We start from the raw sequence: 126,344 nt of genomic DNA, 5'->3' as shown, positions 1-126,344 counted from the left end.
TTTAAAAAATAAAAATAATAAAAAATAGTAGTGCAGTCTGTTACGGGGTGGAGGGGTTCCGGATCCCCAAAGGAGTACTACGTTACAGTGATTTCGGAAATCATTTAGGAACGGTGATGGGGAGAGATAGCAGGGCTGAACCTTCAGCATGCACGTTGGATGAAGGCTGTCAAACTGCTGCGCCTGTCTCCCGTGGAGCTAGTGGTGTAGGCCCCCCGAGGGAGAGGGAGAGCCTGTGTGGAGGGGCAGCAACTCCCAGCTCCTGCAGGAGCCCGGGTGCAGTGAGAGGCACTGCAGAAAATCGGTAACAAACACTCCTGCGATTCCCACACCAAGAGAGGCAAGACACTGCCAGTCAGCTGCAAAACAGCAGCGCTTGCGACATGCCGTTGCCTCTCTGATTGAGGAGCAGTGGCTCCCCGCTCCCAAATACTGCCTGCTGGCGTGCTCGTGTTGGTACCTACCAATTTATCTAGCTTGAGAATGAAAAATACAACCTGGCATGAGAACAGCGTGCCAACTCCTGAGCTGAGTGGTTATTCTGAGCCTGGCAAGCTTTTCCTTGTACACAAATTCCCTTTTTTTCCTTCTGACCCAGATCATGCAGATTAGGTTTCCATCATTTCTTTAAGGAAGAAGCACAGAGACACACACAAGAATGTGTCCTCATAGAGCAGCTTACAGTTAGTGGTCTGTGACTGATCCACTCTGCGAGGAAAAGAGCTTACATGAACTGCCTGGGTAATAGAGGTTAAGTTGAAGTGGATAGGTCAGGAAATCACAGTAAGGGAGATCTGTTTGATGGCAGGTTGATACATTGTTCAAGTTGTGACTGCCAATATGGATTGGCCAAACTATTCGCCTGAAACAGTTCCCAATTCTTTTCTTGTGGGAAATTGGACACGCATCCTGGATCATCTTGTACCTGTAGCTTGTGCCTAGTTTTCCAAGAAGATTAGCCACTATAATTTCAAATACTCTTTGAAGCAGCTATTACATAAAAAGTTTTTAGTCACACGGCCTAGTGTATTTGCCTGCAGACATCAACATTTTAGAGACTTTAAAGAGTTCTGCAGTGTTTTGTGTTCATGGGAACCTTATGAAATAATTTGCTTTACAGTATCTTGTATTCCCATAGCTAAATGTCATGCCTACCTTAGCTCACAGTTTTGAAGCTTCTGAATTGCCTTTCTGTCTGGAAACTGGAGGAACAGAGAAAATGTGGCCAATTACTGAGACTGCAAGTTTGGGCAAATTCTGATCCCAGTCATCTGAATTGGAGAATTTCCATTTATTTTAATAAAAGCGGATTTCCCCCTTATTTCTTAGGTTTCCAAAACAAAAGAATGGGTCCATGCTCACTGTCTGGTAAATGTCCTTGCCTGCAATAACAACTGATCAGACCGCCAAGGAAGTCCTTCCAATGTTCCTATAAAACAATAAAAACCTTACAGAAGCAAAATAAGGGCCCGATTCTTTTACCCAGAGTAGCTGAGGAATTTTAGAGTAAAATGTTCCAGTTTGATCCAGGAAAGCTAGCTACTTATTGTGCACCAACAAAGGAGCCGGAGGAGTAACTGCTTAAATGCTTTGTCTGGATCCAAGAGTGGAACAGCTGAAACGTCAGTTTCACAATATGTAAACTTCCTGGTTTGCAAGGTCAAATCTTGGCAAAGTCCCGTCAGCCTTTATGTTTTTTGCATTTTGTGCAGTTTTCTAGGTGAGACCTTCCTGGGGTGAAATCATAGAAATGCACCCTTGGTCTGCACAGGGTTCAAGTAATTCCTGGCAGTGTCAGTAGTCATAGAGATCTGCCTTATTGTTCAACGGAAAAAAAAAAAAATTCTTCCACAATTGTGCCAAGTACCTGTTGGTTCACATAGAGAAAGTGTCTGGCTCTCAGGTTTTTTTGTTCAGATCTACTTAGTGAAGTAGTGACAAGTTGTGTATTGGTATAGAGCACCATTATTACATGCATATCCAAATGAAAGGCTTTTTGTTAAAATTTCTCAGGAAAGATTTGTAGCAAAGCGGCAAAACTTAATGAACAAAAGTACTACCATGATTAACAAAGAGCAGAAGGGTTGTGAGTAGTGGCAGAAAGACTAAAGGAGGCTCCTGGGTAATCACAGCAAGATGAAATTTCCTGTCTGAAGCGATATGTTGTCTCTAAATTGACTTGGTATAAACAAACTAGGCGTTGTTAAGGATAAGTCTGTGGTCAGTGACAAGCAAAATTATGCCATGGATGCATAGCATGGATAATGGCCTTTGAGTAAGTATACTTGTCTAGAAACTTCAGAGATTTCTGTGGCTGTGAGCCAGTTGTGAGCCAGGATTATGACCTATAACATGTTTTCAGTAGACCTGTGAGTAGAAGCAGGAGTGTTGGACAGGAGAAGGTCCAAGATATAGACTAGTTTTAAGTGTGAAAATCAGCTCCACTTTCTCAGTTCTATTCTTTATACCGCCTAATTTCCCCTGCCTAGTGACTAATATATACATAGTCAAACTGTTTAATGTCATGGGTTCAGCATCGCAGAGGAAAACAGCTAGCACAGAGACAGCCTGGCAGACTCGCACAAACGGACCTTTACTGTAATTTCTCGGGGAGCACAGGGCTTGCCTTCGTGCTGAATCCAAAGTTCATTTTGTCAGATGGTCTGCTACAGTCTTTTCTAAAGGCACGGTTGATGATTGATAACATTTTAACTGTATGAAGGAACTACCCGAATATTAGTATGAGCAACTACACTAACAAATTAATAATGTAAGGTGGTGTCAAAAGCAACAGGTTTGTGACACACCATTGCCACAGTCCCCTGCTGCATGCACTTTCCTACTTATACCAGTGGGTGTTGGTGGTGACATAAGGATCCCTTCACCATCAGGGTGGATGGTACCCCCTGCTCCCACCACCAAAGGCCTTTTCATTCTCCATTCCCTGGACCAGACTGGCTCTGCTAACATCTGGGGGTCCTCATCACGCATCCTCACATGGGGCTTGTCCTGGAAATTTGTCTTTCTGACAAGCGTGACTTGTCTATACCAACTGGTATTGCCAATTCTCCACAATCAAACCAAATCCATTATAGCCTTTTTATCATAGCTCAAAAATAAGCAACCCTTTTTCTTAAAGATTATAGATACTGCACAGTCAGTAGCTGTGACCATTTCACTCTCAAATGAGTTATTTTAAAAGCCGAATAAGGAGTTACATTATTTGCACAGATTCTGAAAAACTAAACTGGATGTCTTTTCACACCTGGATCTTTTCTATTTATCATACTTTCTCAAAAGTTTCTTTATCAGAATAGTTACGATTTCCTCATTTAATAAGCAGAGAAGGAAGATGTTAGCAAAATAAGCCACCACACACAACCTTGTATTCTTATTTGTTCTTATTTTTTGATACGTTATGTCTTTCCCTGTACAAACTATTGCTAGCAACAGTCCCAGAAAGCTGACCTTAGCTTACTTGATTTGCAGATGATCGCAAATTGTTCAGTCTCATGGAATTTTGATTTAGAACATAAAAATAGCAGTACTGGGTTAGACTGAAGATCCATCTAGCCCAGTACCCTGCCTCTGACAGTGGCCAAAAAACAGATCAATGGGAACATTTATAAACACAGATTTTATTCCTTAAAGGAGTAAAGAGCTGTGAGAGGGGGAGGAAAAACACCTTAACACAAGTTGCAATAATCAAAATAGTATCACATTTGTACATTTCAAAAGAGGTGTCCATAGAAAGGAACAACAGACTTCAAGAAAATGTACTACTACTGTTTTCTACAGAGAAGAAAAATTCCCGTAAGCAGTATATTTTGGTTTTAAGGGTATTGGCCAGCATTTCATCCTTGGTGTAATCTCATGTGAAGTTAAAAAATGAGCTGGGAGCATCAATAACAAATGACTGTGCTCAATCAGTATGATGGTACAGGAGCAAACAAGGCTGCCCCAATGGATACAGACTAGGCATTTGAAATCAGGGTCGTATTCTGAAAACAGACTCAGTTGACAAGAAATGGTAGTAGATAAAATAGTGCCATTTTACTTAAATCACTGTCATAGGAAGAAAGCCATATTCCACACCATGGCTGTCACCAAGAGTGAGAAAGTACTAATGGAAGAGGTTGTGAATCATACTGGAATCTTCCTGACTGGATTATTTAGCACAAGTATACTGTATTATAAATATCTTATTTAGGTACCTTTGTGGAAGTGTAGGATGATAAAGAAAGAATTAGATAAAGATTAAAATAGTGAGAAGTCCAGCTCACCCCTCTGTAATCCTCCTGAACCACTTTAAAATGTCATTTCCAGTCCAGTTTCAAAATGATCAAATAAAATTATCCATAACCAAGAAAAAATAAATAAAACATCATTTGTGGGCGACAAAACAGACTAACTTGACCTGTTTGTTTTACTACTAGTTATTACTCTCACCTATCCAGATAATGGGATGCTGCTCACCATACTGTTTATGGTGACTAAAAAGTCACCTCTGGGCTCCAGTTTGTTATCTTTCAAGACTGTTCTCCCAGAATATAAACGAATCCCTCTTCCTCTCTCTCTCCAGTCGCCATTTGTGATTTCCATTGATGCCACGGTATTATTTCCACCTCCCATCCCCAGCTACTGAGGTGCCTGGGTGATGGCCCGGGAACATCTGCAGTGCAGCTCCCCAGTCCTCAATGACTTTCAAACTCAACCAGCAACTGCTGAGGCAAAAGACAAAGTGACATCATTGATTCATTAGCCCACTCTCTTTTAGTAGTTTTGATTATACCAGTCACCTATAATTTTTTCAAGTAGTGTTATGGGAGTCCTTCCAATGTTAAAGACAATAAAAGCTGGGTTTTCCAAGGCATCTTTCTCTGTCCTTAATGTGGAAGAACAGCTGGCTGTTCTAGTTATAGTTGGTCAGTGAAGTTGGCCAGGGACAAGCCGTTTAATCACAGAATGTGAGCTCCTCAGAAATGATTTGTGGCAACCAGCTGAATTCATCCTGTTGACAAGCCCCAACAATTTTTTAAATCCTGGGAGCTTCAGTTCCAGAGCTATGTATCTGAACCTTTTGCAACTGCTGAGGGAAAATCAGTGGCAGGGTTTGTTAGCTCTGCTGCTAGTTTTCAGAAGTGGGTAGGTGATGAAGTTAAAAGCAATCATATCAATTTCATATGACTATTGCTGAGATGGCGGGCAGTGCACATGTTTTCCAAGGAAGCATCATGTGGCTGGGCAAAATATCCATTTTGAGGGAAATTGCTAAACACAAAATTATCCACAATCTGGAAATTTTTCTAGTTCTCCAGGAGTATTTACTGCAAAGAAGCTGTTAGCATTTTTTGGCCATTTCTTTAAAAAAATACAATATGTAATCCATAAATTGTTACTAATTCTTTGAATAATAGATACTGTTTTTTGCAGCGGCCCCAAGCAATACACAGGCAGGTTTTCTCAGAGTTTGTCGCAAGGTGGTAGGTATATCAACACTTGTTGAAGGAGAAGGATTGAAGAGCTCTTCATATTGCATTTGTGGTGTTTACTTTTTAAAACTGGATTGAATTTTAAAACATTCGGTGGAGAAGCATACCCCATCCCTGGAATCTGTCTCTTGCTGTGAGGGGGGTGACATGCGAGAGATTGCTCTCCTGTCATGATTGTGTATAAACTTCTGGCTTTGGGGATTTATAATGAGATCCCAAGAGAGAGGTTGTACTATTACTAATTGCTACTACTTATTGCAACAGGAAGGTTGTTTTAGACATTGTGGTAGGAAACAGCAAAGCAGCAAAGCACTGCAGAGCTTTACACAAAAATCAGAAAAGTGGTGTTCTGTAAGTGCTCAAGTGAGCTTGAGAGCTAACAATCGCAAGTGAAGGACCCAACTCCAGCAAAGCATGACCATAAAGTTCAGCTTGTGCTCAAATCAGTTCCTGCTGCCTCAGGCCTTATTTCCTGGTATCGTTACCAGGGCAGGCTGCAGCCACCACATACTGGGACAAATAGGGCAGCCGCAGCTACGTCTCAGGCACAGGGTTTCTCCAGCTTCCTGAATACAGCTAAAACACAGATATATGTATCTGTCCCTCCTCAGCCTCAAGGTAAAACTCTGCATGGTTAATAACTGGTGGTTAGTATATATTACAAATATGAAGGCATCACAGCTATATATAATGATTGAATATACCTGCCACTTTAAGTAGCCCGGCAGCCTTAAATTCAGCATTTGCTAACCTCCCACCAACCTCTCTCTTACAAGCAGATGGGCCATATATACAAGTTATGTTTCAGTTGCTTTTAGCTAACAAAAGCAACAATCAAAATCACCATTGCATCCACAAAGAATAATGAGGATTAAAGTCTAGTCCAGTGTGCCGGGAGGCTCATTTGCATTGCCTGATCTGGCTATTCCCCACTTTTTGGCTTTTTGAAAGACTCCCCCCCCCCATGCTTCTTTTTGTCCTTCAAACAAGAGAGCTGAAAAGCTTTCCTTGATGAGGGAGAAAAGATCATGTTCATCACACCTCTAGTATACATAATACTTTCACATCAAATATTTCTACGGCCATTATCATTTAATTTATGCCTCTCCAGAAAAATACGCCAGTCGTCTCGGCGGTCGCCCCGTTTATCGTCCACGGCTGCGAGACCACCGGCCAGGTGCAAGGACAATGGCTGTCTCTTAATTTCCCCGCACCAGCTGTTACCCTCAGCATGCGCCCAGCCTGGGTCCTGCTGACGGGAACCCTGCTATGGCTGCTGCTGTGAATTTAATTTTATTTGAAGAGCTAATCCAGACTGCTCATTCTGAAAGCATGCATAAGTATCGAGGGGTAAGTACATTTTATAGAAAGGCATATTCCTTGCTTTAAATCTGTCATAGAATAACTTGTAATCTATATGAGCTTTTTTGCCTTTTTTTCGCCTGGACTCACGGGAGATGCACATTAGTATGATTACGTAATGCAAGGAGAACGGTGGTGAATTATGTTAACCTGCTATTGATGCCTATTGAATTTGGTGTTCCACCATATGGTTCAAATTGTGACTCAAATCACAAGTGATAGTCATCCCAAGTCCAGTATCTGAAAAAACAGGTCCATGCCAAAAAAGAGTCTGCAGTACATCTCAGCCCTACAAAGACCCCTGAACTAGCAGGAAACCCATTTCCTTGAATCTGCTTATGAACACAGGGACCGACCTGCACTAAGCAGCTTATGGGACCTAGGACAATACTTATTTTAGCTAAAAGCTTTTCTGCCACATGTACCTCTGAACAGGGATAGGAGAGGAGAGGCTGCTGTTGTTAGGAAGTTCATAATGAATTGGTGGCATGATGGCACTGGAAAGAAAGGAAAATTTCTGCAGTAACTGTAATGAGGGCTTTGAAGCCCAGATTGAGGATCCAAGCCTTAGTCATTGGGTTTCATGAGCATCAAATCCACATTTTTCGCTTTAAAAATCAAATAGTATTATCTGTTTTTTCAGAAAATTTTTCATTCTGGTTTCATGTTCTGCTGTTCACCAGAATATTATCTGTGAGAATTTAAAAAACTGCTTTGAACAAGACAGTTTGTAACAAAGGCGGGGGGGGGGAACATTTTGCAGCTGTATGAAAACAGCGCAAAAAATGAGAAGTTAAACTGGGAAAATCTTTTCTTAGGAATAGACTTAGCCTTGATTATGTCATTCACAGGATTCTTCCAATTAATTGTTTTTAATTTTATTTTCCAACAAATTGGTCTACTTCCAAACCTCTTGCATTAATATTAAATAAAGACAAAACTTACTGTCTTATATTTATGGCAGTTACATTTTAGTTATATCAATGAAGATTTACCTACCCTTCTTTCTTCTCCCAAATCTGTCTATTATATTATCAGTCATAATTCCCTACTGAAGAATGTACTTCTGCTTCTAAGATTTCTTCTTGCTTCCCTCCAGCTGAGGAAGGAATTTGCCAGTACTTTGACCTTTCTCTCTCTACTAATCTAACCTGAGTCAGTAGATGTCAAAGGTAGCTTAGTTATTTTGTATTTTTTCCAGTTTTATCTGCTGATCATCTGTCAGTCTTTGTGTGGACTCAGGTGTCTGAAGAATAGTACATTCTCTTCTTCTACAGGCTAACAAAAAAAGACAAATGATATGTTTTTAAATATAGTAGTAAACCCCCCAAATAAATGAAACTGCAATCTTTGAGAGGTCACTGAGCAATAGGTTCAGTTCCAATAGACTCCGTATTAGTGACTCAAAAATGCCTACATAGCCAATTGAACTGTCACTTCATGCCCGTATTAGTGACTCAAAAATGCGTACATAGCCAATTGAACTGTCACTTCATGCTGAGATACAGAGATGGAGACCACTGGCTATTTCTGGTGAATATTGACTTGCGGTCCAGATCTGTGTTCCCTTCCGAGCAATTCCATGTGTTTATGATGTGATGTTGAGCAAACCATCTTATCTCTTTAGCTTAAGATCCCCCATCTATAAAATGAGGACCATGGTTATCCTTTGTGAAATGTCCTGAAATCCTTGGATGAAGTTATGCCATACAGCAGAAAAATCACCAACATTGTGCATTTGCAAAGCTTCTAAGAGCCTCAGAATACTGTCCTGAAAGTATACAGAAATAAGTAATATAAGGAATAAAAGGAAATATAAGGAATATAAACAGTATGGGAGTATAAGGAGTGTTCTAGTTAGATAAAGCTGTCTGAAGAGGCTGCATTTCCAGTTCATGGGCAATTTGCCTTTATTTTTTTTACCTTTCATTTTTGGCCCAGACCATACGAAACTCAAAAATGACTAATATTTGCTGCAAACTGGAAGTTCCAGGTGAAAAGAAAAATCAGAAATACCATGGAAGGATGTTTTCCAAAACTCATTATATTCCCAAGTGAGTCCTGCATTGTAGACAGTACCTGCCTCAGATAGGGGTATGGAGGAAAAGAGAATTACTCTTGCAGGATGCCTGAAAAGGACCAGACACACCTTGTATATTTAAATTATTGTTCCTTTTCTTTTTTTTTTTTTAATACTAATCCTTAGCCAAAATTCAGGGTTCTGTATTTCTTTTATGTTCGGAAGAGAAATTACAAATAAGAGAAGTGGATGTCTTTGACACAACTCCACTTGTTTACAAATAATGTACAAAATCTTATTTCCTTGAACAAGGCAGCAATCAACAAGCTGGAGACAGCTTCTCAGAAGGGGGTCTGGAGTGGCAAGCAGCCAGCACTCAACTCAGCAAGCTCCCAGGAGTTTTTCCCAGCACCATCCTCCCCGTGCTTATTCATGCCACAGCTTATGCTTGGCTATACCACCTCTCTCTCAGGTATGCTGGTCTCCCTGCATTGCTTTCAGGGCAGCAAGCGTTGCACCCCTGAGATCTGTGTCAAAGCCTCCGCCCCTGGAAGCAGCACTGAACTGAAAGAATCCAATAGTTTCAGAGAACAGCTGAAAAATGCTCTCAGTGCAATCTGAGAGCTCAAAAAGCAGAAGATAAATAAACAGAATGCCAAATGTACTTTCTTATCCTAGAAAAATATCATTAATTTGAAGACTGTGACTTTGGGCCCAGCTGCTGTCTTGAACATCTGAAATTGATGATTTTCAGAATCAGACTCTGTTAGCTAATAATTCAGTACACTTTTGCCACATAGACAGGCTGATGTGGGCAGGATGGGGCTGGGTGATGAATAATTTAACACAAAGATGCTATATAGATGCCAACAGCATCTCTGCTTTGCACAGCACACCACTATCAGATTCCATCTCCTTGCCAATCCTGTCACAAGCTGAAAGTCCTCTGTTGCCGTAAGAAGTGGAAGTCCCTTTTTTTACTCCCAAAGGACAATTTGATCATGTATCACAGGTTGCACACCAGGAAACATGCATGCACTCAGTATAAATAGAAAGTAATTAACAAGTAGTATGTGTGTAATTTCTAGCAGCAAAGAATCTGGTACCAGTCAGGAAGGATGAACTAGAAAAAATGGAAATATCTTTTTCGTTATCTGATTTGTGGTCATTCCTTGATTTCTCCAAGTGAGCTTGTGAATTTAGGGGATAGTTAACAATCTATTATTAGATTAGAAGTAGATAAACAAGATTCTTTCTCTCTTTTCTATAGTATAGACCTATATCCTATAGGAAAGAGAAGCCCAGGTTAGAGAACCTTTAAGAATGCCATAAGCACCAGCAATTCTAATCCATACAGAATTTATGGAGTATTATGCCAGGCACATGATCAAAAGAGGACAGAGAGTGAAGGTATGTTCGGTCTTTGGAAACACCGAGAATGGCTGAAGTTGCTTGAAAAACTGAGCTTTTTTCTTTGTTCCTTCATCTCTGATGAGGGAGAGTACTCCTGTCAAGTACTGAGTTTAAATTTAGATTGCAATGTTGTTCACTACTCTATTACAGAAATCAAATAGATGTAAGGTCCAGGTCTGTAAATCCTCTGGAGTGAAACAGAAAAAATGAAGTTACAGAATGAAGACCAGTTAATGGGAGTGTATGCATGGATGGCCTGTAGGGGTTTCTCATTAACTGCTCTGTTGATTTATATTGTTGTCATCACAATCTTTTTGTATTATGTTTCATTATATTCAAAGAATATTATTAGAATTAGATTGAAATTTGTCTTCATGGGAGGCATTACCCTCGCTGAAGGACAAGCATGATACTCCTGAACAGCCTGTAATACAATTTGCCAGCTCACACAGCCAGCTCAGGTCCACTGTACCCTCATCACCATGCACAGAGCCAGCCCAAGAATTTGGGGAAAGGTTAACAAGGTGATTTCAAAACACCCATATCTGCACTAAGCCTTCAGTCAAAAAGCAAACAACTACCTTTGTGTAGGGCTGAGGAAGGAAAAATCCCAGTGCCTCCCTGCCTGGAGCTCCCTGGTTCGAGGAGGATTGAAACCAGCTGCTTTTGCTGGGGTTCATGCTTACGCTGCCAACAGCAGCCTGGAGGAGGCATGCCCAGAGGGAAGTGTGCATGCATTCCAATTAATCGCAGTTTTCATGTAAGACTGTAAAAACAAAGACCAATTAATCATCATTTCACTTTGTCAAGAAGGTAAATATTGTTACCCTCATCTTACATACAAGAAAAACAAATCATAAAACTATCGCAAAAAGAGCTGGGGCCAGTGCCAGGACTGTGAAACAGGAATCCAAACTCTCAAGTGTGCTGACTTTCACCCTGCTTCTCTCAAAGAACAAAACTGATTTCCTGTGGGGTCAGGAGCTCGGGTCTTGAGCTGGCTCCTCCATAGCGGAGGGTAGCAGACAATCTGACCTGATGTCCCACGGACTATCCTGGTGAGCATGACCCTGCAGAATCACACTCTTTGCCAGGTGCATGTTGCACTTTGTAGCTGTTGGCCTTTTTTAAATTGTTTTTTGTTTGTTACAAGTGTTGAGGGGTTGAGTGTTGGGGGTTTGCAGACCAAGGCCACATGGATGCTCTGCGAAGGTTTCTAGATAAAACAGCTCTTCTCTCTGTCTGTGGGAGTCTGCTTTTGACTATTCAAGCCCCTTTAGCCCTGCAGCCCCCATGGAGTAGTTCTAGGGGGTTGTGGTGGCTTCTACAAAACCAAAGTACCAGGCACCAAAAACGCAGCGACAAGCTTTGAAGACCAGCTAGTGTTTCATCTCCATTTCATTTTCAACATTTTGTATGTGTGCCTACAGACATAGCTGCAGATTAGAAATTTATCACTAAGAAATAAAACACAGAAATAGCCTTTCCTTAAATTCAGAGGCATCACAGTAGGTTCTTCATTGGTCTCATGGTGACTCTGTCCCTTCCAAAGGGAAGGCGGACCAATAGAAACTTATTCCCATTATTATAAAATAATTTATCCTACACATGTATCTAGCTGTACTCATTGCTTGTAGGCCCACTAGACTGCCTGTCTTGAAATAGGCGAGCAGGTTTTGTTCTGCTTACAGCACCTCCCTGTTGTAACAGAACAAAGAAAAAAAACATATAAAAAAAGAAAATAAAAATAAACAGTAAACCTAGCAGGAACAACAAGATGCTTGGCCAAACCCTGTTCTCTGTGGGGGATGAAAATTGATTTACCCTGCTAACGCATCAGTAATTCTCTGTGCTACAAAAGAACTGTCAGGTTCAGCTCATTTGCTCCCTTGAGTTCAGTGCTGAAAGCCGCTAGCCTCATACTCGGAAGGGGATCCTTTAATCAAAAAAGCTTAGCTCTTTAGTATCATAGGTAGCTGATATCGTCCTCCCATTGTACCTGTTGAGTGTGATTGACTGTAGCGATGTGACAGCGATGTGCTGGCAGCGGAATTTAGCCTCAGTTTGACAGGACAAGGCAAACACAGATTTTGGCACTCATATTTGGAGAAGACTAATATCAAGGAGTAGATCTCTCTGGGTATTACTAGTTCAAAGGCAAGACTCTACTAAGCCAGTGTCAAGAGACAAGCCTCAAGGAAGGCATTGAATTAGGACTCTGGGAGAAAAGAAAAAGGTTCAGAGGCCAACATTACTGTCTCAGTAGCAGTAACAAAAGGTCACCCTAAGAGGAGTTCTGAGGTTACATGCATCACTGAATATTTCAGCTATACAGGAAAACAAATGTGGGATGGAGCAAGGCCACGTGAGGAAGAAACAAGGATCTGAACCCAGCTCAGGGAGTCCGTCTCCAGACAGACCCAACACAAGCAAAAGGGGTGTTCACGTACACAAGGATGGAGGGGACAGACTTTGTGCTTGTGGCTGCCAATCTGAAGGAGCAAAGAAAGGACTTCGTCACTTCAGTGGGTTTCAGCTGGTTAAGGGAGGCAACTAGCTTTGCCCTTTTCTTTCTGGAAGGTGAAAGAACACCCTGTCCTGTATTAAAAAAAAAAGCAAAACAGAAAAATTTCCACACTGGACAATTCTTATCCCACCTGTGCAAATACCTTTGTAGGTATTGGCAATGAATCTCGAAGGTCCACCTGCTTCCAGCCAACACACCAACACCTCCTGATTCAGTCTCCTATGCTCTTACTTTATGCCCCCTCATTTTACCAGGTCGTAGAAAGGCAGGAGGAGGGAGAAATCCATGGGATTTACTTTAATCCCTGAATGCAGCTTTGGATCTGCTTTGTATGGTGTCTGATCCACCCCCTTGTCTGTATAAACAATACCCCATGCTGAACAGGCAATTCTACACTGCTCATGGAGAAGAAAAAGGAGAGAAAAAAGGGTAGGGAGAAACAGAGAGTAGTACTGTATAGTCTAGGTAAGCATAATATAATAGAGGCAGTGTTTGCATTTATGCCAAAAAATTTCTACCAGTGTTCCTGGCTTTTTTACTAAAAGTTGCTTGGCAGAGAGTAATTTTACAGACTCTAACACGCTTAGCTGTAGGATAGAGCAAAAGCTTGGGAAATACCTTTTCAATACAAAATAATACATATTGTAGTATGAACCTGGCTTTCTACATGCCTAGGATTTAAATGTAAATCTCTGCCAAATATAGGAGTTTTTAAGAGCATTAATCATATAGCTTTTTTTACAGTATGTGAACTGATTTTAAGCCATTGAGGAGTATTAATATCTTGCAGGGAGAGTTCCAGGTTAGCAGATTGCAGTTTGCAGCACTGCTAAAACATATAAATCACTTTGGCTACAGTGAAATGTGATGATTTGAAACCATCAGGTCTGGAAATGGAAAGAAGACATGTTCTTGAAAGACTCAAAACACCTTGAATATGCTAAGCCCAGTCCTACAGCTCTAATTGAGACATATTCAGCGAACATCAAAGTTAAAGCTGCAAGATCAAACACTTTCTACTGGAAAACTTCCAGTAAAACTTACCCTTTCTAACTCTGCATATATTTAGAGATACTGGGCCTAACTGTATAGCAGTTGCACCTTGTGTAATCACCTGCTGTTGTGCAAACTGAGTATAAAACACCTTTTCTGATCTAATAATAATTGTACATCATTTTGCCATCTTTGTGAGGTGCAAAGTCATGCAGAATGAATGCTTTGTTTTGTAAGGAGAAAGAAGTTGGAGTGACAATTTTCTTGCTTCCACAAGATTGCCAGGCTGTAATAAGCAGAAAAAGATGGCAAAATGAAAGGCACCCACAAAATTGTGGAAGTTACATTAAATGGAAGTGGAAAAAATGAAAGCACAGCAGATTCACTCATACTAGCGACATCAGCTGGAAAGTAGGCAAACATTATCATCTTTACTAACTTGTCCTCTAACCTCGCTCACAGGCAGCCCTGAGGACTGGAGGGAAAACACAGCTTGCATCTAGTTTACGTATTATTTATGCTAGACCTGCACTGTGTGAGACCTAGTAATGTGCTGATAAGAAATTATAAGAAAGAAAACCCTTAAATGGATTTCAGGAAAAAATGGTTGTCAATTGGTGATGCTCAGCCACTCATTTCTAAAAGCCATTGTTTATCCACTGAGAAAAGAACAAAAAACACTTCTAAACATACAAAATTTGCCCTCTTCTCAACAAGTTTCCTGGCTTTTGCCATGTCTTAATTCAGCAGTAAAGATGATATGAGAGAGCAAACTGGACTTGCATGTGCAGGTTGTGAGGAGTTATATGTTTAGCTTAATATTTGCTAATGTAGAAGATACCTGACCTTTCAGTAGGAAATTGGTTATACCTCTGCCTTGTAGCAAGCCCTTGCAAGTTCGAAAGGGGTGACAAATGTTCTTCAGTGGAAGTCAATCCAAGCTTGGACGACAAATAGCATTTTTCAGGTTGCCATGGTCCTTCTGCCATTTGCATTAGCCAAGATCCTGCCAAAATAACTGAGCATGAACCTTCCCAAGGGCTGGGCCCATGCATATGCCAGCGCAGGAGGGCAGAGTGTCCTACCAGGAACAACAACTGTATGGATCCAGAACAAGCCCCTGCTTCTTCATCTTCCTCACATGTGACTCCCCAAGAAGAAAGCGTTCCTATCAGCTTGGGAACATAAAGGAAAAGAAAGAGCTCCATGCAATGCCTTATCAGTGGCACAGTCACTAATAAAGTACCTGTCTTCTTTACACAGGCCACAATTTTTGCAGAACTTGTAGGAACTTAATGTCTCCAAGACCTCTACTGCTCTGTCAGATTTGGTTGAAATCAGTTAGTGCATCCAAAATGTGTAACGGACAAATTGAGAGAGAGAGGAAATCATATGTTCCATTTCCTCATGAAATATATATACATTAAATATGCATCCGTGTGTGTGTGTATGTGTATGTGTGTGCGCATGTGTATGAGTATATATGTATATCTATATGTATATATGCACATACACATATCACTTAAATAGTATGCTTTAGACTGAGGTTAAACACTGTACGGTTATAAATGACACCTTCCATGCAGCCTTAATTCAGTTCTTTGTGTATGTGCAATGGGAGATAACCTTTAATTAAATGTTCTCTCTCTTTTTCTTTTTCACAGCGATCTTGTCATACGGTGAGACCAGCAATAAAAAAATGAAGCAAGATTTAGAGGTAATGAGGCTCCTTGCTTCATTTGCTCCACCCTATAGGAAATGAAACTTCTGCAAAGAACAGGGGGAGGAGATTGCAAGGGAAAGCATGACTTTTGAGATAAAACAAGTGAATATTACAAAATAAAATTCAGTCCTGTCCCTGCCTCCGCTGCACGCTTCCTCCCTGATCATAACCACAGTTCCCTCGTTCTATTCCACTGACAGTGAATCCACAATTTAGAAATGACAGTATGGAAAAAAAGTATGAGGGTCAATATAACACAGGCTACTATTAGAGTATTTGGCAGCTGTGAAAGAACAGAAAAGACAGAGTCTTTGTAAGAATAGGAAGGTAAAAAACAGGACACAACACCCAGTAGGATTATGTACCTATTAATATCCTAACTCTATGAGATAAGATATAGTTCTTCCTTAATAGAAAATTTGCAGTTAGCAAAATTCCCCTTGGGATATTTTTTAAGCTCCACTTTAGTGTATGGAACACCCAAGTTTTCTGACAGACCAGTTATTCTACTTGAAAATAACAACAGAAAGTACTTCCCCAATTTTTCTTCCTATAACCATGGGTAAGTAAGTTAAATGACTTCAGTGTAGAGGTGAGTCAAGTAGTAGTTTAGCAGTTTATTAGAAGAAATAAACCAAAGATACAAAAGCATCTCTTACATGGATTTTTTTAAAAACTTTTTACTTTATTTGGGAAATAAACTCTGACAGGAAAAGTGTATTTGAAAAGCTACTAAATGAAAATTTAGATGATACTAATATTTATGCCATTACCTCACCAAAGCAAATGGTCTAGTCAGGACTAGGTTAGCTGTGCACAGAGTGATAGACATCCAAAGTTTTGGTACCTATTCTGAAGAGTTTCCACTGAAAAGCCCTGGTGCTACCTGGAAAAACACAGGGGTGAGCTCTTTGATCAGCTACTTTTAAAAGAGCTTATTTTAGGATTTATAGGCTGAGTCCAAGGTGATCTTGTGTACCTGCTTTGCAAAGATAGAGACATTTTGCAGTATAAAAGGTAAAGGTTTGCTCGTTGGGGTTTTGGTGGTGCAAAAGAGCAAGAGGGATGGAATTCTGTTTAATTTAAAGGTCTATTCTAGAGAGAGACACTAAACCAGAAAAATAGAGGAGACATGCCTATAGACCAGACTGTACAGAGATGCAAATTCACACTTTGCTTCCTCCAACCAGGGCAAACATACTCAATCTTTTGGCCCTGAAGAGCCACATATCCAAGTGATAGGTGGTGGAGAGGCAACAGGCACCTGCCTCATACTGCAGACAGCCCAGAGAGGAGGACTGCTGTGGGCATTTCATACCCATGGGAAAGGACAAAGTCCCACCTTGCAGCTGTGGGCAGGGCTGAGCTGAGCACATAGCAGGACCTCAGCTTTGCTCAAACACTTCGACCTCTCCTTGGAGATCTTCACCTTCCCACAGCCTCAGGCTATCCAGCAACCACCATGCCAGTACAACTGCACTAGAAATTTAAACCAGAAACACATCTCCTACTGAGTGTTTATTAAAGCCTGAATAGAAATAAAAGGCTCTCTCACAAGCCAAGTGTATTTAGAATTTCATTTAGCGTCTGATCTATGGGCTTGGTACTGTCTAATCACTGGTACAGTGCCACTAACTACTGTCAGTCATGATGCCACAGGATCATGAGGTTATGCCTGAATGGCTTACAGACTGCGTGGGCTGAGGATGGGAACACTCGTAAATAGTGAGTGCTGTGATGATATCTGTAATTTTTACACTGATTGTCCCCTCTATATCCACGGCTATACACATAGCTTTATGCATGCAAACTGGCCCATAGATTCCTGAGCACCTGCAAAGATAAAGGTCCTATGAAATGCAGCAAAATCCTTACAAATTTGATGGAAAATATGTTTTTCTTATGGTCTCACCTTAATTATAGTTAGTTATAACTATAGCATTTTTAATAAAAAACTTTCCCTCATACTGTAGACAGTGGCTTGAAAATATGACCCATTCACAGCCCAAAAAAGAAAAGCAAAGAAAAAGGGCCTCAAGCATTCTTCACTAAAGAACTTTCCAAAACCTCATCTTTACATCAACCTCTCAATATTTTTGCAGCCTGACTCATAAAATGCTGAGTGTGTGTGGGAGAGGTAGAGTGGGAGTGAAGGCATGGCACTGCTGTTTTAAAAATGATTATAAATAGATAAAGTACCAGCTGTCTGCATCTTGCCCTCAAGACATCATTAACTGGCCAAGATTATAGCCTTCATCCATAGCTAATAAGGCAAAGATGATTAGTTTTGTTTCTTAAATTTAACAGACTGTCATAAGACTTGACAGCTATATACACAGCTTGCAAGGTACAGCTAAAGTCAGTACTTTTCTAGACAGTTTCAGTGATGTTTCTTTTTTCATTTAAAATGGAGATGATCAATATAACAATTTTTAAATAAATTGGTATTATTACTAGCACTCTGGATTATAAGAAAACAAGAATTCACAATATCATTTGCTTTGCACTGTTTATACCGTTTACTTCCTCTTGCTGCTGTTGAAATAAATTGGTTTCATTTTCATTTCTGGAGAAGTGCAGGGCCCATTTCACTCGTGGCTTTCACGCAGCAGCACATCCTGACAACACTCAGGCTGCCGACCTTAGAGAGGAACATTTAACATTTAAATCCAAATATAAAGCCTGCTGTCTTTGGCTGTTTTTAAAATGTAACAGAAGCCTGTTGAGTCCAGGTCTAAACGCAGCAATGATAATGGGACTGTGGTATTGTCATTTTTTTAACCCCTCATTTTCTAGTCAGCATGTCGTTATGGTTTTAGAACTAGATGTGTTCAGCAATGTCAACAGAGATGTAAAGACCCTTATTAGGGCACACATCTCTGTATGGGGTCCCAAGTATGATTAGAAACTCATTTTCTCGCTACGCGAGGTTTTTGACAGGCAACCAAGCTGACGTGCTGCAAACTGTCACATGTGTTTATAGGGAACAAAACAATTCTGAGACGTTCCCCTGCTGCAGTTCCCAGTTATCTAGCTGGCTGTCTGGGCTCGTTTAAACGTAATACAATATAAACATAACTACATAAAGTGCATGTTGTTTTATATAATATAAAGCAAGGTATGGGTGAGGGGATGCCGTTCTTGGCTCTGCTGTAGCTTGAGCAAATCGCTGAACTTTCATGTTACCAATGCAGAAATACAGACCAGTTTCCCAAGGAGCCTGAGGCACGCTGTTTTATGAAGGGACTTCTCTTTGCCTGCCAGCATGTTTCGCAGGGCTTCGGGTGCCATGCAGGAGGTAAGCGTGTGGGGCCTCGGTGGCAGACTGCGCATCAGCCGCTCCAGCACTCCCAGTGCTGCCACGCGTTACCACCAAGCCAGAACAATTTGCCAATATAATAAAAGTCCTCTTGGTGGCCCCTTATGAAGAAAATTACAGACTTTTCTGTACAGGGTTGAGATCCACAAAGTGTCCATGCTTCCCAGCACAGACCTTGAGGGAATTTAGACATGAATATGTGCCGATCCCCAGTGGACATAAGTCTGAGATGGGAGCTTTGATGTTCAGCACAGCCAAGATGGCAAAGCCTCTGGGTATATAGAGGATCACACGATTTTAAGTTCCCCCCCCCAAATTTTTTAGTTACGACTTAGATACCTGTAGACTTGGAGTTGCCTCGGTAGTTTAGAATCAAGCTACTCATGTAGTAGCAGGAGTTCACATCAGTAAATTGCATACTTGAATTTAGGTATCTAAATGCCAACAAAGCTACCTGCAATGCATTTATTTCTATGCTTGGATCTTCTGTCTTCTATCTGCTGCTACACAGTGCTGAACTCTTGCTGGGCAGTGTTGAGTGTCTTTAACTGCTCTTGCCTTAATGTCTTTTTTTTTTCCCAAGAAAACTGAAAGCGAATTTCCAAGAAAATCATACTGTGCTCCAAAATACAACTTTTATAAAGGAAGCTTTTTATAACATAAGCTATGGAGACAGACTATGGCCTCTTGACTAATATAAAGACCTGGCACTTACATACAACTTTCACCAAAGCTTCATACAAGGCCTAATTCTGCAAGGTATAAACTCTCAGTTCTTCCAAAGTGATCTTTTGTGGCATTTAGTAGACTTACAAAAGACTGCTAAACACAGCTCACTACATTCCTATCCAAACACGTCATTCACTGAGTATTTCCTCACTGGGAAAATTGTCAGGTTGTGGGTACATGTTGTATCAACATGGATGCATTAAATGCATACATAAATATATGGTACATACTATTGTTTTCTCTGGAGAAACAGCTTTAAGGACAGCAAAGTGGCCTCATGACTTTCTGTGTCACTCAAACTGCCCTGTTTGTGCCAGAATAAGCTCCAAAAAGGAGCAAGGGCATGAACATGATGCTGCTATATTTGTGAAAATGCTGTGCTGGAAAATGTTCAGGTCCGAATCTAAGCACTTCATTGAAAGAAGTTTGACCTGGATTTCATCTGACGAGATACTGGAGCGTGTCTGTAGATCACACTACTCCCTCCCCAGGTACCAGCCTGGTATTTAACCTCTCAGAATCACTTAGGTGCTCTGGCAGAGATAAGTGTAATCTGCGATGACATCTATGGTACACCATAAGATACTGCTTCTTCTGGAGCTTTAGTCAAAATACCTGCCAGGAGACTAGCTTCAGCTGCTTAAATATGCATCTATATTGTGTTTGTGACTAAAGTTGTACTCAGAATGGTAGAACTAAACTGAACTGCCACCCTCAGGAAAACTTTATTAGAACAACTCCACAAAAGTAGTTTATGTAACCAGATCTTAAATACACTGGCTTTCTAAAAAAATGCTGCTATGCAGTTCTCCTTAACTAACCCATACTTTCTTTTTTTAAAGGAGTGCTTAGAAATATTGAAATATAGACTCTTTGAAATCATTGCTCTGGAGCTTCTCTTCAATCTGCTGTTGATTTTATTTGAGAATGTCATTTCAGATCAAAATGTTGGAGATATCTTGCCTTTAAAATCAAATCTTCAGAAGATCTAAGTCGGTATGGTGTTTGTTCATTGAGCAAAGGCAGAGCTTTGTTTTTCAGTGTCACCTGTTGTATCAATAGTTTTGACTTGATCCTGTCTACACCTATTTGATAGCACTTGGTAACTGTTTGGTCCTCTCCTTTTTTTGTGACGCGTAATAGCATGCATGAAAGGGGGCAGGTGCATTATCACAAGCTTAATGGCCTATTTCCTAAAAAAAACTTGACTGGTCTGTAGGGAAGCAGAGAAAAACAGAGTATTTTTGGCATATACCATTGTCATTTGGGGTGCAAAACAAAGCATGTCATACTGACTTTTGTACTGAAAGGTATTCAGGCTTAAATATGCTGTTGGGTCATCAAACTCATATTCTTTAACCTAGCCAGATCACCTGTTGTTCCAAACAGCTGCCAGAGCACTGAAACATATTTGTGTCCTAGGAGTTCATTTTCCTTCAAATTGCTTTGTTCGTATGTAGTTCTACCCTTTGCAACTCTGTTCAGAATGGATTGCCTTCTTATGCTCCATCAGATAAAGATGCATTACAGAGCAGAAGTCCCACATTTGCTTGGGAAGGACATGAATACTTTTGTAAAAGTTACTTTGTCAGCTTCCAAAAGAAATGCATAAGTTGGGAGGGGGATTGGTTGGTTATGTTTTAAGTCCTTGAAACTATGAACGCTGTCACCCAATTATCAGACAGAGGATTTTTAGGCAATACCAAGCGTGAATTATGCTGCACTGTGCAGACCAAACCCTCAGGACTGGTCTTTTACACTAGGTGGGGATGATTTAAAGATATTGATAATTTTTTGCAATGTTTTGACATGGAGCCATAAGACCAATCCTGTGGCATTCCTTTCATGCTGCATTGGCTTAACAAAGGCTCTGCAACTGCTTAAACTTGCTTGACAGCCACTTTATGCTGCTGGAGTAGAAGAGAATCTCAGCCTGTCTCTGAAAGATTCAGCAGTTTTTAAGTAAAACTGCTCAGTATCAGCTGCAATATAATCAGCATGTGAGAATTTCTTGCCATTCTTAATTTTTTTTCTTTTATTCAAGCATTTTTTGTGATAAAGAATCTAAGTAAAGACAAACAGCTTTACACACATACAAATCGCAAAAGTGGCATTGCTGTCACCAAGAGAAATCCCTTGAAGCAGAAGGAACACCTCCAGGAAAGCTTTGGAGGGGAGGTGGGAAATGAGCAAAAACAACATGCACTTTCAAAATTCACTCCAATGGGGAAGAGGCATGGGAAAGATAATACTACATACATTTGAGTCCTTCATTTGCTCAAGTTCCACTTCACAGCTTAGTCAAAATGGCCTTGGAAAGTGCATTTATATTCAGTCACTGGATTTTGCATGGAAGCAGCTGAGGTGAGGTGGGTGCACACACTCCACCCCATCCATTACTCTAACAGTCCCTGCTGAAGACATACAGTGGTAACATTTAAACTGCACCAGCTAGATGGGGCTCATCAAGCCTTGTTTCTGGGTTCCACCATGCTCCAAGATCTTAGGTAGTAAGAGACTGAATTAGTTAAGCTAGTCCTTAACTAATTTCCCAACATTGGGATATGTAGGTAATCACTCTATTGACCACTCTCTGACGCTGTTGTCAAAGATCATACCTTTATATCTTCCTATTCTGCAGCAGTCAGAGCAATGACTTGCTATTTTGGAATCACTGTTGTTCTTGGCTGACCTACTCATTTCCCTCAGACCAATGACTGATAGGGTCATGAACCCATCACAGTGGATTGCTAACTGTCCTGCTACTCAGAAATAGGTAATGTCTTTCCCGTAATTAGCTTTTCCATTATTGTGTCAAGTGCTCCAGGAACCACATCTTGTGTCTCGGCCATTAGCTGTGGTAGTTATTTCCTTCTGGCAAGAGGATACAGAGGCATGGTCCCACACATGTGAAACACTGTATTTGATTTTCTCTGTGACAAATTTAGAAATGAAGTCATGAGTGCTGGTATGGAGTCTAAAGAAGCCTACACAACTCAGGGGCTACTGAACAAGTTATACATTGCACTTAGGACAAGTTCTTGGATATACATTTCTGTGTACGTTGTTCCTCTTCTGCTTCCAGAAACAGCAAAAAATGAATCTTAACTCCCTCAGGCAGTACACAGTCAGAGTCTCCTGTGGTTGTTACGTTTGCTTTAGTGCCAAGTTCCTCTGTTTCTTGCTACACAGTTTTCCCAGAAGCTATGGATACATTTATTAGCATTGCTAAGAGGATAAACTCAAAATGAGACATAAAGGTCTCTTCATAATCCCTTCTCAGCTCCAACCCAGCACTGAGCCTTGAATTTACCAGTAGCTCAATTTTTGAGCCTGAAGCTCCTCCAGTGCTTACCAAACTGTTGTGAACATGCCCAGGGAATTCTGTTCTCTGTGGGGCAGGCTGGTACCTTCCCCTACCAAAGCCCACATCCCAAAATATGACAAAGCACTCAGTATACTCAGGCTATGCTATGAAGCCAGACAATGACTCAGGCCTTCTGTAAAACAGAAGCAGAGGGAAAAACAACTGTGATTATCTGGTAACACAAAGTCCTCTGCTTTCATCCCAAAAGCAGAAGGTCTGGCCTCAGTCCCCTTTCTACCTATGGGGTACAGTGGCCCATGCACTTCTCAGCTCAGGTCTGGAAAAAGAATAGCAGCATTTGAGTGACACTGCATTGGAGCCAGTAAACCTTCCTGACAGTCTGCTCTGCTTCCAAACTTGAGCTGGCCTGTACACAGACTGCTCGAGCTTCCCTGCATAGCACTTCCCTGCTGTCCAGACTCTGGGGCCGGCACAGGCAGAGGGAGCGCAAGTCTGTTTGCACACGAGCTTTAAGCTTTTCTCTTGCTGCACGAAGCAGAGCAAACAAAGATTAAAGGGACAGCAGCTGGAATTACACAGCTTTGTAGAGATTCCATAGTCATGCATGCATTTCCTCTATCTAGAAATAAGAAAGCATCTTTAAAGCATTCTGCACTTGTGAAAGGCTGTTAAGCAGAGGGAAATTCACCCACCTTACAAATTCACCAACTTTGATGAGTGGTAAGTGAAGGCTGGAAGCACAGAGCAATAGGCAGTCCGCTTAAGCCCACTACAGCTTTCCTCATAAAACAGCTCTTTCTCCCTACTGGAAAGAGTACTTTAGCCTGCTAAGAATTAGCAGTAAGTTAGAAAACAATCTAAAGGGCTTTTTTTCCTCTCCTCCCAATTTATGCCTGGGTGATTAAGAGAATATATGATTTCTGCCAGAGAAACAATCACAATCTGAAGTTTCTGTACCGCTTCCGGTTAACTTTGCACAAAAGCATTCAGGGAACCATCCATTTCCTTCGTAAGCCTAGAAGACAAATAAATTAAGGCATATTACACTGCCAGAGATGGATGTGGTGCGTCTATCATTTGTAGCTTTCTGTGCACAATCTGGTCATTAAACAAACACTTTGCGACATATGAGCAGGCATTTATTTGTCTGTTAGTCTCATGAGAGAAAAACAACAATGAAAATTACTATTAAAGGCAATGGGTTTGAAAAGTAATTCTAGACTGAAAACAAGTTCATACTTACTATGCATTTATGTGCTCTTTCCTTTCTCATCTGAGCCAGGAGACAAGCAGAAGCAGCTCTACAGCTGCCTTAAACTGCATTCCTCACTGCCATTGCTTTTATGGAGCTGGAAACAATGAGGAATTGCTGTAGCATTGGCTTGCCTCAGCTATCCTTCCTCCCACTAACAGGAGAAACATGCAATACAGAGGTGGGAAGGCCTGGAAGTTTTAGTAAATTCTGCTGAGGGAATTCAGCAGTGTGGGAAGTAAAACCGTGATTGCCACACAGAAACAAATTATTACTAGTCTGTGCTTTGTTGAACATGTGGCACTCAACTTGCTCTTATAAACCTGCTCTGAAGCAAGCCTGCTTACATATCTGACTCAATGTTTCTGCTCCCTGTAACAAAAGACGAACATTCTTTGATTGAACCATGCTGCAAAATTATTTCTAACTCACTAGCACATTTTCTGTACAGTCATTTAACCAGGTTGCTTATTGTAATTCAATTTGCTTTCATTTCATTTTGCAAATAAAAAAATACAAAATACAATACAAATTTAAGTATGCACTTTTATTTTACATTTTCATGGCACATTTTAATTTGTAAACATTAAGTTATCAGTCCCCTTCATGTGTTGAAAATAACCATCAAATACCTTTATGAGCATTAACCTGAGATTTAAAAAAAAAAAAAAAAGGCATCTTTCACCTTAATTGTGTACAGTACTGTTTGAAGAAGAATTACAAAAGGGAATGTTTTCCAAAATAGAATGGCTTCCTTTTGACTAGAAAGATATAGAAAATACATCAAAACATATTAGAATCATCAGCCTTATTCAGAGGATGTTACAAGTGACTGCCTGAAACAATTCAATTAACACACAGCTGAAATGCATACTGCTTCAGTCCTGCAGTAGCATGATATCAACGTTGTCATGAACACCTTGTAAAAGTAGCTCCCCTTGATAAGAGACAATCTTTCGTCGTTTTGCAGCCTTAAGAGTTCCCACTAGAGCTTCAAAGAGGTTGGCACACTTTTCATCAGCAAAGAGCACACCAAATTTCACACTCACTTGTCCATCAGCATCTAAATCAAAGATAAAACATGAAAACATATGCAGATTGTTTTTCAGTTAGGAGATTACTACAGGAACAGAAGTGAAGCACTCAGAACGCTGAAAGTAAACCCCATGGTGTTCCCCAATTGCCATCAACCTGATACCTCCTCTTACTTCACTTCCATGATGTTTGTCTTTGTTATAAAGGGCACTATGGGGGAAGATACTATGAATGCTGATGATAAACAATAGGCAACGTTCCTGCCTGGTAAGGTTTTCCCTTCTTCCCCCCCCAATGACTTGTATGAAGGACCATGCATCTACTGTGTTTATTTTTACTGATGACTTCTGAAACCTATGACCAATCCAGGCTACTGAACGTCTTCAAAGCACAAGGAGTAAATTTGTTTTAAATAACTTTTTATGTTTATGAATATTTAAGGTGCACATAGAAAAAGTGTGAGTGCATTTCTCACACACAAAGAATTTGAAGATATATGTTAAGGTTAGCTAGGTTATTCCTAAAAGACATACACAGTCATATGTAATGTATTATGTGCATGACAGTTGGATTATGAAAAATAAATGGAAACAAATGGAACTGCATCAGAACTGAAAAATATATGAACAGGTCCCATATCCACAAATTGCATGAACAATTGCAAAGAAAGTAGATTATTAACAATGGAAAACATTCTTAAGAGAAGTCTACATTCTAACCAAGTTCAAGGGAAGGTTGGGACTATAACTCCTGGATTAGAGTTTTAAGCATACAGATCAATTCCCTCCCAATAATATGATGATGATCAGAATTGAAGTGTATGAATACTGTACTGAAGTTCAGTAGTTACCCAGGAAGTGGGTGGAAGGTAAAAGTGTAACTCTTTTCTTTGATGGCTGTAGCCAGTATCTTTGAAGTCTAAGTAGGAGGGTAATTTTGCAGTTGATTTTAGTGGAAGTAAGATTTCAGGCCAACCTCCCCCGTGCTGCAGAGGTTTAAATGTTTAACTTCATAATGGGGCTACTTTAGATGAATTCTAGAGAGTACTATGCAGTCCAACATTAACTATATATACAACTTTTCAGGATACCTGAGCTTGTTTAATTAAACCTGCCAAGTTAAAAAGTTGGTATAACATGACCACATCTGTATGGTCAGAGACACTATAATACTTTATTACAATACTTACTTTTGGATCCCAACCGCCGAATCTCCTCAACTAAGAGGTTAATTTCATGTTCCACATTCATTGTTGTCTAAAAAGTAAAATAAATTATAACAAATTTATTAGGACACCATGTGTTCTTTGCACATCTCCATTGTAGCCTGTTCTGTTTATCAGGAGTATCACAGCATTTTATAAACCCCTCTAGCTTGGAAACACATGGTTCAGGATAATCTAAGATTTCAGTATTGAAAACATAGAGCCTCCACATTTGTGTGAAAAAGGATAGAAAATAAAACCTCAGTACTTTCTAAACTCATATATGAAAAGCTCACTTTTAGCTCAAGGTGCTAAAATGTGTGGGTCTGGGTTTCTGGAGTGTTTATTTTATTTGTTTCTTTCTTTCTTTTTAAATAATGAGCTTAGGCCAATCATTATTCCGGGGCAGTCAAAAATCAGAGCATCCTGGTTTGGTAATATCATAGGTCTTTGGGGGCTTTGCATCCTTCTATCAATGCCCTCAGTAGAAAGGCAACATCTTTCCTTAAATTCCCCTCCAAGATATGTGGTGGGCAAGTGGCTGTGGGGTTTTTTTGTTTTTAAAACCATGCTCAGCTTTCTGCTCATCCTGCCAAGATACCCCAGTCATCCAGCTTGTTATAGCATGCAGTGCCTGAGAGGGCAGCTGCTACTGCATATCTGCTACTGAGAGTGGAACTGATCCTGAGACAAACTATGCAAGTGCCCTAAGGATGCCAATATTTATTTCCATTCATCGTGATTCCAAGGAACTATTGCAATACAAAACAATCTGGTGCATCTCTTTGCTGTGAAACATGGCAATTGTCATTGCTGCGCATCAATGCCATGAAAGTTTAGCCATATGCAATGTAGCAGATGGCAATACTACAGTTGCACAAAATACTTCTTGGCTACAAAGGACCCAAGGTAAATAACTGCAAGCACCTAAAAGGTGTTTTGAGATCCATGCTGTATACAAGGCAGCATCAACACAATTAAACCTTTAGATGTGGAACATCTTAAGCTAATAATGGTGTCCAGATAAGCACATGGAACTGGGTGCCACAAAGAAAGCAAAGTGTCAAATGCAGCCTCAAGAAGTGCTGGCAACACAGTCTGGAATAAAAGCTATAGAGAGAGCTTCTGGAGTTGAGCACTATCTGAAAGGGTCTCAGGTTGTGAGCACAGATACTGTCTCTGCTGTTCAAGGAACCAGAATTCTGCACAGATCCGGTAAGTAAACAGAGTTTAAACTTAGTATCCGGCTGCATCACCATCTCTTCCTTCTACCAAAAAAGACCTCCTTTTTTATTTATTGGGTTAAAATAGGTAAGAGCTGTATAGTTCTACCTCCAGACCCCTCATGACTTATGCAAGGGGTAAAACACAACAAACAGAATTTGATTTTCAGAATCCAAATTCACTCACAAAAAGATCCATCTTTTTACAAGCAGATTTGAGCAAGCTTAACATCAGCATGGATTTCAGACGCAACTTCACTCAAACCACGGTTTCATCCCTAATGCACAGTAACAACAAACATTCAAGGAGATATTAACGAACTAACATATAACTTTACAACAGCATATACCGCCACGGTTATCACCTCATCAAAAAGTGTATTAAAATTGCATGGCAACGTGATTTTAGAATTTTAATTTTGTTAGTTCATGGAACAAATAAATAAAATCTAAAAGCTTGTGGAGTTTAACTGAGCACTAACTACATTGTTAGAAGTCACTGAGGAAAATACAACCTGTCTAACTAAAAGTCTACAGTACTGTTAATAATTTGCTAAACTGACAATTTTAATATTTGTTGTTATAATATCATCAGCTTCCTTAAAGTTCTTTTAACAAATTCTCTCCCCTATAGATATATACACTGGGAATTTAAATAGCAACATTTAGAATTTAAAAAGGACTCTACATCACTATCCAAAATTCTCAAGATCGAAGAGAACTATGGCTGTGTAAGGGGTTAGTGGAAGAATGAATTCTAGGTATTTCAAAATTACATATTCATGTTTAAATATTAATTTTATATTATCATCTACTCTACACACCAAATATCAGTGTCTCACATTAATTCTGTGAAGATATTGGTAGAAGCCAATGTGGTTATTTAATATGAAAATTAAACTTCCCTCTATTTACTGGAAATTCACCCAGCAAGCGGGGACCTAGCATTACCAGCAAACCGAGTTACTGCATTTTACCATCACCTTTCTAACCAACCCCGCACACCTCTCCCGTCACAAATACGGCGAAGAGCCGAGAAGGCGGCTACTCGGCGAGTCCCATTTCAGGGGAAAAGCTGAGCCCTCTCCCCCTCCCATGGCGCTCCGCAGCCCGGTCGTGCCTTCCCGCCGGGCGCGCACGGCGCCGCCTCCCCTGCGCCGCCGCGCGGAGCTTGCGCGGGGGGGGAGGGAAAGGTGCTGGGAGCGGGGAAAGGAAAAGGGGAGCGGGGAAAGGAAAAGGCGGCCGGCGAGGAGCGCCCTGCCCTGCCATGCCCTGTCCTGTCTGCCCTGGCGGCGCCCCCCGGGTGCGGCCACCCCTCCCCCCCTTCAGGGCCTGCCCCTCTCTCCCCGGCAGGAAGGGAGACGGCGGCCCCCGCCACTCACCCGCTGCCGTCGCCGGGAGCCGCGGAGGGCCGGAGGGAGGGCGGCAGCAGCGGCAAGACCGATGCAAAGCGAAAGGAGCCCGCGGCCGCCGCGGGGGAGAGGGGAGCGGCAGTGAGGCGGCCACCGCCGGGGCCTGGCCTCATGGGGTTTTCCGCCGAGAGCGGCTTCCGGGCGGGCGAGGAGCGACTGCCCCGGCCGCGGAGGGAGGGAGGTCAGGGAGGTAGTGTCTCCTCCCCGTCCCGCCCGGGCCCGGCAGCAGCGGTGAGCTGCCCGGCATCGCAGCCCGGCACCGCAACCCGCCACGGCCCGCGCGTGGGGGAGCGGCGCCTGCACCGCCATCTTGGGCTGTGCGTGCGTAGCGTCGCGGGGGCCGTTATCGGCCCTGTCCGCTCGTTCTCGGGGCTAGAAATCGCCTTCTTCCCCTGGCTCGGTCCCCCATGGCCTCCTACCACTGTGGTGGCCCTCGCCCAGCTTCTGGAGGGCTCCTCATCGGGCAGACACGGGCGACTGGCTCCAACCCCCTGCCCCGGCTCCTCTGAGGGGGCATGCAGGCCGCCTCTCTCCACTGCAGCTGTATTTCTATGCATCTCAGATGCAGCTTTACCATTACTTGCTATAATATGATTTATACTTACCTACTGGAATTATACTTACCTACTCTCATAGCAGTGTTTACATTTTCTGTCAAGGACACAGGCATTAAAACAAAGTACTCTTAACAAAGTAATGAACCTGCTGCCAACCTGAGAGTCAGAGGCAGGGCTCTCACCAAATACCTTCTGAAAATTCTCAGTGGCACAGCTTACGGCATTGCCATTCCTAGCTATCTCTCCTGCCTCTTTATCAGGCACCACTGCCCCCAAAGCAGAGCTGGTATAAGAAACTATTTCCAGTCCTTGCAATTCACATCTTCATGCCTTAGTTTATAAAGGTGAGACAGATAATTTCTCAGACTGTGAGCTGTGCAGTTTAGGCCTGGTCCCTTACTATATTCTCTCATTCCTGATATAAGGGTGAAGAAATAGCTGAACGCATCTTAAACCACTATAGCAAGCTCTGCTAGGGCTCATTTGGCAGAACCTGCAGCTAGATAAATTAATTTGCATGCTGGAAAGAATGCCAAAAAGATCCATTTTCATCACTCCAGGGCTGTAAAACTGGAGTCTAAGCCCTCTCCTTTTCCTAGGGTTTTTTTAATGTTGTTGTTTTCATTAGAACATTATCTTTTCATTAAACAATTGACTACTTAACTTTCATTTAAAAAATCACAACAGCATCTTTGTCAAAATCAGAAATACAGCGTGCTGCTTTCTGCAAAAAGAGCTATATATTCAGCAGTGATAGCAAATCAAAACATTTTCACAAACAGATTAGCTGTATTTAACATTAGTAAAGACTGTTCTTTTCAGGAAAATTAACCATAACAATTCAGAAAATAAGGTTGAAAGAGGTATATTCCTAAATTAATAATCAAATGAATCTTAAATCTCTCTGTGAGAGATTTAATGAATTATACCAATGCCACCTGAATTTTGACCCACTGTGCACATAGTAAATGTATTGTATATATACATGTATATATAAAGACACAGGCCTATATAGTAGGAACCCTTTTTTTATTTACTCAAGGCCCAAGTTGGAAGGGGTTTTTAAGGGTTTTAAAATGACAAAGGCTAATCTTTATCATAGAGTCCTCCTTCTTCCAGAGGCAGACAGCTTCCGTCTAATGAAGGAGAAACGGGGAGTCTGTATAGCTGGTCCTCTGTCATGTCACTCAGAGCATATGCAGTAACAAGCTATGCTAGCAGGAAATAAAAGCCATCAAAACTGATCCTTGCTTCATCCCCAGGAGACAGTTTGCTTTACTTGTTGCAGAAACTTGTAGTGAACGGCAGAGCAGTTCAGGAAGAGAAGGGAGGGTCTCATGCTTTGGGAGTACCATCCTACACTATTTTATTGTGTGGCTTTGTGAGGTTTGTAAGTTGCTATTCAATTCCATTTTCACCAGTATATTGCAAAAAATCAAATTAAGGTGAACTGAATTAAAAAACAGAGGAGGAGAGGATTCTAGGAAAAATTTAGTATCTGAAGAGTGTTATAACTGTGCATATGAGGCCATATTATGTATTTATGTTACGGCATACTGCTTTTCATAAGATCTCCATTTCGTTGGCCAATACAATATTGAATACTATATTAAAATGTGCAGACTTTTAAGGAGAAACTAAGATAAACCTTTTAAAACAGAATCTAATTAGTATGTTAGTAAATGTGGGAAGTATTCCAATTATTTAGCAGTATAGAATAAAAGTGCTATTTTTCTGCTTTTATTGTTAAGAGCATGCTTTCAGTTGAGTTACATAAGTACTCTACATTTCTTAATAATCAGAACAGCATTACATTTGCACAAATAATGTAGTCATTCTGGGTAATGTAATGGTTATTACAGATGATTTCCATTTGATGGAGTAATAGTTTGGGACTTTTCAGACCAAAGGTATTATTATGAAATCTATGTTAGAAATGTTTTCAAAATCTGTTTTGAATCATAACCATAATTTATAATAAGCATATCAACTATACATGTGAGAAAGAGAAACAAAGATCTGTAAGCCCTTATCTTATTTTCATTTAACCCTTTTTGAGGAATTACAAAGCATTTTTAAAATTTTGTTTCTTGAAAAGAAACAGTGTAATGTACCCAAGTATTGGCCCCTGGGAGCACGTCAGATTATCAAAACACAGTATGCTTTCATTGCTGCTTCTTTCATGGCACTTCCTTGTCATGTAATGTTAAGATAATTCTAGGTAAATCAGTAATCAAAAGCATCTGTTGCCATGACAATCAGGGCAGCAGTGATTCTGCCGAGTATGCAAACAAGCTGGGCAGCATAAGGAGTAAATGGCTGATTACATCATTACGGGGCAGCAGCAGAGAGCAGCAAATGTGAAAATTGGGGAGATGGTGATTTTCTGTTGTTCTGTTTCCCAAAATGATATTTAAAAGAAAAAGCACAAAACAGGACACAGGAGGATATAGCACAGATACAGAGATCATTGCTCACAAATATTTCATATCACTGGTTAAAGCCATCTTTGGAATCATAATTCAATTTCTCCTTATTGCATTTGGGTTCCCCAAAGTAAGGAGATTCTACCTTGAAACGACTGTTCTCATTTGACCATCACTGATAGCTCATACTGTTACTGTCTCCCCCAAATATAGTTTTACAGTTAGTTTACAATATTTAAAAAAAAACAGGAATTATGCAATACAAGATTTAAAAATATGGGTTGAGAACACAGAAGCAGACATACTGGATCCAATCAAATAGGAGTAGGCATTTGGGTAAAGAGTATAACAAACAGGGAAACTAACAGTTGATCCCCTGGCTTTCTCTCCTAGCTGCTGGCACTTATTGGATTAGGTTAGGGATTTCCTGAGCTGGAGGTTACACCCAAATCATCACATTTAAAAGTCACAGATGGGCATTTGTCTGTGAGTTTGTCTAATTCCTTTTTTAACCGACTTACACTTTTGGCTTCATGACATCCTATGGCAATTATTGCATAATTAATTTATGCAACTATGTGTAAAAAGTAGTTTGTTTTGCTTATTTTTAACTTTCTTCCTGAGAATTAAGTGCTTCCTATTTCCTGTATTCTGAGCAAGTAATCCATCTGTCTTCATCTTTCTCCATGATGTCCATGACTATAGCTCTCCAACCACCCATCTCTTGGGCAAGCTGAAGAGCCCTAGTTTTATTTAATCCCTTGTAAAATGAATGCCATTCTATGTTGCTGAGCCTTCTTGTTGTTCTTTATAATTTTTGAAATCATTCCATGTTCTTTTTTGAGACTGAATTAGTAGGACTGTCAGCATTATTCAGCACATGGGTATAGCATATACAATTGCATAATGATGTTTTCTGGTTTTTTTCACTGCTAATAATTCCCAGTATTCTACTTGCCTTTTTGAAAACTGCTGAGCACTGTCCACAATGATTTCAAAAACTCTTTCCTAAGTGGTAGCAGTTCATTGTTCTGTTATATATAATTAGGATTATTTTCCTCCCAGAACATTATTTTCCATTTTTCAGCACCATCTGCTATTTTATTGTGAGAATACCAAGTATTAGGATAGTCTCTGATAATTTGAAATAGAATCGTTCACAGACTTTGTCACCTTTTTTTCTCATGTCAGTGATGACATTTGAACAACACAGGTCCCAACACAGATCCTCCTAAGAGCACTCCGGTAACCTCTCTCCCTTGTGGAACCTGACAGTCAGCTTTATCCCTTTGTCTCCTTCTGCCTTTCAGCTACTTACTGATTCAGATTGGAGCCTGCCTTCTTATCTCGTGAGAGATTAGTTTTGTAAAAGCATTTAGTGTTTACAGTAAACTTGTAAACAAATTTGTTGTAACAGGTTTCTCCAGACAGCCCTTCAGTGCACCTGAAAAGAGCATGTAGAAAAATTTTACAAGGTCTTTTGCAAGTTAATGGCCATTTTTTCTGTTTTCCAGCATACATCAACTAAATATTCTTGTTTTACTATTGCTATCTTGATAATAAATAAACTATGCTCTTCTTGTTTTGCACAATATTATGCTCTTAAGGCTTTGTTTCATTATATGTGCTTGTGGGTGGGCAAACACACATGCACGCACACACACATATACCACAAAACTTTCTGTTGAGATCCTTACTAGCTAAAAAAGCATTAGAATTGCCAGTGTGATTTGCAGATATTTGTGCTAGAAGAGACCATCTTATCTGCCTTCTTATCTAATCCATGCCTTGCCTTGTTCTTTCAACATGTTTTTGTTCATGTTTTTGATTTAGTAGAAGTTTAGTTTCTGCTGCCTGTGCCTGTCTCACATCCCTTTGCTGTGACACCGGCAACTCACACCTGCTGCAAAGTGCCACAGATTCTCCTTACTGTCTCCAAATCTGGAGAAGCTACAGCACTGTGATTCAAGCAGGAGCATGCATATGTGTCTTGTCTTACCCAGTCCCATCACCTGTCTGTGCAGTGGGCCTCCTGTGAGTCACTTCTTAACATGGGTGTGCCATATTATGCAACTCACTACAGGGTTAAGATTCAACATGAAGTAGTAAAGCAACTTCAGCACAGGCTAAAACAAGTTTTAAAAATATGTCTTTGCATGATTTAAAGATTTCAAGTGATGGAAGATCTACCATATTCCTAACTCCTGTTGACTTTTTAACACCACAGAAAAAGTAAGATACCTTTTCTTGGAACAAGACAGAGTCACTGGCTGCAATGAGAAAGGTAGAATCACAGCAAGTCAGTGCTGTCATAGAAATCTGAGGAAAGTAAACAATATTCAGCAAGTGTGGCTGTTAGAGATGGTCAGAAGAAAAATGATATTGTTCGGGACAAGCCAATCAGCCAGGGAAACAGCATCGTGTTCTCTTACCGACTCCACACCCAAAGCATCTCCATCATTCTTGGACTAATTATTAGTCATATTTGGCTGTTCTCTCTGTCTTAAATCAGCAGTTGTTTCAAAGAAGAAAATTATTTGAGCAAAACGAAAGGCATAGTGATGCTCAGCAAAACCTTCCAGGTATTTTACTCTAAACCTTGTTTTAAGAGATCATTTGCGTGAGCAGTTAGCGCTAACTTTTCCTATAAGAAAAACATTTTTTTTCTCTTTTTTCTCTCTTTCAGTGAGCTGGAAAAGTAACCTAACAAAACATAGGCTTTTTTTAAAAATGTAAAAAACAACATGACTGACCAGCCTTAGAACAAGAGAGACTGTAAATACAAACAGAGCTGCTGCTGACAGTCTTGGCACTTGAATGGCAGCACATCTCCTGATCTCCAGATAACATGGTAACAGCTGAATCGTCCAGTCCCTCTGTCCTCATGTTTAGCATGTATCCTGAAAAAAAATCACCTCCCTTCTCCTCTTCCCTCTATGCATACACATATACACACTGACATTTTAGGGACTTTTTCAGAAAACCAACAAAACTGCCTTTGCATAAAGTTGTCAACTAATGGTGACAGAGATGACAGTTACATTAATACAGAATTACTATTCACATCTACTTCAAATACAGCTCTGGGTGTAATATCTTTATTTATTAGTTTCATATAAATTTCCTTCCTAAAGCTCAAGCATTAATAATGACTCGTGACAGAAGTACATCAAATCTTTTCCTGAAGGAAAATTTTATTGAAATAGAACTGTGGATTGACATTTGTCAGGATACATTTATTGAACAGACAAAGTCCTGTCATGGCAAAAGTCATTGCATTAATTTTTTTAGTGAAATGTCAATACCTCCTGCTGGCCATGGAAACTTGGTTCACAGAAGGTTATGGTTGGGAAAAAGCACAAGAAAATTTTCTCTGTCACTGAAGTAATGGGAGCCAATAATCATTTAATGCAATGATCCTGATTAGGAGCATCACTTTTGGGGGTAAACTGACAAAACTTTTCCTGAAGTGAACTTTAATTTTGATAGTCTACATTCTAGGTTCCCAGCTCAAAAACTGTGCTTAAAGTGCAAGATATTGGATCATTTGAAGCTGATAATCTTCAAAATTGCACTGTATTTTGAAGTCAAGTACAGGAGCACATTATTGGTTCCTGCTTATGAGGAAGTGCATTTTTAGGGTCAAATTTTTACATAAACTGCCTTTTAGGAATTCTTTTCTGGTTTTAAGATGTAAGACCAGATCTGAAATCCAAATGAGTTGCAAATACTTAATTGATTGAACTTACTAATTTCACTGGCGTTGTAGCTGCAAGTCTTTTGATGCTAATTCATTTGATTTTGTGCTGTTGGAAACTACAACAGAGAACAACTATCAGATTCCAAATGCAGCTTCCCAGAGAGCACTGCTAATGGTCTCACTTATTGACCTAAGATTCTAGAAAAAATTTCTGTCAAGGTGCAGAAGGTCAAACTGTATGCTGATTTCAAACAGTAGACACATATCTACTAGGGATGTACTATAAGAATATCAAATTAATTCACACTGTTGAACATACCATGCTGTTTGATTATAAATGATGTGCCAGTTTCCTCCTTCAGCTAACGTCTAAATTTCATGAAATTTCATGAATTTTTCATCTGCAAAGCTAATTGTAATTGTGAATCTAAAACTTCTGGGTGACTGTTTAAGTATTACCTTTTTCTTTTTCTTTTTTTCTTTTTCTTTCTTTCTTCAAGGAAACATTGTCCAAGCATCTCTGGTGTGTCTTAGATTTGGTGGAGCTTAGATTTAAAACATAGTTAAGAAAATTAAGTGTAGCCATCTATCTTTTTTGGTTTCGTTAGCCTACCTAATTGGGTTACATGCTGATTTAGTTAAGTATATAAATAATATAAGCCTCTTAAGTCCTTATGACATTGATACTATTCTGAAACAAATATTATGTGTTCTTTGTCACAAAATTGAATAGGACAAATGAGTCTCACTTCTTTTCTTTTCTTTGTAAACTGTTAGAGAAACTTCCCAATGCACTTCCTGTGAATCCAAGTCTTTCTTATGCAAGTTTAGACCAGCTTCAACTTCCTTCCACTGTTAGAAACCAGCCTATTACCCTATTTAAAATTTTTATCTCTATTTGACTTTAATGGAAGCATATAAAATAATATTACATTATGTGACAGTATGCTTCTGATGGTCTGCACATTTGACAGAATCAATAGGGGTTTGCTGATGATTCCGGAAACTATATATATGAATATTTCTGCTCTAGAAAACATAAATAGCCATGTAAATACAGTACTATCAGGGAAAAAAAAGGGAAAGGCAATGTTATTTTTTCTTTAGACAATCAGTTGCATCATGGACTAAGTAAAGCAAGTCAGTGTAGGATGAGGAACTTGCCAACTATTTAAACAAGGTATGCATGTACATCAGAGAGAAAATGTACATGTGGGCAAACGTACAGTATTTAGGATGGGTTACAGAGGAAGTACTCCTAGTCATCTTTCTCAGATGTATGTTAAGGAGAGGTGAGATCTTAAAATGGAGGAAAAAAAACAGAGAAGGCACTTATTTTCAGTTATTTAACATAGTGACATAGCTGGAGCCGTTAGAGGACAGTTCACAGAGATCCTGTGGGTGGAAGAAAACACACAAAAAAGGTCTCTAAAACAGAGGCAGCTGACCATTAAGTCAAGTAATGGATGAATTCTGTCCAGTACTAGGAAGAGATGGAGGGCCAAGGACTGCAGTGAGCCAGCTTTTCCCTTTCACCTCCTGCTGAGTTACTATTTCACCTGCCAGTAGAAGCAAAGGAGAAAAGAGAGCTGAAGAGACAATGTTAGAGACTAGCCTCTTGTTTTTGCTTAAAAAGAAGGGTTGTGCTCCTTTATGCTCTAATCTTTTAGAAGGTTTCCATTGTCCTCAGCTGGAGTTTTGCCAGCAGATCTTTCAGAACAAAGATTGATGATGAAGCACTGTTTAAAATGGCTGACATTGCACTATGATGTACATCAGCCACCGAAAACTGTTAATTTGTAGGTGCTGACAGAATAGGATTACTGTGAACTGTGTAGAGAATACAATGCATACAATTAGCAATTTTCCTGAAAAGTCAGCAGGCATTTAAGAAGCATTTGCCCAAGTGTAATGTCTAAGATTTGGGGTTGGAATTGAAAGATCCCTGGTTTTCAGTCAGGCTTTTAAGTTGTATGACCTATGCATACATCTGCATTAAAATTTATCTCACCAAATTTTAGCTACCTGAAAGTAACTTGGAGATGACATTTAACTTTTAAATAGCTAAAGACATGTGGAACCAGTAAAAGCTCTCTGGTCACAGTTGTAGGTTGAGATAATTGGTAATGCAGAGTAAGCTATTAAATGAAGTACCAAGAGTATATTGATGACCCCAATCTATTGATTAACCACAGATTCCTTAAACAAATGCACAAGTAATCCTCAGTATTAACAGCTTCTCACAATAACAAATAGTCATTAATAAAGACTTGGTATGTCAGTTAATTAGTTACTACTGCTCAGATTGCCCTATCTTTGTGTTTCTATCACGGAGGCAAACAGAAAGTGGTAAGTCTAATATTTCACCAGTAGAAGTGTAGACTCTCTTTTATTCACTTACTTTCTAAGGAATACACATCCTTTATTTTGGTACTGGGAAATATAATTCATATGTGTTCCCAAGCTAACAACTGACTACACAGGCTATTTTTCTCACAGGTCAGATGTGAGGAAACAGAGCCATTTCACTTCCTTCAAGATGTCTATATAAAGACAAGAGGAAAATAGGATCAGACCTATTGTTCTTTGAGTTTCCTGCCTCCTTTTTTAGTGTGCTTCATTTGGAAAAGCAAGGCACTGCCACTCTAAGTCCATCATCTCTAGTTAGTGTATTTGGATATCTAATAATCTATATATTGCTCTTGTACTACACAATGTCAAAAGAGTCTTCATTTGATAAAAAGGCTGTATAATGCTTTGCCAAAGGTAGCTGCTGCTTCTGTTTTTCTTTTAGATAAAGTAATGTAGCTCTTCATTTAAAATCTCTCTTCCAAATTAATAAACTCAAAATGTACAAATAAATATCCTGTTCATAAAATCTCAGTAAACTTTTTTTAGGTTCCTTCTTCTCAGTTGTTTTTTCCAAGTCTTCAGTCATTTGAATAGCTGGTGTATGATGATCAAATATAAACAAGACAAAGGTCTGAGTTATGAAGTATATTTGGCCTGTTCTTTGGTTACCCTAGTCCTAGGCTTTTTGCCAGGATTATAAGAATTCTCACTGGAATGAACTGGGAAATGAAATTTCTGCTCTTACTCAGCTAAGAATGGTAACAAGATCTGTGAAAGCAAGCATGAGATCACTGTATGCTCCCAGCAGGCCCCGCTTTGCTATTTCTTCCATCTATACAAGATCTACTGCAAAATAATTGCAGTGATCATGCTAGGCTTTTACTTTCTCAATCTCTCAGCTATTTGTAAGACACCTATAAAAACAAGTGCTACTCAGACATTTTCCAAAGCCAGCCATGAAGAAACCTACTAGTACACCTCTCTCTGTGCCGTGAGGGAAAGAAGAGAATGGTATAGCCTGCTACTTTCTAGCATCTCTTCAAACTGAAAGACCTAGATTGCCATTTTAGCCAGGTAAGTGCAGTGTTTGGATTCCTGTAAAGATTCAGCATTGCCTTTTATCACAACAGTTGTTTGGTCTATTGTGGAGTACAGAACAGATACCAATTCAGAAAACTCATAACCTTTCAATGAGAGGTAACTATACATTGTAATCCCTTCCTAATGAAATTATCTTCTCTGTACAAGAGCCAAACTGCCCTTAGCCTGAAAGAAGAGACACACGGGAAGAATAATGATGCAAGAAGCTGCTTTCCTTCACATCTTATTTTACCCTCCAGTAAAAGAGAGATGCACTTCATGCACTCAGGGTATTCTCTCTCTCTTGTCACAGACACAAGTCCTGTCAAAGGACTTTGGTGAGAAGAGCACACAAACAGACACACAAGTTGACAGTCATATGAAAAAATGTGTGGATAACAAAAGATGCATTTTTTTCCTGTATTTATGCATATACATTCATTCCATCCTGCCAGTGCTCATTTTATGATTAAGAACTCTAAGATCAGAACCTTTTCATAGAAGGCACAGAAAGAAGTACTTGGCAATAATTCTGCTTAAATGCAGAGAGCCTTAGCTCCATAGACTTAGCACCCATTCTACCAAATATAGTCCCTCTAAAATGCCTGGAACAGAACATGATGTTCCAAAAATAAAGAAATGTAATTTCTTTAGAGCATTTGAATGTGTATTAATTAGGTATATTTCTACTCTGATCAAATAATAGTTTCAGTTCAAATAATACTAATTGATTTTACATTAGAGGATTGTCATTAGTATTTGCTAACAGTCGAATTTAGTAGGAAGTTCTGATGGTAAGAGCTTTGCTTCAGGAATTATTTATACACTAAGAGGAAAATTGTGTTTTTCTTTTCTGACCTCTTGAGTCACTTAATGCAAACAGAAGAAGTTTCACTTCTATGTTTGTAGTATATATGTTGTTGTTGAACTCAAAAAATGGGTTTTCTTTGAATAGGAATGGTGGTACAATGAAGATACTACCATCTTTTAAAATCAAATTCTGCTTCCAAGTAGAGTAATGTAAATGCAAAGTTATACTACTTATTTTGATGGCATTATTCTAGTTTTTACAACATACGTAAGTTGGGGACATGGAGGTGAGGTCAGTGACTTAAAGGTGTCAGGGCCCTGGTTACATCCGCCTCGCTCCTAGGGGTTTGGCTGCTGGGGCTGGGGGCCAGCTCCATGCCAGCGCAGCCAAGGGCAGCCCCTTCCCACCGGGGCCGTGTGGAGAGGCTCCCTGACAGCAGTGGGGAGGCTGCAGACAGGCCCAACCCCTCTTCCCAGGAGCCACTTCCAGCTGGGGCTCTTGTGCATAGCCTGGTTTCAGCTCAGCCCCTGCTGTCTAGCAGCCCTGCTTGTGCATGGCCTTGGGCTGCTGATCCAGACCTGACCCTGACCCGCAGGCAACCACCCAGCCCAGCCTTGACCCGGACCCCTGGAGGTCCCTGATGATCTGGATTGTTGGCTGAACCCGGCTACCATCCCTGGGCCTGCCCTGCTCCCTCACACAGGGGTGATGGGACTTCTGTTGGCAAGAACACAGCCTCTGTCTGTCTTGTCATCACACTCAGCTCCTGGTTCCCCTCCCAGTAGAGGGCTGCCAGTCCTTGCTGGTCCCTGACAATAAGTGTGACTAAAGAGATGTAATTAGAAATAGATCTTCAAAATAAGTCAAGATATTCAGGAGAAAGAAGGAAAGAAAAAAATTATAGATAGAAAAAAATAACAATATGAGAAAGTGTGAAGAAGTGAGATTCTCTAAAATATATTAAAGCGAAGCTATGTGTGTATATAAGCCTTATATATTAGGTTCCTTCATCATAGTTTGAACATATATCATTCCTAATCTCCCTATCTCTGACTCAAACATCAGAGAAATGCCATTAAAACAGCATTACTTTCAACAAGCAGATTTGAAAGAAGGTTGTGGTGTTTTTGATCTAGAAGGCTTAACGAAAAAGAAATAGACTAGATTATTGCTATCTTAAACAAATATAAGACAGAGAGAGCTTTACGTTTTACTTACCTTAACACATGAAGAGCAGCCCACATCATCAAGGAGAAAAAGGAACACATTGAAGTTCTTGGGAAACTGATATTAATGGAAAACAGTTAAAAACACAGGCTGAGTCAAATTCTGAGCAAGAGACAGAATCACACTATAAAATAACAAGCTGGTGAATCCAGAAGAGAAAAGATACCAAAGCACAAGGAAAAGGAGCTGGGAGTACAAATCCCAAGATTATGGATTTTTAAGAAGATTATATTAAGAGTGTGAGGGAGAAAGATGTAAAAGGAAAGAAGAAAGGGTGGAATTAAAATCCCTGAGTAACTGATTTTAAGTAAAAACAGGGAAAAAATAGTAAGATAGAAACTGATACATAAATGAAATGGAAAGAAAAAATAAATTTATATCGCTAAAAGCAGACAGTAGGAAAAGAAAGGGTACATATGGGAAACTATAAATAGAGATCTGAAATTTGGCTTTCAGCACTTCTTCCCACCCAGTAATGAATTTCTGACAAATTCAGTACTGTGCCAGAAGTTTCCTGAAGTAGCCATTAACAGCCCTCCCAGATAGAGATCATTATTCAGGTTAGGAAGGGATAATATCCTCTTCCATCAGCAAGTTAGAGTGCACTTCCACATTCAAGGGGAAAGAGGAAGGGTAAAAAGTATGAGAACAATGAGAATTGCTTAAGAATTCAGAGAGATGGGAACTAAGTAAATAATAAAGGCACTGAAGGGGGTAGAAGAATACGTTCAGACTAGCTGGTGCTTCAGTAATGTAAACTTTAGGGACAAATATACAAAAACAACTAAATGTATTAAGAAAAAGTTATTTGAATGTAACATTATCATACTTCAAGGCAGTTGTCATCAATATATAAAAGATTTTATGAAGAATTATGTATGCTAGATAATGCCAAAAAGCACAAAGAAAAGTTAAACTATCTTACAACCCTGACACTACTAAATTATAAATAAAGGATGTATTTATAAAAGAGGATGTAGACACTGTTGTGAATAATCTGTAAATAAATGTGGCAGCAGGACCAGATGCATTTATAGTCAAATGTTGCAAGGCTCTAAAAGGTGTTTTAACTTCTATAACAATTTAAAAATATCAGGCAAGCAGGAGACATCCCTTCAGAAGAAACAAGAAGAGCTGTAAAATCTAAAAAGAAGTGGGATTTGACTAGCTACTCAGGCTTTTGACGTCCTGAGATAAATATGAAAAGTAACTCTCCATTCATCCTCTGAAGGAATTCCCCCCTAGAACTTACCGAACATAGCTGTGCTTGGGCAAGGGCAGGTGCCTCCCACCTTTTGAGGTGTAGACTGAACTCTCATGTAGAAATCTGCCAAAATCATTAAGGAACTTTTCCAGCATCTTTTACTCAGAATTTTGTAAATAAAAAACAAGTTTTCTTTTAAAGGTTTCCATTTGACTGCTTACTCCCTTCAATCAATTGACATATTTGGATGAAAGAGAAAAGGGGTTAAGTTCTGAAATATGCGCAACTTTTACAAAGACCATGACAGATATATATGTATTAAAAGCTTAAGGGAAAACTAAGCAGGTGCAATGGTGGATGATGTGGGAAAGGTATTATTCATCCTCCATTGTGGTAATTTATATATATATTTTTAAATACTCCACAGTATTACTCCCACTGTTTACTTGCTCAACACTCCTTGCAAAGGGGCTCTCTGTACAAAAGAAAAAAATGATACTCTCCTTGTTGTTATTGTCTGCTACATAGCTCTGTGTGGAAAGAATTCTTTCATCCGCCATTGAAAGCAGACTAAAACATGGGACATACTTTTGATGCAGAAACAATCTCAGCAGGACAAGTAGGGTAGATTTTTTGAAATATGGATGCTATTCCATAGAAGATAAAAAATCACCAGCAGGTATAACTTGACCAAAAACTGGTGTTTTGGTAGTTTACCAAAATTGCAAGAATGTAAATATCAAGGATGAAAAGAGGTCACAAAGTGTAACACATAGAACACATGCAATTTACAGATTTGTCAACACAAATATCTATAAAGTCTATAAAAAGACTATATTTACATTTAAAATGTTGATTTTTCATATCATAAGAATTAAAGAGGCTTTTAGAAGGGCAGAACAAGGACTTCTTTGATTTAGAAATGTTAACACCATGGTCACAATATTCTTCTCTCTGGGAATAAAGTATGCCACCTCCAAACGTATCTTTTTGAAAACATCAGGTAGTAACAAAAAAGCAGCTCTGAAGTCAGCAGCAGCAGATTTTTTAAACATCTTTCATTTTTAGCATTAATCTACTTGTCTTTCCACTAAAGGATCAGAATAGAACAAGTTCCTGTAACTCCCGGTGAGTTGCAAGTAAAGGAGTACATTGACAGAGTTTGTAAAACCTGCTCCACAGCATTATGTATGCAAAAGAATTTAGAAAAGCAATGACAAATAACCTTTGAGCTATTCTTCTAAACTTGGGGAAAGAGGTACAAGATGGAAAGGGTGCCCAAACACATACTGTAAAAGATTTAAAGTTATTTAAATGTGTTTCAATAAAGTTATCTGAACACATGACTTACTTTGCTGCAAATAATGGCAGTACATGAGAGTCTCTAACAAGAATTCAGAGATTCAGAGGCCCATTAGAAGCAGGGAGATCCTAGACATGGCACTCCCATTACACCCAATAAAGACAAGATTCTGCATATGCATGTGTTTGAATTATATTTATTTTTAGAAATTAGTCTCAGTATGCATAACAACTAGTTTCTGTAAACCAGCATTAATTTCACAGCTAATAAAAGATCCTGAAACCTGGACAGTGTTTTAATTGGCAATTCCCTTAAATGAATAAAACATTACAATGTATCTGTTTTGGTTTTTTTCTAGCAGCAACTGACATACATGTTTCTGGTCACATATTAAGTTGTAAAGTATTCCTTTTCTAAAAAGTAATGTTTTATTGGTGTTTAATTTGGTTCTGATTCTAAAAATTGTTGTGGACAGCAAAATAACTTTGCACTTCCTTCTATCTGGGTCCTTAGTCTTGGCCCTCCAATAATGATGGTTTGCTTTGACTTTGATCCTTTAAAAGAATGTCATCTAATAGTTGCTTCACAGAAAATACAGTAAAATTAGGCACCAGCTAGAGAATAGTTTAATTCTTAATTCATAACTCTGAATTCTAAGAAGGTGCACTGAAAAGAGTATAAAAAGTATGGTACCTTAAAAAGCCAAGAAAGTTTCTCCTGTTATGTTTAAATCATAATTTAAGGCAGTTAAATCAACTTTTTCATGTAGCAATATACAAAAAATGAAAATATTCTCAAAAATGTATTTGGGAGGGTATTTTGCCATAGACCTCCCTCTTTGCATATCTAATATGAACTCTGGGGAATGCTCTGATATAGATCTTCCCAAACTAATGAAGCTAGAAATAAAAGGTGGTTTTGTTGTTTAGGTCAGTTGCACTGAAAAGTGCAAATATGGAGGAGTTAATGTAACTTACAAACATGCAGTGATTCTATTTTCATCAGTTGCTATAGCAAGCAGTGGAGACAAGACAAGAGACAGCTGAAATGATGCCAGCAGGCCCTACAGGGAGCTAACAAGAGAAGAAGTTAATTTTAATAACAGGGAAGGAGGACCTGAAACATACTTAGGATAGCTCTTTTTATGAAAAACAGCAAACAGAACAGGTAAAAAACAGGACAGAAATTCTCATTGAAAAATCCATTTTAGTTTTTCATGTCTGTAGACTTGGAGTCTGACCTGATGGGAACAGGTAACGTTCTGAACACCAGAACCCGCCTCGCTGCGGAGATTTGCAAAGGGCCTGCCCTGGGGAAAGAAGATCCCATAGCCAAACACAGAACCACTGTAAATGGGACTCTCTGAGGCAAACATGCTTCCCACACATGTAGCAGCCCCTGGGAACCAGAAATTAATTTTCTGTACTTCATTTCATTCTTATTCTTTCTTGTAAGTCTTTGAATTAGCACAATGCAAGGAGGTAAGTTTATGACATGGGAGCTGGAAACGGAACCAAACAACCTGCTTTCCAAAACAGCTACCTAATGGTTTTCAGAGCGGTGGTATACACAGAGGAAAGCCCCGTATACTCCCCCAAAGCACTCTACTCTCCAGTAAACAGTGACATCACATTTTGAGATAAAACTCATAATATGAAATTATTTTGACAAACACAACTACTTCTGTGTCCTGAAACTAATTTTTAAAGAAGTTTATGGCTAAAGATATATGCATAGATTTACCTTTCACATAGTAGTGCCCAAGCCAGCATACAGTCACCGAATCTTCAAGAAACAAAGGGTCTTGGAACCCAATCATCTGCTAGTAAGTACTTTCAAAATCTCTCCTACAAAATGACTGTTTAACTGATAGTATTGTATGCAATTTAGCCCTAGAGGAAAGGTTATATTCATTTTACTTACAGAGATAAGTGACAATGGCTCCAGTTAACTGACCTCTGACACTAATTTGTTCCTATCTCCGTTTATAAAATCATAATAACTAGATATATCAAAAATTTAATTATAATTTCTTCAATATAGCCTACATAGAAGAATTTTAACTAAATGAGAAACATGAAGAATCAGTTTGGTTTCATCATTAATATCATCTAGGGCTGCAAAAGACTCAATAATGGAACATTTCTGGGAAGATGTATTTTTCTGTTAACTACAAAGTAATTTTTCAGCAGTTTCTAGAAAATTTAGTTAGCAGGAAGAGGATACACTGTGTATTTCAAATATAGAAAGGAAGATTAATCTGCTTTAAGTTCAGAATATAACTATCTAATTACAGAAAAACAATTAGCATTGCCTTGTTAAATTATAATGATGTTCTTTTAGTTCAATAGAGGACAAATGCTGGAATCAAACTTCAGAAATCAGAGCTGATGGGTAGAAAGGATGAGATGCTTAAGCAAAGGCAGCAGCAGCCATTTAGAAAGAGAAGAAATGGAAGAGCTGTGAAGGAATATGGAATGGAAAAAGGGAAGGATAAATTAAAAAAAAAAGCGAGGATGCCTCTAAATACTGGATTGCCATCTCAGCAGGATTTAAATCAGATCAGGTACTACCAAGGATCTAGTGGGAGACTATAGCATTCTGCATAGGTTAATTTACTGTCAGGAATGGTGGACTCCCTCCAGTAGCTGACGTACCTTGCAAAGACTCTGCAGTTGTACTGTGGCGAGGGCATAGATTTACCCACCAAAAAAGAGTCCAGGAAAAATGTAACAGAGAGAGACCACCACATTTATAACTCTGGCTTAAGAGGTAAGTGAGCTCTTGTTTATTCTTTCTTGCTGGACTGAGGTATGGAGCTATTGTCAAGGCACCTTCTTACTTTGTGTTATGCAGTAACACTATGTGAAGCATTGATGGTGAAAAGAATGCATGTTGACAATATAGCTGTACAGTCAGGCACACTTGGTAACACAGATAACTCTTCATCAGTTTCAGGAAAACCTGCATTAGCGAGGCCTGTGCGCCCCGAGCCCTCTGGGCCACGGGGAAGGCAGGCTGTGGAAGCCATTCAGCCCTGCCTTTGCGGCCCCGCTCTCGTGTGGCAAACGGCTCAGACCGACCTGCAACCGGGAACAGTCACAGCTCGCAACCGAAGCAGGCGCCCGCGCAGTCGCACCGACACAAGGCCCCCATCAGCGGCCTCCCCCCAACAGCGGCCTCCGCCACTGACCCTTCAGCAGTGCGCGAGCCCGGCCGGACGGGCGAGGGGGCCCCACGGGCGCTGCCCCGCGGCAGGGCCGCCCCAACAGCCACCGTGCCCCAACAGCCGCCCCCGCCACCAGCTCCACAGGGTGCGCTACCGCCGGACGGCGCCGCTCCACCGGCAACGCCACATCCGGGTCTCGAGGAGGGGACAGTGCCTCATTGCTCCGACAGCCCCGTCCCACTGCGGGGCGCTGCAGATGCCGCCGGCCCCGCGACAAGGGAGGGAAGCGGGCCTCAGAGCGCCGCTCGGGAACTTTGTTCGCGCTCTTCCTCACTAGCCCCTCCCCGTCGGGCCTTGCACTTCCGGAGCCGCTCGCCGCCGCCGCCGGCGCGGAGGGGCCCGGCTTCCCGGGGCAGCTAGCGCGCCTTCCCCTCCCCTCCGCGCGCCGTGTCGAGCACGCGCGCTCGCCCGCTGGTTGGCGCAGGCGCGAGGAGAGACGCGCAGGCGCGCCGCCGTGTGGGAGGGAGGGCGCGGCGGGTGGGCGGTTGGTGGGGGAAGGTGTGAGCGGCCGCTCGCGCGCGGCCGTTGGCTGGGCGCGCGGCGGCGGCAGCGGCGTCTCCCCCTCCCCCGCCGGGCCGGGCGGCGCGAGGCGGTTCGGCGCGGTCTGCCCTGCCTCCGCCTGCCGGGCCGCCGCCGTTGGATGCGGGGCGGCGGCGGCAGCAGCGCTGCGCGGCGCTGGGGTGTAAGATGGAGGGCCTGACGCTGAGCGAGGCGGAGCAGCGCTACTATTGCGACCTCTTCTCCTACTGCGACACCGAGAGCACCAAGAAGGTGGCGTCTAACGGGCGGGTCCTGGAGCTCTTCCGCGCCGCACAGCTGCCCAACGACGTGGTTATGCAGGTAGCCTCAGCGGCTCTTCCCCGCCGGGCGGCCGCCCCCCGGCGGGCCTGGGCACCGCCCCGCCGTTAACAGTCCGCGGGGAGACGGCCTCGTCCGGGGCTGCCGCCCCTCCCGTGCGCTCGGCTTGGCCCGGGCTGCTCTCATGTCCTTCCCCGGCTGGGAGCCCTTCGGCGGGGCTGTCCCGCCGGAGGCAACGAGCCGGGGCGAGGAGGCCGGACCGGACCCGCTGGGCGAATCGGGGGCTATTGTCCGGCCCGAGGCGAGCCGGGAGCCGGCCAGCTGAGCCCGGGCGGGAGGGCAGGGCTGAGCCTTTCTGGCAGAGAAAAAAGGGGGGTCGGCGTGTAGCTGTGCAGACCGTGCTTGTAGCAGGGCCGCTGCTTGTGTATTCGTGGGGCGTCCAATCCCAAGACTGGGAAAGGGCCGCTGATAAACTCTAGTGGCCGTGTCCAGCAACTGGTAGGAAAGTGTCTCGTTTGATCCGTGTTGATAAAGTCCATCCAAAGCACGAGACCCCCAGAGTGCTTTTGGGATGTGGGGAAGGTTCGTCCTACAACTTACTGATGAAGAGCAGTACAGAAGAAAACCTGGGTTTGTATTTTTGGGTGCAGCTGAAGCTGATCCACTTTGCTTATGTCATGCGGTCCTTTTTGGGCATCTGTTCTCAGCTGGTATTAACTTACCTGTAGTCATCAAAACATCTTGTAATAATGAAAATTGCAGTGTTAAGATTGAATCAGGCCCATACTTGCAATATGTGTATGAAGAGTTTTAGCACTACTTTTCTTGGCCAGGTAACATACAAAAGCTGCTACTAGTGCAGAAAAGGCAGTCTACTCTGATGTGCCTCATGTAATTATTTGAGGAAATTATTCCCAGGGAGCCATACTTAATTTGTAATAATTGTTGCTTTTGCAGTTCCCCCATCAGTTTTCATGCCTTAAAGTTTTTGTCGTGTTTTGAAATCCTCTGAAAAATGCTGGGGGTAAAACAGCGTCAAAAAAGCCATTCTGTATATTTTGTAGTTTTATGCTCTTTCTAGATAAGCAGCACTCTTAACAAAGCATTGGCTAGAACTACAGTACACACATTTCGGCTTTCTGCAGTTTAGTAGCGGATTTCAGAAGAATACTTATGCTTAACGAGAGTTACTGATAATGTCTTCTGGGCCTGTAAAAACAAAGGGATTAGTTAAAGGAGTTTTAGATGCCCTCAGCTGTGTATTCCAGCTCAGTAGAAGAGGGTGATATTTGTTAAGGGTTGGCCTTTTCTTTTGTTTTTAAAGAAAGGCTAAAAGAAATATTTGTTACTAGTAAAACTAATTTTTTATTTGATGACTTGCTAGACTGTGCTTAATGTTAAGAGAGTCTTCATGGTCAGTATTATGAATGAAGTTCCTCAAGGCCACCCATTGTTTCTTTTTGTGTACAGCCAATCAATTTCAGAAGACGCATCCCAGAAAGTGAATGTTTACCTGTTTGATGTATTTAAAAATTGCTTTTCCATAAAACCTGCCTGGATCACTGTGTAGATAAAATAGGCTAGTGCTAGAGACTTTATTCTGTGCAGAGGTTTGGTGCAAGAGCAGAAGGACTTGGTGCTTCGGATACAAGTGGCCTATAGACTATAAGACTAAGACTATATTCCTGTCTGTTGCAGAGAAGGTAAAATATTTTTTTGCAAAGTAGAGAAAACTTGAAGGAAAGAAACTATTGGGGCATCATTCCATGGGTTCTAAATAAATTAATTCAAGAAGCAGACCTGGCTTATCACTGTAGTGATCTCAAGGAAAACCTTGCAGTTAAAACAGCAAACAAGATGTTAGATTGCATGAGGAATGAGACTGAATAATACAAAGAAAGTCAAAATGCCCTTAGCAGTTTGACCCACTTCAAATGCCTTGTGCAATCAATATTGGTCACCTATGAAGTACCTGGTATTTGTGAGGGGGAGAACCAGTTGCCCCCCTCCCCATAACTACCCAGTTGTGTTCTCTTTTCTGTTCCTCTGAAGCTCTTGGTCTTTGTAAGGGAAAAGAACTGGATTCGGTTACCCATTTCTTTTATTTTCCTGCAATACAAGTGTAGTACTAGTCATGTGAATGCTGAGTACTTTTGTAGGTGTTTAGTTTATTAACTTGGTGCAAAATTGCTGCTGTTCAAACTCAAAGGGACTGAGTAGTCCTGAGGAACTACCTGTAAGCTTTTCTCTTCAGCAGTACAGCTCTGTGTAGATACCTTTGAATAAATCAGAATTGATGCTGCTGAAAATGAAAATGCATGACTTGATTGCACTTTTAAGCACATAAATTGTTTTGTTCCCAAACCTGTGGTTTTGAGACTGAATATGCCTACAGCCTTTCCTGCAAGTAGTTATATTTATGTGAGACTTCTGTCCTGCAATAGAAAATTTAATACATGTGGCTAATTTTCTTAATCATTCTCATTTTTTCCTTTAAGGAACACTGTCAGCTGTGCATTAAATGGGAATAAACGAACATATCAACAGCTGAAACAGTTACTGTTACTGTATACAAATCCTGTGCTGACAAAGCAGTAAAAACGTGGAAATGAAAAACTAAATGGCCCTGTAGTATATATCCACAAAAGGATGCCCCTACCATTGCCACAGCAATAATGCCACAAACTGTTAAAACCTTAACTCTGCACATGTGAGGATGCCAGCCTTTCATTAACTCGTATTTCCTGTTTGTGTACATCCTTGAAATTAGCATTGAGGGAAAAGATTTGCATAGAATAGTGAATGGAAGTGTGTGTGTTGTGGTAACAAGTCCAGCTGCTTCACAACAGCTGTGAGTTTTTAAATTGCTCTCAGGGTGCGGTTTCACATTGCAGCTAAACCAATTAATGGTGAGCTATTACTGAAGGGGGTGGTTGAATCTTCCCCCAGCCATGTGGTCCTGCTGCTGCTTTCCCTTGCGGAGGCACTAGTGCTGTCTGATACTGGTGTGTGTTGGTTCCAGGGGGATACACAGGCAGAAAAAGAATCACAGTCTTTTTTGATTTTTAGCTCTGTATCAGATAGTTGTGGGGCTGAATGAATGTCAGCGCTGGCACAAACAAGGAGGCAGGAAAACTGCTTGGTGATGCTGGGGAAGGCGAGAACCATCCTCTTTAATAGCGACTGGATGGATCAGTTGTTACCTAGCATGGATTTCATGATTGCTTGAACCGCTCGAAGTTGGAGCTGCCATGTTTTCATTGCTTCTCTTATGCTGGCGTTGGCATGCATTTGAACAGACAGTGAGATGGTTCAGGGAGCTTGTACAGCCAGAAGTTGGGGGGGGGTTGTCGAGTTATTTTTCAGCTGGCTTAGCTCCCTGAGCTCATGGCTGTGTTGCATGTGCATTAGTGTTGGCACGAGGAGGGAGGCAGGACTGCAAAGCAGGAATGGTGGGGGCATGATGGGATTGCAGCAGCCCTGTTCTGTGTGGCTGCGGTAGAAGCACCACCATTTCGCATTGTTACCTGACAGAAAAAAAAATTCTCATTGGTCCAGGAACATGTTAGTACAGGAGTAATCCTTCTGCAGACATAATAGAGATCCAGTACAGTAGTAATTGTTTTCTGGAGATGATACCAGTTTCTTCTGGGCAAAATTAAGAGATTGAATATACTGACTTTGTGATACTTTCAGTCTAATCACAGAATTAAGATGCCCTGTAAGTGCTTTTATGTTTATGCAGCTATTATTGAAATTGCAAATATTAGATTTCCATTTTCTGAATTTAAAGTTAAAACAGAAGAATTTTGGCTGCCAAAAATGTGTGGAGACTCATTGTATACTGTAGAAGAATTGTGTGAATTTCCATCTGAAGTGAGTTGACAACTGTTAACACATCAATTTTCTTCATTTTGATTGCAACCACATATGGAAAGGTGAAAGGAAAGTTTTCCTAGCAAGAAAACTGATGCATAGTTTCATTTGGTTTTAGTAAATGAGACTGTAAAGTAAATGAGATGTAAAGTATCTGTGGAATAAAGCTAGTTTCAACTACTCTTAATAAAATGATTACATATACATTTTCTGAATAAAAGCATTGAGCTAAAAAAAAAGTCTAGGAATCCAAGAGCTATTGATAAATTAATACATAAAGCAGTAGTGAGCTAAAATCTGTAGTTCCCATTAGCCAGTAATATGACACAATAGGTGCGATGCTGAGGATCTCAGATTCGTACCCTGTATGCATTTCAAAAAATTTGCTTTGAACTAGTTCTAGCCTGGTCCTGTAGACTGAATAGTAGAATGAATTCATTAGGGTGTATTCCTAAAGTGCATCTTCTAGTTTAGCTTCGTACAAGAGAAATCTATTTGCATGCTCTGAGATATTTCCACAATATGAACCAGAGCAGAGAGGATTATCAGGAAACTTGCCTTGAAAGCACATTTCTGATACGAAGTAAAATACTAATGTAGGCGTGCTCTTAAAGTCAGTTCTTGATGCTTCTGTTCTGATGCTGAAATTTGTAAAAGCTGCAGTCAGCCAAAAAATACTGTGAAATTCATTATTTATGCATGGGATTAGTAATAATAGCTGTCCCATTTTTCAAATATAATGTTCTGAGAGATGAAAGTATTTGCATCAAAGACTTCAATACTGTATTTGTAGAATTCCTGTTAATGTGATGTAATCACAAAAATTTTACAAACTTGCACTGCTTTCTTTATGAATCCTAGAAACTTCAAGGTGAGGATGAAATCAGTTGTGCATATGATACTAATCTGAAATTAATGTGTCAAAGCATCTTGCTTTACCATATAGCATTACTGTAAAACAATAATATGTAAGTATTTGCATGTATTTGCTCTGAAGTTAAGGAATTGTCATCTTCAGTGTTGGCACTGTGCACCTGTTACCTGACTTCTAATTTAATATTAAAAAGTCTTTGACATGACAGATGAATTGTACAATTATGCCAAATTTCTGCAATTACAAATATGCTTGCATTAGCCCATTAAAAACCTAATGTAAAACCTATTTTAGTCTTTATTTTGGTAGTGAGAGTCAAGCCTTTTTTCATTTCTAAGGGTCTTTATGCTCAGACAGATCAGTTTTGATTGTTCCTGTGTCATGGATACAAGAAATTACTGCCACTAGTTGTCTGCTTCAACCCTCTATAAGAAGTTGCTGCTTTCACAGCAAGAGTTGTAAGAAAATGTGCATCTGTGGTGCAGGTTGTTTGTCGTAAAGTCCAGACTGATGCTGTAAATCCAGAAATTGTAGCTGATGAATGGGGACTGTGCAGAAAAATGGCTAAGGTTCAGGCATGTGTTCCTTTCTGTTGTTCTTGGGTTGATAATTTTGGCAGACATGGGGAGCAGAGAACAGGGAATGGTAACTTTCTGAGCTGCCAGAGCTGATCTGTTAGCCTGTAGTATTCTTTGTGTATTTTTTTTCCAGTGCTGTAGTTAAGTGATAGCCTTCCAAATCTCTGTATTATTCATTGAATTTAAAAGAATGTTGCTTGTGATTTCTTTATCAGATGATTTTTTTTATAACCATTGTTTTGTCTCTTTGTGCTGGTGGTAGCTGTGATAGATTACACCTAATTTGAGTTCAATAGGTACTTGAATTATAAGCCATAGGTAGAACATGGCAAAACAGAATAGCAGGTTCTCAATTTAAAATATTGATTTCTTTGTTAGAGACTGGATGTACAGAGAAAGGGGGCTAAGAAAATAAAAATTTCTTCATAGTGACTTTATTGCTGCAATTAATGTTTCAGTTTTTCCTACAGAAAGACTACCTGTTTATCAAATCACTAGAATTCACTAAATGCCAACTGCAAATAGAAGCTGAGCTAAAGCATGCTTAGGATTACCCGTGTGGTGGGGACATGCAGAAGAGTCAGCCTAGTTCTGATTAATATCTTTTCAGAGCTTGTGAGGTAAGAAGTTAGAATTCCTTATTCACTGCAAGTTCCATACCTTCCTTTCAACTATTTGGATCTCGACTATTTAAAAAAATATATATATGTAGCACTTTCAAATCTTTACACACACACCCCTCCAAAAAAGAAAAAAGTATGCTGTTTAAAAAGCTGTCCTTTCCTAATGATGACCTTTACTTGATCTGCACAGAAGCCCAATCTTTTTAATCACTTATGTATTCAAATCCTAGTTTGGAACCCCTCCCCATATATTTGGGGTATATACTTTTTATTTTAAAGCTTATAGCTTTTCTGCATGCCATTTAAAAATAAAATTAGTTTAGATTTCTTCTGAGGGATATTCATAACAGTTTATTATTAAGGTATTCTTCCAGTATGGAAATGCATAATTACATTTAGTATTTTAATTAGTTTGAGTAGTGTCATATCTCAGCAGCATTTAGTCAGAGAATCATCACATTGTTTTTTAAAGCAAAGGCAGGAAGTTAATGGCAAAACTTCAAAACTCTAGATAAGGCCTATTAGACTTTATTTTGTTTAGCTGATTTCTCAATGTAATTGTTTCTGAGCCTTTGAAATTGACCCAGAATTCCTACTGTACAGTGTTGTGTATGGTTAGTAATCCCTTCATAATTGCTGATGCCAACACAGAGTGCAGCTATTTTCTAGTATCATGTCTCAGCTTTGTTTGAAAAGTATTTTTCTTATGTGCTGTCAGAGGATTAATACCCTTTATAATGTGGTTGGATGGAATTGCAAAATCTTTTCGGAAATACCAGAGTCCTTTGTGTCAAATGCAGCTGCCATATAATCAGGTTAGTTGTACAAAATTATGTATTGTAAACTTGTTTTTTTCCCTGTAAAAGTAATTTTTTTTATTCGTTGTTTTGAGCACTTCCCTAGCCATCTATGAAAAATTGCAAACATATCTTCATTTTTGTTTACTCATCAATAGATGTTACTGCAGATGCTGTGGAACTGCAAGGTTTTGCTGCCAGTCTCCATGACTTTTCAGTTATACTTTCTAGCTTTCAAAGCATTAGTCCTTACAGACAGGTTTCACGCCTATGAAAAAGGTCATAAATATGTATTGTTTAAGTTAGGCCTGTCTTGTGGAAATCCTAGACTTTAAAGAGTTCTTCTACTCTTTGCTTGAATTTGAACTCCTAAGTGAGTATGGAGATTGTGTGTATGTGTGAGTATGTTTTAACAGTGAACATCCTGCCCTGTGGCATCAAACTTGAGATCTTTTTCCTGCAGAATTTCTTCTCATAAGTGAGTATGGTAATAGATATAGCTGCTGTATTGACTGTCAGATTTTCTTTTGGCTAGAGTTCTAGTAATGATTACTGCTAGGAGGATATATTTCTCATTTGTTCTTTTTGCTTTGCCATTTCTTTAGACCATAGGGATATTATTAAAGAGCAGTGTTTTTCTTTCAGTTGAGCAATAACTCACTCCATCACTATTTACATATGTGACTTGCATGTTTTCCAACTGTGGTTGGTGTCTACAGACTTAGATTATTCACTGACACTAAAACTCATTAAGACTTAAACTTGTCTGTCTCTGTATAAGGACTGCGTTTTGATAGGTTAAAGGACTTGGAAAAGATGACATCTGATCTTAATTTCTGGAAGGATTGACTTCTGAAGTCTAAAATGCTCCTGAATTACGTTAACAGAAGAATTAGTAGATCCAGTTTCAACTACATCTCTTTCAACTTCAGTAATTCCAGAAAAAGGTAACCAGGACTGAGCTATAGAAAATTTAGCATTAGATGGTAAGTTGCTCCTTCTTCAGAATATTAGTCATGAATTTTGTAGAAACCTCTTCTTACTACAATAGTTTATACAACTTGTGTTTTTTCTGAATTGAAATGTCTTAAATTGTTTAAGACCTAGTGTTAGTAGCTCTATTCCAAGTCCTTCTTAAATATAGCCAACGTAAATATGCAGTTTTTAAAGTTTAAACAAAACTTAATCTAAATTCTTATAGACATATTGTTAAGACTTGTAGATCTTACTGGGAAAAGGAAAGCAGTACAAAGCTAAGTCACTGATTGACACTACCTGGTCAGACTGACATGGAGGAGACTGAATTTAGGTAGGAGAGCAGCATAAGAGGATGGACGTAGTAACTACAGGTAAAGTTGTGTGGAAGTGCTCTGGAATACCAAGGCCAGATCTGAGCAGTCATATTTGGTTAGGCTGCAGCATGACCACTGTTTATGGGATCAGAGAAAGCCTCAATCTACATTGTGGCTTGTTAGCAAAAAAAGCCAGATGCTTGTGTTCATTCTTTAAGGCTTTTTTGTCTTGTGTGTTCTGCCATGGTGATGAAAGAAGAGTTTTAGTGAAAATATTAAAGTCCAAAGAGTAAGGCAATGGTAATTAGGGGGAAATATCAATTACTTGCTTAGAGTACCAATTTCCTGCAGTTTGCAGTGGGGTGTTAAAATTGCATGGAATGGCTGAAAGAAACTGAAATGTCAATATACATGCTCCTTCTGTTCAGTGTTTAGCATGTAAGAAATTTTGCAGGAAAAATATTCAATTTAATGTTGCAGGGCAGGAGTATTCATAGTTAGAACATCCATGTGACCTTCCATGAAGCAGCTTGCTTGACTCCTTATTGGATTAATAATTTGAAACACTAAGTATATTATTACTGTAAAATACCTCTTCAATGCCTGCAGAAGTTAGATGCTTTCTAACTACTTATATGGATACTTTGGCTGCTATTTTCTGTTCCATAAAAAATGGTCACTGAGTGTCACAGAATCATTTCTGGGAGTCTCAATTTAGCACAGACTGGCCCAGGCATTGCAAGTTGGTGCTAAAGTGTGTTTCCTCCTCTCGTGTTGCTTGACCTCATCATGGTCAAGCATGGCTGCTCCCAGTGGCAGCACTAAGAGAAAGCAGACAGCCTTGTTTGGGGGGGAATCCTTAGCAGCATGATACATGGCTGCATCTCCCCCTTCAGCTCTGTAAGTGTGACATTCATGTTAGGATGAATGCACAGTAGCATCCTTACAGTACTTCCTTACAGTACCTTGCAGGGTTTCTGGATGTTAATGTTCATGTTTGTCTTCTGCCTTCATCTTTTTAGGTGGGTTTGATGTTGAGTCTTGTAGCTTTTTACTTAAAGGACCTGTGCTGTCTTCTGTATCTTAGCTCCAACCAGATCATCATCTTAACATGAATGGGGCACGTAATCGGTTTGTCTTCCCGCTCTTCACATGAGAGGTTGTGGATGATCTGTCCTTTTTCTAAGACAGGAAAGACCCCATGCTGACATGGACAATGAAAATTTTAAGAATCGTCTTAAGCAGATAGTATGTTTCTTGTGCTTCCTTGCATAGGTTGAAGAAACCAAAGTCTATCTCGGCTTACTGAACATTCATGTGGCTTATCCATGGTCTGTTTTTTCCAGCAGTGAAATGTTGTTGGAATCCTGCCTCGTTAGGTTAGCAGGCATCTGCTTTGTGCTGGCCCTCTGCAAAATGAGGAGGCTGCCCCTGCCAGGCACTGAGAGAAATTCCATATATGTGCATGTTTCTCTTTACTGTGTTGCAAATTTCTAGAAATACATGTCTGTAGCTTGAGAGGTGAAAAGGTGTGTCCTGGGTACAAAGGCTTCATTCAGCATCCCTCCAGTTCTGCTGTTGTTTATCATGCATGAATTTAGATGCCTGCCATTACTGAATCTGTCCCCAGTAATTGTAAGGAATGTTTCTTTGGGTGAGGATTAAAATACTTCTTGTGGGATTGTAAGTACTCTTGAGGTGACATCCTTTTCATTTGCCTCAGTTGTGCCACTTCTGCCACTCTTGAATGCAAAGCACGGGACTTTCTTGAGGCTGTAGCTTTATAAGAAGTTTAGAGCCGAGTGAACAAAGTATTGCCAACCACAAGCTCCCATGCCTGTCTTGTAGCTGCTGAGTTGCTCATTGGTTGTACAGTAAACTGGTTCAGTTGAATAAAACTGCAGATAACTAAGCAAGGAGAAAAGTGAATAATATTCTGCTGGCTTGCTGAGTGGAGTGTTCAGATAGGTGAGCAGTAGTTAGTGCTCAGGAACACTTATCTTGTGACATGGATGATTCAATAAAACAGATTAAGACTCACTGCAATTAGTTCCTGTTTGTAAGTGGGAAGGTGTCTACTAGATGACACATTTCAAGTGGACCACATTTTCAGTGTAGCGCACTCACCTCCCCATTGTGATCTTTTGATTCTTGAAGCTAGGCTTTGTATTTTTAGTGGGGCTTCTAAATCACTAACTTCTGTATATGCCAAAATCTGTTTTTATAGCTCAGCTTGAAAAGATACCAAAGATAAATAAGTAAGATATATGAGACGGATTTAGAAATGAAAGATCTAAAACCTAACCAGTCTAAAGCAGTCTTTCACCTACTTACAGTAGGTGAAAATTCTGTTAATTAAATTTTTGATGTAGTACTGTTGAGTTTTAAAGCATTCACTTGTTATAAGATATGTATTTATTTTGTGCATCTGTCACAAATCATAATTTCAGTTTTTCAGTGCTTTTTGCTGCTTTTAGATTAACAGAGTGAAAGCAGGACTCCAAACCTTCCAAGTTTTCTTCTAGAAAAACCTCACTTTCTGCATCTCCCTTCCTTATTCAGCAGTTGGACACACTTCTAAACAAATTCCAAAGAACAGGGAGAGAATCATTCCTCTGAGACTTAAAAATGTTGGGTCATTCTTTGACCAACTAATTAACTTCTGTTCTTTTTCTTCTGATGTAATGAATTCTGAAATTACATTTGATTGAAACATGTATAGTTGAACCTGAAATGACCCATGGCATGGGAAAGTTTAGCTCTAAGTATTTATATAGAATTAATTGTCAAAGATGATCAGTAGGTTTTTTCTGTTGATATTTTAGTAGTCTACTTCTGCCATGGATAGCATTCTCGTTAATGAATTGCTGCATATTGGATACAAAATATTGTTGATACGCTTTTCATTTTAAATTGTGAATCAAAATCAATCTGTAGTCATAGTTATATTTGTATTAAATAACCTAAAACTGAATATAAGACTGTTCTTTTAAATTTTTTAGCATTTTTATTTGAAGAAGGCTCTTAGCTTGTTTTTTAATGTATTGCTCACTTTTCATTAAAAAGTTACTGTTAACATGCATAGCAAAAATGGAAAATCGTGCGATCGATGTTGAACAACATCTATATTCATTTAGTCTGGTTTAATTCAACTGAAGTCTTTACCAGGTATTGTAAAACTAAGGTGTACACTTGTCTTTGCAACTCTAGGGCATGTTTTATATATCATAGCTGATAATCATTCTGTTTAAGCATTAAAAATTTTAACTTTTACTGATCAAACACTGGAACAGGTTGCCCAGACAGGTAGTAGAGTCTCCGTTCTCAGAAGTATTTGAAACCTGACTGGACGTGGGCCTGAGTAACCTGCTCCAGCTTACCCTGCCTGGAGCAGGAAAGCTGGACTAGATGGTCTCTAGAGGTCCCTTCCAAACTCTGCTATTCTGTGATTCTGTGTAGAGTTTCTTTGTGTTTATAACTGAATAAACAGACAAAATTTCACACCAGCAATATAAATGAAGATTCGTGCAAAGTCACAGTAGGACTACTGAAACACCTCAAATTAAGAATGGTTATAAAAACAGGACCAACATTTTTATTCTACATTCCAATATGGCTTCTTTCTCTCTCAATATCCAGTGTGTGTATGTGTGTGTGTGTGTGTGTGTGTATATATATATATAAAAAAATAAAAACATATTTTTTCAGTGGATAGCAGATTTGTGTTAATACCTTAGTTCAGATGCAGCAATACAGAAGGTTCTCCAGTGAGCTTATTCACTCTCTTTCCCCCTTCCCCACTACATATGTTGCCACTGCCAGCCTTCAAAAGTTGCCTGAAAGTCTTGCCTCTTATCTCCCTCTTTTATGGAAAAGTTAGTGCTTTAATAATTCTCTATGAGCATATTAATGAAAAGTATTATGTAGGCGGCACATGTGCCTATATGTTGCTTCCTTTATTGTTTTACCACTGAAGAAGTCTCTGTGCATAAATACTGTTGTTCTTTTGCATGCATGGTGTTCGCAGGTCATAAGCTTGATCTGTCTTGTGGAAGAGTCTGTGAGGGAGAGTCATATTCTGGTAGTCTTTCCAAGAGAGGTTTAAGTTATGAAAAATGCATTTCACTATGTTTCATGGAAAAAATGTGACTTGTTGCATTTCACCTGGAGTCTTAAGGCACTTAGGTCTCTTGGATCTTCGGTTCACAAACCTTCCTAAGCTAAAGAACCTCTTATCTGAAACCTGCAAGAGTTCTAGAAGGTGCATTTTGATGTCAAAATACCACTTCCTGTGCGTCTACTCTGCACCAAGTCCTGATATTGTTGATGTTGCTGTTTCTTCTTTGCAGTATGGTGACTTTAGTGTGCGATTTCGTATTCTACAGTTTTTGCACTGATCTTTGCATGAACAGCAAGCAGTTCTGGAGTTGTCACCCCTGATTCACTTAATTGCAGTAGCGCGACCTGAAGATGTTCACAGCTAAGGAGATGCAAACAGCTATGGAGGATTGCCTCTTGAAGATAACACTACATTCCTTAACAAGTTTAAAGAAATTCCTTATCCTCTCTAATCCTAGGAAGATGAAGGTTGTAAGCATAAAGCAAATCTCAGAGAAGCAATCCTGATTTTTTAGCCTGTCTGTATAGCTTATTGCCTGTAGAACATTTAAATCCTCCTTCAAGAGATTATAGGTAGGCTGTTTGGGGTATGTTCAGACATGCTGTCAGTCCACAGAGGAGGCTCCACTCGATCTTTGCATTTAATGATTTTACTCATCCTTCAGTCATCTTTCTGATAGTATTATATGCTGCTTTTGAAGTAGAGAATTTGTTTAACTATATATGGGTGGATGAGACAGCTACTTGTTCAACAGTGTAAGGGCATTCTTTGTTGTTAGTTGTTTTTCTGTATCCATAGCTTTTTCCTTTTCTTGATACTTAAATCTGGCATTTTTTCAACATTTATATCTTTCCTTTGAATCTATGCTTGTCATTCTTTTATCATACTTATCAACTGTAGTAGCCTAATTATTAATCCAGTATTTAACGAGCTACCTATTGGCTCCAAAAATGACAATTTTTAACTGGGCACTGACTTTGAAATTGCCCAAGGCCGTTACTGTCTGATTGCATAGGTTCCAAATACCTGCTTCCTGTCATAAAGAGTTTTTCCAGAGTCTACTCAGTTATTCATCTGTCAGTGTTAGACCACTGGATCTACAAGCTTTTCCTGTTTCATGTGTAGCCAAGTACATGGATATTCATCAGACTTCCAGGAAACAGTGCTTTAAAGAAAGGCATTGCTCTTGCCATCATCCTGATTTTGACTGTTAGCTGTCTGTTGTTGAATCTCTAATGCTTTAATTCTGGCACTTATGAGTCATTACTTCCGACTTTAGTTTGGGTGTGGGCAATTTATTTCAGATGTTGATGCCTCAAAGTTTATCCGTTGAGTTGTCACCTGTCAATTTAGACTGTCGCTTGTTTTCTCGTGGCATGGTCTGTGCAGTCCAACTAGCCACAAATGTTTTGAACCATTTCCTTTAATTAATGAGCTTAAGAAAAATGCCCTGCTATCCCCTGACCTCTGTTCCAGACATCATACTGCAGAAATAGTATAGCAGGGAAAGGCAGTTAACGCAGGTGCTATAGGACAACATAGGAAGTGTAATGCAGACATAACCACGTGGTTTAATGAAGCTAGCTTCTGTTCAGCAGGATTGGAGTGCTCTGCACAGTCCTAGGCCTGCTGGTCTTTTGGAGGCTCCTTTGGAACTAAGTGTTTGTCAGCATCCCACTCCTTCCTGTACCAGGTTTCACAACAGCTTGGTTATTTTGATGGGTTCCTAGAAATATGGTGAGGAAACACACACGCAGCTTTTTTGAGCCATATGTAGCTCAACTGTAGTTAATGAACCCATCAGTTTGATTATGCATAGTCTTTCCTGTGTCAACAGCGCTGAGGCATTCATGCTAACTTCTCATGGACTTTGTGGTTCAGATGTTGCTATGTGAAAATGCAGTTGACTTTTTTTCAACTGGAACTTGCCTAAAAACAATCACTGTGAGCTTCTCTGCTCTTCAGAACTGCCTCCCAAGAGATCCAGGAAATAACAGCTTTTTCTAAACACAATAATAGTCCATCCCAGTAGTCAGGAAAATGAGAAGACATACCAAGAGACCAACTTTGCTAAACAGGGAAGTTATGACTGATCTCTTTGAGGGGTGAGGAGAGAAATTAGTGCCAGTGAATGCAGGTGTGGCTGAGATTTTTCAGTGCCTTCTTTGCATTGATCTTCACAGATGAGGTCTCCTGAGCCTTTGTGCCTGGAGATAGTACTGAAGCAATGCAAGAAGATCGAGTCATGGATCTTCTGAGAAATCGTGACCTGTACAAGTACACAGGACCAGGTGGGATGCACCTGAGGGTGCTGAATGAGCTGGCTAGTGTTATTGTGAGACTGCTCGCTCTCATCTTGGACTGGTTGTGGAGATCAGGGGAGGTCCTCAGTGACTGAAGAAAGATATGTTGCAGCAATTTTTAGAAAGGACAAGAAGGATGATTTGGGGAACTACGGGCTTGTGAGTCTCATTTGGGTCTGGGAAAATCCTGGAGCAAGTCTATGGAAGCCATTTCTGGGCACATGAAGGAGAAGGTAGTGATTAAGATTAGCAAGCATGAATTTACCAAAGGTGCTTATCAACCAGACTTCCTTCTGTGATGGAATGACTAGGCCTGTGGTTGAGGGGAGAAGAGCAGTAGATGTCATCTACATTGACATTAGCAATGGCTTTCAAAAAAGTGTCTCACAGCATTCTGTGGGATATCATTTGGGGTATTATAGTCTAGATGGAACTCTTTGACTGGTAAAGAACTGACTAGATCATTGAACTTAGAGCCTGACTTTGAACCTATCCTTTTTAATGTCATCTTGGTGGCCTGGAAGAAGCAGAAAGGCACATTTACTGAGTTTTCAGGCATGCAAAGTGGTGGGTGCAGTCAATACGTTTGAGTACACGACTGCCATTAGAGGGACCTAGGCAGGCTAGAGGAATGGGCCAACAGGAGCTTATTGAAATTCCACAAAGAAAAATGCAAAGTGTTGCACCTGGGTGGTACTAACTACCTGGAGCAGCATAGGCTGGAGGCTGACTGGCTGGATAGCAGCTTTGCAGAAAAGGACCTGGTGTTCTTGGTGGACAGTTGGCTAGGTAGTATGAGTCAACAGCATGCTTTGTCAGTGATGAAAGCTAACAGCATATTGGACTATGTTCAAAAGAGTGTGACCAGTAGATCAAGGGAAGTGATTGTTCCCTATTACCTGGCACTCATCAGATCATATTTGGAATACTGCATCCAGTTTTGGGCTCCCCAGTATGAGAAGGGTGTTGATAAACTGGAGCAAGTTCAGCGGAGGGCCACCACAGTGATCAGGTGCTGCAGCACGTGGCCTTTGAAAAGAGACTGCGGGAACTGGGCTTGTTTAGCCTAAGAAGGCTTTGGGGGAGGAGGGGACCTAGTAGCAGCCTTCTAGAACCAAAAAGGAGGAGGTTATTGAGAAGATGGAGTCAGGCTCTTTACCAAGCTGTGCAGTAGGGAAAAAGACAACAGTATGGTGGAAACTGGTATCATAATCCAGGAAAGATTGGTAGAAACTCAGAATATGAATTCATATATAAAACATATAAGTTTTCTAAGAGCAGAAATTATAGCACCAGACTGTTAATTAAACTGGCCAGACTGTTTTAGACATGTTACTGGAAAGTGATGCAAACAGAAGCAGGCAGGTCCCCTGTTTTAACAAAATCGGAGGAGTTTACGAGCTTTGCTAATGTTGACTGACCTTGTTATCATAGGCTCATCATGTTCAGAAGGGACCTTGGGAGGTCATCTACTGCAACCTTCTGATCCAAACAGGACCAGCACTTGGTTCAGTCCAGGTTGGGCAGGGCTTTAATCAGATAGGTCTTAAAAACCTCCAAGGACATAGATTCTGTTACCTCTCTGGGCAGCTTATTCCAATGCTTAATGCCCATATGCAGTTGGAACCTTCCCTATTAAATATTCCCTACTGTGCAGTTTGGTAAAGAGTCTAACTCCATCTTCTCAGTAATTTCTTCCTCCTCAGTTCTGGAAGGCTGCTATTAGGTCCTTGCCCCCACCAATTCTCTTAGGCTAAACAAGCCCAGCTGGTTTATTAAAATAAAACCAACCAAATAAAAATCTGAATAAAGCTGCATACACAGATTTTAGTCCTGTCTACAGCAGTGATATGCATAAAACTTTTCATAATAGACTGTGTATTACTAGGATTTTTGAAGCAACATTTTGCACTTATTTTGAGGCAAATTCAGTGTATATTACCTGAAGTGTTGTTTAGCAGTACTCATTTTAAACCTCAAAAGAAATCATGAGGAAGAACAGAATATGGAAAGAAAGTTTGTAAAGTTATTTAATTAATTAAAGTTATTAAGTTCATACTATTGGCAAACGCCTGTACATTCTTATTCTTCCAGATCTTTTACTCCTGATGACTCCGCTCTGATCCTTAGGAAATAACAAAATGTATATGAACTACTTAAAGTGCAGGGAGGATATATGTATTTCAGTTCTCTGCTACTGTCTACAAGAAAGGGAGAGCACATCTCCAAGTAGAATTTTATAGTTTTTTTTTTAACTGACTTGATTTTGCAGTACAAAGAAGTGTCTAGAGTACTTTTAAACATCAGCTGTGTTATATATGTGTAAAATACTGAAAATATGCAGCTTTATAAAAACAAGTTCATCTTTCGTGCTCTGCGGTTTTGTGCATAAGAACACTTCAAAGGAAAAAGCAATAGTGGAATAAGTTGCTGACAGGAGTGTTTTACTGCTGACCTAGGTCACTGAGATCAGCAGTATCCAGCCTTCTAGCCCCTAGAGTGATTAAAAATGTCTGAATTCAATTTGAAAATAATTAAAATGATTCTGTGTTGCCACAGCAAAATAGTAGAGAAGCTAGGAGTGTTATGAGCAACTGCTAATCCCCTCCCCACCTTGCTGTACTGGCTCTGTCCTGTCTTGCATTCTCTCTTCCCCCCCCCCCCCCCTTGCATCTTGGAAAAAGCAAGGTGAAGATTTCAGTAGCCTTTTTTCAAAATTCATAGCAAAGTAAGTATTCTCTATTCGGTTATACACAACACTGGGAAAGAAAAGGGAATAACCTGATCCCATGTGAACATCACTGTTCTTGGTTACATTTCTTAGATGAACTAGACCATCTGTGAGAACTTGAAGTTCTGTGTTCTCAGTCAGTGCTGAAATGCATGCATGCATATATGTGGATATTTGTGTGTGTTCTGAAAGAATGCTTTGTAGATTTGTTTTACAAGTTGGAAGTTATGAGCTACAGCAAGCCTATGTCAGAGTAGGCTGCCAGGTACTACTTGTAGTTGTCCAGGATTTTCACTTTTTATAAGTTCTAACCTCTCCATTGCAATTTCTTTTGGGAGAGATTTGGAGGCAGGAGCGTTTCTCTAACCTGCTCAGTGACACACTGTTCAAATTTGGCTGAGAATCATTGAAAAATCTTCATCTTTATGTTTTTGGAGTACATCTGACATAATCAGAAGAATGCTAACGATGTTGAATACCCTTGAAGTGTCCTTCCTTTTCTGTAGCTGCAACTGGAGAAACAAAGATGTTATAGCTGCTAATAGACTCGTTGATAGAGACCTAGGATGTTTATTAGGTGATTTTGTGTAAAAGAGTTGGAAATAGGAAAATGATCCCACCAACTAGTCTCTTTTGTTCCATCTCACATCGTATCTCTGTAGAACCTCCAAAGCCTGGGTGAAAGAAAAGATGGATAATTAGGAAAGCCTTAAGTTTGAGGCTTGCTACTTTTGTTGGTTATCAGGAATCCCGTACTCTTTGACCCTTGTCACTAATATTTAGAGATTGCATGTGGAGTTGTTACTGAAAGATAGCATAAAGAACACGAGCATTACATGCCAGGTGTGCTGATGTTAAATGTACTAAATAGCTTCTATATAGCAGTTAGTATCTTAACTTTCTTCACAGAAGTAACTTTTCCTTTGTTTTTTTGCAGATTATGGAGCTCTGTGGTGCAACAAGACTTGGTTATTTTGGAAGAAGTCAATTTTACATTGCTTTGAAACTTGTTGCTGTGGCCCAATCTGGTCTCCCTCTAAGAGTGGAAAGTTTAAATACAGGTAAATCAAAGGGTGAGGAGTAACTGTGTCAATAAACAGGATTATTGTAGCTGGCTCAGATTCTGATAGAGCAAGCTTGTTAATTACTGGAGTCTTCTATTTATATATATATAAAATATATATATTTTTATATGTATATATAAAAAAAAAGTGTTGCTACCTTAAAAAAATTGAAAATAATTTTAGAACATGAGGGTGTATATTCTTTCCATGTGCTGAATGTGAGATGCCTTACTCTACTGAGAATGAGATAAGCAGTATGCTCATCATGGGAGCAAATGGATAAATACGACCGGCTAGTGCAGGTACAAGTTTTTTTCCTAGATTGCCGCATGGTAACTTGTTTTTGTGCTATATCCTGTAAATAGAAGTACTCAGCGGACTAATTTGAAGGAAAAGACAAATGCAACATTTACAAGGTTTTGTAGTTACTGAATTTATTGAGCCTTGATTGCAACAAATGAGAGGTTATCTTTTCTGGACCCACTACATTCTTTTGTTTTCCGCTTGCTTAGGTATTACATTTTTCTCTCTTGTTAGCCCAAATAGGAAGATTAATGTCTTAAGATTGGCATTTTTCTAGTGAATAACCTGACTTGCAAAAGATCTTTCTGTAAATGGTCTGTTATCAGCCAAGATAGCTGTCATCCTAATTTTGGAAGACCATGGTGGAGATAGTGAAGTAGGAACAGGATAAAAACTGGCTCTAGAAGGGTTCAGGACAGCCCAAAGAGCTTGGATTCTACGCTCTACTGTAGCCTGCTGGGTTGCTGTTATATAAGTGGATCTGTGTCCAGGTTGCTCTGTGGAATGAGAAGAGATTTAGAAAGATCAAGTAGTGAGTTTTAAGCCATTGTAGTCATTTGCAGCAAAATATGCAAATCTCAGCTTAGATGTATCTCTGGAGTACAGCTTTGCATCAGAGTGACTTCTGTGGTAGATTTTGTTTGTGGAATACATGTTATGATAGAATCTATATATGCTGGTAATTAAAGATTAGGAGTCCTTACGTCTAAAGGATGTAGATTAGATGGAGTTTGTAAGAAAAGCTCTGTTAAATCCAAGATCTGATAGGCCTGAAGTATTTGACAAAGCTATTAAAGAGCAAGAATCATCATGTAAATTTTTAGTTATGTTTATGTTTACAGCTGTGCTTCTGCAAACAGTAGATGTTGCTTTCATGGTTTTTGTAGCTTTTTGGAAATATGCATGGTTTTATCCAGTGCTTTGCTAGTATTCAAGTTTCTTGCTCACAAGCCACCGTATGATCATGAATTCTTTCCCTAGTTCTCCTGCTGAGTGTCCCCAAGATCTAAAGCTTCAGTGAGTTTTAGTAGAGAGTTATAGAATTAGATAGTTGGAAAAGGGACCTTCAGCTCTTAATATCTGATAGAACTGAAACTTGATATAACAACAATTACGGGATTGCTCATCAAACTTCTGTTGAAGAAGGCAAGGACTAAAATCTGTGCATGTAGCTGTATTCAGATTTTTATATGGTTGGTTTTATTTTAATGTAAGACACCTTAACTGGGAGGAGGCTTTCTAATTAAAAAAAGGAAAAAAAAAGACTTGGCTGTACTATCAGAAGAAATTTGAAGGAAGGAATTGAAATGAAAGTGCAAAATTAATTCCAAAATACTGTTGTAAAATTAGCAAAGAGCCACTGGAACTTGTGTAATAGAATACACTTCCTTGATTCATGACAATGCTAGGAATACATTAATGGTTTCTAGACTTCTAGGAATAATTTTCTGTACTGGTTCCAAACCTACCAAATACAAGTATAATTGGTCGACAGAACATTTATTTTTACCCTAACTGTTTTTAGCTTTGGTTGTCTGTTGCCTTGGTTGCAGTGGTTCCAGTCCTGTTGCTAAAGTTCATGTTTCTAGGATGATTCAAGTGCTGTTGTAGCAGCTGCTAAACAGCTAAAATATGGCATGCTGAAGACTCATAAAATGATTCTGAGCTTGGGTTACCTTTCTTTGTGACCTGGGATTCAGCAGCCTGGCCAGCTGGGTTTTGCCCACAGTCTGTCTCCAAGAGAACTGGAAGAAGAACTGTTAGAACCATCCCCAAACTGAGCCATACTCTCTTATCAAACTAAAGCAGTTAACAAGAGTTAAAGCTTGTATTCTAGGACACTTACTTTTTCTCTCTGCAGTTTATGCATGTTTTTTATTCAGAGATTGTCTTATGTTAGTCACTCTTTTATCCTTACATTTTCTCTCCTCACTTCTCCTTGTTTCTTTTGCTTTTGGTTCTCTGTTTTTCTTCAGTAGATGGGGAAGCTTTCTTTATATGAATTGCTGAATAGAGGCTGCAGTCAAATTTTTGGGTACTCAGTCCATCCAGTACAGATCTCACCCAATTGGTTCTTACTTAATGAAATGCTTTTTTGATTGCTCAAATGTAGTATACTAAAAATTCTGGCTTTAGTTATGGTACTGCAAACCTCTAAATCTGTTGTTCCTAGAAAATGTTCTCTCCCAGAAGCTAAGAACTTAGATACTAATGAGCAGGTATTAGTTGGTTCAGACTGTTTCAATGTAATGTTTATTTTCTAAGTATGGAATACTTTCTTTTTCTGGTGGAAGGAAAATGCTAACAAGGAGGTGGGTGTGAAAAGTACAGAGAGCTTTTTAAGTAGCTTCAATTTAAGATCTTAATTCCGTTCGTAGAGCTATCACAAGTATATTTGAAGAATTTCTGAACGGTAACAAACGTGTTAAGTTAAACGCGCTGCAGTGTTAAAAGCGAATTTTTCTGCTTTTATGAGAAGAAGACAGATGGGGAGAGGTTAAAATGGCATAGTTCAATGTCTTTGTAAAAATTTATACAGTACAGTGAAAATAAATCCATATTTATCCAGTCTTTTTTTTAAGCGAGACAATGACTAGAATATTTTGTTTATGAGCCCTGTTTTGTGAGATGAAGTGCTAAATGTCTCATACCAAAGACTCATATTGGAACAATCAGTTGCATAGACTGCACAGATTTTCCCCTGTGCTAGTTGCCTGTTCTAGTGGTTGTATTATGCCCTCTTTTGCAAGCATAAGAATTTTCACTTGTATGCAGTGAAACTTTTTCACCTTTTTTTTGTGGCTAGTTCTAGTTCACTGTTCAGTGACATGAATGACTTCCCTAGTATAACACAGGGAACAGTGCAGATGGGGAAATGAGCATCTAGGAATGAGGAAGGCATCTGATATGTAACCACAAACTTAGCAAGTAAACTGTGTCGCCTGCTTCTTCCCTGTGATGAAAACAGTTTGGCATGTTGAGTTAAGTTAGTGAGAGAGGCTTAAATCAAGTTTGTTCTTACTGGTGTGTTTTCCTTCAATACAGGATACATAAAGGTCTCTAGTTGTTGAGTGTTATAGATTCAGATGAGACTCTTCAAATCAGTTTAATGTTCATTTTTTTATATAATAAACTGTTGTAGTTTTGTCTAATATTTTAATAATATTGATAGTACCACTGACCAGTTTTTATAACCAAAATTAATAGATATACAGGAGTTAACATAAAAAAAATAAACTTCAGCCATGCTTTTAAGTTTGTGTGTGTGTGTGTTGGAAAAACAGTTGCAAGCTCTACACCAAATTTACAGTTTATTTTGATTCGCAGTGGACCTGTGAGAAAGTTGTGGTCAGGATTCAGAAAAGTGGTAGACATCTTACAGTGAGACATTGGAGATTTATATAACCTCATTTTTATACGAGACAACACTGAACCGAGATGCATAAAGCTAAGGACCTCTTAGCTTTTTGTAGAAACTTTAAGTTTGTAGGTGTTTGTAACAAAGTGACAGTTGATGTTGGAGTGTTCCCTGTTGTATTGTAATGAAACAACTAATTTAGCTTCTCATATAGAAAGGTGTGCACAGATTAAGCAATACTTGCAGTATTTGCAATAAGGTTAAATTACAGTTTCTGCTGTGAAAATAAACATAATACCAGTTCATTAGAAAAAGGTTGTTACATATACTGCAGTATTTTTACATTTGTTTTTACTGATGAACCATTCTGTATGAAGACACTAACACTCTAATTTTAGGTATATGCTAGAAATGGTAGATAATTTTTTGAAAAATCACACTTCAGTAATTAAAATGTTGGTAAAACTAAGAAAAATGAGCTGAATTCAGATTGTGTTTAAATGCAATGGCAATCGAACAGAGTTGTGGTGCAAAACTGTTATGTTTATGGAGCTAGGTGAAGTCTTCTCAATATATTAAAACCAGAACTTGGGTAGCAGAATCATAAAATATGCTGCAGAAAAGTCATTTTTTTTTCCAGCTGGCAGCTATTGGCTTGACTATAGCAGCAGTCTCTGTTTAAATGTGGCATGTGTTAAATTTTAAGTAGGAAGTAAAATTGCATTTTATTTATTTATTTTTTTTTAAAGCCTCATACTTACATGGCCTGCTCTGTTCTTTAACAGTAAAGGACCTCCCTCTTCCCAGATTTGTTGTGTCAAAGAATGAACAAGAATCAAGACACACAGCCTTGTATTCTTCAGATGCTGATAACGCAGCTTCGTATTCAGGTGTAATTCCTCCTCCACCTGGCAGGATACAAGTCAAAAAAGGCTCTGTGAGCCATGATACAGTTCAGCAACGTACTTCAGCAGATCAACAGGTAAATTAATTCAAATGATTAACTGGGACTCTTAATTGCTACTTTGCTGCATAGGTATCAGACTGGAAGTGTTTCTGTTGCTTTTGATACAGTTTCATCAGACCCCGCCCCGAGGTATTAATATATACAGAAAGACTGCTTATGCTTCTGAAACACTTGCATGTGAGAGGTATTTTTGAACAGTCTTAAAGTCTGTGTTGGAAATATTGGTGCTAATTCTCAAAGAATTGAGACAGAAAACAAAATAAACATTTTAATGTGTAAGATACGATAGTAAGTATTAAGTTTTAATCATTACGATATTAATAGTTCGCATCAACTTCCTGGACTTCCAAACAGCATTGCTGAATGCCATGGAAGACTGAGCATCTAGTCTTTCAAAATGTTACCCTATGTTTAAATCTGAAATACTTTATTCAGGGGAAAAAAAAATCTCAGTGTGTCTTCTCTTTATAGTTACATTTGATTGTTCAGCAATTTAAGTGGGGAGGATGAGAATCGGAAATGAACAGAAAGACAGTAGTTTTCACATAGCTTTTCACTGTGCTCTAATGATGAGATAACTGAAAACTGATTCCTTTTGCTCACTAGTTCTTTCATCTTCAGCTTAAGGGAGGGCTGAATGAATGAAAAGCTGAAAAGGCTTATATCTCTGAATATTCTTCCTCATAACTCTTTTTGTTTAAAAGCTTTGCTGCTTATTCACCTAAGAGCTTTATACTTTCTTTCCATTACGGCATCTATACGCTGGTGCTTCCTATCAAAATGAGAGCGTTAAGTGCAAACATTCTTTTGTTGGGTGCGTGTGTCTTTGTGTAGCTGACTGTCCTGTTTTCCTCCTCATGATGTGTCCTTTCCTGAGCTGTTTTATAAGGAATCAAGAAACTTGCAAACATTCCTTAATGTCTTTGGGAATGAAGGAACTCACTCAAAAACATTTATTTATCTCTCCAAGAATAGCCCAGACTCTTCCAATATTGAAGAAAAAGCAAACTAGCAGATGCTGTTTGTAATAAGTGGCAAGTAAGCACTTCTGCTACTTCCTCTCCTCCAAAATGGGAGATGAGGACTGTAATGAAAGGAGGAGGGCTGATAGGAGATCTGAAGATGATTTGTCATTATCTAGCTTTGGATAGGTGTGTCTGACATAGCACCTCAGAGGTTCATGGGGAAGTCAGCAGTCATAGACCTGCTTGTCTTGGGTCTGTAATAATCACTCAAAGATGACAATTTTTAATTTGGTTGAAATAGTATTCTCCCATCATGGTGTTGAGTTTATTTAATGAGAGTAGTTTGATACAGGACTCCCTACTGGTGTAACTTTAAAGTAACAAAAAATCTAGTGTTTGAGGTCCCCCAAGTTCTGGCAAAAGAAGCCACAGATTCACAAAGGCATATACGTATCCAGATTTCGTTGTGCCATCTTGACTGATGCAAGCAGTCTGGTATTCCTCTTCCACAAAAGCTTGTGTGGGTTTATCAAAATAAGGAAGCTCTATGTACGAGTCATGTGTGTACAACTCTGGCCCAGAAACCAGACTTGGAACAGATGTGACGGACAACACTGGGTCCAGTAGTATTAAGCTGTATTCATGGTCTGGGACCCGGAACATCAGGGAAATATTGTCTGTTTTTGCACCCTGAACTGCATTTTCTGTGGCTGATTCTTACATTTCTGACTGTGCAGTAGATTTCTTCAGTTCAGTGAAGAATAGCCTTGCCCCAGTCTAATATTTATTGGTTAGGATACCATATTGGAAATGAGCTGAGATTTTGAATCTACTTGGGCTAAGAAGGGGCTCAAACACAGGTTTCTCACTTCCCCGGTGAGTACTGCAATTAGGTTATTTTCCAAAAGATGGATAGAGCTTTTAGCCATGGTTTTGGAGAAATCAGTGATTTAGTTGTCTTTACCTAGAGATCTTGCTCAGGTTTTTAAGGCCTATAAAGAATTTCAGACTGAATCCCAGTTGCATGCCATCTTTTTCAGTGACTAAGTTAGAAAGGGCTGAAGTCTAAGAGGAGCAAATTACAGCACATCGTCTTCTTGGATTTTTTTTTTTCTGAGGAATTCCAAGTGTCTGAGTTATGCCTGTAGACTTTGTTCTTAGAGCTTGCCACTTAGCTGTTAGATACGTCATTGGGAAGTCTGGGTTTTGATTTTTAACAGATACTTTTTACTGGCTTTGATAATATGCCTGCCACTTCAAAGTATATCAGTTTCTTAAAATACTGTAGCTAAAGTATTATTTGTATGATATCATAAGATATCTTGACCTTTGTCTTTAAAAGCCTCCTCTGTTCATATACCACTTTTCATATTGATGAGACTTTTGTCGTGCATAGGTTAATACATCATGATTTCAAATAAGTCATGGAAAAATAAGTCATTTGGAGTATTGTGTACTGAAATGTCCTAGCTAAAATGATTTCTTTATCAATGCATTGTTTTGGCAGGTCCCCTCAATGAGCTTCATTCAGAGGCAGTAGAGCATCAGGAACTAGTAATCAGGTTATGCCTCCAAAAAGTAGCTATAAATGAGGTCATCTTTTAAAGCAAGCACAAGCCAAATTCAGGAACATCCTTTTTCTATCTCTTGCCATTTTTGTGATGACATTTGTCATTTGTAGTAGGTTAGTATTATGTAAATATAGCACTGGCCAGGTGTTTATTTTTTTTAATAAAGGTAGTATGAAGTGAAGTTAGATGAGTGAAGTCATGCCCAATTGTCATGGAAGCTGCAAAACTGATTTTAAAGCCAAATGATAAAAGCTACGTTTACTTGCTAGAGGCTACGTTGGCCACACAGTGGAGATAAAACACATATAGAGGAAAATAGTTTTTCTGCTGGCATAATGTCTTCTTCCTAAAAAACATACATGAATCAAATGAGAATATTTATGCTGACACTGTGACACCTCTATCAGCAGTTTTGTTGATATAGGTATGTTACCATGGACTGTATGTACCTTTATACCTTGGTGATAGTAGCTATGCTACTAAAAATTTGTAGTTTAGATCAATTTTGGGAGTCTGGATTCTTTTGCATTCTTGTGTTTAAGACATCCTTCTAGTATGATTAGGAGCTGTCACTGTAAATACAGATTTTTTAGGAATTTTGTTTTAAAAGGGCGAGGAGGGGAATAGGATGCATGTCCTGAAAGCAGTTTCTTAGAAGCAGCAATGTCAAGATTAGGAAGTACTTTGTCTTTTGAAATTGTGGTTTAGGTGTGACTACGTGTTCTCAGCAACCTACTAGATGTTGCCTTTGGATGTCTTGTGATTTGTTTTTAAAACCAATAAGCAAATACACTTTCCAGTGTCTTTAAATGTGATCCAAGTACTGAGCCAGATTCCACTTTGGGATACTTTTACGTAGCCTGACATCTTTCCCAAGGAGTGGGGGAGTAGCTAGTTTGAATAGAGCTTGCTGTTGTAACAGCTGAATACTGTACCTATTGCAAGTGTTCATAGGCTGACCTGTTGCTGTATCTGGGTGAAAATAAAGTGTAGGGCTGAAGGCATGCATTTTCTGATATGTGCGTTAACCATAGTACTTGCAATCCAAATTATATAGATGTATTGGTATGTGAGTGCAGCCTTAGGATGGGACAACTCGAATCTGCCCCCAAGCAGTCAAAACTGGTCCTTTTTATTTTTTAAATTACATGAAAAGTTATGTGACCTTTTTCTAAGGTTTCGACAGTGGTCCATTTTTGTTAGCTTCTGTTTTGTAGATTGAACAGTTAATTCTGGATAAAATGTCTGGTGTCGAAGAAGTTGTTTAGGAACACAGAACTGGAAAACACCTCTAGTGTTATTGAGTCTAACCTCCTATTATCTTAGGCAATTGTATCAAATAAGTTGAAAATAATCGGGTTCTCTCTTGAAATTGTGAACTTCTATCTACACTGGCCATGTTGGGAAAGCTATTTCAGAGCCTTACAGTATTTTAATTCCCATCTAAATTTACTCAGGTCAGGTAATATCTATCCTTTTAATAAGGTGGTGCTTTAGTATTTGCTGCAGATCACCGCAGTATGTACTAGAAAACCGTTGTATTCTCTCTTAGCCTTCATTGTGCTTGACCAGACAATCCATGCTCCAAATTTCCTCTCGTAAGATAGTTCCTGGTAATCCTTGTAACCCTTCTCTGCCCTTGATCCAGTTTGAATTTGTTCTTGTTGCAAATATCTGAACTCGATTGGTACTTTTGGTTCCAACTGAGTTCTCACTAGGTTTAATTTCTTTTTTTTAAATGTCCCTACCTCTGCTCAATATATCTCATCTCATATGCCTCAACAGCTTTGAGAAGCAGTTCTGTCATATTTCACATATTGCGGTGGTCCAACAGTTGACCTGTGCATTCACTCTGTTTTCTGTATTCAGCTGGTTGGTTCTCATTATGCATTTTGGTATTAACTTCAGCTATGCAGGAAACTTTGAATTTTGTATTTTTAGATTTGATCTTGTTACCATTATTTATGTCCTTGAGGTAATGCAGACCATCTGTATTAATGATGCCTTCTTACATATGTTGTTAAAATTCATCTGCATGCTCCTACTTAGTGTGCCAGAGTTACCAAAGTATGAAATAAAGTCATTCCCCCAACCAGTCTTTCAGGAGCATTATTAAAACTTCCTTTCAGTCTCACACTCCCTCTTCTCATACAATCCAGCTTTGTTCCTCTATAGCCAGTTCCTTTTTTTCCTTAGATTCTTGTATTAATCTCCACATTGTTGGATATATCTTGTGGGACACTGCACTGAAGTTTACTGAAATTCAGGTTAAATGTAGTGCAGTTCCTTTGTCTAGAAAATCATGAAAGTAGTATCAGCCAACTTAAGTAAACCTACCTGTGCTGTGGCTTATCCCTTTTCCATTTATTTCTATATCTTTCTAATTATTCTTTTCTTCAAAGTTTAGTCTAAAACCTTTCATACTGTTGAGGTCACAATAGCAAGCTTGCAATTGGCTGAAACACCCACCCCCTGTCTAAAAATATGTACTGCTACATGTAGAGAAGTTCACATTGAACCTTGGACTATTTTGCTCTTCAGTATGAATGATAGTTAATTACAAAAAACATGGGTTCTGCAATACGATTTCCATCTCGAGCATAATCTTTCTTCATGGTGGATCTGTTCCCTGTCTCTTATGCAGGCTGTGTGGTGTCAGGACCTGCATCACAACACCCTTAGAGCTACTCTTTGGATACCATGTCTGGCTTCATTGTCTCTGGAATTCTCCTTAGGAGACTTTCTTCTGGCCTGAGGTGTGAGATCCAGGAAGAGGTTTATAAACTCATTTGACTCATGTATGCTTGCAATTCCCTTCTGAGGCTGAGGTCACCCCAGAGTTGCTTTAGCACACTGTTGCATTGCCTTTCACCAGTTTGTTTGACTTAACTTCACTAAGGGTCTCCTTTTAGAGCCATCTGTTATACCACCTTTTTATGATTAACATGGTATTTTTAGTAATTGCTTGTTAATCCAATAAAGTCCAAGTTCTGAATACTTCATAGTGTCTTGGTTTAGTAATTCCACCTTAACAAAAACTTTACTACTTAAGTTAGATTTTTTTTAATGTTTTTTAATCAAGATCTGTTACTTGATTTTTTTTAATATATATCTTTAGAATATATTCCAAGGATATATCCTTATTTTTTTATTATTAGTTAGTGAGATATGTTCACAGCAGTTCAGTTTAACATGAAAATATGCTGATCTGCATTTAAAACTGATATGAAGTAGGAAGATGTTTATGTAGATCTTCTTCACATTATTGCAGAACACCTTCTTGATAGTAATTACTAACTTTCTGGTTTTTACTTTGATTTTTATTAAGCTTTATTTGGATGGAAATTAAAATCTAACATTTTAAATATGTTCACAGAATTATATTGCAAATGCTAAAAACAATTTATCAAATTAAGTTTTTAATAGTAACTAAATTAATAAATTATACATTAACTATAGTTAATTTTGTGCCAGATCTTTGGTAAATTATCAAACGCAGATGGTTAGTAAGATTGTCAAAGTTCCCAAAGAGATTGGGTGTGTAACTTCTGCTGAAATCAGTGGAAGCCAAAATTGATGAGTTAATCATTGACCTGAGCTGGCAAAACTGCCTTTAAATCTGTAGTAGTTATTAACTATTAGGGATTTCAAAAGCGCTTGGGTTAGGTACTTTAATACTGTCAGAAAAGCTGATCCCAGATATTTCAAGCTTTCAAAACAATTTATTAATGAATTAGATGAAAGTGAACATTCCTACTTTCTCAGCTGCTAAATACAATCTCAGTTTAGAGAGAGGCGGTTCTGATGAACATACTGCCTCTGTTTGCTAAAACTGAAGCCCAATGCAAATTTAAAGCAGAAATTGTTCTACAACAAACTTTTTTTAGGCACTAGCATATTAAAATATGAACAACTTATTCACTGCAAAGGCAGATACCTAGTTGATGTTAACCTATTTATAAAGGATGAATTAACCTAACATTCTGTATATAATCAAAATTTTAATATCCTTACTCATATTTTTCAATGTCTGCATTTGAGTCTGAGTCAATGTTGCTACAGTCTTGCTGCCTTCTCAGCCTTTTCTGGCCTGAATCGTCCTTTCTTTGCACTTGCATTGACCTGTTAGTATTTTGGCTAAGCCATTTAATTTTTTTCTCTCTCTTTCAGTTTAATTTTGTGGAAGCTCTTCTGAGTTTCTCATAAGCTCGATCGATGAATGCTGATGTGAGAGAGGGAGTGAGATTGCATAGGGGAAAGATGGTGCCAAAATAATATCTTAAATTGATATAAACTGTTTTTGGAATATCTGTCTCACAGTGAAGGTAAAGCTGAAGATGTGGCCTATTCCTCTTCCAGAAACTTTTTGATACCAGAATTAGTCACATGTTTTTTTGCTGTTTAATTTTGGAGTCTGTAAGTAGAAGCACCAGATCAATTGTGGGAAATCTGTAAAAGCATTTAGAATTCTGATTGAACACCAGCTAGAACTTTGAAAAGTTTAATATTTATAATGTTTCTTGTGCTTCTCATGTTCTGGTTTTCTCTACCTTTATGCGCTTTAATGAATCGCATACAAAGTAAATACAAAAAAAAAATAATTGAGGCTGAGGATCCTGTTAACTGTTTACACCTATGGGTGAACATAGGGCAAAATGTTAAATGCATACTGGATAGTGACATTTGTCAGATTTTCTAGGGCAAAGCTGCTTCACGAGGGCCATGTGTCAGAGTTTAAATGTTCACATCCAGTTACTAGAAACAGTGAGTAGTCTCCTTTAGGTAGATTATCATACATTTGTCTGCTTCTGGATTTCTTCTGTGTCCCTCTGAACCAGCCAACTCATCGGATTAAGAATACCGGATTAAACAATGGCTGTGTCCCAGCATAGCAGTCCCTAGGTTTGCTCATGATGTTTTGCCTAAAAATTCAAACATCCTTCATATCTTGTCTGAAAAAAGATGACAAAGAAAGAGGAAGCTTTTTATGTAGATTTCAGTTATGCATCATCTTGACACTCCTAGTACCTGTTGCACTATGCTCTAAGTGGACTTAACTGCTCAACCTCAGTTCCAGCTTCCAGGCTACAAGTGATAACTGTGGATACTCTGACTTCTTTCCCTTGTTCCCCCATGTGCCTGTAAGGGTAAGAATGTACTACTATCTAAAATAATCTTCTTGTCAAGTAAGGTGCTAAGAAGCATCTTCCTGAAACAAATTTCAGATGGGTGGGCAACTGCAACAAAAAATCCTGAGCTAGTAGAGGTACTGTAGAAAAATGGTGACTTTGACTATGCAATTGTCTGCTCCCTGAGTTAAATGTTTGAGGTAATTAGTACCACTCCAGACCACTTTGTAACACTTTTTGCAAATATGCATAAACATCATTTAGATGCTTTGAATACAAAGTTCAAAATCCTGTGGTCTAGGAACTTGTTTAAAAGATAATTGATACTGAACTTTGACTTTGTGGTCAGAGTTCCACTGCAGAATCAGCCAGGCTGACCCTGTATCTAAGAAAATATGAAAAATCAGAGGAAAAAATAGTGAGACACTGTTCATATCAACACATTAGGGCCATGATAACAGATTAGCTTCTAAAGCTTTTGCAGTAGGATGCATGTAGTTGTAGTATGCACTGTATTTGGAAAAATGGTGGTTTATGTCACTTTCTTACCAAGTTTCAGACTTTACAGATGTAATATTAATAAAAGGTATATTGGCCTTTGAATATTTGGCAAAGTAAACAAGCTCAGTATTGGAAATCTAGTTAAATGGAAACCTCCAGTCAATTTGGCTGTTGGTACTTGATAGTATGTTAACAATTCACAGAGAAGTACCTGCTAGATGTTCATGCACTTTCAGGTCAGAATGAAACTTATTTGGATAGCTCTCTCTGAAACTAATTCAAGTTTCAGAGCACACATTGAAGTGTGTTAATAAATTTTTGAAAATATATTTACAGAGTTAATCTCTGTGCCTTGTGGGTGAACCGAAAAGGAAAACGAAGGCTATACTTTCTAGTGCCCCTGTTCAATCAATAGAGAACCAAACAAGCAGACTTTTTTGTCTGGTGCTGAAATAATTTTCAGATTTTTAGTTTTGTTTTTGCTTTTTGGGAAACTCAAAGCTCAAGCTTTGCCTTCTTGATGCACTTGTTTTCACTGATGTAATTGGATTTAAACCGGGAGATCTGGCAAACAGGGATTTTGAAAGATCTAGAAGTATTGAGAAAGTTGTTTTCTACAATATAAATGCTTTTTTCATCGTATTTTCCTGTGAAATGGAATAAACTGGTAATCGAAATGTCTAGTAAGAACTGATTTCAGGTAGAAATTATACCTGTGACTCTCTTTCCCTGCTTGTTCAGAGAGAATAGAGTATGAAAGTAGAACAAAAAGACCCTGAGCCTTAAAATTATAACAGAATTACTTTATAATTTGTACAGTAGCAAAATATATTCTAGGTGGAGTCATTCCTTGAAAAAATTACATTTCAGTGTCTGTTTAAAAAAAAGTTCTGTGGCCTGTCTACTGATTTTAAAAATGTTTTTCTGATTTGTTTTTTTAAATTAACTGTGATTGTATATCACTTGATGAAAGTTAGGTGTGATAATAGGTTGTACAGCAAGTAACCTTTTCCTTTGAGACCTGGGTTCAAATGTAGCTTTTATCACAAGTGAAAGTGAGTCTTATAATCTTCTAGTTTCCTTTATAGCGAAGCCATTTTACTCAACATCACTATTGTGTTAAGAATGCTAAATTCAAGAATGTATTAGATGAAGTTTTTTGAATGTGTTCAGTGTCAATCATACTGTACCTGACTTCTCCTGTTCCCTCATTTTGATGAGAACTAAACTTTTCCCTCTCCAAAAAAAAAAAAAAATTAACCGTAATCAGTGGTTGTTCCTAGAAATAATGGTTTCAGATAGGCTTTTATGTATTTAGTTATATAGTACAAAACTTAAAAGGTTCCTTTGTTTTTATTAGGAGTCCACATCTCCAGTTGTTTCACCACAGCAATCCCCACCAACCTCTCCACATACATGGAGGAAGCACAACCGCCATCCCAGCGGAGGGAATAATGAACGACCTCTTGCTGGACCTGGGCCTTTTTGGGCTCCATTTAGTGAAGCACAACCAGGTATAAATGTCTTCTGTTATGCTTCAGCTGTAACCCGAAGTTGTGGAACTCTTTAAATAAATACAATAAAAAAAACTGAGTTTAGGGCAATTTGTCTCCATATTTTTCAAACCTGGTAACTTTGTTGCAGATTCAAATGTCCATATTGATGTCAGCAGTGCGGAATCTGCAGTCTGGTGTATGGCGGATCCATTTCTCAGTGTGATACTGGAAATGCTAAGAGTTTGGAGGGAGGGAGAGGATGAAAGTTTGCCAGTGGAAAGTTGCGATATAAAATTGACATCCTGTTGAAATTGTACTGGAACTACTGGTGTTCCCCAAAACATGGGGAGCTCAAGGGAAAGAGAAAGATAATGTATTGTTTATTTTAATTATGTTTCTGGTAGATTAGCTGAATTGTCAGAATGACTAATTCTCTTAGCTTTTTTTTCTTTCTTTCTTTAAGTTTATGTAAACATAACTGAAGCCTGCTATCTCAAATATGTCAAGGTGGAATCATAACTTGTTTTTTGGTATATGGCTTTTCATCCTGTATTAATTGTTCTTCATTTAACTTGAAGACCATCACTGTTGTTTTATCTCTGTGCTCAAATTGTAAAAAGCTTTCCACTACAATGTCTCATATTTCAACAGGTTGTTTTCTTTTCTGATGTCTGCTAACCTTATTAAACTTGGGAACAAGTAGAGCAATTCTACTTCAGCTTCCATTTTTTGATGATACTACTAAATAATATGTTGCATTTTGTAGTTTGTAGTTTCAGATTGAATTGTGATTTATTTCAGTCTTGATATTCCCAAAATGAGTTCATTATCTTTCAGTGTATTTTGATTTTGTAGTTAATAATCCATGGAGGACCAAGTGTTATGTTGTTAGAATTGGTTGAATTACCAATTTTTAAGGAAACAAAACTTGTTTTCATGAGCGTTTAGGCATGAAATAGGTTGTATGGGGAAGGTTTATGCCTGTTTCCTGAATATGATTTGCTAGTGAGCTCTAATCAGTTTAGAGTTAAAACATACTGTTAATGACTTTTCAGCTTTCAGCCTCTTGACTTTTCTTGCGTGTTTAGTTCTTGAGGATTGCATTTCTTGCCAAGTTTGTCTGGTAACTGCTTTCTAATTCGTGAAGCTTTTTTAACTAGTGAAGTCAAGGACTAAAAGCATGGAAACTGCTGCTAATGATTGAACTGCTCCACGCTGCTTTTCTAAAAAATGAAGTTGTAATGCCATGTTAATATTGCAATGCTTTCCCTGTGACATCTAGCAGATACATTTTTCAGAAGTCTGAAAAGCTTTCTGAAGTAGCTCAACATTCGTCAATTTTGTATTCCACACTGAAATAAATTCTTAGTATGTTTAAAATAATTTGGACATGCTATTACAGAAGAATTGCCTGTTTTGTCAGTGCTGATGTAAGAGTGGATTTTCTCATCATACTAGCTTAACAAAAATTGTCATCCTGATTTACTGTAGATGGTTCTTTCTCACCATTCATTATTCCTTCGAATTCTAGCTGAATTTGACAGTCCCTCATGTGTTTTTTCCTTTCTGTTGAGGATATTTTTTTAAGAGGCATTTTTTGTAGAAAAATGGAGTTCTGCTAACATTTAGGTAGAACCAGGTAGGCTGTGATTTACTTTTTCTTTAAATAAGCAGTGCACACTTATCTTGATTCTGATGTAAGGGATACTGTCAATCCAGTCTTGAGAAATCTGATAATTTGCAAGTACGTGACATTATTTCATTAGAATTTAAGGCAGGACTGTGACATTTCACTTGTGATCCAAGAAAAACAAGAACCCAGGTCTCTCTGCTTATATAACAGTAGGTGAAAGATTAGGTTTGAGAGTAATGATGAGGTTGTCAACTGAAAGCATTGAAACTAAAGCGTGAAAATGTTTCTGATGGGTCTAATAATACATAGCTTATTGCCTTTAACAAGAAAAGCAACAATCAAAGCATAAATTGGTTTTGTTTAAAAATATATATTTTTAAGAGATTGACTTGTGCACGGCAAAGAGACTCCAGTGTATTGTCATACTACCATTACGAGTAAAACTAAATGGTGCTTTCTGTATTGAATTGGCCCAGTAAAAAAGTCAATTACTGTTTTTAAAAAATTTTACACCTCATTTTGTATCAAAGTCTAAATCGTAGCTTCTAGCTGTAGTCCTCAATTTCTTGGGGAGGAAAACCTGTTCTTGGCAGAGCAGAACTTGGGTTTTATTTTTCCCTCACCTTTTTGTCCAGTACCTCAGTTAGGATCCTGTTAGGGATATACTTCATAAGAAGCTCGAATCTGAGACATTGTCATCAGTAGTTCAGTTTGCTTATATGTAACTGACCTAAGGTAAGCAGCCAAAGTTTGCTACCATGTTTTGTCCAGTCTTTTTGTAAAGAGGGCACTGAAGAGGCATGTGTATTTTACTTTTAATATCAGGAACAAAAAGTTTAGTGACAATCACTTATCACCTATGTGAAATGGAAGTTTCCTTATGTCTAATCCGTAAATGTCAGTTAATTTTATTAAAACCTGAGTGTCTCAAGTCTTCCATGTGTTTAATAAGTTGTTAACATAAAGCTATTTGAAAATAACCTTGTATCTCAGTTCTGGCTTGCATCTCTGATCAGTCTTGAGCATTTTTTCTAGATCAGTATTCATAGAACAATGAAGTGGAAGACTGAACTTTTTATATTACAAGGAAGCAGAACTGTATCTGAGATGAGAACCTCCTATTCCTGTAGTTATAGGATAGGAAAAAAAAAATGTGCATGCTTTTCCCTCCGCAGCTCACTTTATAGCTCACTTTTTACGCTCCAGCTTCAGCAACTAGAAGGATGCTGGCTGTTGCAAACTTGGGAAGAGCCCCTTCCTAATCCCCAAACTCAAATGATAGCTGAGTGGCATGTAAAAATAGAGGATAAAAATTACTTTTAAGTTTGCTTATCTCATCGGGCCGGGGAGAAGAGAGAAGCATTTGTTTTGGTAGTATCCAATTAATAATGTCAAGCTATTCAAGAAATCTGAGGCCTTCTGTTCAGTCACAGAACCTCTGCCGGCTTTCTTGCCATTACAAGAAAGCTCTATTTTGATGTCCAAATATGCATGAGAATCTGCAGCCCCAAATTACACGGGTTTCTTTTCCTTGTTAAGTGATTTCACTGCATTTCATGAAATCAGAAACCAGAAAGGTTCATGAAATTGGAAAATGTCTACTGTGGTTACCAGTTCACTCACATCCTTACAGTCCTAAAATATTTACTGTGCTTGCAGAGTACTGAATGGTGCTTTGTCTCCTAGTTACTATTTCAGTAACTGTTGATAACTGGCTTTCCTTATTACAGGGTAAGGAATGTTTTTACCTAGATATGATTATTCAAGGAGGGAAGAGCTCTGCAACACCTTGTCTCCATTCCCAGAATTGTACTCCCATTCTAGTTATGTTTCGTCACAAGGCAGTGGTGAGGAAAGATGTTAGTTTAAAAAGTTGTTTTAAAATTTAGTTTCCGTAAGTAAAAGCCACACTTGCACAGTGTATAGAAAACTACAGACTACTCAAATGTTATCTTGATAGACCATTTCTTACATTTATGTTTACAGCTTAAAGGGATAAATTCTGTCCCACGGGAATTGAGATCAGTTTTTCACAAGTAGTCAGTGTGTTGGTAACGTGTAAGTTACAGGAGAAGGATATATATCAGCCACAGGAATTCAAGTTATGTCTTCATACTAAACAGTGCATTAGACTTCTCCAGTTAGTTCAAATCTGACATCTGATAATCAATCTTAAACCTACCCTCTATTTAAAGTGCTGTTAATGCTTCCACCTTCACTTCTACCTCAGTATTCTCAGTCTGATTTTGTAGTTGATGAGAAACTGAGGGGTGACAATCTCTAATTCAAATGTCAAATAGATGTAGTTTTGATGTTCTGAGAGTTAAGTATCAGCTAGTGGCAATGCATTGAGTTGTCTACAGCCAGGTGTCTGCAGTTAATCATGAAGTAACTTTTCTTCAAGCTTCCCATCCTGTGCCCTAAAATTTACATCACAGAGTAAATAGCCAGAGCAGTATAGCAGCAGTATTCTTGCTGAGATGATTTGAACAGTGGAAAAGAAAACCATTCTTGTAATACTTGCAAAGTACTCAGAAGGTATAACCGTTTGGTGCTGTTGGCTTTCTCGTTGCTATCACAGTACTGTTTTGGAAGAGGTGCTGCGCTAAGGGGTACACAAATTAGACTGCACTGAAACAAGCTATTGGAAGAAATAAAGGCAGGGGTAAATATATATAGGCTTAGTGGTATTAATGTCAGTGACTGAGCGACAAAGAGGGAGAAAACTGTTGCATCAAAAGTGAATTTGTAGTGCCACATCCTTATAGGAGAGATGGGGAAAAACTTGCATCATTGTTATTGTCTGTCAACCCTGTGCTCAGTGAGGCAGGGTGGAGAGAAACTCTGAGCTTTTCCACATGTTTCTTTTTAATGTTTTAGACTTCAGCTGGCTATTGAGGAAGAACCCCAAGTCAAGAATTGTGAAACTCTTTGCCTTTATTCTCAGCAATTTTGGATAAAGCTAACAGAAGCTCCAGATCACATCAGGCGCTTCTAGAAGTGGAAGGCAAATTAGGGGAAAAAGGGAGTAGTTAATGGGGGTTTCTCGTCGACAGCTTTTTGTCGTAATAAAAGCAAGTTTTAGATAATGCTGGTGTTACTCTGGTATCTTGATGAAATTCAGAAATGATGTAACCTCTCAGTTTTGTGTATTCAACTTACCTAAAAGATTTTTGGAGGAAGTGTTCTTTCTCCTACTAGAAATCTAAGCCTCTCTAATTTTTTATTTCACTTTATGTAATGCAAGGTTAAACTCATTGTACACAAATAAGGCTATTGCACATAGCAAAAGAAAAAAGACAAACCACTTCTGAACAGTTCTCTCATTACTTTCTCCTGGGGAAGAAAGTCAATTGCCAATCTAAACAATAATTGCCACCAGCCAAATGTTAAATAGTAACAGAATATTAACAATGTTAACAGGTATTTTAGGTGTTAGTCATCAGTGTGCCTCACTGATTTTTTGACTTCCTTTACCCTGTGTACTGCAGATTGGGTACCAGAAGTGTCATCAGTCTCCGAGATCCTGAAATCATTGATTGTCAGCTTCATAGAATAAATTACCTATATACATGGACTTCTCATGGCTATGTTTTTAGTCATCATGTTGGCAAAAAATTCCTGGGATTTGTTGCTTGAATTTCAATCTGAGTGGAAAGATTGAGCTTATGTTGAAGTCTTACTGCTTGTTTGTGGGTTGTATTGAATGCTTAGGGAAAGTCACAAAAAGATAACCTGCTTGTAAGCAAATTTGCTTCTACATGAGACAGACGTTCCTAAGTATTACTTTCTGAGAATAGTTGACAGATCTCAAGGCAAAGCATTGTTGTACAGGAAGAATAGCTTAGAATAAAGGATTCAGTGTCACAACTGCTGTTTAGGTTGCAGGAGTTTGACATTTCTTTTAGGAGTCAGGAAGTAGACTGGAGTCCTCCGATTCTTCTAGGACTGTTTTGTTGGATATCAACTGTTTGTTGATAGTTTGTTTTACTCCTGGTTTGACTCAAATTTTTAATTGGTAATTGTAACTTAAGAGAATTTAGTCTTTAGTACAGCAAGTAGTGGATGGCCAAATCTTTTTATAGTTGTTTCATCATTATTTTAATACTAAGATATTGAACAGCAGCAGTATTTCAGAAGAAGCTTATGAGAAGACTTTAGCTGGATCTCAACTATTGTATTCTAGACGCTTAACACATTGCAGCTGTCAGTACTATATATGGATGCCTTTTTTTATTCCTTGACTGTTTTTAAGCAGTTGAGTAAGCTGGTCTAGAAATTATTTGGAAAAAAAGTGAGCTATGCCAAGAGAACTGATTCTTAAGATGACTTTTCCAGACTGAATTCTTTGAATGACAAACCAAAACCTAAAAAAAATAAATAAAACAATAAAGCTGCATGCTAATATCATATGCCACTTTTAAATAACTGCTTGTCCATGCCAGTTATTAATACTCCATGTTTTCACTTAATTGTAATGAATTAGCTCATTCAAAACCATTATATATGTAAAAGCCAGTTTTAGTTTTATAAATGTTACAATAAGCTTATTGTTCACTTCTTTCTTTTTAGTGCAGATTTAGGTTGTCTAGATATAGAAACCTATATGAGTGAGCGGCTGAGAGGTGAACTTTGTCACCTTGGTGCAATTCAGCTTCTGTTTCACAGTTCTACAAGTATAGAAGAAGCTCTGTACACTCAGGATCAAAGAGGAGCTTGTCTCCTGTGACTGCTTTCCCTATCCAGAGATTTCAGTTTTCCAAAATAGTATTTTGAAAAGGAATTATTTCTTCTGCTTTCAGGCTCATCTGCTACTAGTGATCCCATATGGTCTGGCCATTCACCACCACCTCATCAAGAAAATTGGGTCAGTTTTGCAGATACCCCACCAACCAGTGCTCTTTTAGCCATGCATCCTGCTTCTGTCCAGGTGTGACACTTTATTGGTATTTGATTTGCTTCATTCAGATTGATGTTGCAATTCATTTTTTGCATATTTTTTTCACTGCAGTTGCTTAATATGGAACTGGGCTGTAGTCCATTTGGTGCTATTTACCCAATAGATATTTTGTTCATTGAGTTGACTTCATCTGGAATGATTTAAGAGAAAGTTACTGACTTTAAAAATGTCAGCAATCATGACTTTAAAATATTTGTGCTTAGCTTTTTGCATATGCTCCATACTTTTGTTTTTGCTTACATAATTGCAGTCATTCCTACCCATTTGTATTGGTGTGCAAAAATATCCTGTTCGTATTCTGTAGATGCAATCTACTGATAGTTTCCTGCAGTTCTTAAACTACTATGAGACTTAACTAGGCTTTGCTTTTTGAAGGCAAGAAGTGTAGAATTCATAGAAGCATTTTAGGTAGAAATACTGAGGAAAAATATTTCATTTCAGGACCAGACAACAGTACGAACTGTAGCATCAGCTACAACAACAAATGAAATTCGTAGGCAATCAAGTAGTTATGATGATCCCTGGAAAATAACTGATGAACAAAGGCAGTATTACGTTAATCAGTTTAAAACCATTCAACCTGACCTAAATGGATTTATACCAGGTAAGTTTTTTTCTAAAAATACAATTATGGGTGCAGCAATTTCTTATAAAGACGGTGTTGTGTACATAGGTCTCTATACTATTTTGAAGAAGGTTGTGCATTTAACTAATACCACTCTGGTAAACTTCAGTGTAATTCAAGAAAGGACTTGAAACTTGGCTTTTCTTCATTTAACTATTGTAATTAGTGCCATTTCCCCCCAAAATCTTTGCTAGGTAGCCTACCTCCTTTACCATACATTTCTAAGTCTTCTAATGATTTAAATTGCATTAAATATTAAGTACTGGTATTATAATCTTTCAGGATCTGCAGCTAAAGAATTTTTCACTAAGTCAAAGCTACCTATTCTTGAGCTTTCTCATATTTGGTAAGTATGATGTGTCTTTGTTTGGGATAATTATTTTGAAGGATGACAACTGTCTGGCAATCAGTCATCTAATAATCTATTTTCTAGAGGTTGTTCTTTAAGTAAAATTTCACTTCTACTTCAGTGTTCAGTCTAGTCATGTTTACACCAGTACTTTTATGGACTTAAGGGTCTGGACAAAACACTTTTTAAAAAGTGCTTCAAGCTTTTGAAGAAATTTCAAACACCTCATAGAGTAAGTTGTACTTCAAGGTCTTTTATTGCTAAAGATGTATTTAATTATTTATAATTAATTATCTGTATTTATTTGTGTCTTCGCTAGTAAGAGTAAATAGAAGTACCACGGGCATTTGAAAATATTTGCTTCTGTATATTCATGATAAATTTAGCTTTGACTGAGCGCAAAGCTTGTCTTTCATTGTATTTTGGAATGCCTACTGCATTGTTGGATGCTGTCATTGAAAAGCTTACCTTGGCGGATTTGATCTTTCTCTTAAACAGTATATTGGTTTTCTAATTCAAGTATTTCCTCATTAAAACCAAATCATGTTGTCTCAGCACTATCATTTTTAGGCACTGCAAGAAAATGCTTCATTGTACTTTGCCATAAATCTGAGGCAAATAATGTTGCATAGTACTGTCTTAAATGCAGGGAAATGAGTTTAAAAAACAGAAGAGATCTGAGTTTAAATCTCATCTTTAGCCTCAAAGAAGTGTCATTAATGAGGGCTCATATTCTTTGAAGAATAGACCATATAACACTCTAATTACATGGTGTTAAGAGAGTGAAATTGGCTGTAGTCTGCATTCTTTGATCTTCCAGGTAACACAGCAGAAGTATGTCTTTTGGAAATTAACCTTAAGAAACTTCATTTTATTTATACTAAGCTTTTCTTGTAGGGAACTGTCAGATTTTGATAAAGATGGTGCACTGACATTGGATGAGTTCTGTGCTGCTTTTCATCTGGTAGTTGCTAGGAAGAATGGATATGATTTGCCAGAAAAACTACCTGAAAGTTTAATGCCCAAACTGATTGATTTGGAAGACTCTGCGGGTAAGATATGTTTCGATACCAAAATTTCACTATTTTCAAATGACCATGTAGTTAAGGTTACAGTATAGCAGCAGGTATTTATATGATTGTAAATAGACTGAGCCATAATGCTTTATTCAACATAAAGTAAAGCATTGTGTGCTTTTTAGAAACCTTAATCAGTGCTCAGAATTAATCCAAGCACGTATATATTTCTGTACAGGGAGGTGTTATTTAGGAGTAGTACGTATGTGGACTGATTTGGAAGTACTGCCTGTGTCTTTTAAAGATGGTTTAAGCAAAACGAGATTATCACTGTGTGGATTTATTCATGATCAGCTATCGAATTCCAAAATCCCAATCCAGCCATACTTCAAATTTGTTTTCAAATAAATATGCTTTCTGTTCACAGTCACTTCTGAAAATAGAGCATGAGCTTCTAAGTCTTGAAGGTACTTAGAAAATATTCCCGTTCAAGATAAGAGATAGGATAGTTTCAGAGTTCTAAAGTACAGGATCAGTAGGGCAGGATTTTTTTTATTCTACTCCTGAACTGACAGCAGCATTTATACTCATTATACCTAGTCTTTCTATGCACAGTCCTTTGCCTTTGGATACTCTCAGATAAACCATTGAATATGAGTCCTGCTTGTTAATATTTGTCAAAAACACTTGAATTCCCATGACCGAAAAGCAAACTACTCTTCCATGTAAAGGTGGCATTCAAAAACAGAGTATTTGTAGCCATTTTTTTCATTTTTATAATAAATAGATGAAGCTGAATATTTTTAAATTACTTTGTAAATAGTATATCTGCATTGAATGTTGAATCTTTGTAGAATTGAGGATATAATAATCTGCGTTAAAATTAACTTTACAAATAATTCATTACAAAACTCCATGCTTATCAAAGTTGGATGCGTTTACAGACCTAGAGGCATACAGCCTATATAAAAGCCTGGAATAAAACTCATGTATACTAACCCCCTATCCATTTTGTACCATATTACTTCCTGCTTGTAGAAAACTAAGTGCTTCTCACCTGTTCTTAAAGATGGTGAGGCTTTGAATTTTTAGATTAAAACCTGACATTCTTTTTACTTTTGTAATTGTTACCAGTTTACCCTACCAGGGAGGATAGATCTTTTCAGGTGCTATTAATTACTGATTACTTCTGTATTTGTGAGTGGGTGTGTGTTCTGTGTTTTTTTAGCTAGATAAAGTGACTAGAGAAAAAAACATTGACAGCCACAGAAGTTATGATATAAAAAGGCAGAAATTTCATTTCCTTAGTAGATCACTTTTTAACAAGCAGTCTTTGCTTTGGAAAGTCAGGTTATATGGTGGGTGTACAGATTTTTTGGTTTCCTTCTTTTTGGTAAACGTTGAAGGAATAGTTTCATCCTGTGTTTGTAGTATGTCAGAGAATTAGGCTGCCGGGTTTTCACCTGATAATTATTGGCAAGTTCTTAAACTGAATACTATGGCTCTTAAAACATCTGTTTTAATAATTAAACCATTTTTTGGGAGTAGCTTGGCCCGTTAAAGTACCTTTCAGTAGTAGTCAACAGTAATTGTTTTCAGTATGAGTAAGCACATTACTATGGCTAAAATATTCATAAGAAACATCTATGATGAATTTGGACGAATGGCTAGCAAATGTCTAAAACTCAGCTGTTGCACTGATTTTAGTATAAAGTTGCTGGCCAAGCAGTATCGTGATAGGAAATGAAGCAATATTTGTTTGTATAAACCATTGTTACAATTATATCTGCATCTACTGCTGGGCTTTTATTGCCTTTTATTGGCATGGTTGGTCCAGAGGATTTCATGTCATTTTTAACTGAAGTTGTCTGGAAACCTTAAAGTATAAATTAGACATTAAACCGGAAAGTTTTATGGGGTGTTTTTGTTTTACAGCCAACTTGGTTAATATAAAACTTGTTGTGACTTACTTTCATGAAGTACAAAGCGTTTTCTAAAGCCAGAGGAAAAACTGCTTTTTAAAAGCAGAAAAAGTATTTTTCCTCTGGTATTAAAGGAAAGTTATTTGATTTGTTCTGGTGAATATTAGAAGGTTACTGTACTGTGTAAGCTGTGCTTTAAAAAATTGACCAGTTGATATGTGAGTCTACTGGTATCACTCATAGCTGAAATTAAAAGTGGCAGTTCTTGCAAATTTGTTCAATTTTATCTAATAACATTAGTTTTTTAATTTGAGCCACCAGTGGTGGAAACAGAATCTTTTCTAGCACCTAACATGATCTGTCACCTGAACTTCTAAGTTGAATAAAAGATTTCAGAAGAAGTTACTGATTTGGTTATAGTTTTATTTCTAGTGCAACAGTCCAAATCTCCAGTATATGTTTAACATTTTAATCCAAATAAAAATCTGCTGAGAGGTCTGTGTGCAGGATAGTGTGCAGGTTAAGTTATACAGGTACAACTTGATGACTGTAAGTCAGCCTGGAGAAGTTAACCAATTACATTTTTGTAGTGTTTCCATAGAAGCTGTGTTCCAATAAAGCTTGCTTCCAGCAGCCTTTTCAGAAATAGAAACTGCAAAGTATGGCACTGGAGTATCTTTTTGAGTGTGTTTTCTCATGGGATGCAACTTTTTCAAAGAAAGAAATTGTAATAGTGATCCTCTCCTGCTGCCTGAAGCTTTAGTGTGAATAACATTTTCAAATGGTTCAAGAAGGTGAATTACTTGAATTTTTGTTTACCTTTTGCATATCAATTTTAAGCTTATTGTTAAAACTTCTGAAATAAAGATAAGTTTGTTTATTTCTGTCCTGTTGTTAGAGCTTTTTTTTGTTGATCTTCCACTCTACAGCTCTCTGTGCTGGGTACTTGTTCTCTCTTGCATGCAAGCACATATGTATTGTTCGTGTATGAAGTGCTTGTATAGCTGGTCATTTTTATGGCGGAACAGCACTCTGACCCTATGGATTGTGGTCCATCCCAGCTGAAAATCAGTAAAAATAAAATTTAAAAAAAAGGTGTTAATGACTAGAAGAGAAATACAGGTTTTATTCTTTGAGGTGTTTTTAATTTCTTGGAAATTGTTATCTTGGAATAACGTGATAATTTTACAATACATTTGAATCGTTTTAGTATTTTGAGTGGGAACATATACTTCAAAGTATTGTTTGGACTGCAGCAGCTCCAATTAAACTTAAGATTACATTGTGCTGTGGTATTTGTAGTTAGATAATGTCAGCTCTTCAGAACAAGTAAAGTGTGTCTGGGTAAGAATCTCTAGAAGAAAAAACTGCAGTGGATGAAAATTCACACAAAAGCTAGTTATACAAATACTTTTCTATTTAAATGCATGTGCATTTATTTTATTGATTGAGTACTGTTGCTAGCAACTGTCCTGACAGAATATTTTCTTGATCTGCAGTTGGAAAGAGGAGTAGTCCCAGTTCTTATTATGTAAATAAATTTGAATATTTTCCCTTTAAGAAAAAATCACTTCTCATCTGAGTTAAGAAAAGATATGGACCACTTGCAAAACTCAGGACAGTTTTTACCTTTCTTCCTGTAAATTTGTTTTTTGTTTATATTGCTGCAACAATGCCATTTCCTGTTAAGAAATGGAAAATTAGTTTGTTTTAGCCATCTTCCTTATTAATAGACAATAAATTGAGAATTCTTCCAAGAATACTTTGTTTACGCAGGATGTTTTTCTTACAAAATAAAATCTTAGTCTTGATTTGTTTTATCTCTTAGTAAAAACATTTTTCAGCATTCTTACAAAATGCAGCATATAGTTAAAATTTGCTGCTTATTGATGATATTTTTATGGAGAGCCTGCCATGCTTTGTGTGCCTTATACGGCTTAATAACTTTAACAACTTGAGATTCTCCCTATATATCTCTGGTTTGTGTAGATCTTTGTAAATTCCCTGGATTACAAAAAGCTGGATAGTCTATCCATAGGAGTTTTCAGCCTTATCTTTTGACTTTACATTTAACAGTAGTTATTCGATATCTGCTATAGCACAGTTAAAATCGGAATTTGGAGTGATTTTTTTCTTTTTAACTCAGAAGACTTTTGCTCAGTTTGCACTTCAAAGCAATTAATATACACCGAGTATTCTCAAAGCATTGCCACTAGCATATTTTGAACTTAGTATATGAGTGTTACGGACAATGACCACAGTATGTCATCTGGAGTACTTGCTGGCGCATGCTGCTTATAAACACCAGCTGCTTGTAAACTTTTATTGCTGTGGACTTTTTTATTTTTTTATCAGTAACATCTTGGCCTCCCATTACCACATTATGGGACCATTAATTCCTTTACTGGTTTCAGTGAGTTGGCTGGGTTTTTTTGTCTGGGTCTTTTGCTGTCCCCACCAGCATTTTGGAGATCATGGTCTACTGTTGGCTTTCCAAGCTGCAGTTGGTCACCACTGACTATTCGTGTTTCCGGTTCCAGCTTTACTGGGGGGGGCACACCTACCTAGTTGGTTTGTTTGTGGTTGGAGGAGGGTTTTTTTCCCCCCTCTGAGCCATGCAACTCAATTTGACACTTGATTTATTGTGAATTTCTTCTGAATGGAAGATAGCAAACAATATTACACTGTCATAGCAGAAGACATGCTGCAGAGTTTAGCTGTTCAAGAGCCTGAAACCAGTCCTTTTTATATAAATCAATTTTTCATACACTGTATCATGCATTCTTAGTGACAGTCATCTTCAGTCATGTATCTGATTATTAAAAAACATAAAAAAACAATTCTTTTTAAGTGGATAACTTCAGTTAAGCTCTTTCTTCTTGTACAGTATTTTGCCTTGTTCAGAGTTTAATTCTTTGGACTGCAAACATTCCATTAGTCTGTCTAGCTGCTTACCAGTCACACTCTTAACTGTCCCTCTTACTTAAATTGTACAGTTGTAATGTGAACTTCTGCTTTTTTGAAGCTTTTATGGCATTGCTTTCATCTGCATTATTAAATCTAACAAATTAGACACTCTAAGCAGGATTTCACTGAGTTATGCAGAACACTTAATCTACTGTTCACGTTTCATTTACCCCATTTTATTATAATTTGGACAGAACAAAAGTGTGCAGCTTTGTGAAAATTTGTATAACTTTGAAGAAAGGGTTTCTTCAAAGGATTGTAGTTGTTGGAAACCTGGGGAAAAACTAGAATTACAGTAATTTAAAATGTGGTAGCTGCTAGACTGGTTCAGTTTGCAGAAGGCAGTGAATTTAAACACCAGCGTTTTAGTAGGAAGCCTTAAAACACAAAATATTCTTTGGAGAATAATCTTTTAAGTGAACTAGTAGTTTGCTTCACCCCTGTTTTTTTATTTTTGTTTTGTGTTTACCTTGATATATTATTGTTGCGTTAACCTTTCATACAAGGGAGTGCTTTATTCTGTAAGATAAAACTGCTCAGTGGTTCTGAATTTGAGGTAATAAACATGAGTGTGAAGTTAATTGCTCGTAATGTAAGTATAAATCATATTTATTTCTACATGTAGTCAGTGTTCATGCTACTTAAAACCCCTAGCAAAGGGAGATAGTGTGACACAGAATAATCTTCAAAGTCTGCTTTTCAGGAAGATCCTCAAAATGAGGGCAGTGCCTTAAAAATAGCACATTTGACTTGAATGAGTGTGTTTAGTCTGCTGCTAAATATTTACTTGGAAAGGTCAAAACCAAAAGGTACTTGCACTTTCTGTGAGATTCGAGCAGCTTTTTCTGAGATGAGACTGAATGCAATTCATGATTTTGGTTTATAGTGATTCCTGTCATTTCAGAAGCTGGGGAACAGACTGGTGAGGTAGGTTATGCCAGCTCTCCAGCAGAAGCTCCTCCAAGCAAGTCACCATCTATGCCATCCCTAAACCAGACCTGGCCAGAACTGAATCAGAGCAGTGAGGTTAGCAGATGCTTTTATCTAAGAATTCTTTCATTGCCAAAGTCAATAACTAAATTGTGTATGCATCCATAATTCATCATAAGTGGAATATTGATTACAGATTGAACGCATTGACAAAAACTTCAGCCCTACAATAGACATTTTAAAAAACAAGAAGGTTCTGCATATGTTAAATTGTAATAAAGGTAATGTTTACTTTGGTTCTCCTGTCCCATGGTGAGATGAGTTGCTGTTTAAAATGTTGTGTCATTAGTAGTAATTGAGTTTTATATGAATCATAAAATCATTTTGTTTCATATTTATTGGAGGTTTAATCCATTCTTGATTTCTTGGGGTTCTTACTCAAACTTTTATAGACACAACTTTTGCAAAACTGCAAGGTAGATTTCTGACAGATAGGGACATTGAGACCATTAACTGTGAAGGTGAATATACCTCAAAATGTGAAAAATCTTGCTAGTAAGGTAGAGAAGCTGTAGCTCTGTTTCAGAAGCACAGATTCTACGTTGAATCTGAAGCCAAGCATTGGCTAAATTTATTTAAATATTACACTTCTGCTATCGTGTACTGCTGGTATTCATTTTATCATCTGGATAAGATTGTTTATATAGTAAACCTGTATTTTGTCAGAATTTGAAACCTAAATTACTCAAGAGGATTCTTTCACAAGTGTCCTTTGATTAAAAGTATCTGCTAAAGTTTCATTATCCTAGGATTTTTTTTTGTTGATCTGTTTTAACAGATTTTTGGATTTGCAATTTATTCTGAATAAACCAGTGTTTTATTCTAAGAGCTATTTCAGAGACTTAAACGGTAAACTGAGAAGGAAAAAATTATACTGTTTGTACAGTGACTGTCAAAGTTGGAGGCCATGGGCTACACCTGGTACTCCTGGATGCCCCCATACTATAAAGATGTAGGCTTGTTTTTCATTATAAGAAAATGAGAAAAGTACTGAAAGTATTTGTTGAAAAGTCTTTTCATTTAATAGTCTGAGATGCTCAAGAAGAGTCTAAAACTTCTTTTAACAGCTAAGATAATATTTACCTATAGGTAGAACTGTCTGTCTTGGGTACTAAAGGAACTTTTTGTGCCTTTTTTTCTTCTTTAGCCTTCAAGTGAATAGAATGTTGGTAGTAGGAAACCTAGACAAATGAAGAGGAGTCAGTTCGAAAATAAGCAGACTTTTTAGGATTAAAAGGCAAGGGCAGATGAGATTTTGTTCATCTCTTAGGGAGGACTTGTAAGAGCCTGCTTTGGCTTTTAGTGACAAATGGAAGCCTTACAATGGTGCTATCATTAAATAAAATAAGTAACGATATGATTTAGTGATTCTTAGCTGTTTGTTTTAGGAGTGGCTTTTAGACTGCAGGTAGAAGCTATGTGTTAGGAAGGAGGTGAGCAGATACTCAGTTGCTGCTAAGAAGTTGTAAATGTCTGTAACTCTTTTAAATTTTGTGTTGATGTATTCCCCTGTACTTGCAATAAAGGTTTAATAAGCTTATCATTTGGTAAGCTGAAACACAATTGAATGGATTCCTCCAGTGACCAGTGCAACTCAAACTAATTAAATAGCAAATTGTCCTTAACTTTGCTCCACTAATGCAACTGTTTTGCAAGCCAAAATCTCCCTTATATAACTGACAATGTGGTATTTTTCTCTCTGAAAATCAGTTCAAACTTTAAAAGGTTTGGAAAAGCTCTCAGACCAAATATACTAGAAAACACTAATACTAAAATGAGAGTTAAAAATTTATTAAGTGTTAAGAAATTGGTGAAAGGCATGAGGAGGTTTTCATCTAACATCAAGGAACTTCTGTTTTTTTGCCTATATTGCTATGCATGTTTCTTGCTTCTCATCCTTTTCCTTCCATCATGAGTCAGGTCAAAGTCCACAACGTGTTAATGCCATGAAAGAATTTCTGGTATTACTTCAGGCACCAGTATGATTGTTTCCTTTTGAACCTCTTCTAACTGTCATCTGCAAAGAGGTTGTTTAAAAAAGTTATGCAGCTTTGGGTCAACGGTCATTTCAGGCAGTTTTCATCCCAGTTAGTTTCAAAAGCTTTGATTTCTCTGTTCATTCTAGCTCATAGTTGATTTTTAGACTCTAATTGCCAGGCTCAATGTAAACTCATGAGTATGGACCAAAGCATCAGCTTCAAATCTCAAAAGAAAGAGCACCATGAAAAGTCCACCTTACTCTTGATACTGATCTCCTGCGTACATGTCAGGCATACATTCTCATGTTTTCACTCATCGCTTCTTTCTCATTTTAGACACCTATGTCATCCAGTCTCAAGTCTGAGCACTTAGTTCTGATAATGTAAAAAATTGAAAAGACTTCTAAATTTCTTTGAAAACTGTCTAGCATGATATGATCGTATTAGCTTTGATACAGATATGGAGAGTTGGTTTTGAGTTCACAGCTTATGACCTTGTTTCAAATGTTAGACCTTGTAGTAACAGTTCAGGTTGTTGTGGGTTTTAGTTGCTAGTAGTTAACCTTTCAAAAGGTTTTTCTGAAAGACTTTTGAAAGTCTGGAAGACAGATATTTTAGTTAGTGGAAGTTTTAATCTTGGAACTAAACAGGTATGGTCAACTTCTCTCTTAAGCCATACACAGAGTTTGAGATGCAGTCCAGTAGATACTTAATATATGTGTTTCTCTGTTAACCAGGGAATTAGCAGTGACTAGCGTTTGGTAATATTTCAGAAAGGAGCACAAATGGCTTGTTCCCCTGAGCAGCCAGAAGGTGTTCTAAAAGATTTATCTGTGCCCAGCTAGGGAACCTGAGGCCGGTTAATGAATATCCTGCAGTATGTCTTCAGAGAAGTAGAATAAAAAGTACATTCAGCATACTACAACCTTAGTTAGGTTTAAAAAAAAACATACACCAGCATTTCTGACATCCACCTTAAACAAGATTTGGCACTGATTTTGGTGTAACGTAGATACTGTATGTCTTACTTTTTTAAAACTTATCTTCTATAAAGGAGCAAGATTTCTGTCATCAAACTGTTTGCCAGTCTCATCAGTAACTTTGAAGCCATAGACCAAGTTGCATTTAAAAGGTAGTGGTAGTCCTAAAATAGATGCTACTGCAAGTCTCATGAAAATGAGCAGCTATGTGAAGGCAAGAGGCCAGGCCAAGGAAAAGGCTAGCAGAACTCAGCTGTTAAGTTTCTGACTTAATCAAAATTGGCTCACTCAACATGTTTATATAGCTCCAAATTACTTGCAGTGCTATGCTGCCCCTTCTTGACCAGGAGGAGAGGGGAAGCACAGAGATGAGTTAAGGATTAATACAGGGGGTAGGAGAGAGTATTTAGTGAGAGAAAGCTTACATCGTTGTTATTAAGGCTTTATTAGAGTCTGACAAAGGGATAATTTTGTGTAAAAACAGCAGCTGAATAATGTCCCATGATTTATGCCTTAAATGAAATTCTGAAATGAGGAGATGAGGCCCTGTCTATACAAGCAAAATCTCCATACATGAAGGCACTTAACTTTGTGGGTCTTTTTCTGAATTTTTGTGATTAATTTCAGCTGATTGAAAACAGTTACTTAGAAGTTTCCATAAAAAGAACTATTTCTGGAATAACTGTTCTAAACTGGTTTCATATACAGGCTATTCACTGAATATAGTATGGTATAAAGGAGTGCATGAGATTAGGTTGGCTAACAACTGTATAGCTCATCCTGTGTATTCTGGAAACATTTATAGTTATTTGCCTTGTAAAGGTGGGACAAGAATATTCATTGTTTTCATAGCTATACTAACATCATTTTTGTCAAATTTTCTGAGCACTAAAAATCTTGTGTCTGTAATTTTTGCTGTACTGTTTCAAACTTGACTAATATTTACTCATTATTTTACTAAGATGTAATAGGTTTAGCATTCCTTGTGTGATTTGTAATCTTGTTTCTGGATCACAGATTCATTATATGTACTTTGGTACTTCATTGATTTGACTGTAGCTGTAGCTTGACTTATTAAGCATGAGGACTCTGACAGTTATGTATTGATACAGCATGCCTATATCTTGTAAAACTGTTCAGAAATTGACTTATTTGCTCTTAGCAATCAACAGTATTTGAATTTAATTCTGTGCGTTGTCAGCAATTTAGGCTTGTTTAAAAAAAACTTACAGAATAGAATCATTTCTCAGGGGTTGCACTGGCAAGATGAACTGATTTAATTAGCGTACTCTGCTCAGTGTTCATTTTTGTCTGAGATTTTGAAGAGAAATCATATTTGCTAAATACATTTGAAAATTGGCAACTACAAAACTGAGGAATGTTTGTGGGATTTGTAATTATGAACACCCACAACATATGGCACTGATTGTATCTTTACTATATTTCAGTGGCTTAAGCAGCTTTTTTTTTAACTTGTGTGATTTACATTGAAAAACACAAACTCTTAGAATACTTCTGAACTGACTGTGTGCCTGTATCTTCATTATGAAAAGTGAATATAGATAATTGATGTTGGCAGGTAATACACTTGCTTGCACAGCAATCTCAGATGGAAATAAAAGATTCAGGGTATATTAGCGTGGCTTCCAAGTTAAATACTGTCCAGTGTGAATTTAGTACTTTCCAGTGCAACCTCTGAACTACTATGCTAAATCTCCTCAGTGATCTTTTACTCCCATCTTTCTCATCATGCTGACTTCTCTCCTCTGTCTGTTCAGCAGTGGGAGACATTTAGCGAACGCTCTTCAAGCTCACAAACTCTGACCCAATTTGATTCTAACATTGCACCAGCTGATCCTGTAAGTCAATCACTTAGCTTGCTTGTTTGAAATTAATTTTATTAACACCAAATTTCCGTACATTGTATTTAGCTGTTATGCATGATTCCATGGACTGCTTTTATGGGAATGGTGGCAGGCTTATTAATTTTTTTTGCTTATGTTAGGAATAGAAGTTTTCTGGTACTACTCACTTTTAATATCGAAGTGCAAAAAATGTTTTTTTTCTTGATTTTGATGCAATACAACACTGCTTGCAAACCTGTATTATGCAAAGTATTTAAATATAAGGGTTTTCTGAAAATATTCATGAGATAACTCAAGGGCCGCTCCCAGTAATAAATCGGTTGCTCTTCAAATTTTGTCTTCAGTGTCTTTTCTAATTGCAGAACTTGCTTTGTACAAAATCTTAGAGCTGACAGTGCCAATCTAAGGGGAAAAAACTGTCAGACTTGAATGGGTGTGGTATTTCATACTCGTAATGTTTTTACCATGTTACTTATTGGTAGAGCTTTTAGTATTTCTCCAGCTAAATCCTTTGCTGTTTTAACGCTTTAGTGAGGAGTGCTCTGAATGATTATGCAGTTAGATATTTTGCCAAGCTTTGGAGCCAGAACTTTACTATAGTGCTTTAAGTTCTGCTGGTTTTAAACTTTATAGCATGTGACACTGAAGCAGTTCTGAAGTGCCTTAAAATTACTTCAGTATTTAGGTGCTTTCATCCTGCTTTTCTCACAGATTTAATTATCACTGTGTTCATTTTAACCTGTTTGTATCACAGAACATAGTAGATACACATAATATACATTTCACTGCTTCTAATATTAAACAGGTCACTTGTGTAAAAATATGTATATGTATATAGGTGGCTTGTATTCTTGGAATTAACACTGCTGTTTATTAGAAATAATGTTTCTAGATGCTGGAAGATAGAATTGAGACTGCACTGTTTCTAACCCCTAGAATTGCCCTTATTAAATATATTCAAAGCAAATTAAAATGTCGTACTTAAAATCCAATTCTTTTTCATCTCTAAGACTTTGTAACTATATTACAGTTAAACTGAAGTCTATTGTAAAGAAGTGTACACATCTGAAATCAGTTCCTGGTTGTGTTTGTTATTGTATACAATTGCTTAATAGTAAGTAGCTATCACCATATTGCTTCCACAATAGACTAGTAATTTATTTTTACATATAATTAGCAAATAGCAAATCTGAAGTGTAAAATTAGCCACATATAGGGAAAAAATTTAAAAGTAGAACTGTGATGATATATGAAGAAAAATACATAAAAATACTGGAAGTATATGCGATAGGCCTGAGCTACAGAACAACCTGTTCTCTTGTGTTCCCGAAGGAGAGAATCGGTTTTCTTGAGCATTTGTTAAAAACTAACTAAAAAGTAAATTCATAGCCTGACTTGTTTCTCTCACTATTGGAGAAGCGGCTTGTTTGAAGGGAAAAAATAAATGGGAGGAGTAAAAAAGCACGTTCATTCTTTGATATATGAACATAATTTGCCTGTTTTAAGTGAAAGTTGGTAACGCATTAAATTGCTTTGTGTATATTGATCTGTATTAATACTTTATATGAAGTTCATTTAACTTTTTCAGGCAAGTGAGGTTTTTTGTATTAGCTGCCCATTAGATTAGAGTACAGGAACAAGGTAGCTACAGCAAGAGTGATCTTTACATGGCAATCCCATTATTGAAAAATCCAATATATTTTTAATTGATATCCATAAGTTATGTTGCAGCAGTGTTTGAACTGTTATTAGAAAGTGGCCTTAAAAGTTTATATTTACAGCAAAAGAGTAATACAGATCAGTGTAAACGGTTATTATAAATTATTCGTGTAAATGTACTATGTTTTGTGAAAGTGGTCTAGTTGAATAGTCAAAATCAGGTTAAAGTTTTGATGCCTGAGGAGTTTTGAAACCTCTTTATATATACCTAGAGACACAATATGCTCTGTTTCTTTGTGCTGTCATTGGCCCATCCATTCATATATTCTGAAGATAGATGACAGAAAAACATCTCAAATGAGTATGTCCATATTTTTGTTACATGTGGGCAAGCGTAAAAGTTTGGGAATTTTTTTAAGCTATCTACACTTGGTATCCAAATCAAATGGAAAGGGCTGTCTATAAAGTACATTATAATAATATAGTCGCTTATCTGAAACGCAAAGAAAATGCCTATAGGTATAAAGTCAATGCCTATCTAACAATGTATTTCATATTGTTTACTATACTGAAGTTTCAAGGATTTTACTGTTTTAAAGATACCTGAAATTATTTGGCTTAAACTGCTACAAAGTATGTATTTTACAGAGAATTACTCATGCTGTTTAAAGAGCCCATAACTTTTGGGGGCATCATAGGTAAAACCTGGGAATGGGATTTTGAAGTTTGTTTTGAAGATGCATTTGAAGTGACAAATATCTGGTATGCCAGATGATGGCAGAAAGCTAGCAAAGTAGAGGTCCTAATTACATCAGTTACCTATAGAAACATTTCTAGTGCCCTTTTTAAGTCGAATGCTAGGTACACTTTATAAATGCTTAGAGTAACTTTGGCTCATACAGCTTTGGGTTTATGCGTCTGTTCAACTCCCTGAAACTCTGTAAAAATTAAATTTATGAATTTTTGTTTAAAAATTGCTTTCACATGGCATGAGAGACTTAATCTAAAACTAGATTGACATCACTTCCTCCATCTCTTCCACAGGATACGGCAATTGTGCACCCAGTTCCCATAAGAATGACTCCAAGCAAAATCCACATGCAGGAAATGGAACTTAAAAGAACTGGAAGTGGTAGGATGTTTTCCCTTGCTAATCAGGAAAGTTTTGTACGATTAGAGTTAGCTTTGTTTCCTTAAAAATTCTGACATTTTTTCCATGTGCTTAGATAAAAGTATCTGGAGTTGCAACCAGTGTAACTATCCATGAGATTCTCTGTGCTAAGTATTAGAGTACTGTTCTGATATATGCAGAGTTTGAGCTGTTAGGTTCTGTGAGGATTTTACCGTCTATAAGAGATGATTGCTTGGAGCAGTTCGGAAGCATGATATTATAGATTTATTTGGGGACTCTGGGAGAATGCCTAGGTTTTCTCATTAAATACTGGAGGAGGCTGTGCAAATTGAGAACATCACCTGCCTTGGTAAATCCTGTGTTTTGTAGTTAATAAAATAGAGGTATGGAGAGACAGCTTGTTCTACTGCAGTCAGAAATGCTGTTTGTTCCTTTGAAACCTGACAGCATTTGAAAGGATTGGTAGCCTTTTTTATACTCTGGTCAATAATAAACAAGCTTGCTTGATTTTTTTCCTTTAGGAATAGTGGAGTCCACAGTCTCAGTTTATAAATGTGACCTAATACTCCAGTATTTCATAAACTCATGTAACTTTTGTACAGCTTGTAGCATATGAGAATAAGCAAGTATGCACAACACACTTCTTTCAGCATTTCACTAACCATGTAAATAGGTAAAGATTTGCAACTCTGAGTACTAAGAAATATAAATACACTATTAAAATGTAAAACTTCAAAAATAACTTGGACATAAAAAGTGCTATAATTTAAACACTTTTAGTTTGAATACAGCACTTCAGTTTAGGGCAGAAAGTTTTTGTAAAGCTTTGACCTAAGTAGTAAAGGCTAGTTTGAATACGTTTGTTTATTTAGACTTGTTTTTTCATCTAGATCATGCTAATCCTACTAGTCCATTACTTGTGAAACCGCCTGATCTCCCAGAAGAAAACAAAATGAGTTCATCTGTAAAATTTACAGCTGGAAATACAGTTAGTAAGTATTGAGGTACTTTTGGATGTCACTATAAAATTAAGCAAACTATAGAGCTGATAATTTTTCAGTGAATGAAACCTTGCTAGATGCAGAAGCCCTGAAATGAACATGAACTTAACATGAGAATAAAGGCATTTCTAAAAGTACTTACTAAAACTAGTAAAGTATTATTTGATGTCCTTGGAGATGTTTCCCTTGGACTCTTCCTGCTATCTCTGTTAAAAAAAAAAGTCCATTTCCTATCAGCTGCTTTGTCATTTTTCTGTTTTCTATTTTAATTTCAGAATGAGAAATTGAAATGTATTGAAAGCTAAATTAAATAAGTAACATTTGATTCTACTTCTCAGACCCATGTAACAAATTTTTTGAAAAATAAGTTTTCAGGCTATTCTCCTCTGTTTCAGCTCTTACCAAAATGTTATAGACTTCCAGATTTCTTTTGTAGGTACAGCTTTTTAACTGTATATCTGCCCATGATAGTTTTCATTTATTTTAAGCACTTTCTACATCTAAAACCTGCCCAGATGATGCCTTACAAGGACATTAAATTGGTTTGGGTAATTTGAAATTATATATGAACTGTATCTGTTAGAGAGTAACAGCAATGCAAAAATGATTATAAAATGTTGTGCTTTTCTTCTACCAGCAGATGGTTACAGCAGTTCAGACTCCTATACTTCAGATCCAGAGCAAATTGGAAGCACTGTAACACGACAACGGTCAGTAGAGCAGCAACTGAATCAACAAGTAAAACTAAAGGTGTTTAAAGAGATCTAGTCTCCCTATTCTGAATTTCTGGTTATTTGACAACTAGCTTTTAAAGTAATGGCCAAGACTATTACTTTAACAGTCAGAAGTCTGAAGGCAGTCTGTTTTCTAATGTATTAGAAATGTATGCTGTTGCTGTTAATGTGTAAAGTGAGAATTCAAAAAATAATGTAGTCTAAAGAGTTGTTTGGGGTTGGCTGATCAAATGAAACTCTCTGATCAGTCAGAAATTTTGATAAAAACTTTTTCTTTAAACACAAGGAAGTATAATCACAGGGGATCATAATGTTGCTTGCAACTGATTTTTTTTTTTTAAATACCATATTAGGCATTAAGGAGACGGACCTGGTAATTCTGTGTAGCATGAAAGATTTAAAAAATAGATTAGCAATATCATGGTAGTAACTCAAACTCTGTTAATAATGAGCTTGTGTAAAATGAAGGGCAGTCATAGGCCCAGTATAAACTAAGGGATTGGAGGAAGCTATGCAAGCACATAACCAAAAATGCATCTTATGACATAAAAGAACGTGCTGTACCAGCTGGTGTTAATTGTCCCCATTAAATCTGTGCCTGAATAGGATTAAAAACTAGCTACACCATTAACCATCTTACAATCAGTTTCAAAGGTAAGTTTCAAAACAAAAATAATTAGGGTGACTTCAGTAACAAAGACAGACTTGCAATTACCTTTCAGTACAGCATCTTGAAAACTTTCCCCCATTGTTACTTAATGGCAAATCTGATTCTCTGTCCTGATTCTATGTATGCTTTTCGCCCAAGATGATGGTTTCTTGCTTATTTTCATTGTAGCACGTTCTTTTTGGTTTTGATTTTTGGGTTGGGTTCCCTTGCTGACTTGTGTAGACCAGCAGGTCTCTGAATTGCCCATTTCTGGCACAGGTAGCTTCTGTCCAGATCTTCCAAATCTGGTATTGTCTAGCCAGGAAATTATTCTCATACTTTCTCTTCTGTTCCCTTCCATTGATATCTCTTTTACCAATTGCAGTTTTACCTATAAACATGGCATTCTGCTTAACCCTGCTGTCAGTTCAGAGTACTCTTTATATTTTGAAGCTAAAACTGGCAGGGCTTTGTCAGATAATGATGCTTCAGGAGTGTTCTTAACCCACTTTTTCTTTTTTATCCTACTTGTGCCTTTAAGACACTACTAGCCCAGCAGGTGACAACTGTAGGAGTCATTGTAATTAGATTTGTATTTCATTAACTGGAGGGGTTGTGCAAGTGTTACAGAGGCATCCTCCTGGACAGGAGAAAAGCAGATACTTGTATTAGGATAACTCTGTTTTCTGTCTAGATTTATACATTTTGAAATTTCAGGTTTTGGTGTGAAACTTAGGGTGCCTCTTAACTCTCCTAGTTTCATCTTGTGATATTTATAGAAGAATGTTAGAGTCAATCATGTAGAAAAGACTCACTTTTGTATGAGCTGAAAAAAGTGTAGCTATGTTAATGTTGGATGTCAGTGTTTCACTCAAAATTGGACTACTCTAGGAAGTTTCTGCAAGCTGCTTTTTAAATGAAAACTGCATAAAAATATTGTAGACAGTAAATCCCACTTAAATTGCACTTTAGTGCAGTACTTCATCCTTCTAACGTACTTTCTGAATGTGTGCTTGATGAACTTGCAAGAGATATCCACTAGATGGTGATCCTACCTAAAAATGAGTCAAAATTTCTGAAGATCCTATCAAGTATGCAGATTTGGAAAATTTCTGGCAAACTATTTACACGCATGCACACGCGCGCACGTACGCACACCTTGTATACTGAGATACTCCTTACTTAAGCTTGATAGACCTGGAGGCAGATGCAACAGAAACATAATATTCTCTTTCAGTGATATTGAGCTTAACAGTTTAAAAGCTAATCAGGGTGTTGACTACATCTTACATATTTTGCAAATCATAGTGACTACTATCTGGGTGGAATTACCATATTGAGGATTCTGCATTCTTGAACTATCATTGTTCGGGATGTCTGCTAGAGGCCATAGGTTTCCCCAAGATAAATTACCAGAGGCAAGATAAGAATAATTTGGAGAATGGAGATTAAAGCAAATGGAAATATAAAAACAACTGTGAAATCAAAGAATATCAGAAGTTTAAAAGTGATTTTGCTCTCTTCAAAATCAGAAGCAATCATCAGGCTCTTTTCCACCTATCAAACTTATTTTTAATTGCATACTTTGAAGAAATTCTGCATTTTAATTCTGTTGTTGTAGGTGCCTTTAAAAAAAAAAATACCTACAGAGGCTTATATATTTTACAGATCACATTCAGGAACCTCTCCAGACAGTACTGCACCACCTCCACCCCCTCCAAGGCCTCATCAGTCTCATTCTCGATCATCATCTTTAGATATGAACAGATCCTTTTCAGTTACCCCAGGTAGATATACTGTGTTCCTTGTGTATTTTATTTTTCAGAACATCTCTCTCTGAAGCAAACAATTTCTTTTTTCCTTTGAGGAAGGATTTAGAATATATTTTTAAAACATTACTTCTGAGTGAAAAAGCTGAAAATGTCAAGTTGTCACTCTTACTGTTTATATAAAAATTTATATGCCGTTTTGGTTAAATAGGTAATTTAAAAGTAAATTGAGTGCTGGCATTGTAGTCCTGGGGATGAGTAGGGGAAGCAGAGTTGGGAAGTACCATTTTGGTAGTGCATGCACATGTCATGCACCTGCCTGTTACCTTCAAAAGGCATTCTTTTGTTATCTGAGTTGTTTAGAACATGAATATTAAATACTTCACTTAAGAGGAAATGATTAAAGGTCACTTTTGATGCTCTTGTTAATGTTTTTATTGCAATTCTGAAAAGTACTTCTCAGCTCAGGATCACAAAGTGCAAAGAAATGTTAACAGTATATAATAGGGTTAAAAGAAACACTAAGATCAGAAAAGTATGACCATGATTATATTTCAAACTGGAGTGAAGGACAATACCCCCATATTCTCGGTTTGTCTATTTTTAAATTTGAAAGGACATTACAGTCCTAAATATGGTGGACTTGCATGTAGGCATCATTTGCAGGATTTTTCACATTGATGAGTTGAAAAATCAGACAGTGTTCTAATAAAGTAGATTAACAATCTTAGCCAGATGTGATGCCTCTCTTACAGGACAGCAACAGGCTGGAGTTGTTGCCTATCCCCCTGCAGTGCCTCCAAGACCACAGCCTTCACAGGTGATGTGACTTTTGAAAAAATCATACTATAACTTGGTGCATGAGACAGTAATATTTTTATCTTTCTCCAGATTGTAACTTCTCTCTAAAATGTGGACCATTGGCTGGTATTTTTGGATCAGTGTTGGTTATATTCTGGGCTTTGCCATATGTTAGCCTTTCCTGAAAAAGGAATTGCTTCTGGTGGATCCCTGGAGAAGAGCTTAAACTAGAGATTGAGGAGGAATGGAATGGTTTTGGCACTCTGTGTTGTAAGAGAAGAAACTTAGTTTTATATTCCTTTCCCTGTTCCTGTATTGCTAATAGGACATAACACAGACTGAGAGAGATCTTTTGAAGTGCTGTGAAACTTAAGTACTTGTCTTTACATCCATATATCTGGCATAGGGTATGGTTTCACATAATGTGTCTGCTCCCAAAAAGAGTGATCCCACTACTTCCCATGTTATAGACTAAGTGATCTTGCAGTACTAACCTGAATCAGTTCAAATAACTGACCTGGTAGAAAACATGTCCTGCAAAGAAGTTTTTCCTTGTCTCAGCCAGCTGAATCCTTCAACTGCTGTCCAGATCTGACATGGGACAGGTAGAGTTGTTTTTTGGTTGTTTTTCAACAGCAGCTAGAATCTGAGTCATACAGTAATTTTCTGTGTCATATATAGAAGACTAATAGTTTTATAAACACCAGAAATGAAGCCTAGTTCTCATGGATTTCTTTTGTGCTTGAAGCTGTTTCTGCAGTGTAAATACTCTTAAGTGGTCTCCTGTGTGTTTTCTCTGCTTTGTAATAAAGTCTGAGCTCATGGTACAGCAGGTCCCGCATTTGGAGCGTTTGTAATGTTCTCTACTTGGATTTCTGTTTTTATGAAATTTCATGAAGTCAGTCAATGGACTCAGAAATCATCTGCGGGGAAGGAGGGTACAATAACAGGCCCATACTTCCACACAGTATGATTACATAAGCATGTTTCTCAATGGAACTAGGCTAAAAATCTGTTTCAAGCCTCACATGACCAAGCTGGACTCTGTTACCGCATAAATATATCTGCTCTCCAGTGATTCTAGGTAGTCCTACTGTACATCCATCTTTAGTCTCATCCACTGACATAATAGCTCATCTGACTGAACTTTTCTCTTAACTATTTCTCTGTTTTTATAACCACGGAGTGTGGTTTGTCTGTTTTTCTTGGATGAGATGTGCTCTGTTCTAATAACAGGACTTAAATTGTGAGGCTAAAAAGGTAATTTTCATTACTAGTGTTCTGTCACAAACCTGTATGGGAAGTTTCTTTATCTCAGATCCATTATGTCAAGAACTTTGTTGCTAACTGTTTTCATTGTTTTATTGTAGGGTCCAGGTCCTCACATGCATCGCCCAGTAGATGCTGAAGGCCTAATAGCTCATACCAGTACCTCACCTCAACAAATACCAGAGCAGCCAAATTTTGCAGACTTCAGCCAGTTTGAGGCATTTGCTGCATCAGGTGTAAACAAAGAGGAAGATGATGAAATTGAAAGACACACAGAAGTCTTGCAGGTGAGCAGAAATGAGCATGACATCAATTACTTAATACTACCAACAGTTATGAGACTTTCACTGTTAAAACCCAATTATGCTGTTGAAGCAGTGATTCTTTTTTAGTGGCCTAATCCATGGCTAGAAAACGATTTTATTATACATTGCTGCACTTCTTTAGTAATTACCAAACACCTGGGCAAAAGAATTTTTTGCTCTCAGTTCTTGATCTTACTGATTTTGTATTTATTAGCATGTGTATATGAACAAATATATTTGTAGTGGTGCATTTAAAATTTGGTGCTGGGAAGATTTCTCTTCTGGTTGTTTCTGCCAGTCTTTCAAGTGACTTACAGATAAGTTCTAAAATAGTGTGTCCTTCTAAATGAGATGACTGTCACATATCATAAACAGCTGCTAAAATCCAGTTACTCGGTTTAGTTCAAAGCCATTGGACGAACAGCTGAAGTGAATAGAGCTTCAGAATCTTCCTGTAATAGATTTTTTTGAGATGTTTACAAAGCCTGGTTTCCTGCGATATGGCACAGGACTTGGAATTTGGAAACCTGAAGGTTTATTCCCATTTGTTATTGCCTTACTGTGACTACATGAATTACTTCATGTTTTCCTTCTCATAATTTGCACCCTCCATATGGACTGTAAATTCTCTGGGGCACTTGGGCATCATCAGTTGCAAAAGTATCTGTGATGCTTCAAAATCCTCCTGCCTATCAGCAGGATATTGTTGCTTCTCTCACCCAGGGAAATCAGTGAGACAACCTGAGCACTTTCCATGTACTTCATGGCAAAATCAGCTGTGTCAGTTTAAGCTGCTACTGAAAGCTGCTTAAGCTAAGCCTGCTGATTATTTTGCACTGAGGTGGGTGGGGAACAGTCATATCTGTTCCATCGGAGGAATTAACCTTTGGCAGTAACAGATAGCTAGATGGTGGCAATATTATTACAGAAACAGTGGTAGTGTTTTATCATCAGGTCACAGCCTCTCCTGTACACCCCTTGTAACAGTGGAGATCCGGCTTTGTTCAGAAGTCTTCCAGTGTTCTAAACATCCAGAGTACAGTGCTTGAGAGCTGAGTACTTTCAAGAAACTGTTTAGCAGGTATTTTCTAGTGAATTTAGATTCTGTATCAAAATCTGAATTTCTGTTACAAAAGACAGGTCAGGCTGTTGATTCTAGAAGTGCAGCTTTCCTTTATGCCTTTTTCTATAACCTGCTCCCAGATAAGAGCAGTGTTTGTGACCAAGATGGTTTTGGATGGGTTTTGTTGTATGTTGTTATTCCAGCATATGCTTCTAAAGAAGACTTGAACTAGAATTTAGAATGTTAACTGTATTCTTATATCAGAAACACAGCATACTTCTGTTTATTCCAACTGTTGCCAAATTGAGTATTTGTTAAGCAATAGTTTTCTAAATATAGTTTAAAATCCTTTTAGGTTGAAAAGCCCTCTGATTCTGCAAGTTCTCTCAGAGTTGCCAAAGCAGATGGAAGAGTTGAAGACAAAGCACCTGCTAATGTCCCCACTAGTGCGGTATGCAAAGTACACTTGGAAAAAGAATGCAGCTGTCTGATGTATATGAAAATATATGGTTGTTTCAATACACCAACTTTATACACTTCCCCTTGAATCTAGTTTTCTTACACTTAAAATTCTCAAAGTAGGCCCACTTATGGTGAATTTTTGCATCATAAGATGTTCACAGTTTTATTCTCAAGATTAATAACAGAGCATTACTTTTGCTTTTTTTTTTTTTTTAAAGTATTCAGGCTTTTAGAAACAGTTCAAAACTGTTTTAGTGCAAAACTTGACAACTGTAACTTTATGGTATAAGCATGTAGATACTGCAAGAGGCAAGAAACGTAACCAAGATGTTATTGTGTATTTGCAGTTTTGTCAGCTGTACCACTGGGTTTTTGCTTGCACATCAAGCATGTCAGCATTTAGCAACTTACTGCCCTTTCACCAGGGAGGAGTTAGTACTTAGTTTTTATCTAGACAGTATGAGGATGCAGCTAGACATCTATCAAAGTATATCTAATGGGCTTATAAATTCACAGTTGGCCAAGTAACTGGTTCTAAGAGTGCATAACAGAAATTACCCGATATGGTCTAAGTAGAAATGCACTATATCTGTGAGAATTAATAGGCTGTGTTTTCCCTTTCAGGGTAAAGGTACTACGCCACTTGCTCCACCGCCAAAGCCTATTCGCAGAAGATTAAAGTCAGAAGATGAGCTAAGACCTGAAGCTGAGGAACATACACAGAAAACAGGTGTCATAGCTGCTGTTCTTGCTTCACAGCCATCTATTCCTAGGTAACCCAAGAAGTGTATAAATACATCTGTTATTGGGAAGTTTACATTTTAGCAGCAGACACGCTTTCTGTTCTAGGGAGGAGTTGTGAGCAATTTCAGTGTGTTTGAATTAATCACTTAATGGTTTAAAGTGACTTTTTAATGAAATCATCCTGAAGCCCCTAGTTTTGAGAGACCTTGTAATGAGGTTGATTTTTGGAGCGCGGACTCTTAATTTCTGCAAGTATGTTGGAAAGAAGTGATGACAGTGTTAAGATGTAGTATCTAACTTCAGATAATGGCTGCTGTTAACAGTCCAAAATTTAAACCTGCAGTTTTTGTGTCCTAGCATGAGAGTAGACTATTACATTAGTCAATTGGAGGTAAATGAATGTGCTATAATATGTTGGGTCTTCAGGAGATTTATTATGACAGTTTTAAAAATGTGCTTTTCACTGTTTCATTGAAACAAGTTAAATTTTGAAAAGAAGATTCTGCTCACTTAAAGAGGGACTAAAAATGAGATATTCAGTTAAGCAACAAAATAATTTATTAAAATACTTCTACTATATTCTCAGATCAGTGGGGAAGGACAAGAAGGCAATTCAGGCATCAATCAGACGTAACAAGGAAACAAACACTGTTTTGGCCAGATTGAATAGTGAACTACAGCAGCAATTAAAGGTAACACCATGATCTTTGTCTGTTTAAAAAATAAACATAAATCCAAAGAGGGCAAGGTATTAGTGATGCACTATAATTGGTATCTGTGCATGCAAATGATAATGTAGTAGAGGATATCAACTTAAAATACTTAGTTGTTTTTATAGATCATAAAAGATACCTAATTGTGACAACTTTTGTGAAAAGCATATTTTATAGTAGTAAAGGTATCCTTTGTAATGTAACTTTCAACGTCTTGATTTGCTCTCAGCTACATTAAAAATGAGGGAGGAAAAGTTGAAATTTTAAATTAGTATTGATAATCCAGGGTAGCTGTTGTGGTTGTCACATATTCTACAAGCAGAGTATTAAGAGCAGTCAAGGTGGCTTTCCTTTTATGAAGGAAAAAGCAAACCTTAAGTCTTAAAACTATAAATATTTTTTAAACAAATATACATAGTGGTGTAGAATGCATAACTCGCAGCTCAGTAAACGGAACAACAGTTATCAGTTTACCCAGGATGAGCTATTGTCCTTTTGGATTTGTTTGTAGACATGTACACGCTTACCATCTTTCTTATGTTTACAATGTCTAAATTTAATGATCAAGTTCATAAAATAAATTTAAAAATGAATTAATGCTCTATCTAGCCTGAAGATAGGCCATTTTTAAAACTGCCAAACCTGAATTTTACTTGTTAGTGGTTATTTAAAAAAATAAAGGTGCATAAATTCACATAAGAGGAAAAACTGAAAAAAAAAATTGGCAGCTGCTAATCTTTTAACAAACGGGAGGACCTCTCTTAAAACATCAGACTTCATTTGAAAATATTACAGCTAGATTTGCAGCTGGTTACAACTGTGTAATTGTGGGTAATTTGAAAGGAATGAAGAAATACTAAGTGACTTCAATTTTGAGCAAAGTACTGATTTTCATTTAGAAATACTCACTAGCCAAACTTCTGTTCAGATTATGGGAAAAATTCTCCAGATTTTAGAAGGGACTTGGAGTTCTCAAAACTGAAGCTGACATTTACCAGTTTTCATCAGATGAGGAAATTTTTAATATTCTTTCTCTGTGGACAGTGAGTGGAAAATCTTTCTTTTGTAGGATGTTCTTGAAGAGAGAATCTCCCTGGAAGTCCAACTGGAACAACTTCGACCCTTCTCTCACCTTTAAGCCTACTGCCGTTAACTGTGAATTTACTAATTTTGAAAGGGGTATTGGTTTCAAAGCCTATTTAAAGATCCATGCATTTAGCTCAGTGCACTCTATTCTACATTAAATGTTGTGGTTCTGTTTTGTCAATCTGTCCACTTTTGTATTTAAGTATTTTAATTTCAGTACAGGAGAAAAAAAAAAAAAAACAACTTTTCCCTGAATGTGACACTGCCTCTCACATTTTCTGTGGGCATCCGTGATCTTTGTTGGACTTGAGTTTGCAAAGTTCATCGCCAAAATTTCCAACTGGAATCTTAGTGGTTTCTTTTTTCCCATTGAAACATCTTTGCAGAAGAGCATTGCTAATCAGTTGACTTTAAACTTTAAGCACATAAGCTGTTCTTTCACTATGGCATTTATTTTATTGTGCAAGAAAAGAGAAAAACAAATCAGCTATCATCAGCCACAATTATCTCCCCGGCTGCCTTTGACAATTTTGAAAATTGTTCACAATTTCAGAAAGCCTGCCTCTTTGCAATAAGCCAGCTTACTCAGGCTGACAGCGTTCTTGCAGGCTGTTAGCCATATCAACCAGATTTGATTTTGTGTTTTTGTTACATACACTGTAGAGTATGTGACCACAGATTGCCAGGTGTTCACATTTTATCCACTCATGATCCTGATTCAACCGCATGCATATAAAGACTTATGGTACAACTGATACTCTATCAAACAGACCTTTTTCAGTCATCCCTTCTGTGAAAAGAGTCAGGTATAAATCCCAAACATATTGATTGCACATTTCCTGAGCACCACCTATAACTGCATGTTTCACACATTACCTTTTAATAACAGATCACATCCACCAGTCTCCACTATAACAAATTGTATTGTCAAGTAATGTGTCAATACCTCTATGAACTTCTAATTCCCAGAAAAAAAAAAAAAAACAAAAAACATGAACAGTTTGCTTCTTAGGAATCCTGGGGTACCTTCTGTCATCTTGTTTTCAAGCCTTATTTCTCTGGCATATAGACAGGTTTCACTATTAAGAGTTCCCTGAGTGTATCCTGCTATTCAGGTTGATGTACTGTATTAGGATTTGTTGTATATTGTATGATACACACCTTTTGATCTCATATGTAAATTTGCATTAATTGCTGACTAACAGCAGATACTCTATTTAATGGCTTCTTCTGGCTGTGGGATCATAGATGTTAAACTGCATGGATGTATCTCTGCAGAATCAGAACTAGCAATTGTGTGATTTTTACACCAATAAAACAGCACAATATTTTAGTTTTGTTGATTCATCTTTACCTGGGAATTGAAACTTATTCAGAGGTGGGGAGGAATTTATTACAGGTCTGCAGGGGAAATTTTTTTGTAATTTTATGGCATGTACAAGCAGTTGATCATAATCTGACTTTTTTTTTTCTCATTTTCTCAGCTGTTGGTCAGAAGTGGTCAAATTCTCTTGGTAATCTGTGGCCCTACTCCTTTTGTATGCTTCTATAAGCAAACTAAACTAATAAATATAGTTATAATTTATTAAAAATAAATGCTAGTATTGACTTGGGTCAAAGAAACCTATAGTTCCTTAGTCTACATTTCTGGTAGATTTCCTTGAGAGCACTATTCAAACTAAATGGATCGCCTGTTAGCAGTCCTTATCCTCACTGTCTCATTTTTATACTTAAACTAAATTCTCTTACCATCTACTTACCCTATGAAGGGATAGCTCAAATCAGACTTTTTCTGCTGGGTATGCCATTTGTTATGGTGAAAATTAAGTATTTTCTTTTTCGTTATTGTATACTGACCAGAGAATTATGGGGTTTTCTTCTTAATGTAACTACTCCTAGATTTTTATTTATTTATTTATTGGGAACATCATGGAAGTGTTGCAGTTTGCTGATGTATATATCCAAAGCAAGATTCCTTGGTATGGAAGATATGAATGTCACAGGTGCATGAAAAGAAGATATTTTCTATTTGCATATGAATGGATTAAGAAATGATGGCTAAATAGGCACAAGTGTTACATAGAAATTACTCTTCAATTCTGTCTTGTCAATTAGCTTTGATTTCAATAAAATCAGATATAACCAGGGAAATATAAAACAACAACAAAACTTAAAGACTTAAAGTTGATGGACTGGTCACTTCTGTTATAACTGTTGAGGAGAAAGAACAATGTTTTAAAAAAAAAGTTGAACATGGAAAGTGGACTTCCTTTAGTCAGAGAATGCTATTTTCAGACCAACTGTATCGTGTCCACATGGCTTATTTTAACTTTAAAATGCATTTTTTAAGTAGAACTATTTTCATATTAATATTTATTAAGCCTATGTTTATTGCAGCAGAATTCTTAAAATTCAACATTTAAATCTCAGATGTAAAAACTTTTTACATTCAAACTTAGCATGCACACATGGGTTTCTGTTACATCCAAATCTGTGCAGTAGAATGACAAGTTACATACTGTCTAAAATGAAGACATTCAGCAATTTGAACATTTTTGTCTCTCCAAGTCTATTTTTAAGAATTTTGTGCTTTTTAATGCTCATTCACTAAATTTTAGACCAGTCTTTTCACAATCACAAGAGCTTCTAACTGAAAATTTGCTTGTGTCTTAACATCACTGCTAATGATGTTCAGAAGTTACCTCATTTAGTAATGTAACCCCATTTTAATCCCTTACAAAATTATTTCCCTATCTTCTCCATTTGTTTGATCTTGAGTCAGCTACTTGATGTGTTTTGTTACAAACTGAGATTGTAAGCTCTTTGGGGCGAGGAACTATGTACAGTATAAAAAATATGCTTTTATACTCCAAGTATAAATACAGACTGTTTAAATAGAATGGGGCACGATTCAGGTACCCAGTTAGGATGAGGGACAGTGGGATGCATTTCTTAAACACCTGCAAAATGTTTTCCTTTGAATTTTGTGATTGGAGGAGCATCTATTTTATAGTTTGATTTGCCTTTCCTTTGTTTCTCGTACTGATTTGCCTCTTCGTTCCAGCTACTTGGATTATTCCTTTTTCTCTCCATTCATTGTCCACCTTGAGACAGCAGAGAAGATCTGCAAAATACAAATGCGAAAAGCTGAAAAGCCACTCTTTTAAATCCATGTTTTAAATTTCCTATTTAAGTTAAGTATTCTCAGTGTGTTTGTATTTCAGGTGCCCCTCATTTTAGTTGCAAAAGATTTTATATACTACACAAATTAGAGGATCTCTTTATTACTGAAATTGTCTTACATGGGGTAAAACAGAGTTGAGGTTATAAAAACTTAAAACTAAAGAATATAGATTTTCAGCATTGTTTCCTGTGTGAGATGTCTCTGTCCCTTATGGATGGGGTGTGCTATGTGTCTGTCCTCCATTCAGGACCGGGGCAGGTCAAGTTACTCTCCTTGGCTCAGGCATGCACAGAGTTTGTCTCTAAATGCAGCTGACCTTGTTTGAATCACTTTTTCCTGAAAACGTCAGTGTTCTCTTGATTCATTCTATTCTTAGTTTTATGTTCAACTAGAAACTAGTTAGTTTCATGAAATGGTAATACGTTGCAAAAACATGGTTTAAGCTCCCTAGTGAATAATAAAGATGCAATTCTTACTCTGTGGTGAAGATATAAAAAGTTCTTGTACATTTTAAACATCTGTGTGCTTAAGTTGTTTAAATACTTTATAATGCAGTCTGTGTACTTTTCAAGCATTTTAGAGCATTTAACTGAATACTCATTTTTTGAGCCATGCAACTTAATTTGATAAGCAAAATTCCAGCATGTTTTACAATACATATCGATGTACACTTATGATACAGCTCTTCAGAAGGAATTACTTGAAAACCTAGGACTTCATTCCCTAGTAAAAAATAATTTTTAAATGGTGCATTCTCTTAGTGTTTGAAATGAAAACAACTAACTGTAGCTGTTGTATAGGAAAAAACATTTTAAATGCCTGTGCATATATTATACATATAGTGTGTGTGTATATATTTCCCTACATATATATAACCAAATCAGAGTGTAAAGCGTTAAGTGTAGTACCCAAGGAAAAGGTAAACCTTTCTTCAGGGGATCCTTCGATTTAATTGCCTTTCAAAGGTTGATTATATATTGGTGGGAGGTTAAATACTACTTAATTTTCTTTCAGTTATATTTCCTTAAGCAATTTGGCAAAATGACATTTAAAGGTGCAATTCCTGTTTTAAGATATTTGACATTAGTGTGTTCCAAACTGGTTTGACAATAGACATTTTCCCCAGTTTGAATGCCTACACCATCAGTAATGTCTTTCATTTAAGTTATTGTTTCATTATAATACTGAATTTAAAATCAGAGTCAATAACTGTATAAAATACTGGATCTGTATTCTCACATACAGCATTATATCCAAAGTTTTGGGAAGAATATTAGTACTATTTGTCACTGTGGCTGACAGCACACAGTAGCATAGAAAGCCATATGAATTAACTTCTGTCTCTGGGAGAACATGTTCTTTAATTTTGGCCTGTATGGATATTAAGAGTGCTGAAAGAAGAATTATTTCTTTAAGCAGTAAAATGGTTCTGGCATTTTAACTGATCTTGATTATGAGTGACATAGGAAATGAACAAAATTTCAGAAATAGTGAAAGCAAGCTCAAAACTGACTTTCAGTGGTGTATTTATGAAAAAAACAAATTTTAGAAATACTGCTGTTGAACCTTGCATGACTGGAGTGTTTGTTTCCATGTCTACTCAGGAGTTAACAGAAAATACAGCCAACTGCACAGTATATCTAAATGCTTTGATCTGTCCCAAACAGCAGCAATGCTGTCATCTTTTGCTATAGCGACTTTTGTTTTGTCATCTAACTTCAGGGAGTTAACTGTTTTCTCTGGCTCAAATGAGACTGCATTTAAACCAACAGCAGAAGGAGTGGCCCATGGACTGGAACAAATTAAACATATGTCACTATTTTTAATCTAGAATGTTTTCTGAGGAGCCTGCTGTCTTTCTGATCTACTAAAAAGGCAATTAAGACAGACAACCATTTGAAATCTCAGTTGCATGTTGAGAAAGGAGACACTAAGATCAATGATGTGCCCTAGCACAGAGTTGGGGGAGGAGGTGGAACATGCATTACAACAATTGCTGTAAACTGTAGAATATGTGAATATTCGTTAGGGGCTTCTGAAGGTCTAGCATAAGTGTGTGGGGATTATCTGTGATTAACAATTGATGAAGATTTTCATGCTTAGTGTACCTGATTCAAAGGCTAACCTCAGGCTTGTGTGCTAGGCTGTTTCAGACTTAGCAAAAAGGTATGTATGACAGATAGCTTTAGCAATATATGATTTCTCAGAAAAACTTGGGAGATATTTTTGGAACCCTTATAGTATCCCAAGAGTGTGTTTCATTAAAACTTCATGGAATTCAGCACTTTGTTTGCTCCAAGTCTCTTCTGTAGATGGACTCTTTAACCAAGGAACTCACTAAAATTGATAATCTTTTAGGACTTATGTTCAGAAGAATCAAATACTACTTCATGAATGGCTTTCTTATACTTTTCTCCATCTATAGCCTTTTCAAACAATATAATCTGATTATGATGTTTTAAAATTTCCTTTTACAAAAAGCTATGCTTATTGAATAGCAAGAGAATTCTTGTTTCACTTGTGAAGAAATTTTTATCCACTGATTTAACTGGGGTTGTATTTCAGCTGTCACAACTTGGACTGTCCAAACTCGAACGGATACAGAGCAAGTACTGCCAAAATTTGTGCTAAAAATAGATATGTTGATTCTAAGCTAGAATTTTGAGTTAAAAACTTTGATCAAAACTTATTTGTGTCCTTGCCCTTTAGTAAAAGCAACAGTAAGGATAAGAGAAAAATGAGGGCCAACAGAATGAACACTGGCTCCAAAGGAAGTTTGCAACTGTGTGTATATCTGTATCTATATATATATAGTGCTGTTGGCCATCTTATGTACTTAATACTGTATGCTTAAATACAAGTCTTAATGCATATTTGCTTTTAATCTGTTTAGATGAAGTAGAAATAGGATTGAGATCTGCACTAATAGGCTTAATCCAAACTTGACTATGATTTTATGCTGCTTCCATATGTTTTCTATCATAGAAGTTATGTGAATAGTAGTTATTATCATGCTTTCATAGGGAGTAGCAAAATAATTAAATTCTCTCTCTGCACTTACTTTATATAGTCATCCAGGTTTCTCTTAAGGACAGCATACAGTAACAATTTATTGCAAATGCACCTGTCAAAGATAAATTAACCACATTAGTATATCTTTTCCTCCCCTTAAAACCCTTTTTTTTTTTCCCAATAGTTTAGTAATGCCCTGAAGCCCACATTCCAACATTGTTTGTATTTTGATGTGCAATAAATGATGACTTGGTTTGTGTTGGTTTCTGCCCCAGTTAATCCTACAATGCTTAAGAATGGATGATGGAAGAACAGTGAGGTATGTGTCTGAGCTCTGAAATTCAATGCTAGTCTCACATGCTGAATTTTATTAAATAGAAATGTAACTATAATTCTAGAAAACTACCTCTCTTAAGGGTGCATACTAAAATGAAAATAGTGCTAGTTAAAAGTTGGCCATGAATAGTGTTCTTTAAAACTCAATTCTAGCTTGTGATATGCTGTGCCACTCAAAACAGCCATTAGATTTCCAGCAAGAACAAAAATCAGCATCAGCTTAATTACTGTCTTTTTGTACATGTCAACTTCATTAAAGGCAAGCTGATCGTTTTAAAAGTTACTAAGTCAGCTTTTCAGTGAAGTACACCACAAATACACCAGTTAATATGCTAAATTTGTGCATACCTGCTGCTTTCTTTTCAAGCGAATCTATTTGAAGTGCATTGCTGAAGCCTTAAGATAAAGGTACAGCCTGATGCAAATTCTTAGTACAGTACATGTAGTTCTTGTTGCTGTGAAGCTGCATAAAGTCAGTAGTCTGTATATATTTAACTCTCGAGTTTCGTATGGATTTACAATCTGCCTATAGCTGTTTTTAGAAAATTTCAGTACTGCCATTGGATCCTGTGGGATCAAACCTTCATTAAAACTATTTCTTCTGTCAAACAAGCCGTGAGACATTCCTTTTGATTTCCAGCAAAATAAATGTTTTTCATTATTGATCAAGAGAGACTTTAACCTGCAAACTACTGAGCTTGCGGGATAAAGTGTTGCTGCTGAAAAAGTTTGTACATGTTTGGAGGTGTGGACCAACTTGATGAATAACTTGCTAGGCTCTGGGCTGGCTTCACTCTGGAAATGTTTCTGTTAGTATGTCTAAAACCTGCCTAGGTTTTAAGTGAGAGCAAAGAAATTGGTTGTCTGTAGAATCCTAACCAAGTTAGTTGGGATAACTACTTTCTTACTAGTTTAAAAACATTTCCTGTCTGTTTTAATTGGATGAAGTATTCTCATTTCTCTTTGTAGACTGATATTTAGCACCTGTTTAAGATAAATTAGCCTTTTTCCATTCTTGAGTTAGCAGCTTACCCCAGTGAGAGGTGAAATGGTTTGCTTTTATTGTTAAGATCTTTAGGATCTTTGTGAATTTAAAGACATTCTTAAACATGTACCTTTGATCTCTTAAACCTTGTTTGATTTGGTAGCCTGATCAGCCCTTTGCTACTGTTTTGATTTAAAATGCTTATAACTTTTAGCCTGTACAGAGTAAGAAAAAAGACTTTTTTTCCTCAACTAGGTTACATATATTCTTTTTTTGTAATACCAGTGAAAGTTGAAGTAGGTCTACCTAGGTTCTGTTTTGAACCAGTTGAGTTGCCACGTTTTAAAACTAAAATAGGAAATACTTACTTTTTTCTTGCAGTTTCTATGTATTTTTTCATTTTATATTGATTTAGATTGAAAATCCTTGCATAAAAATTGAAATGTTTATGGTAGTCTAAACAATTTTAATGGAGAGTACTGGTTTTTCATACTCATTTTCTTCTAACTAAATACCTTGTCTTTCATAGGTGCATTGCAATTATAAGGGTTCCGTATTAGTGTTTCATATATTGGCACTTACTTAACTCTTAGACTGTATTGGCCTAGGTTTTTTTGCATTATGGCCTTTAGCTTACAGTGTTGCAATATTGCAGTGATCAAGATGGTCTGTTTCCTTGCAAACTAAATTGTTCATCTTTCATTTGCTCCATGACCCAGTCTTTCAGTTTATGGAAAAGCTTGCTTTGTTCTAGACTATTCTATGTTTTGGTTTTTGTTTTGATATTATTAAAGACCTATATGCTGGAGTTCCCGTTTCATACTGATCTTCGTATTTCCAGATTGGGGAGGGAACCTATTACAATCTGTTACAATGATTGTTAACTTTTTAAGATTCAAAATTTAGACCTGTCAGATTATTAGAAATGCCAGACTGACTTTTTTGGCCTAGAATAGAGATGTACAGTTCTCATGGAAGTATAGCACAAACTCCTGTGTCTGTGTAGAGCCTTATTTCCGCAAAGTTCCATACTAATACGGAAATCTGCCAAGTCAGGTCTAACTGCAGAGCCAGAGCTGCAGTCATTTCTGGTGCTAGACCTCTTGAACCCTTATCTTTTGCTGTTATAGGTAGTCATTAGAAAAAAATCACAACCTTCTAGGCATATGGGTCTGAAAAGTCAGCAGTATGAGCAAAATTGGGGTAATGGCTCCCAGCTTAATCCTGTGCCTCAGACAGCAATGTGGTTTCCTGTCCAAGCATCACTTGGGATGGTGGATACCATTTTAGCAGCTTTTTTGATCAGATTCTTGCTTGCCTGTCTTAGCTTCTAGAACACATGTAGTTGTAAGATCTTGGTATCAGAGAAGATCATTTGAGCATTAACATGACATAGGATAGCTCAGTGCTGTTTTCAGTGGAATAAAATAAAACTTCACAACTTCCAGTATTTGCATGTAGCTGCTCTTACTTGTAAAGAGTTCTCTGGCAAGCCTTGCTCTTGTGTCTACTGTGTCTTTGCCCTAAAATCAGAGTAAATTGTTCCAGGCTTTAGCTTTAAAACAGAGGACCTGTGATTGGTGAAGGACAGAACAATACACCATAAAACAGAAAACTGCTTTACAAGACTTGAGAAGAAAAAAATTTTTTTTAAACACGTGTAACTCTCAAACAGAGGATGATGACCTCTTCATAATTGAAATGTTGCCTTGCGCCTATTCAGATATAATTTTACCTGTAATGCAGAGATCCTAAAAGAGCGTATGTTCCTTACTAAGCAAATACAGGGCATCCTGTCATAACAACCTAAACTTGAGTTTAAAACTATCAACAGTCCTGGACATCAGTGAAATATGCTTATTAAAAACATTTTAAATTGTATTCTAAGTGAGCTCTGAAGTTGTAATGAAAATGTCAAGTTAGTAGTTTCTGAAGATGATGCATTTTATATATTCCTGCATGGAGCAGGACTTTTCACACTAAGGCTGAATAAATTTCTTTGCTCTGAAGTCAGTAATGTTAAGTTTCAATAGAGCAGGGACTAGCAGCTGATGTGTAGCACTACCTCGTTTCACTGTTTTTTCTGATCACATGTAAAACAATCTTTTCCTGCTCTTTCTTATCTAGACATGATTTTTCTTTGATTAGAGAACAACAGAAGCTTGAATTCAAGGCAAGGATTACTTATTGTTAAAAGTACACAAATCAAAATGATGTAGTCATTGAAATGCATTTGGTTCTGAATACTGTGTACCTATTCCAATGTAATCATGGTCTCTAGGCATCTACTTAGCAAAAAGTAACAATTATTAAAAAATACTAGTGTGAACATTTCTGTGTCTATTTTCCTGATCATTTTCACTTTCTGGCACTTGCATAATAAACTACAGATCAAAAATATACAGAAAACTGTTAAACAACTGAGTCTGCTTCCTATGACCGTATCGGGTGGTTTACATGTTGTTCTTACCCTGTGGCAAGTCTTTTCATTCAGAGGTATCTTATTTTCTGTAGTCTGAGAATTAAATATAAACCTTTTTGCATTTGAGTAGGAAATATGTCAAGTTTAAAGTATTTACTTGTGTTAAGCTTTTAAAAGTATTCATTCGTCTAGCTATTATAGTTTCTAAACTTTTTTGACTGGTAAACATCTTAAATGTGTTTGTTAGTTAAAACAATGGCTGTTAAAATGATTATGGTAAAAGTTTTTAAAGTAAGAAATACTAGCAATGCAATCAAACTTAATGCAGTAATAAATTCTTGAAAATGCTTTTAAGGCTCTATATCCCTACCAGTTAAGTGTCTCAACTCATCCTGTATGACAGATTTTAGTTATGAAAAGCAAACTTGGCTCATATATATTCATGCCTCCATCCTATTTTAAGAGCCCTGTGGCAGGTTATGTTTCTTGTATCTAATTTGTAAACAAATTTGACACTACTCCAAACTGAGCAGTGGCTTTCTGACACAGGTAAATGTCCTTTAAGAAAGTAAGGTAGGCTACGAAACATTCATTTGACTTAAAACAGACATGGAAGCTAAACCCCAAGAACTGATAGGTAAGTGCATTATCTGACTGTTATAGCTAGCCTCTGGATGACATTATACTGAAAAGAGGACAGTGGACTTGAAGGCATAGACAAAGTCTCACTTCATTCAGGGATAATTTCTGAGTTCTCTTTATTTCTGAAGTAAGGAAATAAGGAAATATTAATGGATTTTCTTTATTAGCAAACAGTAAGATAACCATTTTATCCACAACGGATCAATGTGTTACTTAGTTGGATTAATTATTCAGTCCTTATCCACAGTGACTTCTACACTTTGTTTACATTGACTTGAAGAGTTCATAAAACTGAGCTATGTTCATCCACTTTCTATATTTATTTGCATGGGTTAAAAGTGACAGATGAAGCTTTAACAACTTGCAGATTCCTAGACAAAAAGGAAATGAGCTAAGCTGTAATTAAAAACTAAGCCAGTAACATTAGTTTTTCAAAAGATTTTCATATTTCCTAATAGTCAGGACCTATATACTTTGGGACTTTTGAAGACTAAAGCACTTCAAGCAATTGTTTCACTAGTCAAAAACAGACAATGTAAGAACTGTTTTATAAATTCAGTTTTGGGTCAAAATTAAAAATCCAGCTAAGAAATCATCAAAAGTAATCTGACACCCTGGAAAACCAAGTGGCGTTATACGAATCTGCAATAAATCAGGAATCTTTCCCTCTGAGACTTGCTTAAAGCAATTATAAAATACATTGTTATTACTTACAGGAAATTAATATGTAATGCATTAAATGTGGCCTTTTTTTAATTCCTTAGTAAATGTTATGCAAACTGTGCAGTTTTTCAAAACCCAGCTGAAAGGATCATTAAAAGAAGGATTAACTTAAAACTGATTTTTTCTTTGCCTTATGTTCTGATTTATTTGTAGTTTTCACTTTATTGCTATTCAGGATCCAGACATCATATGCTTATTCTGAGAACAAAACCATCAATCAAAGATTATTCCTGGAGTATGCCATTCATGTGGGATCAGACAGATGCCTTCTTGAATGCTTAGTCATGTTGGTAATTTTAAAAGGAAAAAATTGAACTTGCTTGCACTGGTGATTACAGTTCAGGTTTAGTTCTGTATGAAGTCTCTTCGCACAGGACAGTGGTGAGAATTGCTAGTGAGGATCCATTGTGCGCGCTCTCATCTTGGTAGAATAAGCTCTAGTGCCGCTCTAGCTGGAGTGTCAATCTTTGTACTGGAGACAATCTTTTATAGACTGACCTTCTGACCAGAAGAAAATACGTGGTAAGCAGTAGCAGGCAGTTTCTGCAAGTAGTTTCTGTGTTCAGGAACTGCTTATTGCAAAATTGTGCTAATAAGGACTCCAGTCTAGGGGTAAGAAAAGGGGAGCACCATAGTATCAGAGCCAGGGAGAATCGCCTAACTAAGCATTGTATAGATATTTATAGCACAACAAAGCTATTAATGTAATATCTGTTCTTACATTAAGTTGTTTCCTCCAAGTATTAAATATTGTTTTACTTGCATAATTTTATCTGAACAGGTTCAGTTAGCCCCCCTGCTAAAGTCTAGTCCAAGTCTTGCTCAGTGTTTAGTTTTGCTGTCAATATCAAAGATAAACTGAGCTGAACGTACAAAATTGTACATGTTACATTATTCACTTTAAATGGTTACCATATACTTGCCTTATGGTTTATTACTGTAACTACTGTAGCAATGGCAGTAAGCAGCTATATGTGCAAATAATATTTTACCGAGGAGTCATACACAGCACATTGTTTTATCTTGGTACACGTCTTTCTTGCAACTCATGGTATCTGCAGTGATTTAGCTCCAGAGGTGTTTAAATATACTATTCTTGTAAGGGTTATTGTATTTTACATGTGCATATGGTTTCTGTGCCTGCAGTAGTGGTTTGAATTGGTGCCGCTGCAGTGAAGCATAGGTGACACCAAAGCATGTATGGGATCTGCAAGGCACTCTAAAAATGGCATTCTTGGGTTCCCTTTTTCTAACCTATTCATGCTATTAGAAAAGTACTCATTTTACAGATTTAAATTACTGAAGTGTAGAAGTGAAGACTGGAGACAAAACATTTCCTTGGTAGTGTCCTGTTAGAGAAGGAGGCCTAGTTGCCGTTTTACTTTTAAAGTTTGCCACTCTTTAATATTTATCAAATTCTATACAAAGACTGCTTGCCAATCTGAACAGATGTATCCATGGGAAATAGGATTGATGGTTGCATTAGAAAGTTGAATAGCAACAAAGAACAACTTGTTTCCATTCTTTACTCTTCTTGAGGGTGTCCCAGGTTTACATGTCTTTCAAAATGACACTGTTAATTTCTAATTTTTTAATATAGTAAAGGTTAGTTTAAAAATGTTTCTGAAACTCTATCCAAATGGAGCATTTGTAGTTCTTCTTTTACGCCTGATCCAGCTTGCCAAAATTTATTTGGCTAAATACGTTTACAGAAATAATACAGGATTCTGGTGTAAAATATTTTTCATTTGCTACTGAAAGCCAGCTTTTCTAGCAGAAAAACAAACTTCATGACCTAATAATATGAGATCATGGATTTCTAAACTTACGCAGTTCAGCTATTCTGTTTAATTTTAGGCTATGTCATAGTGTTTTTGATGGCAGACTTATCCTGTGGGGATGCATGGAGTTTAAAAGCATGCCTTTGGTGTTTGTAAAGAAAAAGTTAGTCATTTTCTTTGTAAATCTACACAGAACCCTTGCCTTTTCACAAAGATTTAGCCCCAGGGGAGCACAACTTTCAAAATATGTTAATATTCCACTATTGAGGGAAAAAAAGTAAGAAATGGGTATCCAGTTTTCCACTTCAGACTAGCAAGC

At 37.8% G+C, this 126,344-nt stretch overlaps 2 protein-coding genes across 15 annotated transcripts; one reads left to right on the top strand and one right to left on the bottom strand.

Annotated features, from left to right (window-relative positions):
• Positions 1 to 24,690: 24,690 nt before the first annotated feature.
• ABRACL (ABRA C-terminal like) lies at positions 24,691 to 29,611 on the bottom strand. 3 transcript variants are annotated; one of them, XM_064509060.1, is made up of 3 exons: positions 29,452 to 29,611; positions 26,383 to 26,449; positions 24,691 to 25,221 (listed from the first exon to the last, which is right to left on the bottom strand). In XM_064509060.1, exons 1-3 carry the CDS (start codon positions 29,587 to 29,589, stop codon positions 25,037 to 25,039), a joined length of 390 nt encoding a protein of 129 aa, XP_064365130.1. In that variant the 5' UTR covers positions 29,590 to 29,611; the 3' UTR covers positions 24,691 to 25,036. The 3 variants fall into 3 exon arrangements, with proteins under 3 accessions (XP_064365130.1, XP_025977289.2, XP_025977297.2); XM_026121504.2 differs by lacking the exon at positions 29,452 to 29,611 and adding an exon at positions 29,003 to 29,356; XM_026121512.2 differs by lacking the exon at positions 29,452 to 29,611 and adding an exon at positions 27,808 to 27,910.
• Positions 29,612 to 47,337: 17,726 nt separating this feature from the next.
• REPS1 (RALBP1 associated Eps domain containing 1) lies at positions 47,338 to 114,273 on the top strand. Of its 12 annotated transcripts, XM_064509059.1 has the most exons (21): positions 47,642 to 47,761; positions 53,518 to 53,667; positions 65,851 to 65,974; positions 70,424 to 70,620; positions 80,132 to 80,285; positions 86,703 to 86,830; positions 87,302 to 87,464; positions 87,768 to 87,831; positions 88,732 to 88,886; positions 94,626 to 94,765; positions 99,467 to 99,547; positions 102,257 to 102,344; positions 103,235 to 103,336; positions 103,983 to 104,055; positions 106,397 to 106,515; positions 107,253 to 107,317; positions 108,669 to 108,854; positions 110,291 to 110,386; positions 111,022 to 111,170; positions 111,728 to 111,833; positions 112,924 to 114,273. In XM_064509059.1, the coding sequence occupies exons 3-21, from the start codon at positions 65,854 to 65,856 to the stop codon at positions 112,990 to 112,992; spliced, it is 2,256 nt and encodes a 751-aa protein (XP_064365129.1). In that variant the 5' UTR covers positions 47,642 to 47,761; positions 53,518 to 53,667; positions 65,851 to 65,853; the 3' UTR covers positions 112,993 to 114,273. The 12 variants fall into 12 exon arrangements, with proteins under 12 accessions (XP_025977384.1, XP_025977356.1, XP_064365127.1 ...); XM_026121599.2 differs by lacking the exon at positions 53,518 to 53,667 and having other exon boundaries at positions 47,338 to 47,761; positions 111,022 to 111,127; XM_026121571.2 differs by lacking the exon at positions 53,518 to 53,667 and having other exon boundaries at positions 47,339 to 47,761; positions 94,647 to 94,765.
• Positions 114,274 to 126,344: the final 12,071 nt, after the last annotated feature.

This window comes from Dromaius novaehollandiae, chromosome 3, assembly GCF_036370855.1.
Source record: "Dromaius novaehollandiae isolate bDroNov1 chromosome 3, bDroNov1.hap1, whole genome shotgun sequence".
In the NCBI taxonomy this organism is placed as follows: Eukaryota; Metazoa; Chordata; class Aves; order Casuariiformes; family Dromaiidae; genus Dromaius; species Dromaius novaehollandiae.
Note: the sequence above shows the minus strand (reverse complement) of the source record. Positions and strands in the feature narration are given on the sequence as shown.

Excerpts from the sequence above, each read along its gene's own strand:
- ABRACL (XM_026121504.2), bottom strand. The coding sequence starts at position 29,341 with ATGGCGGTGCAGGCGCCGCTCCCCCACGCGCGGGCCGTGGCGGGTTGC. Across the intron at positions 26,450-29,002 it reads GCTCCCGGCGACGGCAGCGG|ACAACAATGAATGTGGAACA; the intron begins GTGAGTGGCGGG and ends TTTACTTTTTAG. Across the intron at positions 25,222-26,382 it reads TCGGCGGTTGGGATCCAAAA|ATGCTGATGGACAAGTGAGT; the intron begins GTAAGTATTGTA and ends TCTTTGATTTAG.
- REPS1 (XM_026121537.2), top strand. The coding sequence starts at position 47,609 with ATGGAGGGCCTGACGCTGAGCGAGGCGGAGCAGCGCTACTATTGCGAC. Across the intron at positions 104,056-106,396 it reads AGCACTGTAACACGACAACG|ATCACATTCAGGAACCTCTC; the intron begins GTCAGTAGAGCA and ends TATATTTTACAG. Across the intron at positions 107,318-108,668 it reads CAAGACCACAGCCTTCACAG|GGTCCAGGTCCTCACATGCA; the intron begins GTGATGTGACTT and ends GTTTTATTGTAG.